At 50.6% G+C, this 138,296-nt stretch overlaps 9 protein-coding genes across 16 annotated transcripts; 4 read left to right on the top strand and 5 right to left on the bottom strand.

Annotated features, from left to right (window-relative positions):
- The first annotated feature begins 9,724 nt into the window (after nt 1-9,724).
- On the top strand, nt 9,725-25,023 carry WNT4 (Wnt family member 4). Of its 2 annotated transcripts, none has more exons than XM_066203066.1 (5): nt 9,725-9,847; nt 20,857-21,092; nt 23,553-23,684; nt 24,055-24,197; nt 24,414-25,023. In XM_066203066.1, exons 1-5 carry the CDS (start codon nt 9,771-9,773, stop codon nt 24,879-24,881), a joined length of 1,056 nt encoding a protein of 351 aa, XP_066059163.1. In that variant the 5' UTR covers nt 9,725-9,770; the 3' UTR covers nt 24,882-25,023. The 2 variants fall into 2 exon arrangements, with proteins under 2 accessions (XP_066059163.1, XP_066059164.1); XM_066203067.1 differs by lacking the exon at nt 9,725-9,847 and adding an exon at nt 11,337-11,915.
- A 27,798-nt stretch (nt 25,024-52,821) lies between these two features.
- On the bottom strand, nt 52,822-78,073 carry CDC42 (cell division cycle 42). Of its 2 annotated transcripts, none has more exons than XM_066202766.1 (6): nt 77,981-78,073; nt 66,088-66,228; nt 63,082-63,154; nt 60,189-60,298; nt 59,896-60,093; nt 52,822-54,210 (listed from the first exon to the last, which is right to left on the bottom strand). In XM_066202766.1, the coding sequence occupies exons 2-6, from the start codon at nt 66,190-66,192 to the stop codon at nt 54,121-54,123; spliced, it is 576 nt and encodes a 191-aa protein (XP_066058863.1). In that variant the 5' UTR covers nt 66,193-66,228; nt 77,981-78,073; the 3' UTR covers nt 52,822-54,120. The 2 variants fall into 2 exon arrangements, with proteins under 2 accessions (XP_066058863.1, XP_066058864.1); XM_066202767.1 differs by lacking the exon at nt 52,822-54,210 and adding an exon at nt 54,784-55,697.
- A 1,246-nt stretch (nt 78,074-79,319) lies between these two features.
- CUNH1orf50 (chromosome unknown C1orf50 homolog) lies at nt 79,320-84,481 on the bottom strand. Its single transcript, XM_066202939.1, has 4 exons — nt 84,317-84,481; nt 83,369-83,455; nt 81,932-82,063; nt 79,320-81,273 (listed from the first exon to the last, which is right to left on the bottom strand). The coding sequence occupies exons 1-4, from the start codon at nt 84,455-84,457 to the stop codon at nt 81,082-81,084; spliced, it is 552 nt and encodes a 183-aa protein (XP_066059036.1). The 5' UTR covers nt 84,458-84,481; the 3' UTR covers nt 79,320-81,081.
- Nucleotides 84,482-84,633: 152 nt separating this feature from the next.
- P3H1 (prolyl 3-hydroxylase 1) lies at nt 84,634-92,264 on the top strand. The gene is made up of 15 exons (XM_066203058.1): nt 84,634-85,125; nt 85,519-85,671; nt 85,839-86,028; nt 86,502-86,633; nt 88,491-88,630; nt 89,053-89,142; nt 89,248-89,300; nt 89,656-89,777; nt 89,954-90,081; nt 90,182-90,277; nt 90,414-90,564; nt 91,033-91,150; nt 91,338-91,413; nt 91,579-91,719; nt 91,796-92,264. Exons 1-15 carry the CDS (start codon nt 84,634-84,636, stop codon nt 91,916-91,918), a joined length of 2,205 nt encoding a protein of 734 aa, XP_066059155.1. The 3' UTR covers nt 91,919-92,264.
- Nucleotides 92,265-93,603: 1,339 nt separating this feature from the next.
- Nucleotides 93,604-98,257, top strand: CLDN19 (claudin 19). Of its 3 annotated transcripts, XM_066203124.1 has the most exons (5): nt 93,604-93,826; nt 94,734-94,898; nt 95,131-95,218; nt 95,626-95,772; nt 98,007-98,257. In XM_066203124.1, exons 1-5 carry the CDS (start codon nt 93,604-93,606, stop codon nt 98,248-98,250), a joined length of 867 nt encoding a protein of 288 aa, XP_066059221.1. In that variant the 3' UTR covers nt 98,251-98,257. The 3 variants fall into 3 exon arrangements, with proteins under 3 accessions (XP_066059221.1, XP_066059223.1, XP_066059222.1); XM_066203126.1 differs by lacking the exon at nt 98,007-98,257 and having other exon boundaries at nt 95,626-97,550; XM_066203125.1 differs by lacking the exon at nt 95,626-95,772 and having other exon boundaries at nt 93,611-93,826.
- Nucleotides 98,258-99,281: 1,024 nt separating this feature from the next.
- LOC136300536 (claudin-16-like) lies at nt 99,282-105,173 on the top strand. 2 transcript variants are annotated; one of them, XM_066203008.1, is made up of 8 exons: nt 99,282-99,314; nt 99,864-100,097; nt 100,228-100,288; nt 101,467-101,588; nt 101,963-102,065; nt 103,004-103,168; nt 103,334-103,525; nt 104,134-105,173. In XM_066203008.1, the coding sequence occupies exons 4-8, from the start codon at nt 101,475-101,477 to the stop codon at nt 104,223-104,225; spliced, it is 666 nt and encodes a 221-aa protein (XP_066059105.1). In that variant the 5' UTR covers nt 99,282-99,314; nt 99,864-100,097; nt 100,228-100,288; nt 101,467-101,474; the 3' UTR covers nt 104,226-105,173. The 2 variants fall into 2 exon arrangements, with proteins under 2 accessions (XP_066059105.1, XP_066059104.1); XM_066203007.1 differs by lacking the exon at nt 100,228-100,288 and having other exon boundaries at nt 103,334-105,173.
- Nucleotides 105,174-106,434: 1,261 nt separating this feature from the next.
- Nucleotides 106,435-115,573, bottom strand: YBX1 (Y-box binding protein 1). 3 transcript variants are annotated; one of them, XM_066202908.1, is made up of 8 exons: nt 115,253-115,573; nt 114,828-114,891; nt 111,531-111,564; nt 109,549-109,638; nt 109,029-109,331; nt 108,596-108,675; nt 108,228-108,505; nt 106,435-106,811 (listed from the first exon to the last, which is right to left on the bottom strand). In XM_066202908.1, the coding sequence occupies exons 1-7, from the start codon at nt 115,407-115,409 to the stop codon at nt 108,259-108,261; spliced, it is 975 nt and encodes a 324-aa protein (XP_066059005.1). In that variant the 5' UTR covers nt 115,410-115,573; the 3' UTR covers nt 106,435-106,811; nt 108,228-108,258. The 3 variants fall into 3 exon arrangements, with proteins under 3 accessions (XP_066059005.1, XP_066059006.1, XP_066059008.1); XM_066202909.1 differs by having other exon boundaries at nt 106,435-106,806; XM_066202911.1 differs by having other exon boundaries at nt 108,228-108,493; nt 115,253-115,572.
- A 1,683-nt stretch (nt 115,574-117,256) lies between these two features.
- Nucleotides 117,257-126,756, bottom strand: PPIH (peptidylprolyl isomerase H). Its single transcript, XM_066203097.1, has 10 exons — nt 126,669-126,756; nt 126,324-126,388; nt 125,698-125,721; nt 125,159-125,203; nt 124,707-124,749; nt 122,594-122,686; nt 121,041-121,128; nt 120,202-120,242; nt 118,909-118,997; nt 117,257-117,418 (listed from the first exon to the last, which is right to left on the bottom strand). Exons 1-9 carry the CDS (start codon nt 126,732-126,734, stop codon nt 118,929-118,931), a joined length of 534 nt encoding a protein of 177 aa, XP_066059194.1. The 5' UTR covers nt 126,735-126,756; the 3' UTR covers nt 117,257-117,418; nt 118,909-118,928.
- A 3,028-nt stretch (nt 126,757-129,784) lies between these two features.
- Nucleotides 129,785-131,951, bottom strand: HIPK4 (homeodomain interacting protein kinase 4). Its single transcript, XM_066203246.1, has 2 exons — nt 130,521-131,951; nt 129,785-129,817 (listed from the first exon to the last, which is right to left on the bottom strand). The coding sequence occupies exons 1-2, from the start codon at nt 131,949-131,951 to the stop codon at nt 129,785-129,787; spliced, it is 1,464 nt and encodes a 487-aa protein (XP_066059343.1).
- Between the last annotated feature and the right edge of the window lie 6,345 nt (nt 131,952-138,296).

Below are 138,296 nucleotides of genomic sequence, written 5' to 3'. Positions count from 1 at the left end.
GGGAAAATGCCTCTGATCAGCAAAATCTTGTTTTTGAGTCCTCCTCATACGGGCTGACAGGGGTGAGTTCATCTCATCCACCCATACACCAAAAAAAAAAAAAAAAATTAGATAAATAAATTTTAAAATCCAGTCTTTGGAACTTACACAGACTTCTCTACAGCTTTGCCAAGCCTTGCCACAGCCTCTGCAAGAATAATGCATGGGGGAGAGATGAAAGGACCAGCATTTGACCATGGGTTAAGGAGGGACCCTGGATGATTATCTTACAGTTCACATCCCTTTTTCAGGTAATTACACTTATTGAAGATGTGTCAAACCCTTTGTGGTGGGCTGCCCTGCATGAGCTTCCCACAGTGTGCTGGGAATCTGTCCTTTGCAGGATGATGCATCCTCACATCACAGCAAGGGACCCATCTGAGGATCTCTAAGGCATCCAACAGGCCAACAATGTCCTCCAGGTGTTTCAGAGACAACTGTGGCATGCTGCACATCTTAGCATGACATTCCCACCTGAGGACTCAGTATTCCCAAGGCCTTCCTTCCCCTACGTGTTCTGCTATTTCTCCCTCTCCAGGAGAAGGAACAGGGACCCATCTGGGGTAGGAACCCACTGGTTCCTAAAGGGCACTGAAGAAACCTTGGGAGAAGGAACATGGCCACCTCTCAGCTTCAGTTTCTAGGTTGTTTACTGCCTGGAGGGTCAGGACACAGCACATTTTCCTTGATGCAGAGCATCTGCCTCAGAAAATATCTGTGTGAGGGAGATCCTGTGCCCGTAACATCCCTCTGAGGCACTGTTTACCCAGACATCTAGGGCTGATGGGAAGCTCACACCCTCCATCTCCACTGCTGGGTTTCTGTGCTGTGCCTTTGTGCTCCTGGCATCTCTTCTTCATCAGCTGTGCCTCCAGAGCATCTCTGATGTACTGACTTGCCAACACAAACCTGGCAGGGCTCCTGCATTTCCGCATTCAGTGGTCCACCCTGTGCCTTGGACATTTTGCCATCTTGGTAACCCTTTGGATGGGAGAGGACATTGGGTCTAGCAGGCCTAAAGTGTCCAGTTCCTCCTCAACAGCCACCCTTCCACCCTTCCACAGGCATTCCCCAGAAACCCCAAGGAGTTACTCTGGATGTGCAGCTCCCCTCATCAAGGAGACAAGGTGCTGCTCCACCATCCATCATCTGGTCACTGAGTGCAAGAAACAGGTAGATGGACTATACAATCTGTCACTTTTAATCTCCTCTCCACTTCCACCTGCCCATGGCTTGTCCCCCAAACATGTGGAGCTTCCCTGCTCCAGCAGCTTCATTCTTTCTCACCAACCTGAGACTCTGAACATGCACCTTTGTGATCCCGTCTCCTCCCCAAATTTCCTGCGTCTGAGCCCCTCTGCATTTTGTTTCCCTGGCTCTCTGACATTTATAACCTATCTCTTTGTTCTGCTCTGGAGAAATCCCCATGCTGTGGAACTCAGCTGGACGAGTTCCCTGTGCTGCAGCAACCACAGGGTTGCTCACAGCTCCTGTTGTCTCCAGGAGCATTCCCATCAGCAGGGGACAGGTGATGGCTTCTGCACTGCCACTGCAGGACTGATTTCCCATGGGACATTTTCCTGAAGTTCAAATCATAGATGATGATAGATAGATAGATAGATAGATAGATAGATAGATAGATAGATAGACAGACAGACATACACTGAGATATAGACAGAGATTTATTGAGCTAGATATGCATCATCATAAGTCAAACACACGCAACTACCCACAACCATAATTTGCCTCCACAGTCCCATTCCTGGTGATTTCTGTTAAGAGTTTCTCTGGAGCACACCTGCCTCAGGAACTTAAGAACCCCTCTAAATTCAGCAGTGAAATGACACATCTGACTGATTACCTGTCTCCCATTTAACTCTTCCATCTGCACTTTTGAACTTCTGATCTGCAAATCCCTGCTTATGTGGGGTCCACAGAAAGTAACTCATCAACCTGGAGTCTGTTATCAGTACAGTTAAGTTGCTTTAGAAGGGTCTGCATTGCCACAGGAAAATTTTTCGGACTCAGCAAACCGAAGCAGGTTGAAAACCACTGACCAGAGGTTTTGGGATTCTAGGGAATGTCTAAGATTATTTGGAGGCTCTGCACTTCCAGAGCTGAAATATTAATAAGAAACTACTGACATTAGTTGGGATGAACACTGCTATATTGACATGAGAAGGAAGCACAGACCAAGGGGAGAAAAAAAAAAAAAAGTCACTGTTTGACAGGTGGGATAATAAATCGTGATTTTATGAACAATGCAAAATGCAGTGGTTGCATTGCTATATACAGTCCGCCAGGTAAACTGAGCCACTGTGTTTCCTTTATTTCAATTAGCTGCAAGTAATTTGCTGAGATATTCAGGGTAATGTGTAACTGAGAGGTTCTGAGGGCTGTTCCCAGCCTACGGCCACAGAACCTGACACCTCTAAGCAATGTGGAACATTTTTAGCCTCTGCTGGAGGCAAAAACTGAAAGTTAGACAGCACAACCCTAATTCCTCCCCAAATTGCTGGGATGGTTTCTGCCAGGTCCTTGCCCGACAGCCACACAGCCTGGGTGGGAGCTGGGGTAATGAGGCTGCCTGAACACCCTGGGGGAGGTTGGCTGCAAGGGGAGTCTGTGCTCCACCTCCTCCCAGCCTTCACAACCAACCCAGGCAAACAAGCAGATCGTGTTGATGTGGAAAATTCACCCTGTTGTCTCTGACCACAGAGTGACTTTGGTCAGATGGGAGAGCAGGGGCTGCCTTCCTACATGGGCGTTAGGCAGCTTTTGTGTCTGGTCTTCTGCACACCTCCACAGAGCCATAAAACTCTGCCTTTCTTCCCTGCCATGGACATTTCAAGCTTCACTGATTAGGTTTGCATTGTATATAGCTATTAAAGCCAAACATTTACAGTCCTTCCAGTTTTGCAGGATAATTTCAGAAGCAACAGCCCCAAATAAGTCCTTTTTCTGTAGTTGAATAACCTGATTTGTACAAATATTTTAGCAAAAAAATCTGGGCTATTCTGATTTCTATGTGGCTTCCCTCCCTTCCTAAGAATAATTGCACCAAATCCTCCAAGACACAAGATAAACACAGTGGTTTCACTTTATTATAAACGATAGATTTTTCAACGCTGTCTCACCAGGTCTCTCATTCGTCTTTGTCTCCAAAAGGTTTTGTTTTCATCATTTTACCACCATATTTACGTAGAAATCCACTGGACAGCTGAAGGGATTTTACTGTCTCTTACGTTTCCTGTTCTGTAGTTTAATTAGTCATTTCTGAAAAGAACATTACTTAAAATAAGAGATTTCCCGCTACAAGAGAAAATTAAATAGATGAGCCCCAGACAGCCCAATGCTTCTGTAGGAGCTTCATTCTTGATGTGTTTCAGGAGAAACAAGGACTTGGTTCAGGAATCAGGTTCATCTGATTATCAATTATCGATTGCGTTTCGGCAAAGCAGCAGGCTCAGACTTGGTATAAGTGCAGCAACCTGTCCCTTGGGTATTTCCCAAAGCCCAGCTCTGCTCCTTCCTCCCAGCCAGGAGAGGATTCCCTATCCACACACCTTCATCTGACACCAGCATGAAGAAGTTGCACAGCCAACACTTTGCTCCACATGCATCTTTCACAAAAGGCACAGACCTCCCAAAGATGCTGCTCATACCTCAGGCTCCCGTTTCCTCCACTTGGTGGATGCAGACTGAGCCAATGGAAGAGATGGTTCAACAGAAACACTGGGACCTCTTGAAGATGGGTGTGGAGGGAGAATGCTGTCCCCACTCAAAACATTTCACAGTCAGGGCAGGGAAAGGCAGCTTGACGTCCTCCAAACACAGCCATGCTCTGCTGGAAGGACAGTGTCCTGTCATTTATCTGATAGCCAAAGACAGGAAAAACTCTGTCCTTATTAATACTCCACATGGCTTTCAAAGGGCTTGGCCAATGCAACTCTGCATCCTCTTTGCCAAATTAAAGAGGAGGAATTTACACATGGAGAAGCAGAAACCTTGGAGGAGAAGCAGCAGAAGACTTTGGCCCTGGACTTCTCCACTGGCCCAGACAAGCTCATTTGTCTCTGTTGGCCCTTGTCATGGGACAAAGCTTGGAAGTTCTTTCCAGGCACAATTTTTCTTGTTTCCACATATTGAGAAGATTTTTCTCTATCTGTGTTTCATTCACTACCAGTAGACTAAATTATCCCCATCAGCACCTGTCTTTTCCTTGATTTTCTCCTGTTCCTTCGCACCTCTGGTTTGTACCCCCAGAAGGCCATGTCTGTGTGACAAAACAAAGCAGGCGAGGGAATGGTGGCACTGAGGATGAAATGGTATGCAGGGAACATACAACAAAGCCTTAAAAAAACCAGCCTAAAACAAAACAAAACAAAAGCCTAAAACAAACCAGCCTTACCTATCCTATGGCTTGGGACAAGACCTCCTGTTGAGGGTTAAGTTCCCAAACCAAAACACCTCTCTTGCTCTTTTCCCAGCCACTCTCTGCAAGGTACATGGTGTGGCCAAAACCACACCAGCAAGAGCACCAACAGGCTGAGTGGTGCAAGGAGAGAGGTGGAGAAGACACGGTGCCATGACCTCCTTGGTCCCACACAGGAAGAGAGGCATGGACATCACTTAGGCTGAGCACCTTGGCTGTGGTGCCACCTGGGGTGGTTGTAGGTCTCACCACCCTGGGGAAACGTCATTGCAGCCTTCCAGTACCTACAGGGGCTTATAAAAAGAGAGGAAGAATGACTTTTTAACACAAGCAGATAGTGACATGACAAGGGGGAACAGTTTAAAACTAAAAGAGAAGAGACTAGTTTAGATATTAGGAAGAAATTCTTTACTAAGAGGGTGGTGAAGGCTGGAACTGATTGTCCAGAGAAGCTGTGGCTGCCCCATCCCTGGAAGTGTCCAAGGCCAGGCTGGATGGGGCTTGGAACAACCTGGGATGGTGGAAGGTGTCTCTGCCCATGGCATGGGGCGGAATGAGATGATCTTTAAAGTCCTTTCCAACCCAAACCTGTCTGGGATTCCATCCTCTGCAACGTCTTCTGAGTGTGAAGATAAGCTGAAGACAACTCCACCACAAGTCATGAATAGCCTGAGGAGTTCACCCCTACCCTGTCCTCTCCTGACCATCCCCAGCCTGGAAGACCCTTTGCAGTCCTGGTGGCCTCCATCCCTCCTTCCATCCTGCTCAGCTCAGCATGGCTCTCCCAGCTCCCACGGTAGGGGATGAAGTCTCAGTGCTCCTAAATGCCTGGAGGTATAATGAGCACTGCAAAGGAGTGAATCAGGGTGTTATGTATCCAACCAGCCTGAAATCTCGTTTTCTCCCTGGGCAGAATGAGTAGGGCAAAGGTTGCAGTGGTGAGCTGTCACTCCAGTGCCGGCTGTCTGCATGTGCACTGCCAGGCATGGCCACCTGTCCAGCACCTGGATGAAGATTTGTTTCAGCAGTGCTGCACACTGCTTGGTGTGCATGGCACCCACCTGAGTGGGGAAATTGGTTGGAATATATTTTAAATGCCAGAATCTGTGAATTGTGGAACAGTGGATAACAATCTCCTCAGAAAATAGTACAAGCCAGGGGACAACTCACCCACAGACCTGTCAAAAGGGATCTATCTGAGCAGCAGAAAAGATGGCTGTCTCTGCATTGGTATGGTTTGAAGGCATTCACAATATCTGGGGATGCTCTTAACTTCCCTCATGGACAGCACCCACAAGTTCACCATAGCCATTCATTTTTCCCAGAGGAATTTTGATGGTGTGTTCAGAGGCAACATCCAATAGCAAAGTCCCTAAATCCCAAGCCATTCTGTGTTTTTTTCAGCGCCCCATTTGACAATAAAATTGGAGGAGTTAATCTCTACCAGCCTCAGTGCCAGATTTCAGATGCTGCCACTGAAGATTTGTTAGAACTGAATACCTGCTTCTGAAGACTCATACAAATAAATGCCCGTTCCCAAGCAGGCTCTGGAATGCGTATGGCGCTAAAGACATCCACCTGCAGCTAAAACAAGTCTGGTCTAGGTGCTCCAGTGGCCCCTGTGGTGTGTTGAGATGCCCAGGTGAGCATGGGTTACAGCAACTGCTCGCTCCCTGATTGTACTGAGCTGGACACAGTTCTTTTGTCAGAGCAATTTTCATGTTTCCAAAGCTGCTTTTGTTTGTGAACTGCAGTCCTACACAGCCCCTGCTCTGACCAGCCATCAGTGCCACTCAGAAATGTTTGGGTAGTTTGAAATAAATTTCAGCAGAAAAACCACAGGTTTCTGTAAAGGAGTACAACTGTCCTGTATTTTCTGGCATGGAGGCTCCCAGAACAGCTCCTCCTTTCTCCTGGACAGGATTAATACATGTACTATTGCTGAAGTGTCTGATAGTTATGTTCCATTAAACCCAAAACAGAATTTATTTCTATTCAGAGCCAACTCCCACAGCCTCAAATTCACCCATGAATTCTCCTTTCCTTTTTCTTGCAGCTCTTTCTCCCCAACACACGGTGGGGACTATCCTCTAGATTGTAGAGTACCCTACTTTCAATCCCATTTGGTAAACCCATGGGGCATCAGAAACCTGAAAAGAACCTGTAAAATATCTCTAACAACCTCCATGACTGATAGCACCGGTCAGATCCAGAATCTGAGGAGTGCTACCTGCCTGCACTTACTCTTCAGTGTAGTTTGTTCTTACATCACTCATATCCAGAGCCTGACTACAATTTTGCATGGACTTTTGCATGCTTTGTTGCTTTCACGTTGGTCTCTGAGCTGAAAACCCCTTCCTGTCACCACTGCTGGCCCTTTTCCTTGCCTGTAATACGGTGATGGTAATTTCTCTTTGAATAAAGACACACCTGGGCGAGCCCATGAAACACTCCTGGGGTGCATTTCATTCCTCTTTCCATCCACTGAAATATTTACACATCAAAGGGAGCCTCCTTATCTAATGGGAGTTTGATGTTCATTAAAGCAACACAGTCAGTAACAAAGAGCCATGCCTTGCAGCCTGGGGTGCTCAGCACTGAGCTCCAACCCACACTGGGGATGACAAGGGGCCTTCATCCCCAGCTGCTGTCCTCACAGGGGGACACAGGAGGGGACCCTGCTGGCCAAGAGGCTCTGCAGCAATGCACAGCCCCAGGAGACCTGCTGTGCCCCTTAAACATTCCTCTGGATCTGGGCTCTCCTCTCTTCCAGATCAGCTGGGCTTTAGGGTTTTTAAAGCACCCTGGCACCTTCTGAATCAGAGGCCAAAAGAACCCAGCTTCCAGAAAGCTGTAAGTAATGACTGAGCAGTGTTTCATGGGCACCTCTGAAAAGACCAAGAGACCCACACCCTTGCAGTGAGTGCCCATTTCCAGATTCTGTTCACACTCACCACCTCCTCCACCCCAGAGACTGTAAAATAAACACCCCTCCTGCCCTGCTGCACTGTTATCATCTCCACAGGCAGCTCACACTGCACTTCCCATCAGGGTGACTTACTCCAGATGTGTTTGCATCTGCCTCCCCTCTGGCATGGGGGTACCACTCATCACTCCACGGACACTCAGGTCCCAGTGCATCCTGTGGATGTGATCCCACACTGGGACTGCTGCAATGGCCTGGCATTCACGTCCTCCTGCTGGTTAAGTCAGGATGGTCCCCTCTGTTCCACCTGCTACAATGGAAACAGGGCTTGAAGCTGCTGCAGAAGTAGGTGGGTATGATCTACAACACCTTGCCCAGGCCAAGAGAATACTCAAGAGGTCTTCCAGCTCATGTCAAGCACCCACTGCACCATCCTGCCACCACAGCTACCCCAAAAAGGGCCACAGGGCACCCTGAGCCTGCCCACAGCACTGCCAGCCCTGGCACCAGCAGCATTTCAGGCAGGAGTGCTCTGTGATGTCCATGCCAGACAGGACCCCAGGGTCCATGCCCACCCGTTCTGGCTTCTCTTATCTCTCTGGTGTTTCTCCTTGAAGGGGAATAACACATGAGAGGCCCAAAAGTAAGACATTCCCATGGACCCACATGGCTCTGGCCAGCCAGCCACAGCCCTCTAACCTCTCATTCCCCTTAGTCTCTCAATTTAGTTCTTGCCCTCCTGACAAGTTCACTCAACACCCTGAGCAATTAGAAGCCAGAAGGCATCAGCTTTGTCTCAAATGATGAGCCAGATTAATCAGCTCCAGTTGCACTGAATTACCCAGACAGGGCTCACAGCAACAACCTCCAATTCACCAGCAAAGCAGCCAGCATCCCGCTTTCACCCAGGATAATCAGCAAGGATGTGAAGGCCAGATGAATGACTAGGTGAGGGTGGGCTGCTGCCTGTCAGGAGCTGGAATATAAGTCAAAGCACTTTGAAATTAAATCCTCGCTTTGACAGGGAACTAATGCGGAGATTTTAAAGGAGGTGTAATAAAGTTGGACAGGCATATGTGCAGCCTAGCGCAAGTTCCGTGCTTTGAATAAGTGTGCCCCAGCTACAGGAAAGCAGACTTGAAAAGACAAAGGGAATTTTGAATAGCTCCAAACCAGCTTGGCAAGATTTTAGAGATGGTAGCAAGAGGTTTTAGTAATGGACCTAAGTAACAACATTGTCAGGAGGAGATTTGGTGCGCAGTTGTGGCTGCCTGGGATCTTGGATTTCACACCAAGCAGCCAAGCTCACGTTGCTCCTGGCTTTAAATTAAGACATTTGTGCCCGTATGGGTAGACAGAGGCACGGTGGATGGAGTAGAGATAGGGATCCCCACCACATCTCTTGGCCTCAGGGTGGGTAAGCCGTGCTGTTAGGAGCTCCTGGGATTTCCCAAGAGTTGACTTCTCCAGAGGTGAATTTAAGCCTTGATACCTGGTCAAGTATCACCCTCCACCTGCACACTCTGGAGCCTGCCATCAGCCGCTGTGGCTGGCAGCTCTCCCCGGGGCAGCCCTTGCTGAGATGCCAAGGGGGGTTGGAAATTCGTCCCTGTTCTGGCTCCAAGTGCTGTTCTCCTGATAGAACCCAGAGAGATACCCCCAGACAGAACCCGCCCAGACCTCGCTCCTTAGCTGAGAATTTTCAAATGCACTTTGGCATTTGCAGCGAATCCTCAGAAACCGGACTCCGGGAAATCACTCCCGGTCAGAGGGGTGCTTGTTGAGGAAGGCAGCCTGGGCGACGCACTCCAGGCAGCGTCAGGACACCTCAGGGCTCTGCTTCTTCACGGGCACCAGGAAATTACCCCAAAAACATCCAATGCGGAAACCTCCGCCCCTCCCCTCTGCGAGTTCCCCCGCACCCACAGAACCCACCCGGAGGTGCCGCTCGGTGGGTGCAGCAGCAGGGCGGGGGGCGCTGCCGAATTCCGTCGCCGGAGAAACTCCCAACGCCCTCCCTTCCCTCGGAGTCCCCGACGCCCTCCCCGATGCCCTCTCCGGGGCCCTCCCCGCCGCCGGCCCGCCCCGGGGGTGTCCCCGGCAGCGGGTCCCGCCCAGGGAGCGGCGGAGCCGGGGCGGCCCCCGGGGCTGCCTCCGCCCCCGGCCCGCCTCCGGCCCCGCTGCTCCATCCCGGGACGGGCCGGGCGCGCTGACAGTCGGGCTCAGCGGCCGCCGCGGGAGCATCAAGCGGGCAGCGCCCGCCGCTCCTGCCCGCGCCCACCTGCGGCCGCGGCTGCCCGGGGCGCGGGGCGGCGGGGGCGCTGCTGCCGCCGCCGGCTCGGCGCAGTCTCACCCCGCCTGCCCTCCAGGATGAGCCCGGAGTATTCTCTGCGCTCCTTGCTGCTCATCATCCTCGCCACCTTCTCGGCCAACGCCAGCAACTGGCTGTGAGTAGCCGCGGGGCGAGATGGGGGGGACGCGGACGCGCCGCCACTTGTTGGTAGCCCCGGGGGCGCGGAGCAGGTGCGGCGGGGTCGGGCGGCATCGGGGCGCGACCCCCGGCAGCGATGCCGCTCGGCCCCGGCGGGGCACGGGGCGCCCGGTGCCGTGTCGCCGCTGACCCTGGCCGCCGTGGCCGGTGGGTCCCAGCCCTCACCCGCAGGCAGGTGGGCGGCGGGGGATGCCGGCTCTCCCCAGCCGCTCCGTGGCCGTGTGTTATCGCGGCTGATGGCAATGGGGGCTGGTTATCTAGCCCCTGTCCCATTTATTTTTGTCCTTAAGTTATTGAATCCGGATCACACCGGGATCACGGGTGGAGGTCGGGGCACGGGGTCGGAGCGGGGCCTGGGTGTTGGCGAGGTGCCCCGCGAGGGACAGCGGTCCAGGGGAGGGTTTGGCGGAGCTGGGGCGGCCGAACGTGCTGGGCCCCGGGATCTGCAGCGAGCCGGGCTGCCCACGCCTCGGCCCCCCGTTCCCGGTAGGAGGACGGGTGTCGGGGGGCTGTTGCACGCCGCAGAGGAACCCGATGACATCGGGAACCCGCTGAACAAACACTGAAATAATGTGTAAGGTAAACAGGGGCGGAAATCGTTCTGGAAAATTCCTACGTGTTTGCCAAGGCGGTGGGACTACTTTCTGAAGAGGACACCCCCCCTTTCCCCCTCCCCGGGTCAGAGGGGATGGAGCATGACAGCGCTTTCCCACCTAACTTTGAACGAAGGCATCGGTTCTTCCTCATAAATCTGCTTCGGTGGGAGATGGTGCTTCCCCTGCTCCCCGTGTCGCCGGCTGACGGGAACTAATTAGTTCCCGTGCACGCACCCAGCAGACCCGCGCTCCGGCCGGGAGCTTGGGCCGCCTCCATCTCACCTTCATGGATTTCTGGCGGCAGGGACAGGTACGGCACGCAGGATAAGGAGTTCCCGGGGTTGTCAGCGTGAAAGATCCTGAGTGTCGTGTACCTTTCCCAACACAGGTGCTCAGGTGGACACGCATCCCCCGCGCAAGGAGTCCTCCCTGCATCCGAATACAGCTCCTGCCTTTAGATTTTTGACTCGCTGGAGGCTGTGGGTGGTTTTTGGAGGATGCTCCCCAATGCCTGGGGAAAGTGCCAGGTCAGCAGCACTCCTCTCCGAGTGTCCTGCCTGTGGGAAAAGGTGGCTGCCTGGGATGCGTTAGTGCTTAGTCCTTCTCCCCTCCTCCTTTGCCAGATGGAGCGACTTGCGTGCCACACGTCTCCAGCAACTGGTGGGTGGATCATAGCAGCTATCAAGGTGGTCTTTTAAGCTGTCATGCTTCTGGTGAAGGTATATTGGGAACTGTGGGAGTGTTTTTTCCCGCAGGAAGAAAAGTCCTGCTGAGGAAGCTCTGTGAGATGATGGCAGGTCTGTGCAGAGGAGCAGCTTGGGCTGCCCTGGGACGGGCACGGCGGAAAGTGGGGATTTCATGAGTGAGGTCAGCAAAGCTGCCCCGCACGGATGCGCAGAGGTGGGACTCCCTCGGGTCCCCGGCGCCGCGAATAGGATTTGGGAGGCGAGGCGGAGGGGTGATTCGCCGCACTAGTCAGGGAGGGCTGTGTGCAGCCGTCCGTGCTGGCAGAGCAAGGGTGGGCGCGGGGGGCTCGGCAGCAGAGAGCGGAGGGCTCATTCCTGCCAACAGGGGAGGAAAAGCAGATCCATTTCAGTGCGTTTCAAAGGAAGGGGGTCAGCTTTTTTTGATGTTTCAAATGTATCATGATAAAAGGATCGTCCCCCGCTCAGTGCTTTTTATTCTTTGCCTTTAGGATTAAGACAATTCCCGTTGTTTATCTTCTCACATCAGAAACAAAGGCTGCCGGAGGCAATAAACAGAGTTAGAAGGATCCCAGGAATTATCAGATATTCGAGGAATGAGTGTGCCTCGTATGTCTTCACGTGTGTGGGCTCGGCATGCTCGGCGTTATCCCGGGGCGCTGCCAGTTTCTGCCCAGCACACGGGACGGCTCCAGCCTCGCCAGGCACATAGTTCTGCACAGAGGTGTGTGCACGGAATGGCAGCACGGGGTGAAGTTTGCTTTTCCAGAAACCTGCTGGATTAGTGATTAAGCTCAGTTGTGAGCTTTTTCTTCTTCTTTTTTTTTTTTTTCTCTCTCTCCCCCTAAAGCTCTAAAGCTTCTTTCGACCTGTACAGACTCGCATTCCCCCAGCGCTTTGGAGAGGTGCCGCTTGCAGTGCTTGAGCTGAGGGTTTCTGTAAGCCTGGCTTTGTGGGGAGAGCTCGTTTGGGCCATGCAGTGGTGTCTGATGAGCTGCCCCATCCAGTGTAAAAAGGAGATGATGGAAGGATCTCTCAAATGGATCATTGCCACAGTGGCTGGAAGGGATTTGCCAGATCTTTTCATTAAACAAACCAAGCTACCTTTCTCCCTGGTTAGGAAGCAAACCTCAGGTGTTTTTTCTTAGTGTTATGAGTTTGGGGAGTTGCTGCTTGGCTTGTTGCCTATCCAGGAAGCCTCTGTTCTCCAAATCTGAAGAGATGCTCAGTTCCCACTTCTTGTGAAAGCCTCAAGCTTGCTCTTCCTTCTGCCTGTGGAGGCTCAGATTTGCCTCCTCCCTCTTCAGGCAGAGGTTTGTAAATTAAATAAAGGGCTGTAGATAGAGCCTTTTACATCTTGTTGGCTGTCCACAGGAAGGTCTCTCTGGCTTCTGCTTTATCTCTGAAGGAGTCCAGAGCCATGCTTTATTACAGGGGAAGCAGATGAGTTACTTTTCAAAGCAACTTGCACTTCACAGACTCTTGAACCCACATGTGCAGTGATGTGGTTGAATTTGGAAGCAAGGCCTCTTCTGCTCCAAACCCATCCTGACGCTGAGGGTGTTTCATAGAGACTTCTAGCCAAACAAGCATCATTCCACAGCTGGCACAGGAGTGCCAGGCTCTGGTTTCAGTCCAGTTTAGTAAGTTATTAATTTATTTACCTGTTTTGGAGAGAAGGAAGTCCACATGAAGAAGTGAACTAGAAAATGTGCAAAGTGGGTTGTGGATGTAAGCATTCATTAAATGCATGAGGCACTCGGGCCCACTACCTTGCTCTCTAGCTGTTCAGAGGGTTTGAATGATGAGAGAACAGAAACCATCAGATACAACAGGGTAGGGTCTTTTAGGGGTGAGACCCCTGGTTATCAAACTGTCTGGGAATCCTTACAGCCTCTCTCCATTTTCTTGCAGCTAAAGCTGTCTCTGGAGGAGGCTGTCCATATGGACATGCTTGGTCTGAGATGTGGTTATGCCATTTTAGAGCAGGGTGTACCACCAGCAGCTCTGTCTACCCGTTCTTTACAGGGATTTAAAATTTCCGTCTGGGCTTGGGGTTGGGTTAAAGGGCCAGGAGCACAGATGGGCTTTTAAAACCTTAAAAAACAAAAATAATTTGAATGCTCTGGGAAAGCTTGAAGACATTGTGAGGGTCCAAACAAGCCTGCCTCAGCAGCTGCTCTCTTAACCACTTTTGAGGGCTGGTGAGGAAGGGATAAAAGGAGTTTGGATTTCCCCAGCCTCGTTTCATCTGAACATCACAAGGTGCTTTACAAACAGAGGGCCCAATTCTCTGTGCCCATCTCTGCCAGCTTAGGAGTGGGGATGTTGCAAGAGCAGCCGGAACACTCGTTTTGTTTGGGTCATTATGCAATGCAGAGGATTTGAGAGGAAGCATGCTTGGAGTCCTGCATTTGCATCCTTCTGGTTTTAAACCAGGCTTTATTTTTTCCAGGTCTCCACAGCTTTGATAGCGGGGAGAGATCACTTCACCTGCAGCCAGGCATAGTTTAATTTTGTACAAGATGCTTTGCATCATTGCAGTGCTCCCCTCTTCCACTTGGTGAGGAACCCATGCAGCATTTTCCCTTCAGATGCCATGCTGCCATGGCACAGCTTTGGCAGGTGCAGCTGGCTCTAACACAGGGCTGTTCCTGCCAAGCTCTGTTCCCCTCTCCATGCTCCTGGTTTTTGCTCTGAGGACAGTGCCAGGAAGTCACATCTGTTCCAGCAGCCAGGGTGGCAGATTGCACCATTTGGATTTGATGAGCAATTTCCTTACTTCGAGGGTTGCTGTGGGTTGGACGAGTGGCTCTCCGCTTCTGGGATGCTCAGGGCTCCTTTGCACTGTTCTGGGGATCCTGTCAGATCCGCAAGGTTGGTGCGTGAACCCATGGAAGCTGTTCCCAAGGCTGCCAGGTGGGAAATTGAAACTGCTGGAAATATATTTTGATTTTTACTTATTTGTAGGTCTTTCCACTTCTGACAATACCAGCTAATTTTAGCTCAGCAATGAAAACGGACTGGTTGCGAGTTGCACCCTGCAAGTTGCACCCAGTGGTCCTGGCACTGGACTTCCAATCCAGTTTGGCTTGTCTCAGAGCAATGGTCCTGTGTGGCAGACACCTCTCAGGGCTGTGTTTGCCAGGGTGCAGGAGGGCCCCATGCTCTCTAGCTCCTCAGTGGTGATGGGCATTTCTGTCCTTTCCTAAGAAAGCCTCAAGTAAAATCACACCCCTGTCTTTCACAGCAGAACCTAACTCTAGGGAGGATGGACAGGAGGGAGATAAAACCACTCTGCACACTAGGCTGTGAAGAACTAGATAAGCTCCAAATATGAGCAACAGCAAGAGGCGTGTTTCTTTTTTGCAACGGCTTGATGTGACTCCATGAATCAGAACTGGACTTTTGCATTGAAGCAAAAAAAGTGTTTATGTTACTCTGCTCAGAGCTACTCTCTGCTTGATTAATTCATCCTTGTAGATGTAGGGAAATGCATTACAGCCACTTTCTTCAAATGATGAAATTGCTGAGCAATCCTGGAGGTTGACAGTTTCTAGGAGATCCTTCTGTATTTCCTTACAAGTGCAATGACACTGGCTCTTACAATAGTTGGCCGTTTTATTCTTAAAGCTTGAAAGCCTTGTGAATCCACAAAACCTGCAGTCATCCAAGGCTGCTTGAATGGTAGACTCTGCCCTGGATACTCGGTGCAGGTAACCTGTGCCTTCACCCACCCAGGGGTGCCTGTCCCTGACACCTGTGGGTGACCCCTGGCAGCATCCTCCAGGCTCTCTCGGAGCTGCTGCCATGGGCTGTTGCACTTCACAGCCAGGAGGAAGCTGCCTTGCAGGATCTGCCTGGCTCAGCAGAACTGGAGCCAGTATTGTGCTTTCATGAAATTACTTGGGGAAAAGTAATTGAGTGTCTTGGCCAATGGAGAGCGGCCTGGGGTCTGTTGAAAGTTGGGTGAGATCAGACTAATCCTTTAGAAGGCTTTTTTTCTTTTTGCCACGTATTTGCAAATTCTGATCAAAACTTAAAACTCATCAGATTTTCTTCAACCAAGTCTAGCCTGAAGCACTGCAGGAGCTGGCCTGCACTTGCCTCCTCTTGCAACAAGGCCTAGGTGTTGTACCTGAATCCAGGAGTAGCTTCTATTGGCTTATAAAGGAAGTAAAGGAAATTTCCTACACATTCAAAGCAGATTTCCTAAACAGATGCTGTTCAGGCTCTTCCCAGCTTCCATGCTGCTCTTCCCTATTACAAAGTGGAGATTTTTGCCTCCACATGCTCAGAAAGCAAAAAAAGCAGCAGTGGCTCAGGACCAACAGCTGGCCATCTCAGTGTCCCCAAAGACTTGTGATGGAGGAGGCAAGCCACCACCAGCGTCTGGGGCATGGGTGTTTGCTGGGTGCAGCTGGTGTTAGCTGCAGGGGACGGGGTTGGAAGTGTAGGCTCACCCTTGAGCTGAGGGGTGGAGGTGTAGGCGCAGCACTGCCTCCTCCTGGGTGCCTCTTTTGGCAGCTGTTAATTGGAGATGAAGAGTACGTGTGAAAAGCAGGTATCAGCCAAGAGATGGTGCCCTGGCTGTGACAGGAAGGACTGAGGCAGACAGCTGGATTTCTTCCAGGAAAGAGACCAGACAGGTTCTCAGATGATGATTTGTAAATCATAGTTTACACTTAGAAAGGCAGGATGTCAAATCCCAGGAGGGAGATGCCTGGTCCCTGGGAGGGCCAAGTGTGCTGCAGAGCCAGCAGCTGGACAAGGGCAGCCTTGCAGGTCTCTCACAAACCCTGACAGGAGCATGCCCAAGCTGGCAGGCTTGAGGAACCATGGATGTGGTGTTCCCTACCTGCCTGGCGCTGTTGGCACAGGGAGACTCGCACTAAGCCCAGTGGGAGAAATCTCGGGAGCTCTCTGGCCTGCGTGGAGCATCACCTGGCCTGCCAGGCTGAGGCATCTTTCCCTGGCTTCGCTCACCCTGCTTGGTAGGAGAAAGCAACAAGGCAAAGATAAAAACACTTCTCCACATCGGCAGGATGGCTCATTGCAAGGAGCCAGAACACTGGTCAGTTCCTCTCCCTGCAAGGATCTATCTGTGGAGATAGGTGCATGCAGGGATGCATGGGGTTTTTCATGGATTTTTTCACATTATAAACAAGCCTTTAGTTCTTCCCCAGTAGAAACTTGCCTGCGTGAGCAGTCACAACCCTAAGGACAATCCTGAGTCACTGCTGACTGTCCCTGCAGCCTCAGGAGGCACAGGGATGTTCTTGCTGATCCCTCCACAAGCAGGGGGGTGTTTGCTGCCTCTTAGACAGGAGCAGAGCTGAATCATCTTCACAGTTTAAGGTTTTGACAAGCCTTTTGTGGCCTTGGCCACTCGACCTTGTGGGAAGGTTGAGTATTTGCTGAGCAGGGTGAAGCTTCTGAGCCTGATTTCAGAACATCTATTGAGTGGTTTATTGGAGATGCCAGTGGCCTGGGTCTGAAAGTTCTCATCTTCAGGAAAATATTCCCAAAAATGAGACAATGCAAATGATGACAATACAAATACAATGAGACACACTTGAAACTCATTTATTTGAAAAAAAAGAAACACCAGAGATCTCTGCTTTCCCCAAGGTATCTTCTCTTACCCACCTCAACTGAGTATTTGCCAACGACTGAAATTTCCACACCTTTCCAAGCCAGGGAATCTTCTTCCCTCTCCTCCTAACTCTATCTGCCAGATGCTGTGGGTCTTTCAATGTCTCCTTGTCGTTTCACCAATTATTCTTCCTCATGAAAGTATTATCATAATTTTTATTTAAGCAGGACTTTCTGACAACCCCCACCTTTTCTACAGCTCCCTGGATTTGAGATTTACTTATTTGCATCCTGCAGAGTTTATCAGCTACAGCTGCTTAAATTATGGAACTTAATCCTGATCTCAATACTTCAGATAGGAAAAAAGGAAGGGCTTTCTGTCAGCTTTCCCCTGAATCAATGACTCGTAAGAGGGAGTCTGTTCTGCAAGTGACTTGCCTGGATTTAAAGGCAGGAGAAAAGAAATAGACAAGGCCATGATGAAGCAAGAAGACAGAACTTGAAAAAATGGTGTGGGCAGCAGCTCTCCTCTTGAAACATTCTTTGCCCAGTCTTGGAAAAGGAAGAAAATACGCCATTGTTTGGGTTTGTTTTCCACAAGCAGGGCTGTTTTGAGGTTGCATGTGAGACTTAAATTATAATCTAGAGCTCTGCATAGCAATCGAGATGTGACGTCACGATGGAGATCTGCATTGAGACTTTGCAGAGGGCAGGAGCTGTTTGTTGCTTTCCTCTGCTGTGCCTCTCTGTGCAGGTAGACAAAGGCTTTGGCTGTGGATTCTACCACTTCAGCCCAGGGAAACAAAGTTTGGAGCGAAGTTCTTGTTAAGGACCAGGCAAAGCACTGGAGCCAGGTTTCCATGGGGACCGTGGGATGCTGCAGATGGGTTTGGTTCCTGACAGCCCTGGTGCTCCACAGCCTGAGAAACACGAGATGGAAGCATCTCTGAGTGCTGATGAGGGCAGAGTGTGTTTCCCAGCTCTTACATCACTGTTCATCTGCCCCAGGGAGGGGAAGGGGATAAGATGTTCCCACCTGAATGTGGTGTGATGAGATACTGTGTGAGAGCCTCAAAGCTGCGGTCCTTCAGCAAAGGTCCTTCCTGAAATGCTTGCCTCAACCTCTGGATCCTGAGCCAGGGATCAGGATGGGAGCTTCCTCCCCCATTGAAAACCATGTCTTTTGGAAAGCAGTGATGCTTCTCCTGGACCAGTAACAAACTGGTAGCACGATGGGGCCACAGCATTTTAGGCACAGTTGCCTCCATCTCCACAGAGGGGCTGGCAAATATAGACTGAGGAGGGGTGACAGGACACAGGACCTGTCAAGGGGGAGAGAGGCCAGAGCACTGTTCTGGAGAGCTTCATCTTATTTGTCTGCCTTGCAAAACAAATTACCAGACCTGTTCTTGGAGAGCTGTACCTATCTTTGAAGCATCCTTGGCCTTTGTTTTATCATCCCAAACAGCATTAAATGTGAGCTGGGAAGGCACCTTATCAGGTGCATCTCCTTGGAAAAGCTTAAAAGGCTCTTGTCACACTTTCCTTTATGCATGCTTTGAATTTATTACTCCACATTGCCCAGAGAATCTCAAGCTGGGAAACACATTAGAAAAGGAGAGGATGCCCCATCCTGAGCAGAGCTGATAATGATGTGGGTGCCACATCTGTGTCACAGAACTCTTCTGCCAGTGTGTTTGCACTCAAAGCAGGCACTTACTCATCTGTAGGTCCAGTGTCACAGCTTTGAGGGAGCTGCTGGCCTGGCTTGATAAATGCTGCTGGAGCTGCTGGCACAGAGGGAAGCCAAATCAAAGGGTTGGTACTGGAGGTAAATTCTGATTTTCTTGGCTAAGAGCTGATCAATAACCCACATTGTCTTCAGCTGAAGCTTACCACTCTGCTCTGTGTCTTCTTCCCCATGCCCAGACTGGAATGATGTCTGGACCTGGGAGGAGACAGCTGTTACAGGCACTCTGTGTGTGCTCAGCATTCAGTATCCTCAGAGCTCCCAGAGGTGGTTTGGTGCCTTCACCCCACATCAGCCAAGTGCAGCAAGATGTGAGAGCAGCAGTTGTTGCACTCCATGTCTGGGACTGCAGGGCAGGGTTGGGGACACCCATTGGTGGCATGGGGGGCAGCAGAAAGGTGACAGTCCTGAGTTTGGCCACAGTGGGTTTTTCAGGCCACCCGTGTGCATCAGGTCCTGCCTTCTGCTAACAGGGAGGAGCAGGAAGCCTTGGGCAAAGATGATTTGCTAGTATAAAGGCTCTAACAGCACTTGGCTCCGAAACCCCAGCAGCCTGCTGCTTCCCGCTGTCGGAGAAGCATTGCCTCCGTGATCACACACAGAGAAAACTGAATACTTTTGACATTTCGCCATGCAGACTCCCCACAGACACCATGAGCCAAAACAGCTTTCTCCCGGGCTCCCACGGCCCCCCCAGTTGTGAGCATGAAACCAAGCTGGTGAATAATTCTGCTGATGCACAGAAGAGAGAATCCTGTTCTCTCCTCCTGGGGCAGACTGGCAGGGTTAATGGGAGGAAGAGGCTGTGACAACTTGATTTTGTGGCTGAAGTCAGCAGATCTGGCTCCTGGGACACATGGGAACAGGCAGGGAGCAGGAGCCACTTTTGCACAGTCACTTCTCAGAGACAAGCAGGGCTTCAAAAGAAAAATCCTTAGCAGGATGTTGCAACTTGGGAGAGGGAGTTAAAAAAACACGCAAACAAAAAAACCCACAAGTTCTGTAGGGCTGGGAAATGCAGAGTCAAGGAATGCGGTTTCCAAAAAGCTCAGTACTTGTGTCTCTTGGTGCAGACAAGGTAGCAGCATGGGACAAGGCTGGCAGTTCCCAAGGATGTTAAAGCTCAATGTGGTTAGTGGATGGGTGCAAGTGTGAGTTACACCTGTCCCATGCAGGAGACCCTCCATGTCCACAGCAGCTCAGGGCTCCACCATGGCTATGTCATCTGAAGTGGCCACCAGCAGCCACAGGAAGGAGGGAGTCTCATTTACACACCAACACAGTCACTAATAGTTGTGGAGGATATTGGATTGTCACAAAGCCTTGTTGGAAAATCTGACTGGGTCTATCTTAAGCTCCTTCTGTGATCCAGAGGTTGGGGCAGGAGGATAGAGGTGGGAAATGGGCAAGCTTGGACACCATGCCCACATCACAACAAGGAGTGGGATGTGCAGCAGCGACCATCATGCCCACGCACTGGACAAGGAAATGCTGAGAGCTTTTAAGGTGCTTGCTCCCTCATTCCCCTAGTAGTGACTCTTCCTGCTGAGGATGGCACCATGGAAAGCAGAACACGCGGTCCCCTCCACACAGGGCCAGTCTTTTCCAGATCAGCAAAGACCTCATGGCCTTATTCACAAGCTGGGCTGGTGGAGGATGTGTCCAGCCTGTGCAGTTTTGCCCTGGCAGGATCCTGATGCTCGTTCCCTTCTTCAAACCCTGCTTTGAATCCCAAGTGACAGGAAACCTGGCAGCTCCCAGAGGCCATCCCTGCCTGCTGGGGTCTGGGGCAGCTAAAAGCAGCCTCCAGGAGGGAAGTGGTTTGGAGGGCAGTATTTGCCGGTGATGAGCACACAGCCACGCTGTGGGAGCACTGTGGCAGATGGAGCTGGCAGCCAAGTCCTGTCCTGCTTGTTTTGGCTGACTTCAGAGACCTCTGGCTTTTCCTAGTAGCACTTGGATATGCCGATGCTCAGGAGACCTGACCAGGCACATTCAGACAGCGCTGAAAATATCTTCCTTGCAGGCAACAGAGGCAAAGGGGAGCCAACAGCTGGACTCCCCAAGAGACGGGGACTAGGCTGCAGAGGGATGGTTGTTTTGCTTGGGCTTGTTCTCTGTCAGCCAGAACTGCATCCTGCAGAGCCACTGTTGTGGTACATTTAAAGGTGACCCCAGATGGGCAGCAGGTCTCAGCTGTGGAGGGGATAAGAGGTTCAGTCTTGTTGCTTCCTGCAAGGCTGAACATGGTTCCCAGCTGAATATGGGCTCCCCCAGCCCTTCCCTCCCCTCCTAACCCGTCGTGCTGCTGTCGTGGCAGGTACCTGGCCAAGCTGTCTTCAGTGGGGAGCATCTCCGAGGAGGAGACCTGCGAGAAGCTGAAGGGTTTGATCCAGCGCCAGGTGCAGATGTGCAAGAGGAACCTGGAGGTGATGGACTCGGTGCGACGCGGGGCCCAGCTGGCCATTGAGGAGTGCCAGTACCAGTTCCGCAACCGCCGCTGGAACTGCTCCACGCTGGACACCCTGCCTGTCTTCGGCAAGGTGGTGACACAAGGTGAGCTGCAAGGACGTGTGTCTGGGGTGGTGCTGCTGGGGGAATGGCTAGAAAAGCAGTCTGGTGGGCTGCAGGTGGGGTTTTGCCTGCTTGCCCCTGAACTAGTGGCTGGGGAGGGTCAGGAATGGCCCATCCAGTGTTGGATCTTGGGTCAGATGGGTCACTGTGCACTTGAGCACGGCTCTGTTCACTCTGCTGGGTACAGCATATCCAGACTCCTGCTGCTCCTCAGCTCTCCTGAACCTTTCTCACGCACGTTGATAAGGACATGCCAGGTTTGAACAAAGGTCCTAAAGTCACCCTGTGGTCTCATCTCTTCCCCACCAAACCCAGGAGCTCTACTCCATAAAGCCATGGGTGCATTTACTCAGTCTCCTTCTGGGCAGTGCTGAAGTGGTGGCTGCTGCCAGGCTGGGATGTGGCCACTGTTGAGCAGAGCATCAGTGGGGGCACCGTCAGGAGGATGGGTCGGTGCTGCCTGGCATGGGGAAACATGTGGCAGCATCATCACCCAGCGCCAGCCTTCAAGGCTGGGTATGGGCAGGGCAGCCCTGAGCCCCTCAGATCCCAGCTGCACCCTGACTTCTCAGAAGCACAGGACTGTAATCAAACCAGAGCACTGGAGTGAGGATACAGAGGGGAAAACCCCTCTGCAACCCCTTAAGATCACTGAGGCATCCCTTGCCTCCCCTCAGGTGCTATCCCCAAGGCACTGTCTCACCTCCCACCCCAGGACCCCTAGACCAAAGCATCCCCCTGGCTCCTTATTTGACTTTCCTTCCCTCAATGCAGGGGTGAAGATCTCTTCTTGTGAAGGTTCAGGGACTGGAAATACCAGAAATACCAGAAACTAAAAGTCGTCTCTTTTTAGGCAGCCACAGCACAAACCGACCAACATGATCCTACTATTAACCTCGATTAACTTGGAGGCAGTTCAGTCCCCACACTGGCTGGGTCCTCCCCAGCCTCTGCCAGCTGGGCCACCAAAGTCTTGGATGCGACCACCAAAGTAGCTGCCCTCTATCTGACCGGCTGATGCCTGCTCACAAGCCATGCCCCCTCTGTACCAAGCATGGGACCACCCCAAATACCAGCCCTCCTTGCTCCTTGTGTCCTCAACCAGCCTCGAAGGATACTGGGGATTTGTTTTTTGCTAAAGCTGATCCCTGCCCCTGCTACTCTGTGTGTTCACACCCAGGGATGCGCCCAACTTCCCAAACAAGCTTTTCTCAACCATGTGGCACTGCACAGGTAGACACAAGAGCTGAGACTGCATTGCACCCTGGACACCAGTGGGGTTGTGTGAGGTGCTTTGGCAGCAGAACAGGGTTTTGCAGGATAGTTTGGGAGGCATTGAAAGCTACAGGACCCTGCGAAAGAGGATGGCAAGGATCTGCAGCTGCAGGGAATGTTCCTGGATGTGGAAAGCAGACAGCTATTTTGGATACAGGACAGATTTCATGGCAGAGGTGCCCTGCAAGCACAAGGCAAGACAGTCTTCCATATAAGCTCTGGAGAGCTCTGCCCACGTTGGCAGTGCAGCCTCTGTCTCTTCTATTGCCAGGTTTTATCATTCACCTGTCATTCATGCTTTTAATGTTGTGGGGCAGTTCCCAGCTTCTTCACTATTGCAAGAATGGGCCCTCACTTCTGCAAAACATTTCCCAGCACCCAGGGGTCTCTGAGGAGTCAGGTTCAGGCTTGGCACTAAGCAAACAGCATCCCTGGGGATGGGGACAGTGAGGGTCCTGCATGTGCTGTCTCATCTTTGTAGGAAGTGACAGAGCAAAGTGTTTAGCCTGATAGCTCTGTATAGCATGTTTTGCCGAGTTGTCTTTCAGACCAGCTTTTCGGGGAGGTTTATGTGCCACACCAGTGTTAAGAGGGGAGAGGAGAAGAGACACATGGGGCAATCCACCAAGGGCCTTTGGCCACCAAGCTGCATTTCCTCCAGAATTCCCGCTTGTGCTGCCTCGGACTTTTTGCCACCTTTCCAGCTGGAGTCGTAGAAACTTAGAATCTGGGGATTTGGTGTATAGTAATACATATGAGTCAAGATGGAAGATTTTGGGTGTTGTCTTTGTCCTTCTTCTTCACCTTCTTCTTCCTTCTTCTGCATAGGTTTAGGTGGTTTTCCGTAATTGGGTGAAAAGGGTCCGCATTGCAGGCCTCGGGTAGTCAATATTTGGTCAAAAACATAAATAATATAGGTGTCACTTCATTATTGGGGGATTATCACTTAAATAACCTTGGAAAGGAGTTAGAAGCTCTCCATTTTACTTCATTTTCCTAGCATGCTAGTTGGAGCTCACGGTACATGAGTCTGCACATAAATAAGATAGAATAAACCAAGTCTGATCTCGATCCTACATCTCCTGTGTATTATTCATCCTGACTGTGGCAGAGAAGGAGAGATGCCAAACCCAGCACCCTTTCCCACCGTGGTTTGTGCCCTTGCAGGGACGAGGGAGGCAGCGTTCGTCTATGCCATCTCTTCGGCAGGGGTGGCCTTCGCCGTGACCCGCGCCTGCAGCAGCGGCGAGCTGGACAAGTGTGGGTGTGACCGCACAGTGCAGGGGGGCAGCCCTCAGGGTGAGTGTCTGAACAGGGGGCAGCTGCAGCTGCCAGGGGAGGCAAAGGAGACAAAATGCCTGCAATTCAAACGCACCCTCTGGGGCCGTCCAGAAAGGAGGGAAGAGTTTTTAAAAAAACAAAACTCTGGTTAGTCCACGTGACTGCCTCAAAAAGGCACCTGGGTGCGTCACCCACAGGACAGAAAGGACTTTGTCCATGTGTTCCCCCGGGCCACACACCCCAGCTTCCCCTGTTCCCATGCGGTGCAGACTAGCAGGCAACAAGACAGAGAGGGGGGCAGGCCGGCTGGATTTTAGGAAGAGCAGGGCTGGAGAGTGCAAGCACTTCAGGGTGGCAGTACCTGTCTCATGTGTGCTCTCTGCCTCAGGCTTCCAGTGGTCGGGCTGCTCCGATAACATCGCCTACGGCGTGGCCTTCTCGCAGTCCTTCATCGACATCCGTGAGAGGAGCAAAGGGGCCTCTTCCAACAGAGCGTTAATGAACCTCCACAACAACGAGGCAGGGAGGAAGGTAATGGCAAGGAGCAAACCTAGGCAGTTGGCACAGCTCTGTAACATCCCAGCTGGGCTCTGCAGCCACACCTTGAGCCATCTGGGCTTCTTTAACCCCATACCCACCCAGCAGTGTTTTCTGCACAGCCCTCCCAGGCCCCATCCATTGCCCCCTCCCTGCTATGTCCACACCACGCTGACCACCCCGTGCTGTCCCTCGTGTCTGTTCCTGCAGGCGATCCTGAACAACATGCGGGTGGAGTGTAAGTGCCACGGCGTGTCAGGCTCGTGCGAGTTCAAGACGTGCTGGAAAGCCATGCCCCCCTTCCGCAAAGTGGGCAACGTCCTGAAGGAGAAATTCGATGGCGCCACAGAGGTCGAACAGAGCGAGATTGGATCCACCAAAGTGCTGGTGCCCAAAAACTCCCAGTTCAAGCCACACACAGACGAGGACCTCGTCTACCTAGACTCCAGTCCCGACTTCTGTGACCACGACCTCAAGAACGGGGTGCTGGGCACCAGTGGGCGGCAGTGCAACAAGACCTCCAAGGCCATCGACGGCTGCGAGCTGATGTGCTGCGGCCGCGGCTTTCACACGGACGAGGTGGAGGTTGTGGAAAGGTGCAGCTGCAAATTCCACTGGTGCTGCTCCGTCAAGTGCAAACCCTGCCATCGGGTGGTGGAGATCCACACGTGCCGGTGATGCACGGGGGAGAGCACCGACCTGTACCCTCTTTAACTGACCCTGCTTCTCCCTTGCCCCACAGCCAGGACTGAGGAAGTGACCCAGATGCTGCAGGGAGAGCACAGCTCTTTACAGAGACAGAACCACAGAGAAAAACAGATTTTAAAGAAAAAAATATTTAAAGTTTTAAAAAACTGATCATTGTTGGCTTTTTTTTATTTTGTTTTGTCTGCTTTGCTGTATTTATTGCTGAAGCCAGAGCCCCTTGGTGTCCTGTGGCAGCAGACACGTTTGCTTTCTGGCTGTCTGGAGACCTGTGTGATGCCAGCTCCCATCAGATGGGCTCCTGCTGCTTTTGGTGCTGCAGACAAGAAGTGTTTAAGGCAAGGGTAGTGCAGCATTTGAAATCTTCTGTTGCAGTTATTTTTGTTTGCTTAAAGGCACGTGCTGAGCATCCTGGAGCACCGCTGTCCTGGCTAAGCCTCGGGAAGAGAAGGAGCACAGCCAGGTGCATGGCAAGGGACAGGCAGGTGGTGACAGGGTGGCACTGTCCTCCAAGAGTTAAGTTCTACGTGGAGCCCAGCCAAGGTGATCAGTTTATGAGGGCAGTGTGAGACACTCCTGCACCTCCTTGCTGTGGGATGCTCGAATGCCTCCTGGGCAATGGATGGATTTTGGAGCAGCTCCAGTGACTGCTCTGATTTACAGAAGCTCCTCAGTGGCTGCCTAGGGCTGTTGGAGGACACGATGGTCCCACCATGCTCCCTTCTCCAGCACCTGGTTCCACTGGAGACAGTGAAGGGCAGTGATACCTGCAATCCACTGACTCCTAATGGAGCTGGGAGCTGATGGGAGAAAAACCAAGTTGATTTCTTCTCCTCTGTCTCGCAATTGCCCCCCACCTCACATACATCCCACAACAGGTCTCCTCTTTCTCCTCCACATGCCTGTTCTCCTCACTCAGGAAGGCACTGGGGAACAGTCCCTATCCTGCTGAATGCTGAGAAAAGCATAAAGTGAAGCAGTTGTTGGGGGTGGAGGAATGCTGGTGCTCTGCCACTATCGCTGTCTCACCTTTAGGAAGGCACAAGAGAAGGATTCAGCCAGAGGGATGCTGCCATGTGTGCCCTGGTCACAGAGATTTAGTGCAGCTGTCCTGTCCTGCTTCCTGGGACCCTGCCACGAGGATAAGGTGCTGTCCTGCCTGCTCTGGCTTCCCTCTGCCTAGGACTGGGTTAGTGCAGAGCCCTTGCTGTTGGGCTGCAGTCTGAAATATTTGGAGAACTAATAAGCAGAGGGGCACTGCAAGGGAAGGTGGAAAGTGAACCAGCTCCTCTCTCCCACACCCACTGGTCTATGAGTCAAGAAGTAAAAAGGAAGCTGAAAAAAACCCTCAAAATGGTACCTCAAGACAACAGGTGAGGAGTCAGCATTGCCGAGCCCTCCTGCATGGTCCAGGAAAGCCCAGGGCTGCGGCCATCACCCTCCCAGCTGAAGGAGGGGGTCCCTGCAAAGCCTGCAGTCTTCTTGTTCTTCCCTGAGAGGGGGAAAAGTTGGGGGAGTGCACAGGCATATGTGAAATCCCATCTGTGCATGGCAGTGATGGGCTGGGGGAGAGCCTGTGGTCACTGGAAGGTCTCCAGACACCATCTGCTGACAACTGACTTGAAGCAGTGCAGGGCAAGGGAGGTTTGCATTAGGGCAAACCCCAGCACACCCCAGCTGCCTCTCTCCTGCCTGCTCAGCACCAGTTCTAATAAACCTCCAGCAAAATGTGCCAGATGGTGGGGAGGGACACCCTAGGTGGGTCCTGAGGTGGAGCACCGTGGGTTGATCCATTTCAGTGCAAACCAGAGATCTCCCCACCAGGGCAAGGTTTGCCTCTCTCAGTTGACTCAGTTGGCCAAGGGTGCAGCATTAATCCCCGGGGGGGGGGGGGGGGGGAAGGGAATCTAAGCTTTGCCTCCCCTGGTTCCATCTCTTCAGCCCCCCAAGGCTGCAAATCCTCAAATACCTTAGAGACAGTTCTTCCCTTCCCAGCTCATGCAGAGGAGGTCACAGACCTCAGGCCATTGGCCAAGTCTTCTGGTCCTTGTCCATCTAGGATGAGGGCCAAAGATGAACAAGACAATTCAAATCAGCATGAAGATAATCTCTGCACATGGGATTTTTTCAGGCTGCAATGAAAGCTAAACCCTGCAAATGCCACCCAGGGATAGTTTGTCTCTGCAGCACTCTGGCTCTTCTCGTAACTGCAAGTTTCAACACCAGAGGGGGGTTTAGAAATGCATTTTCATACTTACTATGTCTATTAAATAGTGAGTTTGTGCTGAACAAGCCACGGGGTTTTCCTGTCCTGAAATCAGCCGCACTGGGCTGTGTAAAACCATAACGTGCTGCAAACACCTCACAGTTGCTGGTCCCCTCCCAAGAGTCCTTAGCTGGAAAGAGAGGTGCCCACATGGTGCCCTCCTGACAATGCAAAGAGAGCACTAAAGCTCTTTGTCCCTCCTCCAGTCTCTCCCCAGGAGATCCTGATGTTTGGACCACAGGTGGCATCCCTGCTTTCCCATCAATGGAAGCACAGCTTGCTTCTGCCTTAACCATTTAACATACCACTGGCTTAAGAGGCAACTTATTTTAGATTTCAGCAAGTCTGTGACTTCCTCCTGTGGAGAGGGCATCAATATCCATCTGCATAGAACAGTGCTCCCCTGCCCTGCCCACAGCCAAGGAGCCACAGCTACCTTGTGTGCTGCTGGAAGTATCCTGCCAGTGGGCTTGAGGTGCATTTGAGCTGGGAAAGTGGCAAGAACTGCCCATAGATGCCAAGTCAGGGACCTGCTGCCTTTTGCCTCCATCCTTGTGCTGCAGTTTGCTGGATTTGGAGGGGGTGCAGTACCCAATACCCAGGTATGCTCCAAGTTGCCCACAGACAGTGCGTTTTTCTAGTCCCTTGTCCTTCCCTCAATCCAGGAGCACTGGCTGCATCCTTTGGCACTGTTCCCTTCAGTCTGGAGCTTCTTGCTTCAGCAGGGGTTGTTGCTGGGTCCAGCTGTACACTCTGCCTTGTCTCCTTTCTTTAGCTGTAGCTCTCCATTTGTGTGCTCTCAAAACCACCTTTTCACAGGCTCATGGTAAAACCAATGTCTTCTTTCCCTTCAGCCTCTCTGGTGGCAGGGATTGAGGGATGTTTTGTTAAGTTTAACTTGTTGCAGAAAGAGGATGGTAGGATGGGAGAAAATGATGCCTGAGCATCCCAAAAGCCCTTACTTCCAACAGCTCTTCTCTTCCACTGGTGGATCCAGCTCCCCCACCACTTCTTTTCCCCACTCTAGCTTCAGCCTCAGGTAAGGAATTGTCTCCAGTGAAAAAAAAGATGCCTCACTCTTCTCCTGAAACAAGGTGTGGGGAGACACTGACTTCTCTGTGACCATACTCAGAGCAAGATATTTATGTTCTCCTCTACCAATGCCCTCCATCTACTCTGCCTGTCCCCTGCCTCCCACGCCTCAGAGCACATCACACTATGCCTCTCTCCACCACTGCATCCTGCCACTTGCTCGGCCCCGTTCCAGCCCCACAGGCCCAGCACTAGGTCCCTTTCCTCAGTCCCCCAACACCTGCTCCTTAGTAAGCTTATCCCTCCTCTGAGAACTCCCAGGCTGACATCTCCACCCAGCCTCTCCCCCTCATAAACCTTCCTGGATGTCCCACTGCCAACTCGAGATCATCATAGCAAAACCAGGACATCACCTCCAAGTCCTCTCCACCCTGCTCCAAAGGGTAAATTCATGATTTTTTTTCTCCCGTTCCCCAAACTCCCAACTTTACCACCATGTTCTGCTTCTTCTGTTTTCTTCACCTTTTCTACTGGAGGTGTCAGGTACCTTCAGGCTCAGCTATTTCAAGCTCTGGGCTTCACATTTCCCAGCTCTCCATCCCAGATGCAGCCCAGCACAGCCAAGCACATGGGCAGAGCTGGTATTTTTCTCCAGCTGTTTTGACCACATCACCCTCATGCCCTTTATTGGCCGAGGACAGTTCCATCACTCCCAACTATCTCATTCTCCCTCCCTGGGCATGTTCAGCCTCACCCACTGCTCCATGCAAAGCAATTAAATCACTGTGGGTGACATTAATGATGCTGACAGAGCACAAGTTAGCACTCACATCCTTTCCCTCCCTCACACATCAGTGAACATTACAGCAAATCCCTTTGCATATATTCCTTCAGCGATGAGCACAGTAATTCTCCTGCATCTCCTTCTCTCCCTTTATCCATGTGATTTCACCAGCTGGCTGTAGGGAAGCAAGGCAATGAAGACAGCAGGAAAGAAGTGTCTAGGACCACCGAAGAGATACTTCAAGGACAGAATGGTGTCTCACTGCATGGACAGGTAAAGAAGAGGATCAGTCCTCCTTGGAGTTGCCACACCACACGTCATGCCACCCGTAATTGGGCGTGACGGGCCTCCCGTCAGTCTGGCACAGCAGAACCCACGCTGGGGTTACCATCACTTCCACCTGCACTTGCTGGAGATGTCAGTGCTGCCTTGGCCGTGCAGTGTGTCCTTCAGCAGCACTAGGCTGCAGCACAAGGCCATGCTGAAGGACAGACACCCAGCAGAAGCAGAGCCTTTGACAGCAGCGTGATACCGTGACGGCAGGAGGGCGCCCAGCCAGCGCTCCTCAGAGAGGCCTCCCGACCCTGACTGCCAAAACCCTGCTTAAAGCACAGAAAAATAAATTGTGCAACCTGCCTTGGACTGAATTGTAACACTCAGTGTGGGTGGAGGGGAGAAAGGGGCAGGAGCTGGGCTGAGGATCAGGCCCTGCATCACAGTACTTGGGCTGGACCACACTAACACCTGGAGCATGAGCAGCACCTGCACTGGGCTCTGCCCTTCTCATCCCTCACAGGTATGCCCAGGGTATTTCTGCAGCCACCAAGCCACCAGGCTCCTTACCAGGGATCCAGAGATGCAGACACAGGCAAGCCCCATCCTTGTGCCTGTGCATGGTCCTCAGGAGCTATGATCTCTCCTAGGCTGGCTTCCAGACCCGTCAACACATTCCTCCTCCCATCCCAGAACTGACCATCAGTATTTCCTCAAGTGCTTGTGCAAGGAGTGTTGCCTGGGTGAGCTCCGTACCACTGTGGATCCCCAAACTGCTCTGGCAGTGCCTCAACACTAGATGTTTCATCCAAAGGAACTAAATGATCCACCAGGATCCTCTCCTTCCAGCTCTTCATCACCACAAATGAAAGCACAAATTGTAAGTCTTAATTAGAGTCATTTGCTCAGCAGTGAAAAAAAAATAACCCACCCCAAACCCCTCAGTGGCTGTTGAGCCTACTTGTCCCTCTTGGCTCTGGCCTAGGACAGTTGTTGCATTATCACAGTTTTGCTCCCATAATTTCCATGGGCAGATAGTGATGGAACCAGGGGAAACGATTTTAAACTAAAAGAGGAGAGATTAGGTTGGATGTTAGGAAGAAATTCTTTACTCAGAGGGTTGTGAGGCTGTTACAGCAAGGCTTAATGAGAAGATGTGGGGAAATGCAGTGGCCTGTCTCTTCAAGTGTCTCAGCCTCCTGAGCTGAGGGCAGCCAAACTCAGTCCATGAGAAAGTCTCAGCACCACCTCCAGCCCTTTCCAAAGGCAGACTATCAAGCAGGGCGGCAAAGCAGGCAAGCAGCAGGTAGGTAATTTGTCTTCACCAGTGACTATACTGTAGTATAGGAACTGAAACTATGATGCCTGGTCACCTCTCACCTATCTTATCATCCCCAGGTGCCCATAGGTGATGTCATAGAGGTACATAAACTCCTGCCAGAACTGTGTACCTGCTGCTTGCTCACCAAGTCAGAGCTCAATGGACTGTGACTTCTTCCCTACAGCATAATCTGAGAAGCCATCAGCTTCTCCAGCTCACATCCTTTGGTCTGCAAGATGATTTCAACTACCTGCATGTACATCATGGTTTTGCTGGTTCAGAAACAAGAGATGCACAACCTCACCACATGTCAAGGGACTGTCAGAAGAATTGCTGTGGCCAGGAAAGGATGTGGGAACCAGAAGTGCTGCTGCATCATATCTACAGCTCATATCTACAGGCTTCCATCAAAGACACCCAGGAGAGCAGCACCTGACAGCATCAAATTTATAGCCTCAAAATCTCCAGTTTTCTGAAGGAGAGGGAGGTTCAAATAGCTTTTGAACCCAAGAATTAGAACTTTCAAAAGGGAGTTTTCAGGCTCCTTCTGAAAAAAGACAGTACAGGCATCCTGTTGTACTGCAGAATTACTTGTTGAGCTACTGTCTAGGAAGGAAGTTGTGCAGAAAATTTAATGTAGCAGGGTTATAGAGGCCTTCAAACTTGGTTGTAAAACAAGATGTCCAAGAATGACCACAGAAATATAGAATATATTCAGAGCAGTGCAGAGGGTCTAGGCACTGTGGTTACTATGTAGCTTAATTTGAAGAGTGAAAAAACACGGAATTCTGGGGGAAAAATAAAAAGTAACATCTGTATTCATGTGGCATCTCAGAATTACCAGGGGTAACAGACTTTGCACAGACAAGCTCCATGAGGCCAATACAAAGTGATGGTCTGCCTGCAGCCACTTTCAAGGACACCAAGAAGATCACAGAATCACAGCATGATTTGGGCTGGAAAAGACCTTAAATATCATCCCACTCCTACCCTCTGCCATGAGCAGGGACACCTTCCACTATCCCAGGTTGCTCCAAGCCCCATCCAGCCTGGCCCTGGACACTCCCAGGGATGGGGCAACCACAGCTTCCGCTGGACAACAGACCTACAGAATGATGACACTCTCAAGGAGTCTGGGACCACAAGGGTAGGGTGGGACAGACCAGAGCCCCAGGATGCCGTGAAGAAAAGTGAACTTTGAGATGACCGTGGGGAAAGGCAGAACAGCCAAAGTGAGAAGCAGCAGCAGAAGCCCTGCAGATAGCTCATCCAGGACCTGGCCTGGAGTGAATACTCTGCTACCTGGCCAGCTGAAAAATATGCAACCATTTCATTTCCATCAAGAAACCCAGCATATCTTGGAGGGCCTCAGAGCTGAGTTAGATGCAAATTAAATCAGTCCTTGGTGACTTTTTTTCTCAATAAAGTCACTTTGTCATCTCAATTTTCCATGTGACACAGCTAGGAACTGTCAGGCTGATAAGAATTGCCACTGGGATTACCTTGGAGCCCCTGCTCTGGGGAGCCTGCAGGTTCAGGAAGTCAAGGCATCAATCACACATTGGCCTTAGATTTTTTCCTTTACCTTTTCTTAGTTAGAAAAGGCTGGTGTATATCACTGTGTGCCTGTAAACCCCACAAAGGCTGGAACACAGTCCTGGTCTCCTTGGTGAGTGCCAAAGGCACAGAAACCCCGATAAGAGAAGGCACTCATGGAATGGGAAAGCATCTTCCAGCATCACGGCTGTGAGAGAGCTGCCATCAGATGAAGGTCCTGGAGGCAACAACTTACCATTTAGGGCAGCAGAGGTGAGGATGAAGATGTGGCTGAGGAGGTAAACAGAGAATTCAGGGCTGTCCAGGCAGAAGGCTCCAGGCAGAGGCAATGGTGGAGATGCTGCCACTTCCCCAAGCACTCTCTGAGTTTCTCAGCCAGCATGAGCTGGAAACATCCCAGAACCAAGCAAACAGCCCAGGAGAAGTTGATCTCTGGGCTACTGGGGATGGTGCCTGGAGAGCAGGTAAAGACAAGGTTGTAGAAGCCAATGAAGAGTGAGGGCAGTGGGATACATCTATTTTAAACCTTCCTGCATGGCTCTGCCACAGTCTAAGAGCAGCCCTTTGGAAGTGCTGAAGCTCTCCTGGCAGAGCAGTTTCTCAGCTGCATCCCATGCATCTTCCTGTGGTGCCAAGACCCTTCCACCCACGTGCTTCCCCATGAGGAAAACCTCCTAGTGCTATGGAGGCAGAAGCAGAAGCACCTGGTTGGGCAGATGGAGGGCAGTTGTTTCATCACTGCTGAAGAAGTGCTCAGCCCACCAGAGATTTGGGGGACCCCAATTCAGCCCTGGGGCTGAGCACTCACAGCACACTGAGGAGGATGCAGCACTCAGTCAGGAACAGCACTGGGTGTTCCACAGGTCATCTGAGCACAAGAGCTGTTCAGGGGCGTTCAGAGCACAGGAACACACTCTGTACATGTTTTTCCAGCCAAACACAGCTCAGGAGGGTCTGTTCTGCATCCTGATACAGCAGAGGCCCAGAGCTTAACTCTGAAAGTATAAAAAAAAAGTCTCTCTAATAGACAAATTCACAATGGTCCTAATGATACCAACCCCTTTTTTTTCCATTGCAGTAACCAATGGGAAAGCCACCTCAAGCTGGTTTTGCCCCATCCTATTTCTGTCTCCATCTCTCATTTCCTTCTATCCAATATTACCTTCCAAATTCCTACTCTGATCCTTGGATAATTCAAACATATTGCATTGCTTTACAAACTGTGTTATTTTATCCCTTTCACCTGCCACATTTCTTTTAGATAAACACTCATAACTCCCAACATATCACTTTAACTCTTTGACTGTCACTGGAAATTGAACCAGCTGAGACTTTCACAGGGGAAATTCTTTCTTCTCCTTTTCTTTTCTGTTTTGTGTGTTAGGCCAAGCAAAATCTTCCCTGCCTTAGCACTGTCTTCAGATCATTTTACTTAATCTCTGCCAAATAGTTTTACCAACTTCTGGCCCTATTGTATCTAGGCTTCACTTGTGGTAGAGCTGTCTTAATCACAGCTCCTTGTTGAGACCTACTTCTTTCTTGCCCCAACCACCACCTCTCAGGATGTGAAGACACTGAGCTGTGCACAGGATGCGAGATTCAGACACATGCACACCCTCAGCATATCTCACTCCAGTTTCCCATCCCAATGCAGTAAGCATGGACAGCACCATGAGCAGGAGCTGAGCAAAACATTCCCAAATGAGGAACATTTTCCTGATGTTCGTCCCACACCACTGCCACCACCCAAAGTCCAGGCCTGCCTCGTCCTCGCTGTTGGATCTGGGCTCAAAGGTTCTCCAGCATCACATCCTGCAAATCAAATCAACAGAGTCCGGGCAAGCCAGAAACAAGCCATGGTGGAGCTGGAGAACAACAAACACAGCAAGCAAAGGGAAAAATTTGCAAGCTACAGTTCCCCCACAAACAAAAAACGGAAGCACTTCACTCCTCATCCTCACATCCATCCCCCAGGGATCCCTGTTCAGTTCCTTGGGCTTAGTTGTGCCTGCACTCCTCAGAACCCAGATCCACCTCCTGTAACCATGGGATCAGCTAAATCATCTCAAATCCCTCAAAACATCTAATCCACTCAGTCTTCCCAACCTTAATCTGTTTTGCTTCTCCTAACTTCCTTCAAGACACGGGATCAAAGGGGCTTTTTGTTGGACTTTGCTAAAGCAGGGTTTTGCCTTTGCCTGCAAAACATCCTGCTGGATATCCTACTTTGGCCAAGTGCTCCTCACTGCTGGGCCACCACAGCCAGCAGCCTGGTCCTCTGCCTCCCATGCACTGCTACCATGTCCTCAGTTTGGATGCCATCCCAGTCCCAAGGGGCCACAGAAACATGTCATGTACAAGGCAGGTGAGGTGGTGTGGAGAGAAGAGACTTGAGCACAACTTTTCTGCTCCCATGAGAAGACATCTCCTGACATCTATCAGTGGATGCTGCCACCTTCTTCGAGGGCTACCTTCACCAATCTTTGGTCACCATTTTGAGGAAGAGGACCACAGCATGAAGGTCTTGGGAGGTCCCACACTAACCATGGACCTCCTGGCCTGAGCTCTCTGCCATGAAGCCCACATATTGCATCACCTTCTCACCAGCACTACTCCAAACCAGATCTCAGGAGCCAATAGTAGGACCAGGTGGACAACAGTTGTGTCATGAGGGATGGCTGTTTGGAAACAGCTCACAAATCAGGGGGGATCCCACAGCCCTGTGAAAATCGCTGCTGGCTGCTTTGCCATGAGCCTCAAAAGGCTGCCGGGAGGTGCCTGGGTTAACAGGGCTGCTCCACTGAGATCCTCTGGCTCAGCCAGGGTCACTGCTGAGCTGTGTTGCAATGCCTCTCTGAGTCATCTGTTTCCTTCCAGTCACTGAAAATGGCCTCACAGTTTGTACAGATGGTGCTTAATCCCCATTTGGACAATAGGTGTTTGGACTTTTAAAGGACAATTACTGAAGGAAAGCAGGGGCAGGGAGAGAAGGGTGGGAGAGGGCACAGGCAGGACGACAGGATGCAGGCCAGCAGGGCAGCAAGCCAGGCAGGGCTGAGCATCCAGCAGGGATGAAGCCACAGGACACGCATCCTGGTTTAGCCCACTGAGGCTCAAAGCAACAGTCAATGCTAAACCTCAGAGGCGTGAGGACCAAGGGACCATGTCCACCCCAGAGACCCGAGTCTGCCTGGGGTTTTCAGTCCTTGACCTGGCACAGAGCCCTCTCCCTGCACGTTGCCCTGGGGTTGACATGCCTTGGGTCAGCAGCATGGTCATGGCTGCATGAAAGATGGTGGTAGGGTTGGTGGCCTCTTCCCAAGGCCAGGATAGCAGCTGGTAGCACCTCCTCCTGCCCTAGATCCCATCCAGCTCTGGGAAAGGACATCCCCTCCCACCTGGATGGACAGCTGGTGCTACAGGAAACAGTGGTGAAGCTGCTCAAAGGGGAATGATGGTGTGTCCAGCCTGCAAAGGTAAATGCTCAGCAGCCCCCGACCTGCACACAGTGTTTGGGAGCTAGCATGTCTGGAGGTCCCAGAAACACTCTGTACAACACACAGGGTGCTGCTTTCCGGGCCTCTCCACTCCTGCTTGCCCTCAGCTGTGCTCATATCAAGGTGAGTGAACTCTACCACCACCCCAGCACTGAAGCTATGGCAGGGACCAGGTACAGTGGAAAGACAGGAATGGAGGGGGTCAGCTCATGCTTGAGCAAGGGAGAAGTCCTTCTGTGGGGCAAAATCCTCCATTCCCACCAGTCAGAGCACTGTGGGACTTACAAACAAGCATGAGAGCAAACCTGGGTGAGCCAATGCAGGAAGAACCAGCAGGGCTTAGCATGGGGATTGGGGGCTGGGAAAGCCTCTTGCCCACCAGTTCTCCCTCTCCATCCTACAACAGATGATGTACAGCAGGGAAGGGGTTGCTCTCCCTCCACCAGAAACAGAGCATTACTTCTCCACACTGGGGCTCCTGAGAAACAGGGTCACAGCCAAAACACCTCCACTCCCTGCAGATTCACTGGGGCTGATGCAGCCGGGAGTAGTGAGATACCAAAGTCCTGAGAGCACTGAGCAGAACAGCATGAGGCCAGCCTTCCTCCCTCAGCCATGCTTGCTGTCCCTATCGAGCATCCGTTTGACACAGCCCCACACTTCTGAAGCAATTAGCGGCTGAACTGAATGAATTCCCAGCACGGTGGGTCCAACACAAACAGCACAGGTTGGCCCGTGCCCCACACCTCCATGCCTTTTGGAGGGCCTGGGTGTCCCTGCCAAGAGCAACACAAATAACCCACTGCTTCTCCAGGTTAAGAAGCAGCCCTGGAGGACTGGAGTGCGATGGCTGAGGCTGAACTCTGCCGCCGGCTCTACAGCAGCAGAAAAGCAGCCTCTGTTAGCGAGTGGCTCAGCAGGGAGGCAAGCACAAGGGTCTGTGTATGCACTGCCTGTCCCGGGGGCCTGGGGAAGAGGCGTGAGGGCGGGGACAGGCAGCAAGGGAACCCCGAGCCAGGGCATGGGGCTGTTTCATGGAGAAGGTACTTGCAAATGGCACCTGCAGGGTGTTTATCAGCCCTGCCAAGGCTCCAGCAGCTGAAATAACAACTTGGGGAAAGGGGGGAAATGCTGCCGGGCCCCCTTGCCGCAGCCCTGCTTGGCTAGATGCTGCTGGGATGCAGGCCAGTGGGTCACCACAAAGATCAACGCATCCCCTCAGGAGCCAGGGATGTTCCTGGGTTTGGTGACAGTCCCTGGCAGGGTTTTGGGACTCAGCCGACGCCCCCTGCTCATGTTAGAATCACTCAATGCAGCAGCACAAGCAGGGTGGACAGGCTTTTCTGAGGCACATCACGGTTTTGGATGAAACAGGTTGAAACCAGGCCTGTCTTCTCCAGGGACACCATGTGACAATGAAGGGACCCAGACTGCTCTCCAGGAGACTGACAGCTGAGGACAGGAGGCGCAATGGCAGCAAACTCTGCCCCTTGGCATGCCAGCCTGCATCAGGCCAGCTCTGCTTGAAGCTGTGGAGCACTTGGAGCAGTGCTTTGGTAGCAGGCACTGTGCAGCTGCTGCCAGGCCAAGATAGCACTCATGCATCCCCAGCAGGTCAGAGCTGCCTGTCTGATCAAGTGTGCTGAGACAGCCACACGGTAGCAGCCAGCACACACCAGAGCTGGCACACCAGGAGACGTGTTGGGAGCAGTGTGGGAGAGAAGTCAGTGGGGTTATGGTGATGCTGAGAACTGTCTTGCCTGGGATCAGCAGCTACTGGGGATCCCAGATGGCATCAGGGAAGGTGTGATCCCAGTGTGCCAGCTCCTCCTCACCTTTCACTATATTGGAGTTGTACTTATCCCACCCAGCATCCATGCCAGGGCATGGCCAGGATCATGCTGCAGTCATCTGCTGGAGGAGAGCTGAGAGCTATGTCCAAAAGGAGTGTCCTCAAATTCACATTTCCCATGTATGGCCAGGGACAAACCTCTCCTTCTGCGGGGTCCCTTCAAGTACACTTGGACAGGCAGGGGCTTGCTGCCCATCCTCCCCACACTCCCCAGCCAGCTCTCTGACCAAGCAGTAGAGTAACCATGGCCCCCTGAAGAACTGGGGTCACACAGCCCGTCTGGACACTGTGCTGCTGTGTCTCAGGGTCACAGTGCACACACAAGCCCTTGGCCCACAGACACTTGGTTCTCTGCCAGGAGCTGGGGTCTGTCCAGCCCCTGTTGCAGCACACGGCCAGGGATTCACTCTAGTGTCCGCCTGGCTCAGGGGACATTCCTACCCACACTGTAAAACCACAGCCACTGCCACCAAGGGGGTAACAGAGAGGTCCCAGGGTCAAGCTGTTAAGCTCGTGTCAGTGTGGAGCCTTAAGCTGTCCTGTGATCCTGGCCAGCTATCCCCATGCTGGAGCACCTTGTGGCATTAAGCAAACTGTGCCTCAGTGCAGTTATCCCAAGGGACTGGGGGCTTCTAGCACCAGGAAGCTGCCAGCAGGCACAAAGCAGCCCCTTTACCCTTGGGCTCCCTCCTGGGTGCCCAGAAACGTCCAGCCCCATAATGCGTCTGCCAAGACACAGAAGAAAACGTGAGGCAGCCAGGGTATAAGCTGGCAGATGGATTGGGGTTGGAGGCAGGCTTGACGGCGGGAGAGCCAGACCACTGTACCTGACAGGACCAAGCTCTTCCTCAGCACTTACCCCAGGCAGCTGGGCTGGGAAGAAGAGCCAGAAAGAGGATCTGGAAAAGGACAGGTCTGCCAGCCTGACTATAGAGCAAATAATCTTGAGTGCTATCATACAGCATATACAGGACAACCAAGGGATCAGACACAGCCAGCAGGGTTAGGAAGGGCAGGGTTAGGAAGGGCAGGTCCTGCTTGACCAACCTTCTCTCCTTTTATGACCAGGTGGCCTACCTAGGGAACGAGGGGAAGGCTGTAAATGTCTACCTGGACTTCAACAAAGCCTTTGACATGGTCTCCCATGGCACACTCCTGGAAAACCTGGCAGCCCACAGGTACATCTTCACTGGGGGAAGATGAACTGGCTGACAGTCAGGCCCAGGGAGTGGTGGTGAACGGTGCTGCATCCAGCTGGTGGCCAGTCACTAATGGTGTCCCCAGGGATCAGTGTTGGGCCCAGCCCTGTTTAATATCTTTACTGTTGATCTGGATGAGGTCATTAAGCGTACCCTCCATAAATTCATGGACAACACCAAGTTGGGTCAGAGTGTTTATCTGCTGGAGGGTAGGGAGGCCCTGCAGAGGGACCTGGACGGGCCGGATAAATGGGTGGAGACCACTGTCACAAGGTTTAACAGGACGAAGTGCTGGGTCCTGCACCTTGGCCACAATAACCACATGCAGCACTCCAGGCTGAGGCAGAGTGGCTGAGAAGTGGCCCAGTGGAATAGGACATCAGGGTGCTGGGTGACAGCGGCTGAACATGAGCCAGAATGTGCCCAAGAAGGCCAAGAAAGCCAACGACATCCTGGCCTGTATCAGGATTAGTGTGGCCAAGAGGACCAAGGGAGTGATTCTCCCCCCAGTACTGGGCACTGGGAGGCCACACCTCAAGTGCTGTGTCCAGTTCTGGGTACCTCAGTTCAGAAAGGACATTGAGGGGCTGGAGCAAGCCCAGAGAAGAGCAACAAAGCTAGTGAAGGTTGTAGAGCACATGTCCTGTGAGGAGCAGCTGAGGGATCTGGCGGGGCGTGGCCTGGAGAAAAGGAGGCTCAGAGGGGACCTTACCTTGTTGCTCTCTGTAACTCCCTGACAGGAGGGTGTCGCCAGGTGGGGGGTCAGACTCTGCTCCCAGGCAACCAGCCCAGGGAGGTGGTGGTGTCACTGTCCCTGGGGGTGTTTAAGGCACTCAGTGCCATGGCCCAGTTGACAGGAGTGTTCACAGGCTGGACTCAATGATCTCAGAGGTCTTTCCAACCTGATTCTGTGATTCTGTGCTTCAGTGTCTCCTCAGTGTATTCCAGTGTGCCCAATGGCTGGGACTGGGCTGCCATATCCCCAGGGTCTTATCCTCAGCAGGGGGGGCAGGAGGATGAAGGAAGCTGTAAGTACAAAACATGGCTGGAGATGGTCTGTAGAAATGCCACAGCAGCGGCAGCGTATTTTGGGAATATTGTGCAGGCAGCTGAACTCCTAGGACATCTACCCATCAGATTCCCACCCTTCACAGACAAGGAAAGAGCCAAGGAGGCAGAGGAATAATCTTCCAAAAGTCACGACTGAACAGAGTCTGCCCCAAACCCCAGGCCAGCTGGGACTGACCCAGCACACCACAGCACCAGCCCTGCCACAGAGCACACTAACCCAGCATTGCCACAGTTGCAGACAGAATGATTCCCTTGGAATTAGGGACCTGCTGCAACCGCTGCTGAGGCTTGTAGGAGCTTGGGAAAAACAGTATTTCCATTCTGTCTTGGTTCCACAGATGCCAGCACCTCCCCAAAATAGAGGAGAACCTCCCAGCCAGAGATGCCAATATACAGCCAGCCAGCCAGCTGGGTGTCAGCCTCTGGTGTTGGCTGTGTTGGGGGTGTCTGGTCCTTCAAGCTTTGACAGCACCTGTAGTGACCAAAATGATGCTTGTTGTCACTGCAGTGACATCAGGACAGATTCATTCTGCCCATGCCTTCCAACCAGCCCTCAGGAGCGAAGCAGACAAGGAGCCAGGGCTGGCAAGCTCAGCGAGCAGATTCAGGGGCTTTTTGGATGGGACAGTGTCAAAAGACTGACAGACCCAGCTGCATACTAGAGCTCTGGTTCCCTGAGCTGTTCCCAGGAATGAAAACACAGCACAGACCTTCCCAAATCAACACCCCGGTCCCAAGGCATGCCCATGGGTCATTGGAGTCAGCAGTAGCTCCTCCAGTGTCACTTGTTTTCATGTTCCCCCCTTAGCCTCCTTTTCCAAGACTCCAGGACCCAGTGTTGGTTTTTGGATACACGCACCACTGATGCAAAGCTGCAGGATTGCTCAGGCACCAAGGAAGGAACCCAGGTCCCCCCAGCTCTCTTGGCGTGCCTTGGATGTTGGTGCTGAGAGACAAGGGGGTCTGGCAATGAACATACAGCACGTGGAGTCTCCCCTACAGCTCCAGCTGTGGCAGGACCTGCAGAGTGCACCATGTTTTCCAGCATGACAGTTCCTAACTCCATCCAAGACAGTAATAAAAGGCATCTGGCACACTGTCCTGCTTTAACCCCAGCCAGAAGCCAAACCCCTTGCAGGCGCTCACTCCCTCCCCTATCAGTGGGATCAGAGACAGGATTGGAAGGGTAAAAGCTGAAGAACTTGTGGGTTGAGACAAAGACAGTTCAATAGGGAAACCAAAAGCCACACACACAAGCAAAGAAAAACAAAGAATTAATTCCTGCTTCCCGTGGTCAGGCAGGTATTCAACACCTCCAGCAGAGCAGGGCCCCATCCCATGGAACAGCAGCTTGGGGACACAAGTGCCATCACTCCAAATGTCCCCCCTTCCTCCTTCTTCCCTCCAGCTTTATACACTAAGCATGATGCCATGTGGTCTGGAATATCCCTTTGGTCACTTTCGGTCACCTGTCCTGGCTGTGCCTCCTCCCAACCTCCCATGCACCCCCAACTCCTTCCCCAGCACGGCCTTAGGAAAAGCAGAAAAGGCCTTGGCCCCGCGTAAGCCCCACTCAGCAATAACAAAAACATCTCTGTATTATCAATCCTGTGTTCAGCACGATTCAAAACATAGCCCCACACCAGCCACTGTGAGGACAGTTAAATCTACCCCAGCCAAAACCAGCACACAAAGACAGGGAATAACGTGGCTGTAGCTCAGGGGCTCCATTATCAGTACACAAATAGATGTCCCTCCTCAGGAGCAGGGGACAGGCAAGAAATAGACTGGAAATCTGGATTCATTCATGACACTTATGCAGAGCACACCCGGAACAGAACCAGGGCACTGGGGCTGGGCTGTGATTCTGCCAGGCAAGGCAGAGGTGGGAGCCAGACTTACCTCCAACACAACCACCACCTTGGCATCCCTGCATCAGCAATGCACCTCAAAGTACACAAACAAGCCCTTCCACAGATTTAAAGCTGGGAAAGGGCACTGGACATCACCCTTGGCTCCAGTAATGGCATCGTAGTTGGCTCAAAATGTTTTTATCAGCTGCCATCACCCTGGAACTCCCCACAACAGAGATGATGAGTGCTCCACCCCCTTCCCACCATAAAACTCCGCCTCAGAGGCAGTGTCCTGAGTCTCTGTGCTTTGGGAAGGGAGGCCACAGCCTCAGCTAACCCTCAGTCACACAGCACGGGTGTCTGCCATTCCCCGCTCTCTTCATCAGGCTGGCCCCACATGGGACAGAAGCAGCAGGCTGAGCAAGCAGCACCCTCAGCTCACAGTGTGCTGTGGAAAGTTTTAAACACCACAACAGTAAATTGCACCTTCTGCAGATCTGGAGCCCCCTGTGCAAACTTGGTTATCTTTACAGCCGAAGCTGCAATCTTCCTGAGAATGAAATCAGGTCTGTTAGACCAGGACTATTGTTTTCTAACCTAAATTGCTGTAGGTCACAGAAGGGGAGAGGAGGCAGAGATCTATGATCATCCATTGTCTGGGTGGATTTGTTAGAAACATTTTGACAGATTAACCCACGTTGGAGCCAGGCTGAAGCCAAGGCAGGATCAAACTAGAAGGGAGCAGAATAAGGGGAAGACAGTTGAGGGGAGGTTGAGCCAGGAATCAAACTGCAGAGGCAGAGCCTGCACCATGCAGTGGGCAGAGACCCCAGGAAGGACCAGGGCAAAATGGCTTTAAACTGAAAGACAGCAGGTTTAGATTAGACACTAGGGAGAAATTCTTCCCCGTGAGGGTGGGGAAGCCCTGGCACAGGTTGCCCAGAGAAGCTGTGGCTGTCCCATCCCTGAAAATGCTCAAGGTCAGGTTGGACAGGGATTGGAGGACCTTGTCTAGTGGAAGGTGTCCCTGCCCATGGCAGGGGAGCGGAACAAGATGAGCTTTAAGGCCCCTTCCAGTCCAAATCAATCTGCATTACTGTGAAAAAGCAGATGCCAATGGCACCATGTGAAGGCTTTTCTGCATCCACTGTCAAGTTCATCACTGAAGGGTGGCACAAGTACTGTATGCACTCCACAGGTTCCACTAGCACTGCAGACACACCACAGGGCCCAGAGCCTCCCTCTTTCCTACCAGGGTTACAAATGTATCTCAACACACACCTCAGTCAGACGAGGTTGCCCCAGGCAAATCATGGTCTGTTCTGTCTCCATACAGGGCTGAGGAGCAGGACAGGGCACGAGGTCAAAGCTCACACTTCTAAAAGCCCGCCAAGCAACACAATCCCACCTTCAAAGCAATACTGTTCTCTAATCATGGCAGCTGAGCTCCAGCCAGACACCACAGCCAGGTTTTCAAAGGTATTTCAGTTCCTCATCATACAGATTGAAGTCTGAAGGGATTTTCAGAGGCACCTTAGTGTATGCATCCATCATGTTCCTGAATTACTCAGGCATCTCAAAAGTCTCCTGCTCTGCTGCAGCAACAGCCATGTCCCCATGTTCCCTGGCCAGTATCTGTAACTGGCAGCAGCTCTTCCATGTTCCATGAAACCTCGGCAGACTCCAGCTTCATCACTCTCAGCAGACAGAAGCTGCTCCCACTCTTCCATTGAGCCCAGAAATTCATGCAGCACCTTCTGTTCATGCAAGAAAGGCAAAAGGCCCAGGAGCCAAAGCCGGGGAGGGGCACTGGTCTGCTGGCAGTGTACTCCCTCAGATAGGTTTGTCCCATCCAGCCTATTGCAGTTTCTTTGACCAGAGGCCAAACCACCCCAGGTTCACCAGGATTAAAGACAACAGGGGACAGCACTGAAGGGATATCTATATCTGTCTAGCTACAGAGATAGACAGGGTGTCTGGGCAGCATTCTACTCACCCTGGACCATGGAACACCCTAAGCAGGAAGGCATCCACAAGGATTATCGAGTTCAGGCGCTGGGTCTGCAGAGGACATCCCCAACAATCCCACCCTGTGCCTGAAAGCATTGTTCAAACACTCCTGGAGCTCTGGCGGCCTTGGGGCCATGACCATTCCCTGAGGAGCCTGTTCAGTGCCCCACCACCCTATGGGGGAAGAATCTTTTCCTAACATCCAGCCTTAACTTCCCCTGACAGAGCTTCATGCCATTTCCTCAGGATCTGTCACTGGTCACCAGAGAGCAGAAATCAACACCTGCCTCTCCAATGCCCCTTGTGAGGAAGCTGTGGACTGCAGTAAGATCTTGGATCAGGGTACCTGTGGGGGACTGTGCCCATAAAGCACTCCATGAGGACACAGTCACTGAGGATATGCTTGCTTAGCAGCCAGGGAGACTCAGTGAAACCCAAACTGCTCAGCATAGTCAATGGAACAAACTACTCCACTAAATCCCCAAGCCTCTGTCCTCTTCCTTCTGGTCCTCTGTTAACCAGGGCTGGGTTCATCCGGAGGAAGCCAAAACCAACACCAGCAGCAGTGGGAGCACAGCTGGATGTGGCTTGCTGCAGCTCTAGCACAGCTGTAAACAGCTCAGCAGTTTGTGCACGCCCCAGTCTTGATGTTATACAAAGGAGCTGGAAATGTAACTGATTGCACTGGACCCACAGCCGGTGGCTGCAGCAAAAAGAAATCCAATTCCTCCAGCCCTCTTCTTGGCACTGGAGCCAAGGACCAGGCTGGCCAGGAACGAGCAAAGCTTTTACATGTTTGCCATCTAGTGGGCTGGAGACAACCTGACATGGGCTGTCCTGAGGCAGCCAGAACTCCCCTCTGCCTGGGGCACGGTGGTGTCCCCGTTCAGCCCCGTGACGCTCAGGCAGAACAGCGAGGTGGATCAGCACCTTGCAAAGCATCCTGCGGATGAGAGCCCAGCTCTGGGAGAACGTGGCTGGGGACAACATCCATCAGGGCAAGGGGGCCGTGCTTACGCGGCGAGAGCCCAAAAATCCAGCTCAGGCAGCTAGGGTGGTACCAGCACAGACAACACCACAAGCTGGGTGGGAGCGTGGATCTGCTGGAGGGCAGGAAGGCTCTGCAGAGGGGTCGGGACAGGCTGGATTGATGGGCCGAGGCCAATTGCACAAGGTTCAACAAGGCCAAGTGCCGGGTCCTGAACTTGGTCACACCAAACCCAGGCAGGGCTCCAGGCATGGGGAAAGTCTGGGAAGCTGCTGGGCAGAAAAGGACCTGGGGGTGCTGAACGTGAGCCAGTGTGTGCCCAGGTGGGCAAGAGGCCAAAGGCAAAGCAGGACCAGGCAGGGACTGTTCCTCTGTGCTGGGCACTGCTGAGACCCTGCTGCAAATCCTGGGGTCAGTTCTGGGCTCCTCATGACAGGAAAAGACACTGAGGGGCTGGAGCATGTCCAGGGAAGGGAACAGAACTGGGGAAGGGTGTGGAGCATCAGGAGCAGCTGAGAGAGCTGGGAAAAGGACTCAGCCTGAAGAAAAGGAGCTCAGGGGTGGTGCAGTCATCCTGCATGTGACAGGAAAATGGAAAACTACCGACCCAAATGCTGCATTTGATCCCAGGTAAAGCCCCGTGACCAGAGGAGGGGACCCCATGATGAGGTTGTCTGCACAGGTCCCAGTGACTCACATGCTGAGCAGCAGTGAGAAATTCAGATTATTTCCTGCAGCCAACTCCATCTCTGCCTGTTCCTCCACTGCACAGAAGTGACAAATTCCCATGTTAGCCAAGCACATCCCAAATCAGTGATCAGTATGGAAACAAGGAAAACAGAAGATGCTGTGCAAAACATGGTCAGGTTTATTTTAAACAGGTTTTAACTATCAGAACTATGAGCCTGGATCTTTTGGTTTGCCCTCGTTTGCCATAGGAGATTTGTTTTTCTTCCATTTTCACTTTTTCTTTTCATTATTTCCAAGGAAATAAGAAAAGGCTTGCAGCATCACAGCATCCCTGAAACTTGGTTACCACTGCCAGAAACTGTGCAGAAGCCCAGATTTATCTGCCCAAGGCAAAACATACAGCCAGCCAGCCTCACTAGGGCTTGGTGGGCTCATTTTTTCATCCTGAAATCCAAAAACCACCCCGGCCCTGCAAATACCATGCCTACAGCAATACCTACCTGACTTACAGCTGGAGCTCTGCTCCTGGTGTGGAAGATGAGCTTGGGAAACACAGCTTCAACCTGGTGCTTCAGAGGCAGATCCCTGGAAAGCTGCATTTACTGCTGCACACTCCCGTGAGCTGCGCTGGACAGAGGCAACACAGGACAAGACTGTCCCACCCACAGCAAACCCCGACAGCGAGTAAAGGGTCCCATGACACACCAGTTGTGCTCACAAATCTCTGATTCGCTCTGCAGGAGCCACTGAGCTCCAGTTCCTGTCACACAGCAATCCTGGAAAACTGAGCAGACCTTATCTTCCACCAGGATCCAACCCCAGACACAGTCAGGGCTGAATCAACACTTGTTACCTCACTTTGCTGGCACAGGAGACTCCAACTTTGAAGTAGGCCTAAATGCCTCAAGGGACCTGGAAAAGCTGTGGCTGCCCCATTCCTGGAAGTGTTCAAGGCCAGATTGGAGAGGAGAAACCTGGTCTAGTGGAAGGTATTCCTGTCCATGGCAGGAGATTGGAACTAGATTATCTTTAAGGTTTCTTCAAATCCAAACAATTTTAGGGTTCTGTGATCTGCCGTAACAACCCCCTTGGTTCCTGAGTATCCCCAGCCATGAACAGCAGCTTCAGCAACCACCTGGCATGCTCCAGCACTGTCACCACCAGGAATGAAGCCAGGGATGCTGTGCTCCAGAGTGAGCTGCCAATGTCTCTTAAAATCACATGTTGGATAAAAGCAGAGAACCACGAAGCCCCATCACAGCCCCCCTCAGCTTGTCACCCTGCTCTCCTGCCTCTGCCTGCTCTGCTTTCCAGAAAACAGAGTGGCTTCTCCTCTGCAGCAGGACCACTCAGACATGGCCAGAGCTCAGAGCTCACCAGGCTCACAGGAACCAAGCCTCTCGGCTGCCAAGATGATGCCTCAGCAGTTTCTAAAAGTGGTGCCCAGTTCAGACTCTCCACAAGGGAAGGGAAGAAGCTGGAACAGGTTTCCAGGACAAGCCTTTCTCATGCTGTAAGCTCCCACATATATCCAAGCATCTTCCCTGGACTCAGCACAGTCCTGCACCTCCAGAGCACAAACAGGCTGGAAGCAAGGAGTTGGTTGTGTTGTCAGGCCACAGCTGACGGGTCTGAAACATACCTTGAGGGCCAAAGCAGTCACTTACCTTGCCTGGAAGACATCAGGTCTCAACTCTTGTAAGATCCCAGTCATTTGATGTTTGTAGTTTTGCCCCCACTAGCCTCAGCTGCATTTAAAGGGAATTGCTTTTCACCCTATGCTGACCCTGGGATGTAAGGATGGTCCACAGCCCAGAATGGTGCAGGCAGGTGACAGTCAGCCAACAACTCAGAAACCATCCATGAGGAGCCCACCTGGCTACGAGCTCTGAGTGTGCAGAATCGTGCCAGCATCTCCAGTTCCCCTTGGACAGCCAACAGTGAACGGAGAGAGGAGATTTAGTCTGCATTTTCCTGCTTCAGAACTCCACCCCCTCGCACTGGAACATGAGGCCACCTCCCATGCAGGAACCAACCGGTATGACCCTTACGGTCGATCCGTTTAGCACCTCATCAGGCTTCATTAGCAGCACCATGACCCGGGCAGCACTGCAGGTCACCCGGGAGGCCCGGAGGGCTGGGGAGTCGAGCCCACCGTGTCCCACCCCGCGGGCTCCGCTCCGGAAGGTGCGGCGGAAGCTCGGAGGAGCATGTGCCGACAGGAGCACGGGCCAAACCCCAACCTCAGCCCTTCTGTCCCGAACCACCAGAGGGCAGCTGGGAACGCAGCGCGGACAGGCACACACACGGTCAACGATCCATTGTTGAGCGCTCCCCCTGCCCGGCTGCTGCACCGCAGGGAACTGACGAGACAGCCCAGCGCACACAGTGCCCTGCAGGGGACAGGAGCTGCCCCGTGCCGGGGACAGGAGCTGCCCCATGCCGCGGACAGGAGCTGCCCCGAGCCGGGGACAGGAGCTGCCCCATGCAGGGGACAGGAGCTGCCCCATGCAGGGGACAGGAGCTGCCCCGTGCCGGGGACAGGAGCTGCCCCGTGCCGGGGACAGGAGCTGCCCCGTGCCGGGGACAGGAGCTGCCCCGTGCCGGGGACAGGAGCTGCCCCGTGCCGGGGACAGGAGCTGCCCCGTGCCGGGGACAGGAGCTGCCCCGTGCCGCGGACAGGAGCTGCCCCGTGCCGCGGACAGGGAAGCCTCTGCCAGGACCTGACAGCACACACTGCACAGGGCCCGTGTCCAGCTGGGTCCGTGTTCAGCTGGCCCTTAGCTCACAGGGCTCACGTTGGCGATTCAAGCCAAAAACCTCCTTGGCGTAAGGAAAAGAGTTTACTAACTTCCAGGGACCATTGCATTAGTGGGTGATCAGATAAATATACCCCCTTGCTTACTCTGATCCTCTGCCAAAGCTGAGCAGTAGGCAGAGGGTAGCAGCAGCAGGATGGGTCTAAAAAATACACAATCTATTCCCAAGAAAATCAAAAAAACAGACAGAAGCCTGGATGCAGATCAGCATTTCCCCTGTCGCTCATCCAAGCTCCTTCTACAGTCAATTCACTTTGCATTCAGGCTTTTTTCCTAAGCCCATGATAAGCTGTATTTTCATCTCACCTCACTGTAGTGAGAAATTGGTCGGTCAGCACCAGCTTTCAAGGGAACAAGAGGGAGGAGCCCTGGACATGCCAGTGTGTTTGTGGTAGGGCAGCAGGGTATCTAGCTAAGTTAACCTTGTTGTTGAGCTCCAGCCTGCGCCAGTGCTGCCAGGTTCTTTCGCAATCCTGGACAAGTCATTTAGGGCAGAAGTTCACAGGGAGCTCCAGCCAACTCCCAGATCATGGTTGCTTTTTTCCCAGGCTCGATTTCAGGAATTAATTCAGCCCATGAAAGGGACAGATCACCAGTGGGACCAAGGTGACAAAACTAGTAGAAATTCACAAGTGCATTTCAGTAGCTAGAGCTTGTTTATTCATAGTTTCATCAGTTCAGGATTATTCTTTGCAGTTTTTGAAGCAGTAATTTCCTCTGTCATGCTTGATCTTTTTAAAGAGGAACAACAGCGAGGAATGTTTTTCAGAGGACACAGAGTGTGGGCAGCCAGAGGAAGCAAAGTAAGACACCCTCCAAGCACAGCACCCCAGAAGCACCCACGGAAAAGAGCCAGGCAGAGAGAGAGGCTGGTTCAGAAAAGATAGGCAGCAGAAAGGCTGGGTCAGGTCAGTGCTGACAATGCTCTTTCAAGTACCACTCATTCTGGTTTTAAAAGGAGGCAGCTGTTACCACCTCCAAATCAAGACCTACATGGTGGCCAAGTACCAGAGGGCACTGCTGTCTCTTGAGAACATGACAAAATCATTGGTGTGCTTTTAGCTGTGCGCAGCAGCAAGCAGCAGAGGCAGCAGGAGCGGATGCACCAAGCAAAACCAACCCAACAGCAACACTGAGATTTTGGGAGCCCTTCAAACTCCCTTCAGTCGGGCCCCAGTGACCCAAATTCCATTCTCTACTGAACAGCAATACCCGTTTACATTTCACCTAGTGCAAATCCCACCAGCACACTCCAAAACCGCTCTGGGATGTGAAATAGAGCACATAAAGGACAGAAAACTCAGGAGATTTGTACATCAATCCAATGGAACACTAAAGCAGCTGCATAGCTACGTTGTGTCAATTCTCCCTTTTGAGAACCCCTTAGGACAGGAAGAGCAGACACACATAATCCAGGCAGAGACAGTGAAGCACAAAGGGAACCATCCCAGGTCAGATGAACTAACACAATCCTCAGAAAACCCTTCAAGGCCACAGGCAACAGCTAACTGGGGGTGCATGACAGGTTTGTGTAATGCCATGAAACCACCTGCTCAGAAGTCTGGGTGACTCGATTGTGTTGGGGAAGATGCCATTGCTGTTGAAAGCTCTTCTCTCGGAGGTCCTATCAAATGTGCCCACCTCTCCTTACTTGATAACTCTCCCCTCCCCCCTGTCTTTAATTAGGGCCACACTATGTATAATGCCCAGCACATTACTGGGAAGGAGAGGGAGGAATGGAGAACATAGCTGACCAAAGCAGCCTTCTAGGAAAGATGCAGAGCTCAGCCTGTCTCACTGATCTCCCAAACATTTCAGTGAAGATGACCCTCACTGCATCTGATGTTCAACAGTGCCATTTCTTCAACGGCATAACAGTTTCCCATTGCTCCCCAGGGAAACCAGCAAGGGAAAGCAAGGAAAGGCTCATGACTCCAACATGACAGCAGAGCACAGGAAAGCTTGGAGAGAAAAAACAGCCACCAGTTTAATACACTCTTAGCACTAGTAGGCATTACAGCAGCCATGCAGAGTCTATGCCTGCACCAGAAAGTACAGAAACAGCAGGATTAGCTGAATCAGCTTATATACAGTGGAAAATTTCCACGTACCATCTAAATCAGCAAGGGAGGGACTGAGCTTAGGGTATGCTTAAAATTATCTTCTGCTCAGGAAAGCAACTGCTGCCCTGGAGCGCTCTTCGCACCAGTACCCAACCTTGGAGTCGAGTGTCTTGGTTTGGATTTCAGGTGCAAGTATGTCCCCTACAAGAGGCAGGGCTTTTTTCCACACTACTTCCCTATTTAGTCCTCAATTTCCTTATGTCAACTCCACTGACAACAGCACAGTGGGAAAACAAACTGACTCATGCTGTTTGTCAGCACAGCACACTGGAGTTGACCTGATACAGCTGGAGTGGTCACACAGTAGGCATGCTCCCACCTACTCCCTCTACAGCAGATTTGCTCTCCTGCCTCCTCCCTTGCACTCTTTTTGGTATCAGCTTGACCCTGAAAAACAGGGTCCGCTAGTTCATCAGGAAAATATCATACAAGATGTCACATTTCCATGCAATTTCTGAATGTAACTGTCTCCCTGTACAGCTTAATGGAGCTGATGTGAAGGACATGTGGGAACACAGAGCCCAGACAGGGAAAATAGATGATCCCTGCTTCAGAGACAACAACCAACTGATCAACTGCCACTTGCTTTGAGTAGCCAACAGAAGCGTGAACTCTGCTCTACTACCTGATTAATATGAGGAACTAGAGGTTCACAATGAGAGCCAACCAAAACCCTCAAATCACAAACCTAATCCTTGTGCAGGAAGAAGTGGCTGTTTAGTGAAACTTACATGAAAAACCTGAAGATTTTAATAAGAAAATGCAATGTCCCAGCCAATAAAACACAGAACTGCTCTTAAGCCTCCACGCAGCCCTCAGCCCAAGCTTGATACGATCCTCAGGCATCTTCTCATCAGAGATGTTTGGTCCTTTACACAGGATCCCATTAGCACATGTTGTACAGGGCTTGGAGCTACCTAGTCTAGTGGAGCTGTCTCTGCCCCTGGCAGGGGGTGGAACAAGATGGGCTTTCAGGTCCCTTGCAACCCAAACCAGTTTGGGATTCTGGGATTTTATGTAGCAGCTGGTTAAGCAGCCAGTCCAAACCTCATGTTCTATTTGTGCTCAGGAGCTGCTGCAGGTACCTCAGCGGCCCTCACAGGTGAGAGGATAAAAGCCCTGAGCCACAAGTACAGCTGCAGAGGGAAATCATCTGTCAGCAACGCGACAAAATCCTGGCTCACACCACAGACTAGTTTGCCATACCAGGACGAAAAAAAGTGCCACATATTCCCACCTGCCTCCAAGCCTTGTGCTCTCAAACCCACTAGCTTCAAGTGGCAGTAACAGAAGGGGAAGCAAGTGGTGGATTTCCCTGCTTTTGACAGTTTTTCATGCTTTCCTACGGGAAGGAAGACAGTCACCACAGAGCTCATACGAGAACCTGGCAAGAGAGAGCACATCTCACACACCTGGCCCCAAACTAACCCCTGTACCACACTCCAGCAAGAACCAGGCATAGTGTGCAACAGCATGAGAGCTGTTTGAGCTTGTTTAACCACTAACAAGCCTGGGACAGCTATGTCCTAGCAGATCCAGGGAGTTATCAGACTTCTGCAAAGCTAATGCAACACTAGGAAGAAGGAAATAGCACCACTCCTTGAAAAGTGTGTTTTTCCATCATCTGGCACGTCCTGGATTCCTCCAGAGCCAAGTTTAACCTTGTGGCCCTGATTTAACAGAACAGACTTTATTGCTTAGCTGAAAGGACTGGCACAGATCACTGCCATGAAGATGTATGCAGAGGGACCACTTAAGGATATATCCAAGACAGAAAAGGCTTGACAAGGTAACCCTGAAGAAGTCATAAAGGGTTCTCCCTCCACTCCAAAGGCAGTTGCCTGCAGGCAATCCCTTGGTCTTGCTGCTGGCTTTAGACACAGGAATTAGGATTAGCTGTTACAAGGGGAAGAAGCTGTAAGAACAGCCACCAACACAAAACCTTCTCCAGGAAGCCCAAAGTCCCAGCCAAACCTCCCAACAGAAGGCAGCAATTAAAACTGAACTGCAAAGTTGAACAACAGCACTAATCACTTTGAAAAGTGAAACACCACACATTTTACACTAAGATTTGGGATTAGAGTACCCAAAAAATCAGCTTCTTAAAAGAAGGGTGAGGATCTTTCTAATGCATTTTAATAATAAATACAAGTTATTATCGACAGTGTAAGACTTCACTATTCTTCTGGAGCATGAATAAAAAGGTGTGAAGTGTGTGCAGTTTTGAGATAGGTATGATGTCATTTGTCCCTTTAGGCTCTCTGCTGTCCACCCATGAGCAGGGACCAACAGGAAACTTCTTGACAAAACCCAGCTTTTACTGTTTGGGAGCATGCACACTGAGTATTTATTTCATTAAGAAGCCTGTCTTCATAGGGGTCTGACAGCAAAGATGCTGCATCAAAGATCAGAGCAATTTTGACAGGACTGGGGCCAGAAGCAGACTGACAAGAATGAAACATTAGGGAAAGACCCAAGCTAGCTCACAAGGAGGAGAGGGGGGCTCACAAGGGATAAAAGCCATATTTACAAGTCCTTCACACTCAGGAGAAAAGCAAAGGAAAAAACTACCCTCAGGCAGGCTTGTGAAGATACTTTAATACATCTGAAAAGAATGCATATACAAAGAACTTAGACATGAAAAAGCATTGGTTCAACACTAATGAGTCTACAAGAAATTGAAATTTTGGAAGATGGAGAAGATTCCCTAAGTCTTAAAATTTTTGAATTTGCAATCCAAAATATATTTTTGGTAAAATCCTTATGATACTGCAGATGGTCTTTGTAGAGACACTGCACATAATCCTCGGGGGTTGGAGGCCCTCTTACAGGTTCAAAATGCAGAAAAGGGGTTCCCTCAAGTGGTCCCAATATGGTGTCACAGCAAACACCAGAAGCCCCTCTCTGCACTTCCCTTCAACTGACACAGGTCTGTCTTTCCACCCCTCCTCCAAGGATGCCAAGCCATTCAGCAAGAGATGCACCATCAGAGCCAGCTCCAAACCCCACTGTAGCACATCCCAGGTCCCTTCAGGGTGTCCAAGCAGCAGTGTATGTGCAGGTCACTGTAAGCATTTCTTTAATAACTGAGGATTGGCAGAAGGTAGATTCATTAAAACCCAACTGACCCAGCCAGGCATGTTTCCAAAGGTGCAGTTATTTCTTCAACGTGAGCCAAGAGGTTATGATGGCAAAGATTAAGGAAGAGACTGGCAAGTTAGTTTCAAGTCTGATGGTGCATCCAGAGAAAATCATTCTCCTGTTCCTAAGGCTTCATAACTTAAGAGGATGGGGTAAAAAATTATGACCTGCACAGTTAAAAAGCCAGGGGAAAAAGATACAAGGCAACTTCAGAGAAGATGTATTTTCTGCAATCCTTCTTAGAGGAGCACCAGCTTGGGACATTTTGCTTTCCTGACTAAAGTCTGCTCATACCCAGGCTGCTGGCTGGCTGCAGGACAGCCCTACAAGGTCTAGAAACCAGAACCAAGTCTTGCCACACTAGCTTAAGGGGCAAGACTTCAGTTAAGCAGCCTAAAATTAGTCTGTTACAGAGAAAGTCATTGAGCATGCCTTGGTGTTAAACAAAAAAAATTAGAAACAATAAACAAAATAAAAAACTAGTAATGATCAGTGTCTTCTGGTAATACATAATTACTCAAAATTAACTAGTTTAACTGAATTGAGGGGGCACTGGGGAATAAACACTAACATTCTCATCTCACACAGGGATCGTGTGGGGGAGATGGGAGTGCAGGGCATTTGTCATTATTGCAAAAAAAACAAATTTTAAAATTTGTATCTTTAGTTTGATTTTAACATTGCTTTTAGTATGACATCAAACACCAGCTTTGCAGAAGGGGCTGTGGAGGGACGTTCATAGCAGCACACACCTGCGAGTCTTCTTCGGCTCCGGGGGCTCCAGGGCAGCCAATATCGCCTCGTCAAATACATTCTTTAGGCCTTTCTGAAAAGGGGCAAAGAGAGAAAGGGGCAGTCTCATTTTTGAGTTTTCACACAAGCAAAACCCCAGAAAGCCACTTGTGGCAGCCACACCCCTCTAAGGACACGTGGAGATTTGCCATCCCCAAAGCCTGCCTAGAGAGGCTCCACACCACTGCTCTCAGCAGCTTCTGAGCACAGCATCTCATTTTCAGAACAAGAAAACTGAGCCTCAAGAGAGCAGACCAGTGTACTTCACCAGAAGCAAAACACTTGAACCAAAGTAATTTCCTTAAGGCAACTTTTCTGAGTAACTGGCTACTCACGTATTTCACATGCTAATGACAAAGTAGAAAGTGCTGCATTCAGATGGAAGAGCTCAACCCTGAGCACGCCTGGGACAACACACACCCGTGTGTCAGGGGAGGAGAGACAAGGCAAGCATGCAATGATAACCTGGTCCAGTCCATGCTCTGGTCGGGCATCCAGCCCCAGACACCCCAGGGTTAGAAGCAGCCAGGCAGAGCCCAGAAGCTGCCATGGTAACAGAAAAGTCAAGCTGGGAGGAGTACAGAGGGGTACCATACACTTTGTTAAGGATTAAACTGGAGCCAGGAAATGCAACTTGAATAAAGCTTCATCAGTCATTTATACAAACAACTGCAATTTTTAATTTCAAAATTTAAAGACAAGCTACAATCGATTTTTTTTTTCCTTAAAACAATAAAAATCAGAAGCACGACAGTAAGCAGCAGCTTTACATCTTACAGTAACAGGCTTTATGGATCTATTATTGAAATGAAGAGCTCTACCATGTTAGTGAAAGCAAGAATTTTAACAGTTCATAAAGCAGTAGCAAGTACATCAATATTTCCTTCCCCCCAAGGACTGACAGATACTCCACTATAGCACAGACAGCCAAAGCAACAGCAACAGAAAACATCTCACTGCACACAGGAGAACCAGAAAACCCTTCACGTTACAGTTTCATTTGCAGATCACCAGTTCAGGTACTTTTGTCATGCAAATACAGTTAAGAGTCACAAGTAGAAATGGAAAACACACGCATTGTTTCTTCCAGTTGGATTCAGGAAGATCAAACATCATCTCTTATTTTTTTTTTGGTCGTTCTTTAAATAACGATGTAACCAAATCCTTTCCCCCAACAGCCTGAATTATAAAGCTAGCCACACCTGGCAACCCAAGCAGCAGGGAGTTAAGCGAGTCCAGTTCATGTTCCACAGTCACAATGTTTTACTAAAGATCTCAAGTACTGTTTTCAGTCCAAGAGCTAATACAGAGGTTGCTCTAAGATGGCAAGGAGGCACAACAGCTTTCAATCAAGGTGGTTTGATTCATTTTTAACCAGGTTTCTACAGTAGTGGGACAGAGGAAGCAGCAGCAAGAGGGGAAGAAGAAAGTTTAGAATATACAGCACTTCCTTTTGGGCTGAGTTTCCGGAGGCTCGAGGGCAGCTAGGATAGCCTCATCAAACACATTCTTCAGACCTCTCTACAAGACAGAGGGGAGGAGAAAAAACAGCAGCCAGGTTAGAGGATTAGAGAAAAACAAGCAGATACAAAGAGCATTCAGGAGCAGGCTGAATTCACAGAGGCAGTAAACAGATTTACTTTGCAAAAAAACAAAGTAGATCCCAGGAGAAAATCTCATTTAGATGACCCAGCAGTCAATGACAGAGACAGACAGAAGGTGTCACAAGCTGAGTGGGACAAAATCAACACTCAGAAGGGCAGAGGCAAAACACAGCAAGAACATGGGGGCGGGGGCCACACAAAGGGTGATGGTTTCCACTCCACTGCTGTACGTACATTGAGGGAGTTTACAGGGGAATAAATCAAGTATACAGCAGCCTGCCCCACCACAGGGACCCAAAAGGTCAGTTAAACCTTTTGTCATCACCCACTGTGGATAGTGAACACCTCGGATGCACAGACTACTGCTCCCAACTCCCCAGGTGACAAGGGCCCAGAACAAAGACTCCAGAAAACTCCTCTGCTTTGTGAATTCAGCCCCTGAATAACTGAAGGTCTCCAAATGGCTGGGAACACACAATCTGGGATGGAAGCAGGACCACCCTGGTAAGCCATCATCACTGGCAGTCACTAACTCTCAGTCTTTAGAAGTGATGCAATACCTTACCAGTGCTACTCTGACACCGGGAGCCAGCATGGAAATGGTGCATTTCAGTTATTCAGTTTAGTTGCCAAAGCAAGTGTAACCACAGAGAGACAGGAACAGCGTTAGGAGTTGCAACAAGTGGGATCCAACACCAGACAAGTAGCCAGAGAGCTGCAGGATTCTGCAGGGGTTGCACTGGAGCATGCACTGCACTTGCTGCCAGCACAACAGGAACAGTGCAGGGCGTCACCACTCCCACCCAGCTCGGCCAAGTTACACACCACACCAGAAGTGAAACCTGGCTCACTTTAGGCTAACTGGACTCGCCTAAATCTACTGTCATGAGTGCACCCTTCAAAAATTCAGGACAACTGCTTTCTGACAGCTGAAGGCAAACAGAAAAACTTCAATTACATCCTGTAAACAACTGCAGTCTGTGCAAAACTTAAGACTTCTTTTAAAATAATGCAAATGTAACTGGTTTCTCCCTTACAGGTTGTACTGGATATACCCCTTTTGGAAGGTCTTTAATCTTGTTTTACTGAAGCACATACATGGGAGACCTCTAAGGCAGTGCCACCTGGAAGCATTTAAGGCCATCACATCACATGCAAGATTATACTTGAAAGAACAGTAGTTTAAGGAAACTACAATGTACCCTTCTGTGCATTCTGTATATCCTCCCCAGCAATTTTTTTCTTTAAGTGAGTTGCATCTCAGGCTCACAAAAGAGCTGAAGACTTCAGATAAATAATGCCTCTGAAGTCTAAATAGTAATTAGATTTCCTTTCTCTGTGGGAATAAGGCTGCAGCATAAAATCAATTATGTACTGTTAGACAGATTAAGAACCCAGGCAGGGCAAGAGTCAAGAAAACAATTTTACTTAAATTCTCCTATTCAGGGACTCCTCTTATTTTCATATTGCCTGGGAGAAATTTGTTCGTGAGTGCAGAACTTGGGATTTGTTTTGAAGGACCTAGCAAAAAAAGGCAGAGGATGAAAAAAAAAAAAAAGGACTGGGACAAAACTGTTGTGAAAACAGACCAGGTTTAAAAGCCTGGATGACCAAGAGTAACAACATGAAGGGAAGAAACTGTGTTCAATACCACAGGCACACAGGCCTGTTAAAATCATGATTTTTTTGTTACACTGAGAACAGGCTCAGATCAGCCTTCCTTTACTCTGTTTATGGACAGCTTAAGGCACTTTATAAATCTGTGTCAAAACTGGCAACCCACCATCAGGAGGGAAAATACACCAAATCCAGCATTCTCTCTGGTGTTAGGTACCAGGATTGAGCTTCAGGAAGTCCAGTCCATTCACTCATTCTGTTACTTCCAGAGTAACAGAAGTAACAATTACTGTAGTTGCAAACTGTCAGTCACCCTCTCCTAGCAGCAAAGCCTTACCTACCTGTCACAGTGGCACTGGGCCCTATTTTGTAGAGAAAGGTTGAAGATGGACACTGAAAATACCTTCAGCACAAAAAGGGATTCCACAACCTGAGGAAAGAACTGGCTCTCCAATAGAGCAGTCATCCAAACTTGCAGAGAAGGTACTCTGCCTTTGCAGGAAAAACTCAGGAACTCAGCCTCTCACGACTCACATAGTACAAAAAATGTAATACCATTCCATGATTCTATGAGTATTTGCTACTGTGGCATCAAAGTAATTTTTAAATTAGTTGGGAAGAGAAAAACCACCCTGGACTGCTGAGGTGAACTGCACATACGGCATCCAAGGCAAAGAGAGATTGAATATACCCAGCTGAGTCTCACTTCAGCTGAAATCAGCTAATACAGCATTGCCTTGCAGGTAGGAAAACCACTCTCCTGGCCAGGGAAGCAGCTGGCTTCTGTGCTCAGCAAGCTGCCAGTGAGATCACTGCAGGAGCTCCACACAACCCTGCCCAGATCAGCTACACTGCTGTTCACCAGCTACTGATGACAGACCCAGGAAAAAAGTGTTTTGTGAGTCAACAACGAAGGGAGAAAATTGGAGCAGCTGCAAACTGACTAGTTGTCCAGGTGAGGCGGCTTCTGAATCCTCCTCCCAGGTCACTCCTGACTGCTAAAATCATCACTTGGTATACAAGCACTAATGCTCTGGAAGAAAATTCAGGCTGAGCTTCCAAGTGCATAAAGTCGTTCACTGCAACAGATACAGATTAATCTTTCTGGAAATAGAAAGAATGGATAAACACTGACATTTTTTGTCATATCAGCTCTTGCTCTGGTAATTCTAAGTGATTCCATGCAATTTGAGCAGACTAAAGCTCAAGTCCAAAGCAAATCCAAAGCTACAGAGGAAAGGGTCTCAGAGAGCAATACAGGACAACAGCCCCGGCAGGTTCACAGCATTCAGGCTGTGCCAGACACCATCTAAAATGGTGTTTGGGGCTAAACAGATCCAAGAAAATTACAGCTCAAGCATCAACAGCCCTCAGCTTGCCTGTGGGCAGTTAGGAAGCATGGCCAAGACCACTTTTTGATCAGGGATTCCCAGGATGAACAGCAGCATGCCTCAGCACACCACCTCCAGTGCCAGTGTCCTGCATAACTCCAGCAAAGCCATTTCCTTCACAGGAGACACCCAGGCCAATCTTTGTTACAAAAAAAAAAGCCTGAGGATTTTAAATGGAAGAGTCAACATGCAACCTGGGCAGAAGGGGCAAGGTAAGTAGAACTTAAGGCTTTGTGAAGTTCAGTAATAAAGTTTTGTGCTCAAAGAGATGAATGCACAACACAACTGGAAAGAGTGAGGGGCTTGATACCGTGCACCCCTGGTTCCATGCACATCAGAGAGGAACAAATGTTTACAGACCAGCCTTAAGGAAGTTGTTAAAAGAGTTATAGTCGATTCCACAAGAGTAAGAGCCTAGGATTAAGTTCCCAGAGCATTAAGGCAGCAGGTCAGCTAGCCAGAAAACAGCTCCCACTCTAGTATTCCTGACTGAAAGGGAAAAGATATTTGAGTTTCTTGGCTCTCAAATCAGCTACTTGAGTTGGCTTTTGACTCACATACCCAAGTTACAAACATGATGTAAGAACTGTCAAGAACTATTTAACTTATCTTCTGTTTCAACAGAACCTCTATCTGAAGGAAGAGCACAGGAAACAGCTCACCACCAGCTGCACAGGAAGAGAAGGCAGCTCTCAGCTATGAAGGTTTCCGGTCTTAAAAGTATCAGCATTAACTTTAATGAGAGGCTTTTTTTTCCTTTGTCTGCTCGTTTCAGCAGTGAGGTGCACTCTGTGTCCCAACCCAATTATTGTCCATAATGTACCTTCTAAGTTTCAACAGTTATTTTTCTCCAGCACAGAAGCAAACACAGTAAGCAGGTCCTCCTCCATCACCCCTCTACACTAGGCCTAATCCACACAGGCTGATTTTCTTTGTATCAGTGCCAACTCTCTGTGCCTTAGAACAACAGGACAAAGAGAAAGCTACAATGTAAATAGCAGAAACAAGAGCTTACACCCCTTCACATCCACATCGAGCTGTTTTTCCCTGGAACTGAAGAAAGTATGGAATAAAAGCAAGCAAAAATGGTCAAAGACCAACCCTTACCTGCGTAAGTGCAGAGCATTCCACGTATTTTACAGCCTTCAGGTCCCGGGCCAGCTTTTCAGCAGTCTCTGGAGTTATGGGCTTCTGCTTGTTCTTGGCAAGTTTCTCAATTGTTGAGGGATCATCTCTTAAATCAATCTGGGTCCCAACAAGCAGAAAAGGAGTCTTTGGACAGTGGTGAGTAATTTCAGGTACCCACTAAAGACAGAAGAGACACAGCATTTGTTACTAACCACTTGAGATAACTCCTGACCTACTTCAGCAGCTCCATTTTCAAGCAGAGTTCAACCAACCTTTTCTTTCACATTTTCAAATGAAGAAGGAGAGACCACTGAAAAACAGACCAGAAATACGTCTGTCTGTGGATAGCTGAGGGGTCGTAATCTATCATAGTCTTCCTGACCTAGAGAGGAGGAAATTAACACTGTGTTAGACCCAGACAACAAAATCCTGCCCTCTGCAGGGGGTCAGAATGCACATTTCATCACAGTAACATTGTTGTGATTAATCCTAACTCCTAAGCAAAGAGTCAAGCATATGGTGAACACAAACATTTGAAAAATCTAGGTTTCAAATGCAGAATTCATTCAGTTGCTACATAACAGTGAGCTGCTGAAAGCCACAGGAAAGCTGGGAAGTCTCCAACACATTTTGAGATCAAACACCCTCAGACTGCATACCACTCTCTTCAATCATAAAGGAAACTTGCAGAACATGGATCCAGTTATAGATGAGGTCCTCTGCACCTAGTCCATTCATTACAAATATTATGCCATCAAATTTCACTACCCTGCAAAAAAAACCCCAGACTTCTCTTTGGAGGCGAGAAAAAAAAATAGTTTTATTCACAAGAACGTTCTCACTTACACTGTGAGCACTCAATGAAGTGTCTCCAGGCATGAGGAGGAGAATGTTGCTGGTACACATGACTGACCAGGCCACTCAGCAGCATTCCCCTAAAGCCAAAGTGCCAGCATGGGCTGTGTTTTAGAAGCAGCCAGCCTCTTCCCTTGGAGTTCCTACAGGTGGGCAGTCCCTGCAAGGTACCATTAGCACTGATCCACCAGCCTGACTCTGTCCAATCTCATTCTTAAACCTCCTCCTGCCCAATTCAACAGCACTGCTTTCAGAAAGCCAACTTGGCACTGAAGCTGCTGCACTTACCGGCAATCAAATCCAAAACACTTGTTTAAAATGTCTGAGATTACAACTAATGCTGTCTCATCCACTATACAGGACAAAGACCTACCTGCAAGATCTTGAAGGAGCCAACACAACAGCTGGGACACCCCAGTGGAGAAGACCTACAGTCTGAAGATGGAAATCTAGACAGCTCGTTTCGTCTACTGTGCTTGGCTGGACACAGGGGAGTAAGCACTGACCAGAATCATAGTCCCAGAATGGTTTGGGGAGGAAAGAACCTTGGAGTTCATCTCATTCCAACCCCCTGCCATGGGCAGGGACACCTTCCACTACATCAGGTTGCTCCAAGCTCTGTCCAACCTGGCCTTGAACACTTTCAGGGCAGCCACAGCTTCTCTGGGCAACCTGTGCCAGGGCCTCACCACCCATACAGGGAAGAATTTCTTCTTATCATCTAACCTAAATCTAAAATATCTTGTTGCTATTAACAGACTACTCCCAAAGTCTGTTTTCTAAGTACAAGCTCAAAACAAAGACTTGGGTTTTAATCTGAGAACTAGCAACAGGGGTTTCATCCGTTGCTAAATTTTGTCACCTGTGCTGGCAGCTATTTAGAAAAAGCAGGCAACCTTTAAGAACAAATACTTTCCCCTCAGCAGTCCAGTTCTGGAAAGAAAGCTTTTACATTCACAAGTGCACAGGGTCACCTATGTGCATTGAATGTTACCTCATTTGGTAAGTTCTCAAAATTACTAGCTGGATCACTGCTCATGTTGACAATAGATGAATGTGCGTAAACTACACACACAACACTTCTCAGAGGTCTGAACCCTCAGCCAGAAAACAGGCAGAGGACCCAACACAACTCTCCACACAGGGGCTGTGCAATGCTACAACTGCTGTAGGACCACCAAGATCCCTACAGCAGACCACACAACATGTCAGGAAGGAGTCTCTCTTTTCCACCTAACTCCTTATCCATGAACTAGGGAGCTGACAATAATGGGAACACAAATCACGTTTGGGAGGAGAACACGGAGAGCTAAGTGAAGCCAGGCTGCCAGCTGCAGGTTGAGCTCTGCATGTCCACAAGCCCCAGGTGAGCTGGCACTGACCCTCTGCACAACAAAGGGCCAGCTAACGGACACCCAGAGATACAGCAGGAGCCAAGGACTCAGCTGGAAGCCCCCAGACTCTCAAACACACTGTGAGGGATATAAAAGCTCCTGGTTTGCTTTGTTCAGAGTCTCTTCCTGGAGGCATTAGCTCAAACTGTTATTTAGGTTTTGCATCACAATGAAATTTTAAGGATCTGGATGCCTGAGACACCTATGGGAAACCTGGGAAAACAGGCTTCAGTCCCAGCTCAGGTGGTGAAGTGTGGCTGCACAGCCAAACAGGAAAGTTTCCTTAACAGCTATAGGGTTTACCTGGAAACCTAAGATTGTTTCATCATCAAATTAGACACTAATTATGCATGTAAGAACACAGCTGGAAACAGATTAAATTTTATCAGACAATTTTAGATCAAAGCTTATGAACTAAGCTCTCTAGAAGGGCTCTTCTGGAGAGTTTACAATACCAGTTGCTGCCACATCACTTCAGTACTATTAGGCAGTAGGGACTGGGCATCCAGCAGCTAAAGCAGTTTCTACCCTTTCTTGGTAATTTTTCACACACACAAAGCAATGTTTAGCAATAGCAATGCACACTTCTCCAGCCTAAAATTCAGATACAGCCTTAAACAAGAGGCCAGCAGATTTTTAATTCTTAAAAGCATGCAGTCAGAGGACTTATGAAATCCACACCCAGACTTCATCCACATTAAGGATGCAGAGGTGTACGCACATTTAAGAGGTTCTAATATAAGTAATTCTGTCTTGACAGAATCAAGAGAGATTTCCCCCTTCTATTAAAAAAAAATCTCAAAAAAAATCCACAAAAAAATCCACAAAAAAAACCCACCACACCCAGTTGTATGTCTTCATGTTCAACATCACCTCAGGTAAATCTTGGTCAAGTACAATGACACAGGTCTCTCACCTGCAGTATCAAAGAGGCCAAGGGTGTAAGGCTCTCCTCCAATCATCACTGTCACAGCATAGTTATCAAAAACCTGGCAAGAAAAGAGACACACGTTTAAAGGAGACATGAATAAGCCATTTCTCAAACCATCATCCTACTCACCTTGCCAGAGGACCTCTGATTTGAACAAGACACCTCTACAGGAAAACAACCATCAGGCTTACAGTGCTATTACCACTAACAATTACCATTAACAGAACAATTCCATATGGAATAGGGGTACTCCAGCTGTTTCCATGACACACTAAAGCAAAGGCATACAAGGTACACCACTGAGTAACACATGATAGAAACCATTGAGCAAAACACGTACAGCAGTGTTTGTCTGTTACTACAAGGAGGTTTCTCATGCTGCCACAGAAATGCCAAACTTCAACCTCAGTGTGACACAGCAGACACATCCCCACAGGGGTAGAATGGATAATGTCAGCCCTGCCCCTCGAGGGCACACAGTGATGGGGCTGCATCTCACAGTACCCAAATCCTCTAAGTCCGTATTTCTGAATACCTAGGGAACTCTATAATAGAGTCCATCCTTTCAAGACTGGTTTATCCTCCCTCTTTGAAGGGAGCAGTATCTGGTAAAAATCAGTGTCAAATTCAATCTAAAAAGGAGAGTGTGGCTCCAGATATCAAGTTCTATTACCTCTGGAACAGCAGCTGGCACAACAGTACTGCCCTCCAGGACGTTGCACAGATTAAAACCAGCACTACCCAGTGTTTCACCCACTAAGTGGTTTACAGTACAACTGAGCACAAGGGCCTACCCAAAATCTCACCTCCAACACCCATCCACTCAGCAGAGCCCTGTCTGAGGTCAGCATCCCTCATTCCAATAACCATGTTGTCTTCAGAACCACAACAGAAACTACCTTTGGCAAAAGATCCTTCCCTCTGCAAAAAAAAAAAACCAAACCCACCACCTGTCCCTGCAAGCTGCTGCTTGGTCACTTGGGGCCAGTCAGGATCTCTGAATGATGATGGGGAAGTTCTGCTTCCTCACAGAACTGCAGCCTGAGCAGCTCTCACAGCTGAAGTAAACCCCAACAGGAAAGAGGTCAGCAGTCACCTCAAAGGCTTCTCATGGAAGTGAGCAGGGAGGACTGTTTATTTCCCACATTAACAACATGCATCTGCTGTTAATACACTAAGAGCTTAGGTCCTTGAAAAAAAAAAAACACAACAAACCAAAATTTGAGGTAAGGGCAGTGAGACTGCACTTCAAAGCTGCACTCCCCAGAGTTCAGATGTCTCCTTCCCTCCTGACTGCCCTGGTTAAAGACAGACCTGACACTACCCTTATTTTTTCAACTTTTCACAACATACAGTGACTGAGAAAGCAGCCATGGCCACTGCACACTGCCTATCCCCAGAACATCATCCAGAAGCAGAAATCCACTTCTCACACCACTTTGAATTAGCACATTTAAGATGACAAAACACTGCAAGAGATTTCACCACTCACCCCCACTACCTGCAGCCCAATCCATCACACACTGCCCTGGGTTTGCCTTACTGAACACACAATAAAGTGCCCAGCTCCAAATCACACCTTGAGGCTGAGGGAGGATGGAAAGAATTTCATAGGGCACATTCAGTGTGCCATGACTGTACTGCTCCAAGACCCCAAAAGACAGATCAGGAGGAGAACTCCTCTATTCCTAGGAACAGGACAAGGAACCAGAATGATGAAGGTCAGAGCATGTGCTCTTCCACATGTTTGAAGATGGTCAGCAGCTCAATCCCCCAGCAATATCCCCCAATTTTTTGTTCAGCTACCACCTGTAGCTGCCCTTTCAGGGCATTAGTATGCCTCCTTTCTCATCTTTTTTTGTTTTTAAAGCTCCCTGTTTGCAAAATGGGATTATTTTAATTTGTGTTTTAGTTAAGGTACAGCTTCTATTGGAATGTTTGGGGTAGAGCCCTAACAAGGGTTATGAGGCTGGCCTTCACAGAAACCAGGCAACTACAGTCTCATAGCACAATTCACAGAGGATTTCATCCTCAGCTGTGCCAAAATGGCTAAAAACCAGAGCCCAAAGAAGTTTCAGCTCCTGCCAATGCCAGACAGCCCACTGCAGCAGCTGCCATGAGCTCTCATGGGACAGGACTCACACTTGAGTTGTCACACCCCAACTGTTGCCAGGGCCTTTCCAAAGACATGCCCCTCACTGCCTTGATTTTTGAGAATGGCAACAACATCAAAAACACACAGGTAACAAACCATGTGCAGTACCACCATGAAACCTATCTTCCACTGGGAAATATCCTCCCTGAAGAGAAAGGACTGCAAAACACAGAGCCAACTGATAACTTTGGATAAGTCAAGGGATTCACCATGTCAGAAAACAGCCTGTTAAAAAGATTACTTCAACATAGTTAAGGACTATGCATACATTTGAAGTATAAAAGAATGTGACTGCATCCAACACACTCCTCATACTTAGCTGAGGTTGACCAGTCACCCTCCACAGGGCACTACACCTCTGGATCTTTCAGTGTTGCAAAAGAAAAATGAGCCTCAGAAAATGTTAACTGTAGTCACTGACTGTTCTAGCAATACTCTCTTCCCTAAAAACAAAGATGTAGAAGTAAGTGAGAGCACAACTGGGAGAGCACGTGCTCCTACTGCTTGCTCTCCACTGGTCTGCAGTTGTTTGCACTGCTTCTCTCACTCACAGAATACATCCACTAGGAAAAGGCATATTCTGCACAGCAGTCAAGTAGCAAGAACTGACCAGATCCAGGTGAGCTGACCAGCACCACCAAGTGATAAGGAAGGCAGAGCAGGACATCAAGACTGACTGTCACTGGTCCATGCTCTATCAGTGAGTCTCCAAGAGGAAAGGAGTCTGTAAGGACACAGACTAGGGCATGCATGCCATCAAGGTTGGCTCAAAAGGGAACTCATGCTTCCCCACCCCATGGTGCCCAAAGAACAACTGGAGCCACTCTCACACTTACCGTTGGTACATATTCAGAAGGGAATTTATTTGTTGTATAAGAAATTAACAGACAGGTTTTACCAACAGCACCATCTCCCACTACTACACACTTGATCGTCTGCATAGTTGAAATCTACTAGAATATCAGCTCCAGGAGAACCTAGAAGAGAAAAAAAGAGATACATATATTTAGGTATTTGCCCTATGCACATCACCTTTGACTGGAGCCCAAACCACTAACAGCACATGTGATATATGAAAGCATGGCATTCCTAAATGAGCTTTAATTAGAGGCGTTCCCGGCCTCTTGTCATGCCTCCACATAGATGTGTGAAATCCTGACCCCAGGAAATTAGTGGCTGAGCTCTCACTGACTGTCAGCATAACATCATCCAAAATACTTTCATTTACAGCAACAAAGACTTGCTGCAGCCTTTGTAAAGTCCTGATGGGGGGCAGGGGGTGTTGCAAGCAGCAGATTTGCCATCATAAGAACAGCAAAGCTTTAGCCAAGCAAGGATGCTGCCATGGCTCTCAGGTCAGGGTAACTGCATTAAAAACCCAAATCAATCCCTCCTGAACTATGCATTTGGTCACTTCCCAGGGATTTCATTTCTTACAGTAATAATGTAAAGGAAGTACAGTGAAAATCCAGATTTTTGAGGCTTTAGTCACAGCCAGCAACATGATTTGATAACTGTGTATCACCATCATCCCTGCAAGGAAAGGAAACTGCAAGGGACTCAAAAGAAACATACCACCCCCAGCTCCTCCTCAAATACTGCAGGGATGCTCCAAGATTTCAAGAAAGACAGCTACCTTCATAATAAACATCCTCAGAAGTTCCTAAGAACAGTACTTGAGGGGAATACTAGTCACCACCACTCCCACAAGACCCAGACAAAACCACAGTTTTAGGAAATGGCAGCAAAGATTCTCAGAGCAATCCATCAGCCAGCACCTGCTACACCAGGCACTCACACTACCATCCTCATCTTTAAATCCTCTTTCAGCAAGCACAGACACAATGAATGATGTGTGTAAGCATCAGGTGTTGGCACCAGCCCTCTACTTGGTGCCCCATTTTAATATCATCAGAATCTATTGATTTCTGCAGATCTCAGTCTCCCAGCAGACATCCAGCAGAATCCGCAGACACATCCACAGGCCCTTCATTAATACAACAAAAAGCTCTGCAATTTGGCCCTGAAGCAAACACACTTTACTCAGAAGGACAAAGCGACTATTTACATTTCAAAAGACATCTTCTGTGTTCAGGCCAGTTCAACTGTTCATATGCAAGTACTATTATTCAATATTGCCTCAGTTGAGAAGTGCTGCCACAGTTCTGCCCTGCCATGCTACGGGCACTGATTGATCACAGAGAAAGTCTCAGCTCAGAACAAAAAAAAAACGCAAACAGACAGAAAGTAGACAGTGGAACAGCTCAGACCCATGTTGAGAAAGTCTTCATGCTCAGAGCAAAGGTGCAAAGGGATGAGCCACTCATTAAGGTGATCTCAAAAGGAAAACACGCCAAAACTCAGGCAGAGGAAAGGAACCCAAGGGCATTCCAGCTAACCCCAGTCACCAGTAACGCCCCACCCACATGGGCAAGGCAATTCTACCATCTCCCTCTCAGACAGTCAATAAAGCACAAAATAGATCTCCACACTGGGTTTCCCAGCCACTTCTGGTATGTTTTTACAATTTCCACTCGAATTTGCTACAGTGCCCAGCCAGCCCCTGGAACTCCTGCTCTGGCTGTCCCCGGGCTGGCTCAAGTGGAGAAACATCCCTCTCACATAACAGCATTTACAGCCAACCCTTGAGACCAGCACTTTTTCCACTCTGGGCACACCAGAACTCCTCCATGCTGTAATCCTCCCTTCCTGTTCTACCTCCCTCTTCTACCTGCTTCCCCAATTATTTGCATTTCCTTGTTTACCTGTAATTTGCAGGTTACACATCTGCTTCAGACTACCAGTCCAGAGCCCAGAAAGCACACTAGAGATAAAATCCTGGCTCTGGAGCACTCCCTGTGCTCACTGCAACAGACCAATCCATGACTCCCTACAAACCCAAATTTTGTATATTGAGAAAAACTCACATACACCTTTGTAAAAAGAAAAAAACATGGGTTCAGTATTACTCTTTAAAGCTCATTACTCCAGGGAGCACCAAGCCACGGTAACTAGAAAGTGACTTTGGTTACAGAGTGTGCTGCAAGCTTTTGCTTCCTCCCTGTCCTTGGGCACAGCCAAGACCCCAGGCTGGCACTGGGAGAGAAGCTGCTGATCTCTGGCAAGGGCTCAGAGCCGACACTGAGGCCGACACAGCAGCAGCTGCACACAGACAGTGTGCACACAGCTCACCACAGCCCCCACTGAGCTCTCAGCCCTGTCCACACAGTTTCTCTCACAGAGCACCAGCACTGCAAATCAAGAGCCCTGCTCATTCCCTCTGCAGCTCCAATTCCCTCCTGAAGTGAATTATTGTTGTGGTGCAGACCAAAGACACACACACACACACACACCACTGCACTGGGTGAAGCAGCACACACTCCCTTTTTCTACCAGGTGACCTGATCCTTCTGCTTTTCTGGCAGTGGGAACAAAACAGAGAGCAAATAACCCAAAGCCTTGCTCAGGAGTCTAAAGCAGAACCTGAATGGCAGCACAACAGGGGGCTGGAAAAGCCCAGGCAAGGTTGTTTATTTTCTTTTTTGTTTTTTTTTTTTTTTTTTCCTCCTCCTTTCTAAACCACGAACATCAAAACAACTGAACCAGACCACGGAAGTTCTCTGTGAAACAATCAGGTACCGCTGATCTCACACAGGTTGTTCAATGTGGTTCCCCTTGCCACTATTAGACACTTCAAGGTTACACATTAAAAGGAACAAAATAAATTTGAGCACATTTCTTGGGTAAAGAAATCCCCCCACTTTTTTTTTAATGGATGTAAAAGTTATGCTTAAATACTGAAACAAGATGGTGTAAGTTTTAAACAGATTTAGTGCTCAGCATAGGTCTCCAAAGTCTTAGCAGTGGCAAAGTGGAGTTGTTGAATACATTATTTCCTTGGATTAGCAGGCTTTCTAGATTAGCTGGTTGAGCTACTTCATATTTTGCACTTCTAAGAGAAGTCCACAGATCACAGCTGAAAACAAGCTCACTTCTAAGGAGCTCAGATTCACTGTGCTGGGACCTCCTCTTCCATTGGAATAACTTTAAGGATACATACATCATTGACCTGTGGTTTCAAAGTAATTTAATCCAATTTGAGATTAACCACAGAATAATTCATCCCCAGAGTGCAACAACAAGGGAAACAGAAACAAAGAAGTTACAGAGGCTTTGGGCTTGTTTCCCCCCAGAAGTCACCACCTAATAAAAGGAAGTCTGTATGTACAACACCCAGCAGAGACAGCACTCCAAGCAGTTTTAAATATCTGAGGGAATTGAAACAGACTGGAAAGCACTGAAGTCATCCCAGCCTGGGTGCAGTGAGTGGATTTTGAGCCATGTAATTGTGAGCCATCTGGCCAAGCCCAGACAGGAGAGCTGATAAAGACTGGGAACGTAATGCAGGTCAGTAAGACTTGGTTCTCTTCAAGGAGTTCTGAAGAATTCTTGAAAACATAAATAAAAATTACAAAAAAAAGAGAAACAGCATTGCACTGGTTTCATCTTTCAAGCCTCTTTGCAGTGTAACCAAAACCTTCAGCAATTCAGTAAAATACATGTTAAATAATGATACTGCAGTATTTGCTGAATTTTAACCTGTTTAACATGTGATCACAACAGCAGGATTTCAGAGAACTCAACAGGATTACACAGCCATGTAAATTCTGTCAGATTCTGATGCCCATTTTAGAGAATTCTGCTTTAAAGCTCAATTACACTTTTGTGGAAGACAGCTGATGAGCATTTAAGATTAATTCCAGAACTATTAACAGAGATGTGAGATACAACAAACAAGGAAGGAACTGAAGTCTCCAGTGGGACATTCTGGAGCTCAGTAATCCTTCCTGGTGCAGAGGAAATTCTGGAATGATGCCCTTTGGTCACACAGGCCTGTTCCAGCACCAAGACACTGACTGACCCCAGGAGGCTGAGGAAATCCACAGTACCTATGGCAGGTTCCCAGTGACCAAGCACAAGCCACGTCACCCCAAACACAAGTGGCATTTTCCCATCCTAAAGGCAAGGCAGGCACATGAAACATGGCAGTACTCTGTTTTCAGAAACTTTCTGTAATACTAGCTGCAATCTGTTCAGTACCTATGTGCACTACCAGCAGGAGGATTAAGTGAAATTTTGTAGGGTTTTGTACACAATCAGTGTTCCCTACTATACTCAGTTAAAAATCTGCATGATCTCACCTTCACTCTCGCTCTATGTGCAATCTGAAGGAGAAACCACAAGCCTTTCAAGCTTGTTAAAATTCCTCTAACTGTTATGCTACTGAAGCTTGATTTCAGGTTAAAATGGGCACATTCTCCCAGCCAGAGGAAACTGTGCTGTCAGACCTGTCTGCATGTCCTGCACTCACTTCCTGCCTCTGCAGCACCAGCACTTCCTCTATCAGGCAGGACTGAAACTGCTGCCATTTCACTGCCAGAACTCACTGCCTGGCTCATTGCAAGAACCCCCTGCTCACTGCCCACCAAGAACCAACCTGTGCTGCTCTCTGGGATACACCATTAGCTTATCAGTTGAACCTTAACTAATCCATCACAGATTCCAAATCCTGTTTGGGTACCCACTCTACATTCCAAGGAAACAAACAGCCATTTCTGAAAACTAAGATTTTTCTTTTCCCATCCAATGTCATTTTACAGTTAACAGTTTATTCATCCAACTCAAAGCACTTAGGGGTGACACTGAAAGGAACAATATTCTCAGGATTTTATTCATGATCTCTTGTAACTACTTTTGCCCTTCCATGGTACTTCCATTTCATATCCTATAAAACCACACAGTTCTAAATAAAGTCTTCCTTTGTACTTGACAATTTCTTCCCAAATTATTCCAATCCATTCCAAGGTCCTTGCCCTCAGCCACCTCTTCCAGCCCTACTACAAACTAACACTTTTGCTTTTCAAAGTGACAAATCTCTCCAGTCACAGGGGCACCAAGGACAGGTACCTACAATCCCAGGACCCTGATTTGCCTCACCAGAGACACCCACCAGCATCACAGCGAGGAGGTGCTCTATGTCTGCATTACGAACACTACACGACAAAGGTCAGTGCACAACACAGGTTCTCTGCAGAGATCCCAAGCCACTAACAAAGGGACCCCATGAGTTCAGTTGCCAACTGCAAAGGGAGAAGACCTTGGACCTCTGGGTACAGTCACTAGCCTGTGATGCAAAACACAAACAGAAGCCACTCTCTGAATCAGAGCTAAACTCCAGAAAAATTAACTGGCACAGAAGGCAAAACTGTTTTTAAGAGTAGAACCACCACAGCCAGAATTCTCTTCTGCACATGTGCAGCAACCATTTATAGACACTATGAAAATCCTCCAGCCCAAGGCCCACCTCCCAGCTTGCCAGGAATCATCATCTTCATGAAGATCTCACCCCAGAACTAAACACATCTGCCACTTCTATGCCAGTAAGGTGGCAAATGACACATAAAAGAATATATTAGGTTCTAAACCACCTGATGCCCAAGCTCAACTGCCCATCCTGCCCACAGCATAGACTGCTGCAGACACTTCAGCTCTATACACAAATACACTTGTTCCCAGAGGCTCTAAGTCAAGCTTATGGTCTGGGTCTTCAGTTTCTTGGGTGAGGCCTAAACTGGCTCTTGCACTACAAACCAGCACAGCACTGGAGTTCCACTCCTCTAGAGAAGGCAAATCATGAAGTCCAAGCTAAAATCTGCAGAAGAACAAGGGGTGGACTTGAGACAATCTTGCACTCCATCAGTTCCAGATCTTGAAAAGGATATCCTGCTTTAAGCATTGTTTTGGGGTTAACTGTCACTAACAGATCAGACGCAATCCTTTAAATACCACCAGTTCTCCCTGCAGAGTACAAATTCTCCAAAAATCAGTGCTGCTGTTCACTTTATAAGTGTGTCTAATTATGAGACAGAGCCACAAAAGTTCAGTTGCAGCAGAAGCTGTGTCAAAATAAAGACAAGAATTCAGGTAAAGACCTGGATGTGCAGTGAGTGGGTTTTTATCTGAGGCTGAAGGGACCAACAGCAGCAGAGCAAACTGCTGGGCTCCACCCCACATACCTGCTCACACCAACAGTCTCAGCCTGGTGCTGGATGTCAGCATGAGGAATTTGTGGGTAGGCACACAAAAACAGGCAGTGGGAAGAACCACAGGATCACCATCACCAACAGAGCTGGACCAATACCTGACAGCCCTGATTTAGCTCACAGGCTCCTGTTGTTCTTGAAACCCACAAAGTTTGCCATCATTATGGGAATCCCTGTTGGGAGATAAAGCAGGTGTCTGAGGTCCTTGAGCATCCCTTGATCTGCCAACCAGAGCCTGTATATCCCAACACCTCTGCAGGCTTGAGGCTCCCATAGCTGGACAAGTTACTGTGAATTGCCAAAGAAGCAGTAAAAGATCTCAAAATGAAACTATCATAGAGTTAACACAGAATAAAATATGCTGAGTTGGAAAGGACCCCACTGTTTGAGGTCAGCTGATATTTTCTGCAGTTAAAGCTTTTCTTTTCCTAATTCTGTAAGATTTGAGAGCTACTCTGCACATCTTTCTAAAGACTCCTCACAATCACCTGGTACATACATGCACAAGACAAGAAGTGAAGACAGTTTGGCCGAGGAATTTCAATAGCCTGAGCCCAAACTACCAACAGCACCATAACACAGATTTCAAGTTCTGCAACTTCAAAAAAAGAAGGAGAAAAACCATGTCATCCCATTTTAGCCCTAAATTCAAAACTAGAAAGTTGACCAGGGAGATAATGAGACTGAGCAGGCTCTGCTGCCACACAGTTACACTGTGGTGCAGCTGTGCCTACACCTGCTTTACCACAGGCACTGCCCACTATCCCACTGCAAGGCTCCAACCAACCACCTCCACCTGAACACCAGCTCCACAGAAAACAGCGACAACTTCCCCATTATCACTCTGGTTAAGGTGACACTGTCAAAAGTAGCATCAGCACTGGAAAAAACTGCCCCAGATGAAGCACTGGGAAGTGTGTGGGGTTACATTAAGTCCTTTTCTGTCAAAGGCATTTTAATCTTATCTTATAACTCCTTACTTTCATACTCTACAGGAGGCTGTTCTCAACTATGCAACAAAATCCTGTTCAATATTTTACTACCACTTAAAACTCCTATTTTCACTAGCTTAGTTGCATACTGATAATACTTAAAAATACAAGCCGCACCTACACTCTTATTTGGACACAGCCTCCAACCAAGGCCCACCTGGCCCTGATGGGTCTCCCCACTTTCCCACTGCCAGCTACACTCAACAGTGGTAGAAACGACCCTGGCAAAAATTCCTTTCTTTGAGGCATGCTTTTCCTCCATGAGAAGCACCCTGCAGCAGATCCTGCTCACTCCTGTTTGTTCAGAGTACAGGGCAGCTGCAGGTGCTCCATCCACACAACCACAAAGTTCCTGGAAAGACGTGCTGTGTTCAGGGGTAATGCTCAGGCTGAGTATCAGGGACTCTGAAGACTCCAAAGATAAAGCTTGGTTAAAAAAAAACACTGCAAAAGCAACTGAGCTATCCTGGATTGCTGTTAAAATTAAGTAGCTGGAAGGCTCAGCAACACCATGACAGCAGCAGAGAGCTGCCCTTCATTCACCTAAGCAGCAGAAGGACCCAGAGCAGCTGGAACCATCCCACTCTGCCCAGCCTAAGATGAGCTGGGACCAAGGACTCAGGACCAAGAGCTGGCTGTTATTCAGCCATTGGCAGATGCACAAGAGGCTCATAAAGCAGTAACAGCACTCCAGGACATGGGAGACCCAGCAAAACATGCACCAAACCCTGAAGTGTCACTGAACTCGAGGTAACTGCCCAAACACACTGATGCTGTCAGATCCAGCCCCCACACAAGCCCCTCTGCACTCAGCTGCTCCCCAGCTGCTCTCTGGTGCACAGTCACCCAGCTCATGGAGCAGTACAGGCCTTCCTGACATGCACCCAAAGCTACAGGAGCATTTTTGTCATTATTTCCCCCAACAGAACACTCAACACTGGCCAGAAACACAGCACAGCATCCTTCAACTGGAGAGAGCTGAGCAATCCAAAGCAGCTCCTTCCAAAACAAGACAATTCTGGCAGCCTCAGCTACTGCTGTAACAGCAACCCCATGCAGCTCTCCAGGGTCTGTACCGGCCTCGGTCCACAGCAGCCTGAAGCTTCCCCTAACACCAGCTTGGGGAAAACCTTCACCTGCCAGAGTTTGTAAGCTCTGTGCTGGAAAACACCTGCTGATCCCACACAGTCTCATCACAGGCACACACAACCTGGCAAAAATGACCCAGTACCTGCACACCTCCCCAGACAAAGCCCCCATGTTACATTATTAAAAAAGGTTCTGTATTGGTTTTTCATGAGACAAGAAAACAGCGCATGGACCAACTCTCCTGCTAGGAATCATGCCACAACACTCTAAAGTAATGGGGTGAACTGGCAGCACAAGAGTTTTAAACAGATAAACAGCTTTTAAAAGCTTTTCAAAACAAATTCTTCGTTTCCTCTTTATAAAATATCACTTGTTTGGAAGAAAAATTAACACACCTCAAGGAAAGAACAGCTGCTCTACTGAAAATAGGCCAATTAGTATTCTGAAGTTTTACATCTCTTTACGTCAGAGTCATTCTCTGAAACTCCAAGGGAAGATTACAAAGATAATTACACAAACTTCGCTTCCTGCTCTGTTTGCAGTTTTCTGCAGGGCCAGAGAAACAAACCCAGTTCACCCACTCAAAAACAACCTAAAGGATCCCCTAGCAGAAGCTGGGAATTCCCTGCCTTAGTGCCACTCCTGTCACTCACCTCAGGGGCTGTCACACACACCACGGGCTGTAAGAGGCAGCTGTGTCAGGATGACCCTCAGGGAGGGAGAATTCAGTGCCAGGCTTCAGCCCTTGCAGGAACTCTGGAGAAAGGGCTTTCTTCACCTACCATTCCATTTCTTTACCCACCATGCCTAAAGGCAGTCCTTCCTGATGGATGCACCCTCAGCTTGTACAGTGTAAGACCACAATAAAGTGTACAGTGCAGGGTTTGGAGGAAGCCAGCTAATTAAATGGTGGCAAGCTGCAGAAATGTAAAGATACTTTAAATTTCTTTTTAAACTTTGCATAAAGGCTTATCTGGTCAGTAAGTTGTTTTATTTGTCTTCTATTAACTACTGAAAAGAGGGTGCTTACACCTACATTTAATGTATGAGAGTGAAAGGAGCCAAGGAAGAAGACTAAGTAGTTAAAGAGAGCTTCCTGCTACCTGAAGCACCAGGAAACAAATTCACTTCCATTTGATTCGACAGCACCTTCATCTTCTAAAAGGAAAAACACGTCATTCTTTCCTCAGGAAATAATCTTTTCCTAAAGGGAAAGGATAATTACACCCCCTACAATTCCTCCTAACTGTCTCCTGCTCTAGAAACTCCTATCACAAATTCATGGTGGAGCCAAAGGGCAGCAGGCAAGCTCAGCTGACCACAAAGGGCAGGCAGAGGAAGGAGCAGGATAAAACACATGAGCCCACAGACAACTTGGAAAAGCTGTGAGCACTCCCATGGGCATCCAGCAGATCACACACACCTCCCCTGCAGCATGTTACACACACCTCAGCTGCGGAGCTGCATGTTTGTTTATTGTCCAAACCTTCCAGAGCTGGAACCCAGCCACACCAACCCACCACTGCAACAAGGGCTGCTGAAAAGGCTTTAACTGAAAGGTCCAGCTCTCTGTCTGTGCTCAAAAGACTTGGAAATTTATTCTAGTACTAAAGCTACATTTTAACCAAAAGAAAACTTTACATCAAGATTAGTGGCCAGCTACATGCTGCACTTTCCATCGGCCTCAAACACTGTTTGCAGCAAGGAAAGCTCACTGCACACTTGTCACAGAAACCCCTGTGAAACTCCCAGGGGCTCCATTTCTGTTTTCTGTTGGTTTTTAGCACAACTACAGCTTCCCTTTTAGGTACTCCACACTAGAGCTTCCAGAGCTTTTCTATTTAAACACCAAAAACATCATGAACTCCCCAGCCCAGCCATCAGTTTCAGGTAAACAAACAACCCTAAAGCAGAGCACTTAATGAATCCAGAGCATCAGTTGCAGGTCATGAATAACAAAGTTCAAAGTATGCAAATCCAGTGATTAAAACTTCTGCCCAGGATATGTTACCAAAGTGAAAACATGTTTTATCTTGCACCACAGTAATTTTCTATTCCTCGCCAAGACTCAAAAATCTTTTTTTTTGTTGTTACTGAAGCATGAACGAGAACAGTTTAAACACCAAACCATTTCTACAGTCAGCAATATTCTGATTCAAACCTTACATACATGTCTAAGACCTGACTCAAATACACACTTGCCTATACCATCTACCTCAGAACCTTACACTGACAACAAGAGTTTACAGAGCAGAAGTTTACAACAGAAGGGAAGTTCACCACAGCTTCCCCACACACAGCCAGCTAAATATAATTTGCTTACCAAAAAAAGAGAAGCTGCAATGCTTTACTGAGTTATGTCAATCACCAATACAAAGAGCTTGGTGCAGGGTTTAAACGCCCTTTCCAAAAAGCTTTAGGGGCACTGCAACTCAAGACTCTGAACAGCCCAAACCTCCTTCCCTGGGAGAGAAGCACAGATAAATATTAGACAAAGACAATCACAGATGGCCAGACCGAGCCACTTCTGACCACCCATCTAACATGGCCTCCTCGCAGAGCCTGTCTTCCTCACGCTGCTGTCAGGAGGGGAGCTCTGGTGCCCTGCTCACAGCATCCACACGGAAAGGACACCAGGAATCCTGACCAGCCTTTGCTACGCACAGGTTTCCAATGCTGGCTGTTACGTCCACAGCTACCTGCCTCTGCGACTGTCTCCTACAGCTGTCACCAGCTGCAACTTCTTTCTACTTACAGAGACACAACTGAAGTCCAGATCGCTAAAACAGACCTTTAAGACACAGACAGGTGTCATGCTGCTGCAGTATATACATTTTTACGAGATTTCTAAGGAGAATGTCAACACCAACCCTGGATGCTACAGGGGCATCACACTGCCAGGAGAGCTGTGGGACAGCTCCGGGTAACCCACAGCCTGGCAGAAGAGTCTGCGGCTCCTGGGCTGAGCGCTCAGTGTGCAGGGAGCACAGCTGGAGCTCAGCCCTCCGCCATGCCCGCACCCCGCTGCGGTTCAGGGCTCCCGTGGCACAGCCAGCCCAGCCCGCAGCCCCTCGGGGCTCGCCCACAGCCCCGGGCGCAGGCGGCTCTTCCCGAGCGCGGAGGGCCCGGGCCGGGCAGGGCGGGGCCGGGCCGGACAGGGCCCGGGGAGCGCGGCCGAGCCCCGCCATGGCCGCGGGAACGCTTCCTGCGCCGCTCCGAGGGTCCGGCCCGCCGCCCGCAAGGCGGAGAAGGACGCGGAGGAGAAGCGGCGGCCATGCCCGCCGTCCGAACGCAACAGCCCCACAAAGGGAGCCCCGCCAGCGCCCGCCGGGCCCCGCCGGGAGGAGGCCGCCCTTCCCCCCGGCACACACAGCAGGCCGGGCAGGGCGGCTCCCGCACGGCGGGTGCTCCGGCAGAGGCGGGGGCCGGGGCTGTGCCGGCGGGGCCGGGGCTGTGCCGGCGGGGCCGGGGCTGTGCCGGCGGGGCCCGGGGTGCCGGGGCCCGGCCGGGGGTCCCGGGGCCGTCCCCGCCCCCCCCGCGCTCACCTCGGACGCTCCGCCGGGCGTTGGCAGCTCGCTGCGGGGTCTCCTCCGCGCAGGCACAGGGGCGGCCGACTGACGTCACCGCGCAGCGCGCCGGCGAGGGGCGTGCCGGCTGCAGCGCCCCCTGGCGGCCGCGCGTCCCCGCTCGCAGGGCGCACCGGCAGGGGGCGCGCTCGGGCACGGCCCGCCCGGCGTGAGGCCGGCCCGGGGCAGCGCCCAAACTCCCTCTAGGTTGGTTGGTTGGTTTGTTTGTTGTTGGTTTGTTTGTTGGGGTTTTTCCTCCCTGCACCTGAAATAAGAAGGGCCAAAGACCCACAGTTCCTCCTGCTGGGACACTCCTCCTGGCTGGGACACGACACCCCAGAGCAGTGGGCGCTTATGGCGGGTTAAATTCCCCTAAGCCCCTCCACCCTTCATTTCCACGCACGGCCGCTTTGAGAAGCAAAGCAAAAATCTGGCCTGAAACAGAAAACTCCAGAATAATTCAAATTTTAGAAGCTGGAAAGAGCTGCAAGTAGCAGTGCCAGCAGCCTCAAGTCACCAAACGCTGGCTCTGGGGAGCACCTGGAATGGGTCAAACCCTCTGAGCACGTTTGTGTTTGGCCTCTTAAATGAGCCCTGGTTCATCTGCATGGCCAAAGACAGAACCAAACCCCCTCTGCCCAATGTAATGATGCCAGAAGCACATCTGTGCCGCCTTCTGCAAATATTGGCCATCCCCGGGGATTTTGGAAAGAGCCCTTGCCTTCCGAATATGCTCACTGCTGCCCTGAGCAAAGGAAGAAAAGTATTTTTAAAAGACTTCAAGATGAGATCATTAATGGATGCCAGTGCCTCACTGTCTCTTCCAGCTGATTGTGGATGAAATCCCTGCCCTGTCAAGCACAAAGGCACCAGCTGGGTAGAGGCTGAGCTGAGTGGATGAGATCACGAACCTGGAGAGATCCTGGAGTCTCCCACAGGGCACCATCTCCTTGTTTCTCCAGAAACTCATCCTCACTGCAAGCAGCACAGGAGGCTCCACCTCAACCTCCTGCCACCAGCTTCAACCTTAATCTGTGTTCCAGACTATGAGTTGCTTTGGCTCTAAAGCACCTTCCAGTATTTCTGATGATACCTCAGTTCTTTGGCTTAAATTAGATCCCAACAGTGCACAAGCAATTTGGGGGGAATGGTTCCCCCTTTCCATCAACCCCCGAGTCCTCTTGTGCGTGCCATGGTACAGATATTAATGATGGAAACAGATAAAACCAGGGCAGGAATCCCCACTTCCCAGAGGAGCATAAATCAACACACGTGAAGATCTGGTGTTGCTGTAATTAGCATCACACAAAGCCTATGCAGTAATTAACTTTCTCCCTTCCAAGTTAAGATTTAATAGCACACAGTAAAATCAGACCCAAGGCGATGAAACAAGTAGAGAAAAACCCTGTCAAATTAGGCACCTGTGACTTGATAAAGAATTAATTATAGCCTGGTCTAATACTACTACTAATAAATTGCTGTTAATATGCCCTTGTGCTCCAAGTGAGGAAAGAAGATGTCCCATATTGAATCCAAGGAGCAGGTTTCTGCCAAACAGAGGCTCAGCCATGCTGGGATGTAGGTGAGCTACTGCACTGAACAGAGCTGGGAGAAGAAAATCTGGGACAAAAAAAAATCCTGGGCTGCTAGGGAGCTGTCCCAAACCACCCAATCCTCTGTAACACCAGCAGGAAACAGCTCTTCCCATGAGGAACTGTCACTGCCAGCAGCCTTGAGCATCTCCCAAGGGAACTCCCAGTGCATGGGGATGAGGACAGAGGGACACCAGAGGCCAGAGGTGAGGCTGTGTCCTGCAAAGGGGGAATAAACTCCAGCAATGGCAAAACACACTGACAGTGCTGGTCCCCAAGGGCCTTGCTTTTGCAGGTGCCCTCACAGTCAGGCTCCACCAAGAAGCACCAACTCCATCCACAGCAGGCCCAGACCCCAGGGTCAGAATTCAGCTCCTACAAGTGGTCCCCAACCCTCCCATGATGCCCGTGGAGGTGGCAGGGCCACTGTGTACATGCAAAGCCTGGAACAGCATGTAAGATCACCTTGTCACGTCAGGAAAGGGAGGAAGTCATGGGAGGATCCGACCAGATCCAATGTTACATGCCAGGATCTAACCTGGACATCCTTTCTGTCAATAAATTCCAACTTCGGCTCCTCACAGAAGAGCAGGCAAGTTCCTGAAGAAGCCCTGTGTGGCTGGGCAGAGGGAGGCTATCTTCTCAGCAGCTCTGATCTTTACTTTCCCCTAGTTTTCCTAGGTGGAAGAAAATGCTGGAGGTGTCCTACCAGCTCCGCGTGCCACTAAGTCTCCCTGGCAAAGCTAGAGGTATTTTTGCCACGCAGGAAGAAAACAGGGCCCGTCTTGGCGGTACATGTGAGATGAAGGTTGATTTATTTTACTCTCCCTGCTGCTCTGGCATAAAGTCACCCAGTATCCTGTCTCCACCTGGCAGCTCATGCACTCAGATCCAAGGGGGAATGCATGAGGATGGGAAACACACATCATCTGAAGAGCACCTGAAGCCTGCATCGAACTTCTGAAGATGCTCTTTCCAGAGAAGAGAGCTTTAGGTCACCCCATATTTCCCAGCACAGGGATTCAGACCAGCAGACTCATCACAGCAGACCCTTTGCACAGGCTTTTGACAACTCTTCCCAGGCCACAGAGCTCTCTAGACATGTGGATTTTAAAAAGGGGCAATATCCAGCCCTGAGATCCTTACCTGACAGAGGCACTCACAGTGAGGTACACCAGAGCCAAGCAGATAGGAGATATTATATTACAGCATTATCACATCTGCCCCAAGCATTTCAGTTTTTGCTCCAAGCACTCTTGGAACTCACACCTCCTGGTATCACTTGCCTCTTGCCACAGCTTGGCACAGGTCAATGAAGTAAATTATTAAGTTACTAGAAAATCCAGTAAGACTGAATGCAGAATTAGTCTCCTTAAATCACAAGGCAATCAGCATTTTTGTTCCTTGGTCTCTTTCCTTGCCCTGCCTTTGGCAGTGTACAGGCACTGTGTCCCCTCACTCAGGGACATTGCTCAGGGTCCTGTGTGGTCACTTGTGTGGCGTGGTCAGGCCCTGGAAGTTGGGCTCTGTGCACAGGGGCAGCGCTGCCTGCCGGCTCAGCAGCTTCTCCAGGGCACTGATCTCAGCATCTCGCCTCTCTATGTCCTCAAACGGAGTCCAGGACATGTCATGCTGGAGCTTGTAGGCACCAAGAAATTCATGGGGAGTGGTACCCCATTCCTGGTGGAGAAAAGAGAGATTCCATCAGTGCTCAGTTTCCCTTGGAGCTGGGCTGTGCTGTCCCTCAGCCCTACTACCTTTGAAGCAGTCCCAGCTACATGACCATCCCATTTCCTAACCCAAAAACAGGCTTAGCCACCCCGAGTCCAGGATCAGGCTGAGCTCCAAGAAGGCTTGTGAACACAAGACCTCCCTGACCTGTCCAGAGCATTGCCCTGAAGCCTTCACCCTGCATGTAAAAAAATGGGTTGTCTGGAAGGAGGAGACCTCCAAAACCATCATCCCCTCAGCTGCAGGCAAACTCAGTCCCTGGGCTGAAGTACTCAAAGAGACCATCCTGCCAGGCAGCCACACCAGCCAGGGAAGGCTCAGGGCACACTGGCAGTTATTCACTTCCAGATAAAGAACTGCAGGAACCAAAAGACAAAATTCAGGTCCATGCCCCAAGGGGTTTCTTGCCATTCTCCACCAAGAGAACTCCATAAGAGGCTCCGGCCCCAGCAGGCTACCCCAGAGCAAGGGCAAACACCAACGCTGAGTAGGGACCAGTGAATGCCCCATCAAGCTGGTGCTTTTGCCTGAGCTCCCTATGTTCCCAAGCACCAGGAACACGTCTTTTTCTCCCCTCTCTGCTTCTTTGTGGGCTGTAACCACTCACCTTAGGAGACAGGATGGAGAAGTATCGCTGCCCACTCTCCCGTCTGTACATGTAGTAAACATTTCCTGGCTTCTTCACAAGGTTGCAGGCCACGTGGTTCAGATCAGCATCCCTGTTAGCATCATCCAAGACCTGGAATACACAAAAATTCACATCTTTACACTTCAAATAAAATGACAACATGCTACTGCCTCTCAGCCATAGCCCAGAACACATCACTTGACCTACGGGTCATGAGGCCTTGATCTCTCTGGCACACAGGAAGGAGATGCTTTCCAAAAAGTTTTTCCCAATTCTTCCCTGTCAGTAGGACTTCAGAGAACCTCTCCACAGAGGTGGAGATACCTTTGCATCTCACCCCAGATTCACCTCTACGCTTGATGCCACATGTTGAGCTTATTCCTCATCTCTGCAAATAGCTGTTGCACTCTGGGGCCTTCCTGCTGTGCCCTGCAAGGGAAGGGGCAGGAAACAAAGGAGAATTCATCTCCCCAGCTCCACCACCTGACTGCTCCACCGCTCCAGCTCCACCAGTTAATGACCACATGACGTAATGGCCTCAATGGCAGTGGGCCAGTTGCAGTGACTGGCAGATCCATCCCCACTCTGGCTCCAGATTTCACCCCTGAGGGTGAAGGCTGGATTGATGAGCACAGCCAAGCCCTGCTGTGTGCTGCTGGGACCACCCGCTCCAGCAAATGAGCCAGGATGTTGCTATAGGACACAAAACTAACGACAGGCACACCGTCAGGTCAGGTCGTCAGGGAAAAAAAGAGAGAGGTTTATTTTTCAACTTCGACTTATATAGATTTTGGACTATGACCAGGGATTGGACAATGAGGTTGCCACCTCTCCAATCCCACTGGACAAACTAGAAGTCCATCAACTGTCCCTCCTCCATAGAGGAATGTAAATATCACTTTGTTTACATGACAATCTGTGAGAAATTCCACTACAAAAATGCAAACATCAGAAGGCTGAAAAAGATCAGGGTGACACCAGGATAAATGAGAAAGCCAAGCTTATCTTCAGGTAAGAGCTCATCTCTCCCAGGGCCTCAGATCCAGCCAGGGCCACACTGTCACTTCACCAGCTCCTTCCAAGAGCACAGTGCACTCACAGGTCACCTGTCCCAAAACCAGAGTCATTCTCTGTCATGACACCTGAGCTGTTTTGGAGCACCTGCCCTTGCTCCCCTACTTTAGTCAAAGCCCTTTCTGGTGTGCTCAGGATGCAGGGAAAGCACCAAAATCAACCCTCCCCCATCCCCCTGGACACTGGACAATAAGCCTCCTTATTTTTCCATCGAAATATTCCCTGCTCGGCTCCTGGCCCCAACTCACATCTAGGCCACAGCTCTCCCCAAATGCTTGGCAGTGGCAGCAGATGCCCATCTCCCCAGGCCAGGCAATGAGCCTCCTGCCCACCCTCACTCACCTTCCGTGCCTGCTCCTGCAGGTGCCGGATCTGCTCAGCAATGACTGTCAGTTTGCTGCAGGCGTTTGCTCGGACAAAGTCATCGGCCTGGGAGAGAAAATCAGGGCTGGTCAGGACAAGAGGGAGCCCTCTAGACTGTGCTGAGCCAGCTATGGTCGAGCTCAAGGCATCAACAGAGCTCTGGGGGGTGCAGGAGCTGTCCTGGCACCCCCAGGCAGAAGCAAGGACCAGCAGCTGTCTGGACAGGCTAAGGGGCAGTGAGAGGGAGCAGCAGGACATACTGAGGAGCAATGGGTTGGACTGGGAGGCAGTGGGATGCAGGAGGACATACACTAAAGCATTTAGGTGAACTGAGAAGCTCTGGGGGACATCAGTGTAGTACAGGAGGCACTATGAGGCACTGGAGGAACAGTATAACATACTGGAGAGCACTGGGAGGACCAGTAGGACATATCAGGAAAAAGTGGGGTTGACTGAGAGGCAGGATGGACTGGGAATCACTGAAGCAGCCACAGGACACACCAGGGGAGCTAGGATGGACTGGAAGTGTGGTAGTGGGAGGCACCTGTACGCGCTGCTGTGAACTAAAGATAGTGGGACACACTGGGAGGCAGCAGGGCATACGGGGATGGGACTTCAGTGGGATGCTCTAGGAGTCACTGCAGGGCAGCAAGGCACAGTGGGAAGCACTAAAGTGCAATAGGAGGTTCCGGAGACACCAACAGCGTGGCAGCTCGGGAAGACACTGGCGGGGCACTGCGAAATACTGGGAGGGGACAGTGGGAGATGGTGGGAAACATCACGGGACACACCAGGGGGCCACCGGAGAGCAGCGGGACGCGCTGGGAGGTACCAAGGCCGCCGCCGGCTGAGAGGGCCCCGGAGACGGCCGGGAGGCAGCGGGACAGCGAGCTGCCCGCAGCCCCGCCGCTGGGACCCGGCCCTCACCTGCTGCACCTGCCGGGCCAGGGCCACTAGGTCCCCGGGGTCCCCGACGCGGCCGGCGCGGCCGGTGCTGCCCTCGACCAGGGCCAGCCTGGAATCCGCACCGGGGCCCTCATGCCCCGGCTCCGCGCCGCCCTCCGCCATGGCCGGCCCCGCTTCCGCCTGGCGGGGAGGTTTCCGCTGGGGCGTCAGCACGCACGGGAGGGGCGTGGCCATGTCTCTGCTGCCGCTGATTGGTCGGTGGGCGGGTCCGGGGGCGGGGCTAGGGTCGCTCCGGTGTCCCGGGGCGGGCGGGGCCGCGGTTGGGCCGGCGCTCGGACATGGCGCTGCTGCCGCCGCCGCCGCTTCTGCTGCTGCGGCTGCCGCTGTTGCTGATGGCGCTGCTGGCGCGGGCGGCCACGCCACCGGAACCGGTCCCGGTGCCGACCCTGGCGCCGGGAGACCCGCCGCTGCCCGCCCAGTCCCCGGACGCGCTGTTCGCCGCCGGTGCCGAGGCGTACTCGCGGGGGGATTGGCCCGCCGTGGTGCTGCAGATGGAGCGGGCGCTGCGGGCGCGGGCCGCCGTGCGCTCCCGCCTGGTGCGGTGCCGCCTGCGCTGCGCCAACGCCACCGCGGGGCCGGCGGAGGGCACCGAGTCGCAGCCCGACCCGGTGCTCCGGGACTTGCGGTTCTTTCGGGCGCTGCTTCGCCGCGCCGCCTGCCTGCGGGACTGCGGGCCCGCCGCGCCCTCCCGATACCGCCTGGGCGAGGAGCTGGACCGGGAGTTCGGCCGGCGCAGCCCCTACAACTATCTCCAGGTCGCCTATTTCAAGGTGCGGCACCGGCGGCGGGATCGGCAGCGACGAATGGGGAGGGAAGGAAGGGGAAAGGGAAGGGGGTGTCCCGCTACGGTAGGATTTGGGACGGGCGGGATGCACGGAGAATCCCGGAGTCAGGCGGGAGGATGGACGGGTGGGACCGGGTGAACCGGCCGGTGGCCATCCCGGTCCCGGACGCCGGGAGGGTTCGGTGTGTGCCCCGGCGGAGTGGGGTTGCCGGCCGGCAGCCCCGGCCTCCCCCTTCGCGCCCCCCCACCAGTGCCACGTCGGAGCTCGCCGGAGCCGCCCCTGTCACCGCCCTCCGCCCCGGCCGCCGGCATGCCCTGGGGACGAGTGTCCCCTCCGCTCCGCATGGGATCCCCGCTGTCTCACCCTCGTCCCACCCAGATGAACCGGCCAGCGCAGGCGGCGGCGGCCGCTCACACCTTCTTCGTGGCCAACCCCGCGCACCAGGAGATGAAGCAGAACCTGGAGTACTACCAGGCCATGGTGGGAGTCCACGAGGACGACTTCACTGACCTGGAGGCCAAACCCCATCTGGTGAGACCCTCCCCTCCCAAAGCCCCTGTCCGCTGTGGAACCCAGGGCAATCACACCACAGCTGCTGGCTCAGAGAGCTCATGAGATGCCACTGTGGTGGGGATGAGGTGATCGGTCATAGGGAGTGGAGCATTAAGGTCCCTTCATCGTTTCTCGTCCCTCCACAGCGGGAATTTCAGCTGGGTGTCCGGTTTTACACAGAGGAGCAGCCAGCTGCTGCCATCCTGCACCTGGAGAAGGCGCTGGAGGAGTATTTTGTGGCAGACACTGAGTGCCGTGCTCTCTGTGAGGGGCCATATGACTATGAGGGTTACAACTACCTGGAATACAACGCAGACCTTTTCCAGGCCATTACAGGTGGGAGCCATGCCTTCTGTATCCTGTCACTAGAGTTGAGTACAGTTCTTGGGGGGCTTGGTCCACAAAGACCTGGGGTGAGGGGGTCTCTGAAGAATGGAAGCTCCATCCTAGCTTTGACTAGGGAAGGTGTGGCCAGTGAGTGGCAGGAGATGTTTACCTGCACTTAGCAGTAGGGCTGATGCCCAGGAATCCTCTAAACTCCAGAGGAATATGGAAAAACAGAAGAGGGACCGGTAGAGGGTCACCAGGATGTGATGGGAGGCTGAGGGTGGCTACTGTGTCCTGAGAGAGCACCATAACCCCACCACTGATCAACTCAGAGGTGGACAACCCCCATCCCTGAGGGTTTTCCAGTACCACAAAGCTTGCAACAACCCCAGTATGAGCAGGAGGCTGGACAGCCCTCAGGGTCCTGCCCATCAGCCTGTGGGGTAACTCTGAGCAGTGACATGGGGTTTTTTCTCTGCCAGATCACTCCATGCAGGTGCTAAGCTGCAAGCAGGGATGTGTCACAGAGCTGGCCTCACAGCCCGGCCAGGAGAAACCTCTGGAGGATTTCCTGCCCTCACACTTCAACTACCTGCAGTTTGCCTACTACAACAGTAAGCAGCTCCTCACCCCATCCTCTGTGGTTGTCAGCACTGGGCACTCAGCTCTGCATGGGCTGAAATTGTGGATCCTCAGAGGGGTTTGAAAAGGACCTTCAAAAATAATCTCATCAGTCCAACTGAAGATGAAGGGACATCTGGCACTGGTCACTCAGATTCCCAAATCCTCATCCAACTTGGTCTTTAACACTCTGGGCAGTCTGTGCCAGGGCCTCACCACTCTCATCACAGAAAATTCCCTCCTTATGGCCAACCTAATGCTGCCCTTCTTCAGTTTAAGACAATTCCCCTTGTCCTGTCACTATAAACCTTGACAAAAAGTTGCCTTCGTCTCTCTTAGTAGGGGAAGGCCATAAGATCTCTCAGGAGCGTTCTCATGTCCAGGTTCAACAAGCCAAATTCTCTCAGCCTTTCTTCACAGAGGGGCTCCAGTCCTCTGACCACTTTTGTGGCTTCCTCTGGACTCACTCTAATGAGTCCACATCCTTGTGCTGGGGAGCCCAGAGCTGGAGGCAGCACTGCAAGTGGCATCTCACCAGAGCAGAGCAGAGGGGTGAAATCCTTCCCTCACCTGTTGCCAGTACAGCCAGGGATCAGCCTGGGAGTGTTTCTGAGCTGCTAGTGCACACAGATGGGTCCTGTGCAATTTTTCATCAACCTTTATCTCCATGTCCTTCTCCACTGGGTGCTCTAATCCCATCCATCTCCCTGTCTTCACTTCCCATCCATCTCCCCATCTTCACTGATACTGGTGGAGAGCTTTCCACTAGGCCTTGCGCTTTGGGAGGTTCATACAGACATGTTCCTCCTGCCTGAAATGTTCTCCAGGAGATTTGGATCTCTCTGTGCCTGGCTGCAGTCACTCTCCATGTTGCTTTACTCCTGGGCAGCTTCACTTTTCAAGTGAAACAACAGCCTAGAGAAGCTTTTTTTTTTTTTTTTTTCTTTTTCCCTTCTTGCCAGCTGTCTACCTCTTGCCTCAAATCACAGCAGCACACTCCCACTGCAGGGGAGTTACAACCCAGGAAAAGACACCTGATTTTATCTCATTTTTTAATTCACTTCTTCAGAAAAGTATAAAATGTTTCTGTGTGAACATCTTCAAAAGGAAGGGAAAAAATATGAAATGCAAGAGGATGGAAATCCTCAAAAAGAGACAGCTGTGGGGGGACCTCATCCATGTTTGTCAGTATCTGCAGGGAAGTGTTGGAGGATGGAGTCAGGCTCTGCTCTGTGGTGCTGAGCAATAGGACAAGAGGCAGAAACTGATGCCTAGAAATCCCACCTGGATATGAGGAAGTGTGCAGTGACTGAGCACTGAAGAGATTGTCCAAGAGGGTGTCAGATCTCTCTCACTGGGGATATTCCAGACACTCTGGACACAATCCTGTGCCATATGCTTTCAGAGGACCCTGCTTGAGCAGAGAGATTGGACCAGGTGACCCACTGTGGTCCCTTCCAACCTGACTCGTTCTGTGATTGTGTGATTCTGTGGCAGGCCACATGAAGGTGGGGTAGGATGCTTCAGTGGCTGGAAACTGCAGGTTTGCCAGTAAATGGTTGGGTCTGGCTACCTGTAAATAGGCTTTGTAGCGTTTTCCAAGTGAGAAAAGTACCCAAGCTATGCAGGTACCCCTGATTTCTGTAGTGATGGTTTCTAGAGACAGGAGAGCACCACAGAGTTAGAATTTTGCCTTGTGGTAGCAGTTATCCTTGCTCAAGGGGATCTGCCCTACTCATGACACTGTTTGGAACATGAGGACTATGTCTCTCATCTCTCCTCCATACCTGTCTTTGTTCTGCCTCCTGTGTCCTTGGATGTACCATTAACAGCCCCACTTCTCATTGCAGATGGGAATTATGAAAAAGCCATTGAATGTGCCAAAACCTATTTGCTCTTCTTCCCACGTGACGAGGTGATGAACCAAAATTTGGCCTATTACACTGCTGTCCTGGGGGAAAACCTGGCCACACCCATCGAGCCCCGAGAGGTGAGCAGTCAGATGGGATGAACAATTGCAGGGACATCTTCTCTCCTCACTGGGGACCTTTGCAGAAGTTGTAGGGTCTCCTCCGTGCCAGGTCCTGCCTGGGATGTGATAGGCATGGATGGGAATCTGCCCCACACCAGTTGGAGTAGGGAAGGGAAGCTGCTCCTAAAGAGCCTCCTGCAGAAGGAACACACATGTGCCTCTGCTCAACTGTCATCTCCCCAGGCCTTGTCCACAGGGAAGTTCAGACAGGATGGGGAAAGCTACTTCCTTCCCAGCTCCCAGATGGAGCAGGAAACTAGGCTGCAGGTCTGGAGCAAGGACTACAGGAATGGTGTAAACCTGCACCTTCCTGCCCATACTCAGGGTGTTTGAGAACCCTTCTGCTGTACCTTACCCCATCCCTCTGCCCCTTGCCACAGGAGATCCAGGTATATCACCAGCGGAGTCTGATGGAGAAGGAGCTGCTCTTCTTCAGCTACGACGTCTTTGGCATCCCTTTTGTGGACCCGGTGGGTGGAGTGAGACCAGGGGGGATGTGGTGGCCAGATGGAAGGAGGGGTCTGTGTCCTGGCCAAATCCTTGTCCAGCTCCTGATGTTGTTCTTCTGGCTGCAGGACACATGGACACCTGAAGAGGTGATACCAAAAAGACTGCGAGAGAAACAGAAGTGAGTGCTGTCATGTCACCCAATGGGGGTCTGACACGACAAACCCTTCTTACTCTGGGGGCTTTGGGCCAGAGGCCATGGCAGAGAACTTCTGCCAGGGGAAGTTTTGATGTTGGGACTGGAAGAGGCTGCTGGAGGGCAGAGCTTTACTTCCCATCAGCCCATGGGATGATGGGCACATACAGGTCACCCCAAGCACCTCCGAGTGAGGGATGCATTGAGGTGACTCTCTCCAGTCTAGGTGCCCGCTTTGTTACTGACACCTGAGACAACTTGTCCTGCCCTTGTCTTAGTGGCCCTCGTTTCTGATGTGGGGACAGTGGGGTGGTGGTGCTGATGGCTGCTGCATGCCCAGGGTGGAGCGGGAGACAGCAGCACGCATCTCTGAGGAAATCGGCAACCTCATGAAGGAGATCGAGACCCTGGTGGAGGAGAAGGCCAAAGAGTCTGCTGAAATGAGCAAGTTCATCCGAGAAGGTGGAGAAGGCCAGGAGGGGAGGTGGGATGGGGACCTTTGTGACCCCTGCTGCCAGCTCACGGTCCCCCCACACATGGGTGGCAGCAGGAGCAGGTGGCGGGACCACAGCTTCCCCCAGCCACCCCAGAGCCGGTGGCACCTATCCCCACATCCACCAGTCCTGTTTGTGCCACAGGTGGCCCTCTGGTATATGAAGGAGCCAGTGTCACCATGAACTCCAAGGCCCTGAATGGCTCCCAGCGTGTTGTGGTGGATGGAGTCCTTTCTGCCGAGGAGTGCCGAGCACTGCAGAGACTCACTAACGTGAGTGCAAGGGTGGAGCAGGCAGGGATGGTAGAGGATGCCGAGGGGTCCCATCCTGCAGCTCAGATATCAGACCAGTAACACCAATGGGATTTTGCAGGCGGCTGCCTCGGCTGGAGATGGCTACCGGGGGAAGACCTCTCCTCACACTCCCAGCGAGACCTTCTATGGCGTGACTGTCCTCAAGGCCCTCAAGGTTGGGATGGCTGTGTGGAGAAACACGGTGTGGGGACAAGGGAGGGTAGTTTTGGGGCAGGTGAAACTACCATGCCCATGGTGAGACTGCCCATGCCCAGCTGGGACTGAGGCCCTGTCCTGTCTGTCCTCCACAGCTGGGCCAGGAGGGCAAGGTGCCCCTGCACAGTGCCTACTTGTACTACAACGTGACAGAGAAGGTGCGGCGCATGATGGAGTCCTACTTCCGCCTGGAGGTGCCACTCCACTTCTCCTACTCCCACCTGGTGTGCCGCACGGCCATCGATGGTGAGCGTGGCCCAGAGGAGCAAGTCTTGTCCTGTCTGGATCTTCTCTAACAGCTGGAGGGGTCTGGTCTAGGACCTTTCTTTGGAGACCTCTGTGCTGCTCCCTAACCCACTCCTCTTCCTGGGTGGCTGTAGGAAGCTTGTCCCTAAGCCCAGTTTGGGAAGATGAGCAGCAGCTCTGCTGGTTGCCTCTAACAGGACAGCTGGCTTCATGCCATACAGGATTTCATCACTCTGAGGCATTTTGGGATGGGTCCTGAGAGAGGCTGTGCGTGGAGGGCCATGGAAAAGACGTGGGACGAATCAACAGTGTTTTATGCCACCCAAATGGCCTTGCACGATCCACACTCCAGCAAGTGGAAGTGCTTTAGGCTACACGTGACTTTCTTGTCATCTCCAAGCACAGGATACTTGGGGATGGACCCTGTTCTTGCACAGAGGGGTCCTGACATGCCCTGTTCTACCCTAGAGAAGCAAGAAGGTCGGACTGACAACAGCCATGAGGTGCATGTGGACAACTGCATCCTCAATGCAGAGGCACTGGTGTGCGTGAAGGAACCCCCAGCCTACACTTTCCGGGATTACAGGTACTGGTGGTGGCTGTCAGCTGTAGCTTCCCCACCATGACTTGGTGGCACCTGGGTTGGGAGGACACCAAACCTGGGCTCTCCTGCCTCTGGCTCTTGCCAGTGTTGGGGAGCTCTGCACTCACCTTTTTGCTGGTGCTCTGGTGATGGTTGCTTGTCATCTCCACTTGTCCCCTGCTCCCTTTAGTGCAATCCTCTACCTCAATGGGGACTTTGAAGGAGGAGCTTTCTACTTCACCGAGCTGGATGCCAAAACTGAGACCGTGAGTAGCTCAGCTCTGAGGATCCACCTCAGCAGGTGCAGCACCAAATCCAGCTCCTGCCTGTTGGCCCTGTCCCCTGGGAACATCCCCTGAGCCACTGCAAAAGGTGAACTTGGGTTGAAGGGAACCAACTCACCGCTAACTGGGGTCTCCCACCCTTGGCAGGCAGAAGTCCAGCCGCAGTGTGGCCGTGCCGTGGGCTTCTCCTCTGGCTCAGAGAACCCCCATGGGGTGAAGGCTGTGACCAAGGGTCAGCGCTGCGCCATCGCTCTCTGGTTCACCCTGGACCCTCGGCACAGTGAGCGGGTAAGCTCCTCCCGGCAGCACACGGCGTTTTTGGGTGGGGCAGGGGCTGTGCTCACCACCATGGGTGTGCCCACAGGAACGTGTGCAGGCAGATGACCTGGTGAAGATGCTTTTCGGCATGGAAGAAGAGGGGGATTTGGAGCCAGAGCCGGAGAAGGAATCACCAGCTCCCATTGTGGTTGGGAAGGATGAGCTGTGACATCCTACGGGGACCAGGACATCTCTGCTGGGACTATGTCAGCATTGTGGCTTCGGGCTGCACAGTCATAAGGGTGATGTATGGGACCCCCTCTGCCCCCAGCCCAGTTGGAATGGGGCTTTGGGGAATTCCGTGTACTACCCCTGCAGCATCCAGCATCCCCTGCAGAGCTGACCCGGGGTGTGTGTTGGAGGCTCAGGGGTGGGTGACATGGGGACAAGGGAGGGATGCTGTGTTAGGTGGGGCCCTGGTGCCAATGGGTGCAGATGTGTGCCTTTCCTGAACTTGCAGCTATTTAAGTGCCTTCTGTAGAAAATGGGTGAATAAAGGATTGTTTTTTTTCTAAGCTGTTGCTTTCTGAGTGGGGACTGAAGGCTGGTGCCACCCTTTGGCTATCGTCAGTGCTGGGGTGCAACCTTCCCTTCTGGGAAACATTTACCCAAGAGTATTGTAGCCCTGTAGCCTCATAAAGGTGTTTTGGGGGACAAGGTGCCCCAGGGGCAGTAGGGGCAATGCAATCTGCAGCTGAGCATCTTCTAGACCCTGCTCCCATAGCGTGGGAAGGAGCCCACCATTCCAGGGAGGAGGGAACTGTCCTTGTACAAGAAGGACATTGAGCACCCTGACACCCCCGGACAGGGCATTGAATTGTTCCCGCAGATGTCTGACCATTACCATAACCATCCCGGGAATGTGGGCAAATAAATCCTACCGCATGTGCAGCCACCCAGCACCCCCATCCCACTTGGAGGGCCATTCAGCGTGGGGGTGGGCAAGGGGGCTCTGGAGGATGACTTCTCCACGATGAACATACGGTCCCAGTGGAGGCTGCCCACCATGCCAGCGTCCACCCCCAGCTGCCTGGGCGCGTGAGCAGACTGCTGATGAGGCCACGGCGGTTAACGATTGCCAGGTCCTGGGGCTGCAATGGGCTTGGTGTCACCGGGGTGGTGACACGTGTTCCCCGCACCCCCGTCCCTCTCCTGCGGGCGTACACCACTGACAATGGCTTCTCTTGTTGGTGGCGTGGCGGCATGGTGTGCCTGAATTCCCTCACTGAATGAACCGCTTCCCTGCTCCCAGTTGAATTCCTGGGGTGACCCCTGGAGCCTCTGGGGGGCTCCCAGCCCACGCCAGGGGGTCAAGGATGGCAACTGCCCACACGGCCCCGGCCCCTCCACCTGCTGGGGAACCCCATTTTCCCACATCCCTCCGCTGTCCTTTGAGGGGTTCCCATCTCCTGCAAGACCCAAATCTCTCCTGTAGGACCCAAATCCCCTCCATGCCCCAAATCTTTCCCCTAAGAACACATTCTTCCCTCCAGGACTCAAACCTCTAGGCTCCAACCCCAAATCAGTCTCCTCAGACTCCAACCTCTCCCCCTCAGACCCACCGCTCTTCCCTGGGCCCCAGTGGCCCAGTCCAGGCCCCTAATTCCCGCTTCCCAGTACCCAATTCCCCCTATGCTCCAGCCCACCCACCCCCTTGGCCCCAACTCTCCCACTCGAGACTCAAATCTCCCCGGGCAAGCCCCATCTCTCTGCCTTCCCCTCAAATCCTCCCCCGGCACTGCCCGCTCCCCCCGCGTTCCCGCTCAGAGCCGCCCCTCCGGCCTTTTCCCTCCTCCCGCGGCCGCTCTCCCTCAGGCGGGGCGGGCCCGGGCGCGGCGCGGAGCGGCGGCGGCGATGGGCGGCGGGGCTCGGGAGCTGGCCGGGTACCTGGCAGCCCTGGCCGGCTGGATGGCGGCGCTGGCGGCGGCCGTGCTGCCTCACTGGAGGCAGAGCTCGTACGCCGGGGACGCCATCATCACGGCCGTGGGGCTCCACGAGGGGCTGTGGATGAGCTGCGCCGCCCAGAGCACCGGGCAGGTCCAGTGCCGCCTGCACGACTCGCTGCTCTCCCTCGAAGGTGGGTACGGGGCCACGGGTCGGATGAGCCCCGCTTCCTTTCCTGGGTGCAGTCCCCGCTCCCCGTCTCTACCTTGGCTTGAGCTCCCCTGGGATCCTGAGCTGCCCTTGACCCCCTGTAAGTCTGAGCCCTGCTGTGTGTTTGACCCTCCCTCACATGGCTCTGAGCCCCTGGCTGTGTTTGAACCCGCTTCTGTGGGTTTGAACACACATCCCCAACAGGTCTGTACCCTCTTCACGTCTGGATGCCCCGTTCCCCTGAGGATCTGAGCTCCCCTGGCCCCTCCTGGAGCCTGAGTCACCTTCAGGTCCAAGTCCTTCTTGCCACCATCCCTATTATAGGTCTGACCCACCTCAGAACGGTCTGAGGCTACTCATCCACTGAGCTGAGCCTCGATGTGCGTCCAAACTTCCTTCTCCACCTGTGAATCTTGGCCCCAACCTCCTCATCCCAGGACTGAGCCTCCCTTGGCCCTGCGGGTTTGAGCCCCTTTGTGTCACTGGGACGCTCCTGGCCCCAGCAGGTTTGAGCTCCAGTGTGGGCATCACATTTAGATACCAGCAGTGCCCCATGGGGACATCATAAACATGCGTGACTGTGCATCACCCTTTTGGCATTTGGTGACTGTGGTGCTGCTCCAGGCAAGGTGTTGCCTAGCCCAATGCAGTCATGACCAAGATGAGGGTGGCAGGGAGGAAGGTCAGGTTTAGGCACTGGGAGCAGTGCCGTGAGCTGAGCTGAGGTCTCCGTATCTGCCAGGTGGGGAGGAGATGATATGGGAGCTACACAGCAAGGACAGGGTTAAGGACCAGGTCCATCACCAGCATGGAACTCAGTGACCTTGCTTCCAGTGCCTGGCTGTGGCCAAAGGCACCTGCTGGGAGCAGTTTTTCTTCCCTCCTTGCAGTTCACATCCAGACATCCCGGGCTCTCATGGTCATTTCTCTCCTCCTGGGCTTCTTTGGCATCATCGTGAGCGTGGTGGGCATGAAATGCACTAAAGTTGGGGAGGAGGATCCTGTCACCAAGAGCCGCATAGCTGTTGCTGGAGGTGTCCTCTTCGTTCTCTCTGGTAAGGCAGCTCTAGCCTTCGTACATCCCTGGTGCAGGAATCCTCAAACACCTCTCAACACTGACCGAGGAAGGGGAGCGGTTTGGTGTGGGCTGGATGTCACTGACAGTCCATGTTTGATGTCTAGTGGAACAGCTAGACAACCCTCTCACTGCAGGGGCTTTGGGCTAGGTGACCTTTAAAGGTCCCTTCCAACCCAAAACATTCTGTGATTCCCTGATTCTGTGCCCAGGGCTGTGCACACTGGCTGCCGTGTCCTTGTATGCAACACAGGTGACCTATGAGTTCTTCAGAGAGAGCACCATCCCTGTCAATGCCAGGTAAGAGCCTGGCTCAGGGGGTGCCCTTCCAAATCCTGTCTTGTCCCTGCACTTCCCATTGCACCTTCCCTTGCTGGTTTTGGTGGGGCACAGCATTGTGGGCTGATGTGCCCCATGGGTGGGACCTCTGCCAGCCCTCTGCCACCTCACAGAAGATGTCCCAAAGCTTTAGTTGTTACCAGCTGGGACAGGGTAGCGGTGGGCATGTGGAATTTCAGCCCAGGGAAGGATTAAAAGATGGGGACGTGTGAGAGCTGGATACAGCCAACAGAAAAGATGGGGATGGAGAGGGAAGAACCAAAATCTGCCTTGGCATCATCAGGGCTTCCAGCATCCTATTGCCTGTCTCAGTTTGCACCTCTGCCTCTCTGCCCCTCCCTGATGATCCCTCGCCCCTTTCACCACAGGTACGAATTTGGCTCTGCTCTCTTCGTGGGCTGGGGGGCCGCCAGCCTCTCCCTGTTGGGGGGATCCCTCCTGTGCTGCTCCTGGCCGGCCAAGGAGCGCCGAGGACAGCACTACCAGCGGCAGGCACAGCCCTCCACAGCCCGGGAGTATGTCTGAGCCCTGACCCTGCCCTCCTGCTGCCCAGCGCCTCCCTTCCGTCCCAAAAACAGGACCCTGAATGAGAGCTTTCTCCTCCTTATCTTCCAGGTTTCAGCACTATTTTCAGTGCTGAAACGGATGATTTATGTGTCCCACCTCCCGTATCCATCACTGGCACGTTCTCCTCAGCTGGGCGGGGTGGCGCCCCCAGCCCTGCACTGCAGCCAGGCGACGTCTGTCTGTCTGTCTGTCTGTCTGTCACAGGGATGCTGTGGGGGCGATGCAGGGAGCCTGGTGCTGCTGCCACAGGGGCACAGAGCCAGTCCCACGGGGGTGTGCTGCACAGAAGTGCTTTGTACCATGGCCACCCCTCTCCCACATCCTGTTTTCAGGAGCAAGCAGGGAGGAAAGCCAGTGCTTGCTTTTCTTGGGATGAGGTTTTCATTTCTAACAGCACCAGCTCGGCTCGGGGTTCCAGCATCCCCACACCCTGCTCTTGGCAGAGGGATGCTTTCAGGGTGCAGCATTCCCCTGCCTCATTGCTACTGAAAATCAGTACTTTAAAAATTATTATTAATTATTATTGATTCCTGCCTGGAGGCCAGTTGCTCCAGCTGAGCTCTGCCAGCCCAAACCTGCCTTGGGCTCATTCCTGTCCAGGCCCAGGCTGTGCCTTGTTAAACAAGAATAAATGAGTTTGGGCAAATTAAAGCAGCAAAAAGAGGCTCTGAACACAAAGGATTTGTTTTTAGTTTTGGTGCCCAGCACAACTATTTTGAGTGGCAGATGGACAGAGCCCTGAATTTTGGTGCCTCCCTGCTGGGTCCAAATCCCTCTTCCCGCCAGGATCCCCGAGAGCAGACAGGGAAGGTTCCAAACACGACCTGCTAATTGCCTCCACCTCTTTGTACCTCTATTCTACTGCTACTAATTGTTTTGCAACTGCCAAAGCTCCAATTTCATCTGTAAATCCTCCAAACTCCCTGTACTCCATCCCTCCAGCCCTGCTGCAGGTGCTGCACCAGCCAACCCACAGGGAAGGACACTGGAAATTATCCAAACAGATTCATTATCTTTTTTATTATTTTGTTTTCAAACCCAAATATGAAGTGAGAGCTGACTTTTTATTTTTTTTTGCTCTATTTTATTTTATTTTATTTTATTTTGCCTTTTTTTTTGTTTTATTTTATTTTGTTTTCTATTCCTCTGTTTTGTTCTGCCCTATTTTATTTTACTCTGATTTTCTCCATTTTATTTTCTTTCCCTCTATTTTATTTCCTTTCCCTCTATTTGATGTTATGCCCATGCCCAGGTCTGGGTCTGTGGCTGTGCTGGAGGAGAAGCAATGCTATTTTTTCCCCAGGGTGGGTGATTTCTCTCTTTCACTCTGGCATTAATGGCCTTTTTCTCTTTTAAATTGCAGTCCCCCTGTAAAACTGTGTCCTGCACCCCTCAGGGGAAAGCAGTGGCATCACCCATCAGGTGCTGAACCCAGATTTTGGGGTTCCCCTCGAGAAACACCAACTAAAAGCCACTGCAGTGAGGATTGAAAAGGAACCTTGTGCTTTAAAACAAACAAACTAAACTAAAAAGACCTTTTTATATTTCAGTGTAAAGAATGGGTTTTTTCTATTAATATAAATTCCATTAACTTTTCCATGGGATGCATGGCCTTGGGAAATGGGATGGGTGGGGATTTTTAAATGCTTTTTTTTTTTTTTCCTTTTTTTTCTTTTTGTACTAAAAATTGTTACTCGGTGGTATTAAAATATTTTCAATCATGGGCCTCTTTCTGGAACTGTCTCATTGATCTCCCCTCACTCCCCATCCAGACCAGTCCCATCCAGTGACTCCAGTGCTGGTTCAGAGCCACTTCTGCAGGAGCCTCTCCCCCATCCTCAACAATTCTTGCCCTTCTGGCTAAATATGTTGGTTCTTTTGCCACGTGTTGCTCTCAAAGGTGGGGATGTGGCCTTACAATTTTCTTAATTTAAGGTTAAATCCCTGGGAATCCAGCTTGGCCCCTCCACAAGTCTCTTCCCAAGGCTGAAATGCCACCAACATCTTCCACCTGTGGACCCTCATAGCTGAAGTCTCCCTGTTTTCTCCCATTTCCCATGAATTCAGAGCTGACTTGTGCCTAATTGGGTATTTGTTAATTTAAGCTGATTTTTACTCCCCTGTGCAGGGACCTGACCCCTGCTGTGCATGTTTTTCTTCAGAGGTCATGTTTTCCATCCAGGTTTTTGCATGGCTGCTGTATCATCTTAGCATCCTTGTCCTGCCCCCTGCACCTGGCCCAGAAATCCATCCCATCCCACCTCAAAGCCAGGGATTTGGTGTCCTTGATCTCTGAGAGTCACCTGAAGGCTCCCTGGGGATGGACACCCAGGCTGGAAGCACATCAAAGAGGGGGATCTGCCTTTGTTCACAGCACAGGCAGGCTGAAACAGTTTCCCCCCTCCAACACACCTTTTGGTCATTAAACCAGTGTCATGAGCAGTATTGAAGTTTTGAGTCGTACCTCTTGCTTTCAGCCAAAGCTCTGGGAAATAATAGTCATTTTCAAATAGGCAGAAACAAGGGAAAAAGGGAAATGACCCCCATACAAAGACATGCAGAAGGGCTTTTGTCACACCTCTGAGACAGCAGAAGGGCTTTTGTCACACCTCTGAGACATGGCTGATTGAATTTGGTGGTGTTTTTAGTAATTCTTTTTCACTGTCCTGCCCCTGCAGCATCTACCAAGTCCTCTCTAGTCCTCTGAGATGATCCCATCTAAGAAAACATCTTTTGCTTTTCCCCTTTCAGCCACAGCAGTTTAGTACAATATTTGCTAAAGTTCAAGGTTTGGGTCTTGTCAGCACTTTTTTTGGACATGGTTTTGACAAACCTCATGGTACCCAAGATCTGATTTTCACTGCCATTAACCTGGGAAAGGAGCTTAATCATTTGACTGCTGCTAGTTCTGCTCCTCTATCTGCCTCTTTTTACCCCCAAAAAGGCTTCAGTTGGGGATTGACAAGGCAGAATAGTTTGATACATCATAAACTGAGTGTTTAGACGAGCCGAAAATATAAATACACCTATTTTATGGGTGTTGCTAAAACCATGGAGGTACAGTTTTGTATCACTTGGGGTCACACAGTATTTCATGTATCACAGATGTCCAAGAACCATAAAATCCAGAGCTGTAAAGGTTGGAAAATGAAGGTTCACGAGCACTTCTGAACATTTTTGGCCCTAATTCACTGCTACATGCCAATGCATTGGACCTGCCATGTGCCAGAATTCTGGGAAAATAGGATAACTCCAAGCCCCAGGAATCTCACACATCAGGCACCTGGGCGTCTCTGCAGGGCTGAAGGATTTGCCAAGATTGGTGTTTTGCCAAAATGCCCACAGCAAAATGCTGCAGAGGATTATCTAGAGGAAAAAAAAAAACAAAAACCACAACATAAACCAAACCTACCCTAAAAACCCAAGTGCACCTTAACGATGACCCATGAAATGGAAATATGAGTGTTTTCTATGGGTGTGAGAGATGAGGGTGAGCAGAGCCACGAGGCACAGCTGAGCTCAGGGGTGCTCAGAGGATGCTGTAACACAGATCCTGTGTAATCCCCGAATAGTGGGGGATTAGGGGACAAACCTGGAGTTTTTAGGGCAGCTCCAAGTGCCAGACAGCTGGGGTACTGCTCCCCAGGGTCACAGGCTCCTCCTTGGGGGCTGACCAGACGTGGTACCTGAGCCATCACCACTGCAGTGATTTTCACTTGTTTTCTGCTTAATGGGGAAAAAAGAAAGGTCCTAATTACCAGCCAAAGATGTTTATTGTCACCCTGGCATTCCAGCTCCTTTCTTTGGCCCCTTCCAACCCTCTGAACTCTGGTACCACTCCTGGATCTTGGGCCACTCCAGTGTCTGAGGCCACTCATTCTTAGGCGGTAATTGAAAGGTCTGATTAAAAAACAGGGGTTATTTGTCCAGGACACAGAGTCCCCCACCTGGGGAGAGCTCCCAGCAGGTTTCCACTTGTTTCCCCACGTGACATTTTTGGGGAGGCTCCACTCCCAGCCTATGACTGCTCTAACTGCAGGGATGCCCATCATGTCTCAGAGAACAAAGCCCAGCTGATGTACCTTGGACAAACCTTAAATAGCCCAGCACAAGCTCCAGCTGGTGCTGTGTATCCCTGATTCCATCAGATGAGTCAGGATCCAATCCCATCGGCACTTCAAATCCTTCCAGACCTACATCCCTATCCCAGATCAACAGCAACAAAGAGATTCTGTCATCATCCCACTGCAACAAGAAGGAGCCTGCGGTGAAGGTAATGCTCCCCATGAACCCCTTTTAATATCAACAAGGTTTAGAGCTGATTTTTCCCAGCATTAAGAATTTCTTTCTCTTCTTTTTTTTTTTTCTTTTTTTTTTTTTTTTCCTTGCTCATATAACTGAAGTGGCTGAACAGATTTTCTTCAAAGGCTCCAAAACAGCTGGGGTCTAGCAGAAACAAATAAGGTTCTGGGGAATTAGCTCAGAAGGGAGCCTGGGGAATTTAAAAAATTTGTTGTAAATTGGGTTCTAAGAGACTGCCCACTTGGAGTGAGGCTGATGGAAGTGCTCAGAGATGATGGGAGAGTGATGCCTCTGCTCCCAGTGACATCCCAAGAGGGGATGTGTGGGGAGATGGGCACATTGGGTGTAGGGACCACAACCCTCCTTCCCGCCTCTGCCCCACAGGGAGCCTGTGCCATGCCAGGGTGGGCAGCCTCTGGCTGGAGGTACTAAACCTGGTGATGATGAGTTATCTTCTCATGCTAATTAACCCATGGAGATCAGAAACTCATCTGGTCTTGCTAATTAATGCATTTGTATGAACCCCTGTCCAAAGGGCTGTTGCAGTAGCTGCAACTTCAGGCAGTAAAATATTTGGCATTTTGGGTTGCAAAACATGGCAAAGTAGGATTCCTTCCCAGGGTTTGCAGACACAATGTCCCCTTGGACACAGCTCCCCTCTCTGCAGAGTCCTTTCATCTAGGAATGGAAAACATCCATCTAGGATGGAAAACAAATGATGCCATCCCTTCTGCTCTGTGGAAAGCCTTGGCAGCTCCTCAGGGCACCCACTTCATGCCCCAGCAGCCTTTGTCCCCCTTGAGATGGGAGATATGTCTTTGGGCTTGTTAATCTTGCTTAAGATTAGGACACCTCCATGGGACACTTGCCTGTGCTCCAACCTGGATGTTCAACACCTCATGGCTTTTCTTGGAGTAAAAAACAAAAGCAAGGCAGAGGATGTACCCACCAGGTCATATGGCAGGGATGGAGGTCTCTAGAGGTTGCCTGGAGATGTGCTTAGGTCACAGGTTTTTCTAGCAGCAGTTATTTGACAGCGGTTTCCAGCAGCTCTTGATTCCCAAAGGGCAAGTGCTGATGGTCGGCAGGTTCTGTTTGGAAGAGAGGGAACCAGTGTGGGAATGTCTCCACTACAAAACTACTGTGGGTCTAAAAGCTTTCTCTACATGAAAACCTGGTGGCCCAACCTTAGCTGAGGATATTAGAGCATTTTGACAGCAAGTGAGCACTGTGAGACGGGACCCAGAGGATGCCTGGCCTTGGTGGCACTTGGTCCTTGGAAGACTGGAGGTCTCAAAGTAGCCAGAGCAGAGTGGGTGAACATCTCTGTGCCCTTGCAGGTCACCCCATGGGTGCAGCCCTGCAGGTGACAGCATTCGGGCTCGCTCTTCTCTCAACACTCTTCCTGCTCCTGGCCACATGCACAGACTGCTGGATGGTCAATGCTGATGACAGCTTGGAGGTGAGCAGAGAAATCACCTGGAAGGTGAGCAGAGTAGGCACCTTTAAGGTGAGCAGAGCAATCTCCATCATCCTCAAGGTGAGCAGCTGAGAGCAAGGTGAGTGCCTTGCTGTCCACGAGGTTGCACCATATCTCCACAGGCTTGGAAAAGGGACATGGTGGGACAACCCCACTTCTTTTTGAGTTGAAGGATTAGAAAATGATAGAGGGATGGAGCAGGAGAAAACAGAGAGCAGGTATGGGCAGGGAAGTCACTGGGACATGTCCAGGTGTAGTGGTGGGAGCCTGAAATCTGCCCTGCTGGGCTGGGAGATCCTTGGGAAGCTGGGGAGACTCTGGTGCTTTCTGCATGAGTGCCTTTCTCCTGCTTCCAGATAAGTCACAAGTGCCGGGGCCTTTGGAGGGAGTGTGTCACCAACATGCAGGACGGGGTCAGGACCTGTGACCAGTATGACTCCATTCTGGCTGACCACCCAGGTGAGATGACCTGGCTTGGAGGCATTTAATAAGTTCACAGCTCAGAGTCTTCTTGAAAGGGAAGAGGGAAAGTGATTTTCATTGCACCAAGCTGCCCTTTGTCAGTCACCACACCAGCCTCCGGCGGCTCTTGGTCTCCTGCCCCAATAGCCTGGCCTTGGCAGCAGCTCAGGGTTCAGTCAGACCTGCCATGGGGTTATCAGGCAGGAAAGACCCTGTGAAGCTCTGCCACCTCACAACAAACGTGTTCTGGCAAGTAGAGCCCAGGATTTGCCACCCACCATGCTGCAGGCAGAGCAAGGACCATTCCCACTGGCCAAGGACTCATGCCCACAGCTCAGGGACAGTCACATCAGGGTAGGGACATTTCTTCTGGCCTGCACAGGGCACATCAAGCTCTGTAATGTGTTGGGTCATCACATGGAACAGCACAGATCCAGGCAGTGGAGAACGTAGCTGGTATGGACAAAGGGGGCTGCCACCTTGCTCTGGGGAGAAAGGAGCTTTCCAAGGAACAGTCCCATCACAGCTGGTGATGTGATCCATGCCAGGTCTTGTTTTTCACTGGTATGTTGACATTTGCTGTTCAAAACACCTGCTACACAACTTGGAGAAAAAAAACAATGGGGGCAGCAGTGTCTTCTGCTCAAGAATGGCTTGAGCAGGCAACCACATACCAGGTGCTTATGGGTATACCTTGAGTTGTTTGGTTTCTTGCGCTGGTCTAATCATGAGTTTAAGTCCTTATTAAGTTTCTGATGAGCTTGTTGAGCACCTTCCCTTGGCCCATGGCAGGGATGGGGTTGGTAGGTTGCAGTGTGATGGCCGCTGGTGAGCTGGGTGACTCTAAGGACATGGGCAGAAATCTGGAGTGGAGAGACCTGTTCCTCTGATTACTCCTGATGCCCATTTCTGGTTGTTTTAACTTCCCTGCCCAGTGAAGATCGTGGTGACACGGACCCTGATGATCACGGCAGATCTCCTGGCTGGGTTGGCTTTGGCTACACTGATCCTTGGGCTCGACTGCATCACGTTCCTCAAGGAAGATCCTTGTGTCAAACTGAAGATGTGCTATGGAGCTGGAGTCATACTCGGCGCTGGGAGTGCGTGGCTGGGGAAGGCTTGGGAGCAGACACACCTCAAGTCCCACAGGGAGCTGGGAGCAGACACACCTCATGTCCCACAGGGAGCTGGGAGCACGCCCTCAGCAGGGCTTGGGGAGCACGGGGGGTTGTATGGTTATTGTTAACAAGCCCCATTCTTCCTAGGCATCCTGGGACTGATAGGCTCCATGTGGTATGCAGTGGACGTCTACGTGGAGAGGGCCATGCTGGTGTCACACAATATCTTCCTGGGAGTCCACTATGACTTTGGGTGGTCGTGCTGGCTGGGGATGGCTGGCTCCACGGGCTGCTTTGTGGCATCTGTCCTGCTGACCTGCTGCCTCTATGCCTGCACAGGTCAGTCTGTCTCATTCCACCCCATCCTATCTCAAGTAACTTTTTTGCCCTGCAGGGATAAGGGCTGAAGGAACAGCTCAGGGGGCGCAGAAGCTTCTTACAGGGGCTTCTTACAGGGTCCAGCCTAAGCAAGGGGGAGCCCTTTGTGCCCAGCCTGCGCCTCTTGGCTGGGGAGGCTACACAAGGCAGAACAGGGCTGAGTGAGGGCCCCCATAAACCCTATCTATAAATACATGAAGAGGGTGCAGGGGCCCATCCACATCTGTGGGCCTCCAGGCCCTACTGAAGGTGTGCTGATGTTTACTCAAAGCAGCAGCTGTGCTGGGGCTGAATCCCTGCCATCAGCCAAAGCCTGGGCCAGTGGCTGCAGGGATGTGCTGGCTGAAATACAGCCCCAGCAGTCCACCAGGGACACTGATGCCTCCCCAGGGCATCAGGACAGGTGATGCCTCCCCAGATGTCATCTCCAGTCCTTATGCCCGGCCCCATGGGGTGGAAGTTAACCCTGCTGGCTGCCCGAGTTCATTTCTCCTGCCGTGTCCCCGTGCTGTGGCAGCCCCAAGTCACCCTGCGACTGCCATGACACAACCCCAACTCCTTCCTGGTAGCCCCCAGCAGCCACAGTGAAGCCCAGAGGCGTCCCCAGCCCCGGGGCCGAACAGCCACCAGCAAGATGTATGCCGTGGACTCCCGTGTGTGATGGCAGCAGCACCTCCTGCACCCAGCCCCGACAGGGGACACTCCCCCGGCCAGTCCCACCCCATTAAAGCACTGGCACCTGTACTGAGACATTTCTGCAGCTGCTTCCAGGCTCTGACACAGCCAGCTGACTGCTAAAAGTGAGGGTACTGCAGCAGTCAGCCAGGGAAGGGCTTTTTCCCCACCTCCAGCCAGGTTTCATGAAAATAAATCCCAAAAAAGTGTTGCTTTAAGAAAAGATGCCCCTGAAAAAGAGGAAAAACTGAAAAAGAAGGGGAAAAAAGGCTGATCAGACAGGTGACAAAGGGTTACAGGAGTGCTTTGTGTACCAAGACTCACCTGCAACTCCAAAATTTTCCCTGGGAAAGCTGTCAGGATACTGAGGGCAGAGCAGCTCCTCTGACATCGCTCAGCCCGTTTTGGGGGTGTTCAGTGGGAAGTCTTTTCTGCACAGAGCAGCACTGACTCCACGTGGCTGGTAGCCCTGGTTCCTCCCACACCAGCCCCACTGGAAACCTTCCCTGGGTTCAGACAAAGGGAGGCACAAGGTTTGTGCTCAAAACCTGTGTAACACCAGGAGTCTGGAACACTTAGTTATCCATGTTTTCACGGGGGATCATCAAGGAACACCAAGGCCATACACACCAGATGCAAGGAGGTGGGTCGGTCTGAAGCCTGATGCAGATGCACTACCAGCAGAGTGGGGCTTTTAAGTTCACACAAAATGGGAATTGTGTTTTCCAAATGAATTATTATCTTTCAGCACTTGTAAACCATTATAAAAACAAACCAGAACCACCACCAACTCAATCCCCACCACCCCAAATTACTGAATGCTGATTTTGGTCTCGTTCCCTTAGCTCTCACCCCAAGCTAAGCACAGACACCAACACAGCACAGGGAAACCAAGCAGAAGCTCCTCAGCACTGCCCCCGAGGTGCCAGGTTGAGCTCCAGGCCCCAGCAGATGGTGCTGCAGGGACACAGTCAGTCCCCAAACCAGGGGTGGAGACTCGCAGTCCCACTCCCGCAGCCCAGCCAGGCTGCAAGGCACCTGCACCCTGAACCCAGAGGAGCTGTGAGGGTCCTCTTGAGCCACCTGCCCCCTCACATGAAGCCAAAAGGCACCAAAGTTGTTTATTGCAGCTTCTCACACTTTTGCCAGATGGCATGTCCAGGACAAGTCTGTCCCCATCATCAGCAACACCCCAGGGACCTGGGAAAGGAGAAAATCCCAACACTGAGTGACAGGAAGAAGGAGCAGAGATGAGATTTTGCTGTCCAACAGCAGAGTCTGGAGGGCGGGATGCTCCCAGAGGCAGAGCCAGGGCATGGGCAGGTGGGAGCATTAACAGGTGCTTGGAGAGAGCAAAGCCTGGAGCACTGGGACCCTTGGGACACTGGAGCCCACATGAAAATGATGAAGAGCACAGAGCTCACCAGAAAGGTCCCAAAAGCTGCCACCCCTCCTGCAGGGGCTCTGCAGGGGTTCTAAGGGTGCTGTCAGAACATGGCACAGCTGGGCACGGACAAGGGTGAGCCCCACGCGGAGGGAGCAGCCCCCACTCACCAGGTTCTCACCACAGCACTGGGGTGCAGCCAAAGCCAGTTTTGGCACAAGGCACAGCTCTGTCCCCACGCTTCTGCACCCCTGGGGGAACTGCTGGCTCTGCAGTGCACTGTAGCACAGCCCCAATGACAAGTTTGGGATTTTTTGGAATCTAAAACCTGGCACAGGGTGCCCAGAGAAGCTGTGGCTGCCCCATCTCTGGAAGTGTTCAAGGCCAGCTTAGAAAGGGCTTGGAGCAACCAGGTCAAGTGGCAGGGTATGGGATGAGGTGAGCTTTAAGGGTCCTTGTTCCTCCAGCCCAAACCAATGTGGGATTCTACCATTTTAGGGGAAGGATTTTTAAGCACCCTCCTTTTTAAGCACCCTCACACCACCTCAGTTCTGCAAGTGCTGTATTCCAGCAAGGACAGGCAAGCTGTTCCAGCAAACAGCTCCTGGGTAAGCACTGGGCTAACACCAAGCACTCCCATCCCTCTGTGCCCTTCTCCAGTGTGACTCAATTGCATCTTCATTAGTTTTTTTACTTCAATTTTTCTGTTTTACCCCACCAGCCTGTATGGTCACGTTTTTCCCCAAACCTTCTATGGATACTTAAAACCCTTTCACACACAAGTGGGTTTAAAACACCTAAGCACACATGGTAACTCTTTTAAGACCTTTATTAACAGATGCTTGCAGTTTGACTTGAAAAAATCAGGCGTATATTTCATACAAATTAAAAATGAGGTTCTTAAAAATCTCAACGTGACCAGATATGAAACAATTTACAAACTTTTAAAGGTATATTGAGAAAAAACAGGCTTTTAAAAAACGTGTTTATCATTTCCAAAAAGAGAATTCTTTAGGTAAAAATAATAAAAACCCCATGCTGCATAGATAATGCAGATAGTTCTAGTAATCTGGTCAACAGCAAAAAGCAAGCACTTAAGGTCTTCCGTTCCAATTCTTTTGTTCATTTCTTATTGCTGGAATTTCATTTTCGTCTTCATTTCTTAAAGTCTTTTCTTTGATGACTAAACTGAAAAAGAGGAAAGAAAAAGGCTGATCAGACAGGGGTGCTTTGTGTACCAAGACTCACCTGCAACTCAAGAATTCACCCTAATCTGCCTGTCAGAAGCTCACAGGCCAACCCTCACCAGCTGCTGTCCCTTGTCAGCCCCATCCCCTGCAACCACAGCAGCTCCTTCCCACAGGACCAATGCCAAGGGCTCCAAAGAGAGCACCCAGTCAATTTAAATCCAAAGGGATCCCTCCAGAACCCTCTGGGTTCTGGGGAGGGCTGCTTCCACCAGGCTCTGCCGACATTCAGCCACTGCTCAGAGCACACAGACTAAACCCAATGTCCTCCAATGCCACCAGACAGCAAGGTGCCATTGTGGTATCCTTTTGAAGCCCACCTTCCAAGATTCATCCAGGAGGTGTTGACCACAAAGATGAATACCAGGATACAACACATGTTCACCGAAAGTGCAGAGGTCACTGCAGCACAGCCTGGACAGTGACTCAATGATCCATCTGCACGTGGAACATGAAGCACTCGAGCCCATGCAGAGCAAGACCCCAAACCCCCAGTTGGGAGAGGCTGCAGCTGCTGCCAACACTGAGCCATTCTCCCAGCCCAGCTCCTCCAGCCCCTGTCCATCCCATCAGTGTGACCACTCAGTCTGCTCCCACCACAGCCTAAATGCCTCTTCCACTTTCCTGCCCTCCAGATAATGAGCAAGGCACAAAAGGAATGGGATACACACGTGGGTGACAAGGAATGCAGAAGCAGAGTCCTGACAATGAAAATATTCCCAAATCAGTAGAATTGTCCCTCAGGAGTCAGCACCAAGCAAGCTCCAATTGCAGCCAGGTTCCCTTTCAACTAACCCAGCCTTTGGCCCCTGCACTGCACACAAGCTTCCCGAGTCCACACCTCAGCACTGCAACACAGCCCCACATGCTCTGACTAAAGCACCACTTCTACCAGTTTTTCCAGCACTTTGATTAGATAAAAAGTTGCTCCTGAGACACTCCTGCTAATTCCACATCACCTCTGTAGAAATGGATGCTGAGGCCTCAATGCTATCCATTTCCCTGTAGGGACTCAGTTCAGGCATTGATGGAGCTAGGTAAATCCCACCACGTGCTTCTCCTGACTACTTTCAAGTCTTTACACTTTGCTCTGCTTGGATTTCTGGGTGAGCAGAGACTGCTCTACACCTCAGCCACTGCACACAGCCAAGATTTCAAGTGTAACACCATTCCATCAATGACAATTAAAGCTTGTAAACAAGCCCTCCCAATTAATCAGCACTGACACAACAAAACCTCACAGTTGGGTTCTGCAGACACAGAAGAAGACACGAAGAGCCCAAAGCTCATAAGGCACAAATGAAAAGCACCAAAAGAGAAAGCGAGCAAAGGGCATCCCCAGGCCCTGGGCACGCACCCGGATGATGGTAGAGATGTTAAGCCGGTATTTACTCAGCCCCGCCCTGCTCAGCCTCGGGAGCGGACGTGTTCTCAGCTGGTGGTTCGGCTGTCTTCGTCTCTTTGCCATCTTGTGGTTTAGGGTTCTCTGGGCGTCTGCGTCGGTAGTTGAAATTACGGCGGTACCGACGTTGAGGTGGCTGCTGACTTTGGGTTTCATCCCCTTGGTTCTCTTTGTCTTCTTCGTTTCCATCCTCTCTAGGCTGTCTTTGACGAGGAGGACCCCTGAAAGTCAAGCTAGGCTTTAACCATGCAGCACCTGAGCATCGCCATGTCCTGGCTCTGCTGCTGAACAAGGCTAAAGCCAGCAGCTCATCTGCAGCATACCTGCGAAATCGTGGTCTGTAACCCCGGTACATGTTTTGCCTGACTGGTCTGCCGTCTCCTGCACCCTGGTTGTCAGCACCCTGCAAGACATCAGGCCACAGACCCCCTCAGCCCCAACCAGAAATTGCTAACTCCACAAGCTTGCCACGCTGTGAGAAAGGAGCTGGAAGACTGACAGTTCAGTCAAGGTGAACAGCAGTTCTAGAGAACAGGCGTGCACACGACGGAGAATCCTCCAGTAAACCACACAAACTGAAACACTCTGGTTTGAAGAAGCTGTAACACGAAGACCTTCAGCTACTTCATTTCACATTACTCCCAAACCTTACCGAAATCACCTGGAGTACCTACAAGAAGCGTCAAAAGCTGCATCCCATCACCCTGCTCCAAAGCAACCAAGGCCATTTAGCATCCCATGCCAAGCAAATGTTACCTCCACTATCTCTCCCTGCACGGGAGGGTTGGTGTACTGTGGACGACGCCCGTAGGGCCTACGCATATAGTAAGGTGGGTACCGCCGCCTGCGATAGGGACGGCGCTGCTGGGCTTGGCCTTCTGGGATGTTCTCTGCTCCTTCATTCTTTTCCCCACTCTCACTGTTCTGGTAGTTCTGCTGGTAGTTGCGTGGAGGACCCCTACGACGTGGATATCGTCTGTAATGGTTACGATCTGCTGCGTATTTACTGCCCTGCACTGGAACTCCACCAGGTCCTGTGACATTGGCTGCCTCCGCGCCCTGGAGAGTGGAAACAGCGTCAGGGGAAACAGTCACCATCCCACCAGCTACAGCACAGTCTAGCACTGAGCGATGATTTACATCCACATTGTGAAGAAATGAAAAACCATTCACCTCCTTGGATGTCATCAGGCATCAACTCAAACCACAGGCACCACAGCAAAGGCTGCAGTCTGAGTTTTCCATGTGTGCTCTGACAGCCCAGAGATGTGTTTACCTTTTCTCCCTCAACCACATCAAACTCCACGGTCTCTCCATCTCCTACGCTGCGGAGGTACTTCCTGGGGTTATTCTTCTTTATGGCAGTCTAACAACACAACAGGGCAGGCACAGCGTAAGAATACAATGGAAGACTTTTTTTTTTTTTTTTAAATTACTAAATACTCAATTTGTTTATCTTAGGAGAAAGACCCGTACTCCTGAAAAAGCAATTGAAACATTGGGAAAATCCAGGAAGTCATCAAATGTACCTGTATTACGCTCTGGACTATTTGAAATGTGCAGCAGCTTTATTATTAACTGGAAGCACCTGTCAACATCCTGTCTGCTGGCTAAAAAGGCCATTTGAAAACCAAGAGGAAAACTCCCACACCACACACTGGCTAAAGAATTCCTAATCAGAGTTTAAGATCCAACATCACTATGATAGTTTTACATTCCTTTGAAGCCTCTACACCAACATATCAGCCTTTCCAATCACCCTCTTGCATTTCCAGCCCTCCATTATTTCCCACACACCACAGGACACAGCAGCTTCTGTGTTCCATTCTCTGTAAACATAAAAATGGCCAGGTATCAAGAGATCTCCTCCTCCTTGGCTTCCAACACCACAGTGACCACAGGACTAACCAATTAATCCTAAATCTACTCCAGCTGTGTATTGCACAACAAGGATTGGCCTTTTCCAGGTGTCAGCACCTGACAATCCTCTGGATCAGCGGCCACCTGTCAAACAACATTACTAGAACAGACTCAGTTTTTGGTGCTCTGCAATACTGGATGACACCTTTGACAGACAAGTTAATGCTCAATACACACCGTGCCCAGCCATGCTCTGCTTATCAAACACTTTAACTGAAGGGCAATAAAAGTGTAGTAACTTTAACATAAATACCTGCCACACAATTTGATTAGATTTTTCCCCCCTAAATAGAACAAAATCAATGGAAAAACAAACCCACAAGCCTCAGTAATTAAAAGGAAAGCCTTATTACAACAGCAGCCAGCCCAACAGCTTTTTGTGATACCTGAGCTATCTAACAGGGATGGAGAAAAGCATACACAGCTACAGCTTCTCAAACAACCTGATTCTCTCAGATTAGAGCCCTGTAACTGTTTTACTGTAAAAAATATTACACTAAAATCATTACCAAACTGTTATTTCAGAAACATAGACAGCAGCTACATGACAAGTCCTGTAACACAACCAGTAAGTCAAGGTCACTTACAGGTGACCCTCCTTGCCAATTGGGTCTGAAAGCTTCTCCTCAGGGCATGTATAACCTCTCACAAACCAGTGCCTCTAAAGGCTGGTAATCCCAACACAGAAAAAGCAAGAAGCTGAGAAATGATAAACACAAAACATTTCCCAGACATTGCTCTTCCCTTCCTTTGTGTTAACATCAGCAGCGTATCCCTAACTTGAGACAAAAGAACGACCCACAGACTCCTAAATGCCAGAAGTGAACCAGGCTCCACTAACAATTCTTTGTGGGCTGCTTACTAAGAAGATCCTGAGCCAGAAAGGGCAAAAAGCAAATTGCTCATCACAGCCTTGCAATTCAGACAAAGAACTAAACTAAGGCAATCCTGCTCCATGAAGTAAGACACAAGTGTGGTGTGCAGTCTTGGGCTATCTTCCAGAGGCTTACCTGTCTGCCATACATTATATCTAAGGATATGTATCAGTTAAATTGAAAAGCCCCTACTAAAATGTGTCTATACTTTCACTGAAAGCCTAGAGCAATAAAATCTATAATTTTGCCTAGGAAAAAAAGAGCTTCATTGGCACTTCATCCCTCAGTTAAATTAATTTCTCTCCCTGCTGCAAGCTTTAATTTATTTCCAGATGTTTACTTAACCCCTGTACGAATCCACAAGATGACTGGACTCCAGGCAGTTATCCCCAAGCCCATGCTGGCAGCCAGTGCAATTCTCAGCACTGTGAGAGGAAATGTTTCACTTTCAAGGAAATCTTACCTGATGGACGAACACATCTTCCTTGGTGTCATTCCTGCAAGACAACAGGAAATTCACATTTGTGAATAAAATGCACAGTAAATTAAAAATTCAGTTGTTTGGTACAGAGTCAAAATGCAGATCTCTCAGAACAGGTTTGGAGCATTACTCCTCAACCTGCTCTCAACTTAGTTCCTATCAGCTTACTGCGTGTAGGAAAGACATCAGCAGGCAGCTCACACCAAGTGCAAAGCACATGCTGAAGGTTCAGTGAGGCACATTCCTCTCACTGCTGCACACCCCTGTATCCATGTGTGAACAGCAGACAGTGACCACTCATCCTGTCCAGCAGCACTGGGTGGGACACTGGTTACTGCAGCTTCTGGAAGCAGCTCTGCCCTTGCCACTGGAGCCTCACTTACATCCCCTCAGCCCAGGACAGCAACAGCGGCTGCCCCTGAAGGCAGCACAGTCGGTCAAGCCTTGGTCTCCGCTCTCAAGAAACAGAAAACAGCTCAGGTCTGTATCTAAAAGGACCCAAGAGCAACCATCCCTCAGCATGACCCTGGCAGAGCTCCCACAACTGCCCTGAGCCCAGACAACCACAGCTCAGAGCCAGCTCCAGTGACAAGTTTCTGTTCTGCTCTGAATGTGTACAACTGAGATTCCCCTGTGCTGGTGAGAGCTGCACAATCCATCTCCCCCACTCCTGAAGCATGGACATCCCACCACACCAACCCACCCTCACCTGCAGTGTTCAGTCTCATTTCTGCATGGAACCCTTTGAATCAACAGCTAAGTGGCTTTTGTTTCCTAGAATGACTGGGTAAAGACATCGGCTTGTGTGAAAACATGCTCTGAACTGGAGTGCTCATAGCTAGTGGTAACACAATACTCGAGTTGGTTTTTACCAAGATAAAGCCACACACTTCTCACCCCTGGCTTTAAAAAGTGAGAATTGACAATTAAACTTCTTCCAAAAACTCCATCCAACCTAGAGCTATTCTGCAGATATCACCAGTAAAAAAAGGTCCCCTTGTTTCCTACCGAAATTGATGCCTACAGACCTCAAAGGTTACTGGGAAAAGGCAGCCAAAAGGAAGTGGAGCAGAGCCATTCTGATCTCATCTCCAAACCCCACAATGCAGCATCCAGAAGCCCTTGCAAAGCCAAAGGTGAGGCTCTTTTTCGAAACACAATGTCCAAAACGCTGAAACCTTCACAACATCGTTCTAGTAAAAATGCCAAGCACCTTCCTTCATCCTCAGCTGAACAACAGTGGTAGGAAGTGCTCCACAAGCGTGGAAGCCTTGTACTTTTGCGCAAGCTGAATTTTGGACAACCAGACCAGATACTTGTTTTTAAAATCCTTTTGCAAAGTGATTTCCATTCAAGAGGACATCAGAGTTTTAGCCTGACAACTGACTGGGTCACACAGAATCAAGTGAAAACCACACCAGGCCACTTTACAGCCTCACACCACTGGCCACACCACTCCCAACGCTGTATTCCAGCAAGCACATCTGGAAGAAGCAATCATGCTGTCATGTGGATGATGGAACAGCAGGACCATCACTTTTTCAAAGAAAATTTTGAAGGGTGCAAGAGAAATACCCATGCTAAAGGCTGAACAAATCATTTAGCTGATCTTTGCGCTAAGCCACTCTTCCATTCACATCTTTTATCCACAAAAATATATTAGAAAAAGAGAAACAGACAAGCAGAGAGACAAGAAGATGCCAAGTCCAGCAGGACACCAGGCCAGTCAGTGCAGCTCCAGTTAAGGTACAGCCCAAGCCAGTGGCCTTTGCACATCTACTTGTGATTTTGGCAAACATGAGAAACAACCATCAAAGACCCAGAATTCCAACTCCTTCCTATTTTGGAACAGAATCACACTTCTAACACTAAAAACACACAGAAAATACCTTAAGCGAGCATGCACCTACATCAAAGCTCATTTCAGTTCCAAAGCCTCGTTTTATCTGCAAGCAGACCAGGCTAAAGCAGAGCCATGCAAGGGCAGGAGCTCCTGGCACAGCTTCCCTGCAGCCAGGCAAAGATTCCAGAGCTGAGGAAATGTCCTCCCCTTCAGTTACCAAGCTCTAATCTCTTGATAATACGAGATCATGCTGGGTTTCTCATTACAAATGGCAACCTCAGGGATTTAACAGCTGCCAAAGAGTAATGACTGGGGAAGCTGCTCGGATGTCTCAACTAGCTGCTGCTGCTTCCTTGCTTGACTGACATCACAGAACATTTTCACTACTGAGGGAACAGGAAAAGCCTTCCCTCGAGGTGGGGTTTGTGGCTGGGACTTGGGAGGCGTTTCCAAGGCCAGAGACACGACAGCTCCCAGCGCTGGTGACTGCACAACGCCGGGAGCTGAGGCACGGTGTGAACAACGCAAACTGGGCAGACTGGGAGGCAAGTTTGTAAAGCTGCAGAGACAAAACCAATTCAGGAGCTCGACACACAATTCAGGCCAGTTCACAGAGTAACAGGCAGTTCAAAAGGCAGTGTTTAAACCAAACGTAGACACAAGGTCCAATAATAACTCTGCACTCGCTGCCCTAGAGGGGGATTCCCCAGTTTTCAGCCACATTCTGAGACGGGGGAGTTTAAGTATCACGAATTAAGGGAAACAGCTCTGGCAACACTCCAGGGAGGCCCCTCCAAACAATGGGGCCAAGAATTGCCCATTTTTTAAAAACTTGTTTGCAGAACACTTCCTCTGCCTGACAGGCCTACTTTAGGTATTTACACAACTCCCAAAGAGTTCAAATTACTCTTTCACATCAGCTACTATCATAAAAAGAATCTTCTAGGCACTTGTTTCACGAGACCCGTCCATACACTTCAGCGCAGCACCAGCCCATGTGAATTGTGTCCCTTTTGCTCGTTTTCCCACACGTTAAAAATGTCCTCATTAGAGAGTGTTTGAGCTACCAACTGCTCAAAGCAATTCCTGCTTGCATTGACTGAACTTCACGCAGGAGTTTAAACAAATACTGTGTGTGCTGACAGCCAGTATACTTTTATATCTTTAAGGGGAGGGGACCCCAAAACACCATAAAAGAAAGGACAATAACGTAATACACATCACCGTGAAAATAAATTCGCTTCGAGAGCAGCGCTCTTGAAGGCTCAAAAGACAAGTAGGCAGGTCAAAAACCGCGGGGTGGAGAAAGGGCGCATCCCACCAGCTCCTTCCACCGAGCCGGGCGAGCGGCGAAGGCCCGGCCGCCCCCGGCCCCGCCTGTCACCACCGCCGCTCCCTCCCCGTTACACGGCCCCGCGGCGGCCGGGCGCGCTCACCTGTTGATGAAGCCGTAACCGTTCCTCACGTTGAACCATTTCACTGTTCCCAAAACCTTCGTTGCTGCGGGAAGGGGGCAGAGGGGGGAGAGGAGAGGAGGGGAGGGGAGCGGCGCGTCAGGGGCACGTGGCGGGGCGCGCGCACAAAGGCCCCGCGTGGCGGACATCTTGCGCCGCCCCGCCCCCACCCGGCACGCGGGGCCGGCGGCGCGCGGGGAGGGGATGGGGGGGGAGAGGGGGGCGAGTAACGGCCGCGGCGCGCGCCCGCGGGGACACGCGCCGGGGGCGGGCAGGGGGCGCGCGCCGCCCCTCGCGGGGAGAAGGGAGCGCGCGCGCCGCCCTCAGCCACGGCGGGGGAGGGGCAAAGGATCGGGGCTTCCCACCCACCCCCGGGGACCCCCGGGGACCCCCAGGCTCGCCCTCACCGATGACCTTCTTGTCCCCGCCAGCGGGAGGCGCCGCCGAGGCCAGGCCGCTGCCGCCGTTCCCGGTCCCGCCGTTTGGCTTGGTGTCGGCGGGGGCGGCGGGAGCCGCCGCGGGGACGGGGGCGGCGGGCGGCTGGGTCTCGGCCTCGCTGCTCATGGCGGCGGCTGTTCGGTGCGGACGGTGGTGGTGACTGCTGTTTGCGCCGCCTCCCGCGGTGTGATGGTGACTGAGGCCGGCCGTGGGGGGGCTGCTCCCTGCTCCGGGCTCGCTGAGCTCCGCTCTCCGCTCCCGATACCGATCGAACTGGCCACAATGGCGGCGCGCACCGGCTAGCCACCCCGCGCGCCCCGCCCGCGCGCGCCGCAATTCGCCACCCGGCCCGCCGGTTAAACGGAGAGCGACCCCATTGGCCCTTCCCCGACCCGCCACCGCCCCCCGCCCAGAGCCTATTGGCGGTCACACCTGCCTCTCCTCAATAGCGCGCGCCCATTGGCCGCTCCGCCCGTGGCTGCCAGGCTCGCTTTTCTCACCGGTCCACCCAGAGCCCCCGCCCCCGGCCCTGATTGGCCGTTCCGGCCGCTGCTCCCGCCCCCAACGGGCACGATCGGGGAAGTGCGCGCGAGCATGTGGCGGCGGCCGCTGTCCCTCAGCGCCCACGGCGCCGCTTCCGCCGGCGGGAACGGGCAGCGCAGAGCGGGCGCCGCCGCTCCCCTCAGTGACTGCCACAAAGGGCCGGGAGCGTTAAATACCAGCGGGAAATAACGGGCTGGGAGCCGTGTCAGAGCTCCCCAATCCACGTACGCACATGCAGCTACAGCACTGAGCTGACCCGCGAGGAATGAGCTTTTCCCAAAGTATCCCATCCTTCCCGGAGGGGCGGGGGTAGCTCCTCACCCTGAGCCCTTCCACCCAGCCAGGCTGTCGGGAAAGCATCACTGCGGGGTCCTTTACCCCGCTGGAGACGTTCTTCAACCACCACCTCTCAGCTCCACTTTGCCTCCTTTATCCCTGTGTCTTCACCGTACAGCAGCCTGGAGATACCAGACATCTCCTGCTGGATTCCCCAGAGGGAAGGTCCAGAGGAAAACCCTGAGTTTGTACAACAAGTTAAATTTCCCTTAGGCACTTGAAAAATGTGGTTGGTGGCCAAGGATTCCTAGCCCTGCCTTGGCTGTGTCATTTGTCTGACACAAGAGGAGGGAAAGGTCATCAGTAACCACCCAGAAGGTCTCTGAGAGATGACCCACCACTCCACCCATTTTTACAACCAACATGTATCCCCTCGGGATCAGCCCTTTCAGCATTGCACACAAATCAGTGTCCAGCTCTCTGTCCTCACTTTAAACGGATCCTTTACCTCTAAACAGCTGGATGAGAAGGTCCTGCTGGAAACCCAGCCCTGTGCAGGGTGCTGGCTTTTCCCCTGCCAGGTGGATGAGCTCCCAGCCCTGTTCTGGGAGAAAGGCAGCCTCAGCTGCTCTCTCCTCACTACACAGGACAAGCGGCCCCAATTCCATTCCTACAGGATCACCATTCTGTGTTTCCCAGATGACGGGCCTGCGCCAACCCCCTTGTAAGTACCCAGGTGAATCTCTCCTCCAATACGTGGCACACAACAGCTCCATGGCCCGGTGCTACCAGGTGCTGGGGGAAGGCTGAAAGACTCATTTACATCAGAACTCTCAGAGCCCAGCACTCAGGGTGATGGAATCTGTGCTACACCAATTCCTCATGCCCCAGTAAGGCTGTAAACACAAAGGTTCTGGAGATGCCCAAGATGCCAAGAGCCTTTCTGCCAGCCAGGCAGTTGTAGCTACCTGCCAAGTGAAAGAGCTGGTGCAGCACAGCTCTGCCAAATTCCCTTCTTTCTCTCAATACCATGCAGTAAATGTTCCTGAACCAGCCAGGGATAATGCACATTGTTGAAGACGTTACAGCCCTATTCATCCGGAGAAGGATCCATTCCCACAAATGTTAATTAAAGTGCACTGCACATGTTTAAAAAAAAAAAATCTTTATTTACATTTCAAAATGCTAAAAAAAAAAAATTCAGGAGAATCTCAAAAGCACGGATCTGGCCTGTGGAGAAGCCTGGGGCAGTGGGTGAGCTGGCTGGAATTGGAATTGCATGGAGCCAGCACAGGTCTAATCACGATAAAGGAACACTGAAAGGAAGAAGAAACAGGTCTGAACTGCTGGCCAGCCACTCCCAACAGATCCTACAACAGCCAGGCTGTGCAGTGACACTGGGGGCCACACAGAGATTTTAAGTGTGCTACACACACCAGCTCTCATCATGCAGACACCTCAGGAGTCCTCCTGGCTCTGCCTGCCAGGCCACCTCATCTACTTCAGAAGTTAAAAGCAACAGTGCCTCAGCCCAGCTGATTTTCAAGGATCTTGACAAGTATATGATGTGGCTGTCTGACATCAGGCAGTGCAAAAGCTGTTCTTGTCCCCAGGCAGATGAGAGACAAGAGGGTGCAGCAAGGCTGTTCCTAAGACCTGCCCAGGAAATAAGGAAGGTGGCACGAGCTTCCAGGCTCAAGCTGGGCATTGGCCAGAGATCCTGTACTCCAGACTAAAAGGATAAGCAAGTCTGAGCTTGAGGACAACCCTAAAAGGGACCCAACCCTTCAGCACAGCTCTGCAAGAAAAGGAACAGCCTTGCTAGCAGGCTTTTTTCGAATGTCTGTAAATGCCACAAGAAGTGCCAGGGGAATGGAAGAATGATTACAATGATTACTCCCAAGACTGAAGTGCTGCAGGTCTCTAAGACTTTATTACAAAAGAGGGAACATTGTAGGCAATTCCAGATGCCTTTGGATATCATTTAAGGGAAGGTCAAAATTTGTGGGTATGTGCTTTTGTGAGAGCTGCCTCCTGAAATTTGGAAAAAAAAATCAGCAACCAAAAGAAAAATACGGCTGATTTTTGACAAGCTGCAGCCCAACACACTGAAATCTAGACAGATTTGTTTAAATACCTGTGGTTTCTACAGTAAGGTGAGCAGACAAATGGAAACAAAATACTGTTTGTTAGCCTGAGACCATTGGTTTAACCAAAATGAAGCCTGAAGAACAGTAAATATTGGACACATCCCATCAGATAAAGAGAGTGGTACTTTTTCAAGTTAAGGTAAGTAATTCCTTGGTCCTTCAGTGGTGTCAGTCCTACAGCTGTGGAGGCTCAAGTCCTCCCTTTCTCTTCTCCTTTTCTTGATCCCCACCTGTCCCACCTATGGATACTTTGCTTTTTGTAGCTGTTGGCAAGTTCTCCAACCTGCAGGTCAAGGTGAGGCCTCCCACCAACTGGACTGCCTGTGTAATGCCAGACAGATTACTGCTGCGACTCCCTTTCATCCACTTTCTAGAACTGAGGCTTCAAGGCAGCCTAACCCAATCCAAGAAAGAGCTCCCACAAACCCATCTTGCAGCTGCAAAATCTTATCCCTGCTATGCTGCCTCTGGTGTTTGTGCAGCTTGGAGGGGAGCTGGCAAAAAATGAATGCTGTTAGAGAAGCACTTTCTGGTGTTTCACTGAGCTGAGACAGCTCTCTGCAGGTTCAAAGGAATGTGAAAATAAGTCAAGAGAAAAGTAAGAAGCAGAGCAGCCCAGAGTTCATGGCACTGTGCCTGTGAAGACTGAAACTTACCACATTGCTCTATCATTGTTTCACATTTCCCCACACTGAGAGATCACAACTGGCAACTTGGGTTTGTTATTGGGACCCGTAGGCACATTCTGGGGACAAACAAATACAGAACATTAAAACTTATAAAAGCACAGAAAACCCAGGCAGTGACAGGTACTGGAAGACTGGCTAAGAGATATCTCTGTAACATGAGGAAGAGGGAATTCCAGACACAGCTCAGAGGAACAGAAAAGCACCATTACACATTTGGCAATAGGCCCAGCAATAAGCTGGTGAATTCTCTCTGTGAGCAGAGGTTTGGGACACAGATCAGAGGCTGGTCCTTTGAACTGGAGGGAAGGAACAGAGCAAAAACTGGAGAGTTCCTCATGGAGATACTTGAGGCTGCTCTGACTTTGATACTAAAAGCAGCTGCCACAAGCAAAACAAACTTGTGTTCATACAGAAAGGAAAGAGACAGTGGCAAAGCAACCCTCATTCTGAGCCTCCTGATGTGCTGGACTCAGCTGCTCTCTGAATCTCTAATTTTCTTTACTTTGGTCTCACTGCACTGATACCCAAAGCAGGCTCACCACAACCCTCCAGCAGATTATACCTCCAGCTGTACATCTTCCATATGACCTTTTCTCAAAGCCCCACAGCTCTGTGTTTGCCCTGCTTTCTAGATTAGAGGCCCTTATGCACATTATCCCATGTGTGTCATGGAATCAGTGCTGGCTGTCTCAGAGAACTTGCTGCTATTTGTTAAATCTACTCATTATGCTGCCATGACACCCAGGTGTGATGTTGGCAGCAATCACCACCTGGACTGCATTTATCTTCAGCTCCTGGAAGCCCATCAGGAGATTAGCTCAATTTTTCTTATTAAACATGATGATCACGGATCAGCAGAACTGATGATTTTGCATCCACTGAATAATCCCAGGCAGTGGCAAAGAAGTGAGATGCTTTATGCTCTTGTCTGAGCTGCTGATGGAACAAGTTTTTAATTCAGCCTCCTGAACAAATGCAAAGCAAATAAAGCCAAGAACGCAATCCCCGCTCAAAGACTATCAGTCACAAGATCCTAACATTTCCAAAGCCAACTCATATGACAGCCTGTGCTTCAACAGATTTCCTGCTACATTATAATGATGGCAACCAATAATGCCAGTTATCAACACTGGTATTCCCTGGTATCCTGTAAACAGGCAGCAGGAGAGAACAGGACAACTCTACTTAATCCTCTACGTGACTTTCCAAGCCAGACACTCACAGGGATGTCATATTCAAACTTCACATATTCAAACTTACTTCAATTTTTCTCATGACCAGCAGCCCATCGACAATTTTACCTAGAATGAGAAAATTTATCCACTTCAATATGGCTGGGTTTTACCTTAGTTCCCCCCCTCACTCATCACAGGTACATGCATTTTTGTCCTTCCTGAAATTCCCTGTGCACTGTGCAGTTATTGGGCACTTCAGGGTTTGTTACTGATCTCTAGACTCATGAAGGAAACAATCCCTCTTCAAACATTCTCCACATTCAGTACAGATTAGGTGCCTTTTCCCATCACAGGGGTGGTGTGTGTAGAAATTTGGGGGTTGAGACCACCAGCTTAAGACTGGCCTGGAACTTCTACAGTTCAACCAGCATTATATGCAAGTTAGCAGATGTGATTTCACAGATTTACTGTCCAAAACTCTGATGAAAGCTCAGCCCTCTCTGATAGTGGAGAAGACAGGGATCCTTCCACTCATCTGTGCCTTCTGTACTGGCACAAGGATTTGTGTACAAATACAGGACACTGAACACTGATCAGGATTAAAGCTAACCTGTGAAAAAATATTTCATTTCAACAGTGATCCATCACAGTATCAGCTTGCACAGATCCCTCAGATAGCACAAGCAAAGAGGAAAGAACGAGCAGTCCATACCCAGAGGTGGTGGGGGACTGAACAGGCACCCCAGGAAATGATCACAGCCCCAAGGCTGCCAGAGCTCCAGGAGAATTTCAACAATGTTCCCAGGCACAGGGTGGGATTGTTGGGGTGTCCTGTGCAGGGTCAGAAGTCGGTCTTGATGATCCCTCTGGGTTTCTCCCAGTTCAGAAGATTCTGATTCCAGAACTGTTACTGCACGTACTCACCAAAAACAACATGTTTCCCATCCAGCCAGTCACACTTGGAGCAGGTGATGAAGAACTGGCAGCCGTTGGTGCTCGGACCACTGTTTGCCTGGGGGTTGAGAATGGCAAGACACAACAAGTGCACAATTTCACACTGGCCAGAACTGAAGGCAGACACATGAAGAAGAGGTGTTGCTCAAGACTATCTTATTTTTAGCTTACTGCTAGACAAACCAAAGGAAACAAGATACACATCTGCAGGAGAGTACTCTGTGCTGGGATGTAGTATGTCACCACCTCTCACCACAAGAGCCACATCACCAACTAGTTATTATATTTCTACAAAGGTGTGTTTAATACAAGACTGTGCCAAAGTCCAGGCTCTAGAGCACACTCCTGAGAAAAGGCTGAACTTTTTGGTGACAAGTGTTTATTGGCTGCAGCATTACCCTGAGGAAAACTGAATGCCCAGAAACCAGGGCAAGAAAAAACCCAGCTGAATTCTGGTTTTTGGGAGGTTTCCTCAGAATAAAAATAAAAACTTTTCAATGATCATGATGAGAAAAGTAACAACTGTATTGGCACAGGGCTCACAGATGTGAAATTTTATTCATAACCAAGTACAAAACCCAGAGCATTTGCACTCTGTTAAGAAAACATCTCCACAACACTGAAGACCACTTGTGATATTAACAACCAGGAGCTACTAAAGCAAGTTTCCGTCCTGATGAGTGAAGTGTTCAAGTTTTGCAGCTGCAGGACTGCAAAGGACAGGGTCATTTTGGCTTTCTGGTTAATGCTAGCCAGCTCCAAAAGGATCCAGCTGGTATCCATGGTTTGACCCAGTGTAATGACTTCAGAGCCAAGCCACTTTAACACAAAGTTGGCAATACTGGAGTGAATCCCTTCTCCCATACCGCACTACACAAGCTGCTTAGCTGTGCCATCTTTCTGGGCCATGTTTTCAAAATGAATGAACAACTAACCCAAATGATGAAATGTTCTAAGCAAGTGGTTTTAAGGGCAGAGCAGGGGAAAGAGCTGGGGAAGAAGCAGTTGTGTTCAGGAACACTGAAGCACTGGCTCCATTTGCTTTCTATTCCAAAAGTCAGGGTATTGTTCCTACCAGACAATGTGCAATGGCTGCAGTTTCTCCTACTATGTTGAACAGGAAGGTCTGTTTTAAAAGATACCACGGTGACACTGCTGTGGTTTTGGAACTCCCAAATCTCTCTGTTTCATCCTTGCCAAGGTCAGTGTTTGATAACAGTATCAGGAAAGAAGAAAACACCACCAACTCACCACTGCATGAAAACTGTAAGGATTAAGCTCTTCTGAAAGCAATCAAGCCAAGCCTGTCCCAGCAAAGAAAGGATGCTGCAGGATCAGGACTACTATGTTACACAATATATTAACCCATAGGTAGCTGCTTGACTAGTAGTTACAAAGCAGACCTTGTACCCAATGGCAGAGATTCTGTTGTCCAGCAAATACTGTACACACTTAGGAAAAGGGCACAGAGGAAGTACCAAAAGGTTTTTAGTCTTGAAATAATGTCATTATTTCATACTCACCATAGAAAGCAGGCCAGGAGCAGAGTGTTTCAGCTTGAAGTTTTCATCTGCAAAAGGACCCCTATATATACTGGCTACTCCAGTGCCATCTCCCTGCATGAGAGAGGTACCCAGTCAGCCACAGCACAACGATTCAATTTAAAAATTAATTTAAAATCTCCAAGCAAGAGGAAAAGGGCAAAATGGATGTTGTATTGCCATTTACATACACCAGCAGTGAACACATTCAGTGTTTCACTTCTGTACAAGAACAGCAACTGGTTTCCAACTACACACTTCATTGTTCACCATTCATATGTTGGCAGAAGCCCATGCAGATGGTGAGTTTTTACGTCCAAGCCTCCCAGAGCGAAGTGGAGGCTACAGATTGCTTGGTACAGACCAACCAGGACTTGGAAGGGAAAAAGGAGGAGACACAGAAGTATGGGCTGGTGTGACAAAGAAAGCAGAAGTGGTTGCATAGCAAAAGTTGGCTTACAGTGGGTTTATGTATTTTACCCTATTTTCTGTGACTTTAGCAGAAACAGTAAAGCAATCTCTCTGTTCTGCAACAACAGTTTCTAAAATAAAGATTTTCTGGTTTGTGCTGTACTTTCTGCTAAGTCCAGACATCCTGTGCTTAACTACAAGTCCAAGCACTCAGATCTCAGGACAGTTACAGTGAAAGCAGCAGAGGCTGTGACAGCTACAGGCTCTGACAGCCCACAAGTTCAGAACTCTGCAGAAACCTGGCAGATGGCTCATCATCTCACATCATCAGACACATCGACCTGAGGGGCTGCTGAAAGGCCACCCTGCCCTTGGGTCCAGCCTTGCAGAGATGTTCTTGTATGATGACCAAAGCACTGCACAGGGACCCTGCAACAGGGTCGTTAAACAACTTGCAGTGAGGAACCCTCCAGGGAAAGCTGCAGAAACAATGGAAATGGGTATCCCTGGTACAGTCACTTAAATTTACTATCCTGGCAGTTAATTCCATTTCTGTGTTGAGCTCCCCTTTCTGTGTCACTTCAGACCCATTTCTCCTGCCTTGCTGCAACCTGTCTCACTCCACTGCCTTTCTGATTAACATACATGATCTTTATTAGGCCAAACTTAATAGAACAATGAGATATAAGTAATGTACCACATGCAGCTCCACATCTTCTGCTCTACTAGCCCAGCCCTTGTTTGTTTTCCTCCTGCTCTCTGTAGTTTACTTAAACTGTTGGCTCTGAGACAGAAATTTGCACCTTGTCTCAAGGGTCACTGTGATTGTGCTTACACCCCAAGTGGCTTTGTAATAAACATAACATATAAATTCCAAATACTGCAGCAATCTGTAAAGCTTGTTGAGATGCAGTGGAAGTAAAACAGTGCCCTGGGACATCTGAGCAGTGTCACAATTAGCAACTGCTCCAGAGTCTGGTGTTGCTGAACAGCCTGCTCTGTGGCCACTTATCTCAGAGACTTTCATACAGCCAAGTTTTATATTAAAAAAGCTTTATAGCTTCCCTCATATTCTGACACACTTCCAAAAATAAAATAATTTTACTGGGTCCTAGAATGGTGAAAAGATCCTGTGGCCCTTCAGCCTTACTCACATATTCTGCTTATCTCCATGTCAGAGCACGACCACCATTGTGGGAGCAAAGTCTTTTCCATTTTGAGACAATTTAGTAACAAAAGGCTAGTTTTGATTTCAATGACCTCTTACATTACACACTGGGTTCTGTGCTTAGGGTCTATCTACAATATGAATTGAAATTCACAGAGGTTTTTGTCTGGAGGAGAACAACAGAAGGTGGAAGGAAAACAGGGCAAATATTTTTTTTCATGTTTTGAAAGCTTCCAGAGTATTGCCAGACTATTGTAGAGAGAAAATATTTCGGAAAGAACGTGTGCTCACCCAAGGCTCCAGATTTGTTTTCAAGTGGTTTATTGTCTGTTGCAATTAAGACAGCAGCAATGCTGTGAGGACACTTCCAGTTACTACTGAATATCTCAAAAAAGAAAGAGGTCCCGCAAATCAGCACGGAGCCTTGGGAACAGCAGCATGTTATAGAGGAAAAGAGGAAAAAGGCCACAGAGGAAAAGCATCAGAAAAGGACAAAAAGAGTACAGGAGTACATACATTTACGAAGTCACCTCCTTGGATCATGAAATCCTTTATTACCCTAAAGAAATAAAACAACACTTAGTTCTCAGTGGCCAAAAGGCCTCAAGAAGCTCAGTGTGTAAGGTGAAAAGGGGTTGTGCCTCGCTGTGCATCAGAAGTTAACAGCCTGTGAATGCTGCAGCCTAAAACCTACAACAAATATTAATTAGTGGTTGATATGGGGTCATTTAGGACTCGTTGCTTTTGACCAGGGATAGTGATTAGGAGATGGATACTGTATCTGGCACAGCAGAAACAGGGGTTCCTCCCAGTGGGGAGGACAGCATCCCCAGGCCCCCCAAAGCCACAGAATTACTCCAGCCACGATCCACAAATGTCCCCAACACCACTAATAGCTCAAGGCAGGTCACAAAACCCCACATGGCTCAGGCTGCTATTTAGTGTCTAAACAACAGCAGATGATTTACCTGTGGAAAGTGCTTCCTTTATAACCTATAGGGACACCATCTTTCCTGTAAGGAAGTGAAAAGGAGAATTATTGCACCCTACTGGATATCCCAACACAAAATTCTCCCAGCAGTTCAGAGTCCCAAAGGGTTGCCTTATATATTAGCAGCTGCCTTGAAATACAACCAAGTGCTGCAGCCTCTCAGCTGCTGCTGTTGGAGGCAAAAAAAAAAAGCCTCAAATGGGCTCTGCACATGAAATGACTCTGTTCCCTGCAACACCCACACCATCATCTTCACAGGATCCCACTGCAATGTGCAGCATGAGCAGGTGGACTTTGCTGACAGGGCTTTTTAGAGCCACCTGGGCACAACAAGTCACGTCAAAAAGGGAAACCTGCCATCTCTGTGAGTCTCCAGGCCCCTCACAATTTCCTCAGAGCAGATTTCTCTTCCATTTTATACTGGCATAACATGAAAAAGTTCAAGATAAACCCTTTCTACCAAAACCAGCCCTGTTTCTCCAGCGGGACACTTAAAGGACATTATAATCCACTCACCTGAATTCACCTGTACAAAACTGCCTGGCAAACAAAAAGAGAGCAGAGTGTTAGGTGCATGCGAACTCTGAGGGCTCCACCAACAGCATTTTCCTTATTGTGTCACAGATATTCCCAGAGAACCAGGAACAGGAAAGGGCAACTCCTTCCCCCTGCCACTTCAAAACATTTTCTGTGCTCTTTGTGGTGAAGAGGCCAGAGAGTTAACACCAAGGTCGTAAGAGACAGTGAATGTGGGGCAGGCAGAGTGTTTGACAGAGACCAGGGTATGTCCATCCCTCTGATGGAAGTGGGATTTCACATGCTGCATCCCCCAGCTGATGGCAGGAGAACTGGGTGGCCAGGAGACCACTATGGCACAAGGCACAAGGCACTGCCTGCTCTAAATGCACAGAGCAAAAAAGGAGGCTTCACAGAGGAAGCACAGGAGGACCCCTGCCAGCCACACAGGGCCCCCTGAGAGACCAGGACGCCACACAGAATCTCTGAGAACAGAGACACAAAGCAGGTGAAGCAATTTGGGGCAGGTGTCAGCTCATCCCTCTGCCACCAAAAGCCATTCCTGCCCCAGAAAGCTTTGCAGTCCCAGTCCGGGCTGAGCTGCAGGAACGGTAGCTGCTCGTTACCTGAAGTTCTCTGCTGTTTTGGGCACAACATCTGCGAACAGCTCGATCTTCATGCGGCCGACCTCCTGAGGAGACGGGGGCCAGATCAGTCTTGCACGTCCCCTCACACACACACAGACACGCACCTGCCGCCCGGCCCCAGGCACTGGCACAGATGCAGTCTCCTCATTCACCCGCAGCGATCCCCATCCCCACAGGCCCTGCTCCTCTCCCCTGCGAGCCCTCCCCGAGGGGCGCAGTGACCCCCAGCCCCGCCAGCGCTCCCCTGGCCCCGCCCGTGCTCTCTCACCCCACAACGCTCCGACACCCCCAGCTCTCCCCGCAGTCCCTCCCCGGGGCACCCACCTGCCCGCCGATGGTGACATCGAAGAAAACCACGGGGTTGTTGGGGTTGGCCGCCAGCGCCGACATCGCGGCCGCCGCTGCAGGAAGAGGAAATGGCGGCGGAAGCGGAAACGGCGGCGGAGGGTGAGAGGGGCCGGGCGGGGGTGAGGGGGAGGCGGCCCGGGCTGGGCGTGAGGGTGGCCGGGATCCCTGTGCGGTGTGCGGTGTGGCCGGGATCCCTGTGAGGTGTGGCCGGGATCCCTGTGAGGTGTGCGGTGTGGCCGGGATCCCTGTGCGGTGTGGCCGGGATCCCTGTGCGGTGTGGCCGGGATCCCTGTGAGGTGTGGCCGGGATCCCTGTGCGGTGTGGCCGGGATCCCTGTGCGGTGTGGCCGGGATCCCTGTGCGGTGTGGCCGGGATCCCTGTGAGGTGTGGCCGGGATCCCTGTGAGGTGTGGCCGGGATCCCTGTGCGGTGTGGCCGGGATCCCTGTGCGGTGTGGCCGGGATCCCTGTGCGGTGTGGCCGGGATCCCTGTGAGGTGTGGCCGGGATCCCTGTGCGGTGTGGCCGGGATCCCTGTGCGGTGTGACCGGGATCCCTGTGAGGTGTGGCCGGGATCCCTGTGCGGTGTGGCCGGGATCCCTGTGAGGTGTGGCCGGGATCCCTGTGCGGTGTGGCCGGGATCCCTGTGCGGTGTGGCCGGGATCCCTGTGAGGTGTGGCCGGGATCCCTGTGAGGTGTGGCCGGGATCCCTGTGCGGTGTGGCCGGGATCCCTGTGAGGTGTGGCCGGGATCCCTGTGCGGTGTGGCCGGGATCCCTGTGCGGTGTGACCGGGATCCCTGTGCGGTGTGGCCGGGATCCCTGTGAGGTGTGGCCGGGATCCCTGTGCGGTGTGGCCGGGATCCCTGTGAGGTGTGGCCGGGATCCCTGTGCGGTGTGGCCGGGATCCCTGTGAGGTGTGACCGGGATCCCTGTGAGGTGTGGCCGGGATCCCTGTGCGGTGTGACCGGGATCCCTGTGAGGTGTGGCCGGGATCCCTGTGAGGTGTGACCGGGATCCCTGTGAGGTGTGCGGTGTGTCCCAGATGTCTGGGAGGTGTGTGCTGTGTTCAGACTCTGCCTGGGGGTATCCATGTGGCGTCCGGACACTCAGGGGAGGAGGCTGCAAGGATGAAGAAAGGGAACTCCGTAGAGGAGGACTGAAAAGTAGCAAGATTTGCAACATTGCTACAGTTACCTCGCTCTTTGCCAACCATTTCTAGTGCATGGCTTCTGTAGGAACCTGTTCAGTATTTGTCCCCAGGCCTCCCAGCATAACCTGCCAGTGGCCATCAAAGGCTGCAGACATCTCAGAAGAATGTTGACCATTAAGCCTGACATTTATGATTGAAATAGGAAGACCATCAAACCAAACCAAACCCAAGTGGTGCTTCTGATTGTTCTATAGAGTTTTACCATGGAATAAACAACAGCGTTTTTAAAAATGTGTTTAACTCAAGACTTCCTTTGTGAACACTCCCCTATGATACAGAAAGGTGGTAGCTTTGTAAACCTGAATTAAAAGAGCATGCAGAGATCCCAGGGGAAAAAAATTCTCAGGAACAGTATCCCCAGGGCTGCTGGATCAGAGGCTCAGCTCCCCTGTGTGTGGCTCATGTTCTCCCAAGTGGAACATCCAGGGAGAGATGTCTCTGCAAGAGACAAACAGCTGCAAACATGGGCACTGACAGTCCCCATCAACAGGGCTGTTTGGTTAAGCAGGTGTGTTTCCACTCTTTTTACTCCTTCTTTTGGTGAAGAAGTTAGTTTCCTGGCAGACTTGGGCAGTGGAGTTTGATTAAAAAACACAACACAAACACATGCAGTGTTTGCTTGGGGGTCAGTGCCTGTCAACACAGAAAGTCTAAAATTCTTAATGACCAGGACCAGACCACGGGTGGTTGATTATTGGGTTAAAAATAAAAATAATTTAGGTGTCATTTCTTAATTGGGCAGTTTATCCTTACAAGGCCTTGTAGAGAAAGAGCTAGGGGCCATTTTTAGTTTGGTAGTTTGAAGTGCTGTAGAAGTCATGGTTTGTGAGACTGTAATATAGATAAGAATTAATAAACATCTGAGTCTGAAGAAGGAATACTGTCACACACACGTAATCCTGACCCTGGCAAAAAGAAGATAAACCCAACAGGGTCAGTGCTTCTGGCTGAGTCACCACCAGCAGCTGCTGGCAGTGGCTCTGGGGCTGTTCTTGGGTTATTTTGGCCTTCACCAAAAATCTCCTTGCAGGGATATCCAGCTGGTCTTGGGACTACTTTGTGCAGCCAGCAAGCTCAGTGCAGGTGGTGAAGCTGAGGGTGAGTGGAGCCACACCAAACCACCAGCACCACCCAAGAGCAGCCACAGTTTGCAGTTTGTGAGCAGGTAACAAGTTCTAGGAGAGCCTCTGCAGCTCCCTTTGAGGCCAAGGAATACAGACCATTGAGAAACCACTGAGTCTGGCTGTGCTGGATCTGGCTGCCCCCACTCCAGTTTGGGGGATGTCACAGGGTGAGTGGAAACTTTAGACAAGCCCTGCCAGCTTTAATTTAAGAAATTGAATTTCTGCCCCACAAGTTCTAAGGATAGCACATTAGGTCTACTTATAAAATTAGTTATTTATTAAACGGACAGGAGATAACATGAAAGATTTTAATGCAAGTTACTTACTATTCAAGTATAAAATTAAAGGAACTACTAGTAGATTATATAGAACAATGCATGATATCAAGGTACCTATATTAAAGCTAGCAAAAGAAATAGTACTGATAACTTACTACCAAGATGATGATAATGTACACAGAGTTCTTTACTCAGCCTCCAGAGGAGGAATTGCAAAGCAGACATCCCTGTTGTGGGGAGAAACTACACACATTTCCAGAAAAATGGGCAGAGGATTTTTACTTTGTGACAGTTTGGTGTAGCTTTTATAGTTCGTGAAGTGAGTTGTCTGTCAGTCAGAAATCCAGCTTATTTTGCCAAGTTTCACTTCAACAGTGAGGTGTTCATTGGCAGTTGGGAGATGCCAGACCTATTGTTAATCTCACGGCACCAAAATAATTCATACAAGACAGCTTGTCCAGTTTATCTGACTAATTAACAAGCTACAGGTAAGTTTTTGTGGGGTATGAGATGCCCTGCAACAGGGAAAAAAATCAGAAAACACAAGTTTTCTGGAGTTTATGTTGTCGAGGAGCCTGAGGGTTGGGGGTCCTCTATGCTGCAGTGGTGGAAGGTGCCGTGCCTTTGCCAAGTGCTGTGCTGGCCCTGGGAAGCTGGGACACCCCTCAAGTCTTGGCAGTACTAAAGTCCTCAGGCAAATAACCAGTTGAAATGCTCAGTTTTTTGGCAGAACTATTTATTGGGGGTCAATGTGAGAAGCAGAGCTGGTAGCATCTGGCACAGTATGTTCTGTTGCAGCCCTGGTCTCCCCCAGCAAGGCGCTGGGTTTTGGCCGTTGGGGTGCTGGAGGATGAGGAAGAAGAAGGTCTCTTGCAAGCTCTGGGCTACTGGAGTGCGTGCAAGGGTTGCTGTGGGATCTCAGTGGTGCTGCTGGGAGTGCCACTGGCTCTGTGGCAGGAGGAGCATGCTGAGCACTGCAGGGGCATCCCAGCCCAACCTCGGGAGCCCATTCTCCAAATCCCTGGAGGCCTGGGGTTGCACCACATCACCAGAGCCCTCTGTGGTGGGAAACGGGGGAAAGCATGCGGAGGGGGTGAGTGTTGCCTCCTTTTTCTGTGCACCTCGGGCACCTGCGGACATGTGGCACCAGGAAACTCAAGTATGTAAGGGACCCCAAGCACCCTTTGCCCCAGAGTGCCCAGGATCTCCTCCCTGTACCTTGGCACAGCTGTAGCATCTTCCAGGCAGCTGCTGTTCTTTGATGCCACCAGCAGCTGGGCTGCTGCTGCAGTGGCTGTGCCCTTTCATTTTGCTGGGAGACCCCAGCACAGACAAGTGGCCATCGGTGGGCTCCATCTGGGGACACCAATCATGCTGACAGTACTGACTTCCACACTGGGTGAGGCTGGGGGCTTGGCAGATATCCTGCTGATGCTTGTTGTCACCATTGTCCCCAGCTGGCTCAGCCAGGCTGAGCCCATCCATCTGGGCAGTGGCCTTCTGGATGCCTCCCTGCCTCCTCTTTGAGCCAAGGAAGACCTTGGCTATGCTGGAATCCTTACAGAATGCCTTCAGGTCTTTCTGGCTGAGCTGGTAGTAGTGGGTGGCCTCAAAGCTGGCCTTCACCTCCTGCATGGTGATGAAGGGATGATGAAGGGCAGCACTGGGTGTGATTCTCTCATGTGAGCCCCAAGTGAGCATCCTCTTGACCAGCTCCACCATCCCGTACAGATCACAGCGCTTGGCCAGCTCCTCCTGGTCAGGATTAGGCATTGGGCACAAATTCACCACTGCCAACTGATCCAGGGAGGAAAAGATATGCTTCCTCCTCTCCATGGGCTTTGCCATCACCTTTCCTGGTGGTTTGAGCTGCCAGGTACCAGTGGAACATGGCACACATTGGAAGAAGGACTGTGTCTTCTGGGCAGCGCAGAGCAGCTTGCCCCGGGGCAGCCCCAAGGTGGAGCAGATGTAACGCACTTGGTCGTACTCATCATTGCCAGGGTAGAGTGGCCAGCCCAAATGCAGCTCTGCCATCACACAGCCCAAAGACCAGATGTCCACCTTCTCACAGAAGGGCAGCCCCAGCAAGATCTCGGGTGCCCGGTAGAAGCGGCTTTGGATGTAGGGCACCTGGACGTGGCAGACCTTAGGGAGAAGGATGGCTGAGCCAAAGTCGACGAGCTTGACACGGAATGGATAGTGTGCATGGTCCACCAGCATGATGTTCTCTGGCTTAAGGTCAGCGTGGATGATGGAGAGCTCCTTCAGCTTGACCAGTGCCACCAGCACCTGTGCTGTGATGGTGCGGATGTGCCGGACTGGCAGAGGTGAGAAGTTGTTCTGCTTTTGGAAGTCAAAGAGGTTTTGCTGCAGCAGCTCGAAGACCAGGTAGGTCCAGACTGTGTCACTGAAGGACTCGAGGAAATGGACGATGTGAGAGTCCTTTGTGTTCCCCTCCCGCAAGGCTTGCAGCAGCCTCAGTTCATTCTTCACTATCTGGCCACTGTGATCACAGTTCTTCAGGATCTTGATAGCCACCATGTCCCCAGTGCTCCTGCACTGCCCCTGGATCACCTGTCCAAAGGTCCCGTTCCCCACTATGGCCATTATGTCATAGCACTCGGCACCTACCACTAATGTCACCATGGTGGGCTGTCTCCTCGCCAGGGGCTCAGGATCCTCCAGCTCAGCACCCAGGGGGAACTGGAGACACCCGGGTGTCCCAACCCAACCGTCCCAACCCAACTGTCCCAACCCAACTGTCCCAACCCAACTGTCCCAACCCAACTGTCCCAACCCAACCTCACAACACTGTGGGTTCCAACATCCCCACGACAACACACAGTGTCACAATAGAAGCAACCTGGGTGGAGGAACCCTCTGAAACCCAGCACTGGCCCTCCCAAATCCATCCACAAACCCAAGAACACATCCCTGGTCCCCCCAAAATGGATCACAGCCCTCTGAAAACTCATTTTCAACCTCCTGACTACTTTCCCTGGTCCACCAAAACCCATCCAAGTCCTCCATGATCCATACACAGACACAGTTAAATAATACTAGGCCCAGCATTAAACCCTGGGGACACAATTGATTCTAGGCCTCCAGGTAGACTGTGTGATCATGACCCTCTGGGCTCTGCTCTGCAGCCAGTTCTCAATCCCCATCACTGCCCTCTCATCCAGCTCACACCATCTGAGTTTTCCAGAAGGATGTTGTGAGCGACAGTGATGAAAACCTTGGGATGTACCGTATAGAAAAGTACTTCTTGTCTTCATGGCACAGGCTCAGGACTGACTTGATTTGAAACACTAAACCAGCTGAGACTCTCTCCACCGTGGACCAGAGTCTGGATCAATTCTGTAGAAACCCTGACAGGCCTTCACAGGCTGTGTCCACTGATGTCATCTGTAGGAAAAGTTTCCTGTTTTCTCCTACTTGTCTTGCTCAGTTTCAAGGTCAATCTAGATTTTCCAAAGAACCTGCAGAAGAGAAGTCACTCCTTATGTTCACAATATCTTCAAAGAACTCAAGAGCTCACACTGAGATGATACCATTTAGGTTTTCTCCATGGGATACAGGAGAAATCATGTTCCGGGATTTTCTATAATAACAATACCCTTGTACACATTAGTGAAGAAAAACCAAACTGGGAAAAAGGATTATTGCATCTGATCCAAGGTCTTGAACAAGTAGAAAAATTCAACAGCATCAAATCCAAGGACCTTTCAATCTGTTAGCCAGTATTGGCAGTGCTCTGCCAGAGGGAATTGTACAAAGACCAACAGTGCACAAATGGTGTGCACCTATCTCAGGGGTCACAGATCAAATGGATGTCATTTAAGGGCCAACAAACCCTATAAAATTATAGATAGCTGTGACTCCAGACATGATAGCTTTACAACAGCCATATAAACCTGGTCCCATACTGGATACTCCTGCATTCACTTGAGATTCTGGAGTTAAAGATGTCTAATTTGCTTGCACCTCAGTCAAACACCCTGATGGTGTGTGAAAGTACTGAGCAGTTGCTCTTGAAACAAAGAAATTCACTCAGCAGCAGTGAATATCACTGTTAAGCAGGTATTCTTTATTTACAGGGCTGGGGCTGAGTGCTCCCAGGCACTGGATGAATTAATGCAGTTTATATTTACAAGGCTGTTACATATTCATTACACAGAGAAAGAAATCAATAACATAAAACAAACCTATTTTAAAGAATGGTTAGACATACATGAATTAACTATTTCACGGGCTTTGCTGCCATCTACTGTCCTTTAGTAAGAACACGGTCCCTCTTGTGGTCTTTGGCGCTCATTCCATTGCCTTCATCATTTGTCCTTTAATTGAACTTTCTGAATTGGTGCATGCCCAGTCTCTATTATTTTGTTTTCAAACCACAAAACTGGCTCCTAAGGTGTTATTTCCTTATCATCCTTGATGGCTTACTTCTCAGCCTTTAAGGCTGGTTGTTGATTGGCTGCTTATTTATTTTAAGCAATATTTATCCTCTCTACTTACAAAGACATAACCTATTTGGTTAAAATTTTCCTGAATATTTTTTAGATCCTAGTTAAACATAATCTACAGATCCTGTTTTTCAACCGTGCTCACTTTATCTTTGTTAAGGGGCAGGGCAAAAGGTCTTAAACATATTTTGTTAGTTAATTACAGATTCAGTCACGTATAATGAGAACCCAGCAGCTATCTTTCACTCTTAACATTGAAACAAGAGTGGAAGTAGTAAAGAAGGAATAGGTGGAAGAACTGGAAGCTGGATTCTGGCAGTAAAGCAGAAAGCAAGGATGTTGTATGTTGATTTTTATGCAGTTTGGTGCCACACAGTGGTGTCAGTGGGAAGCATTGGTTTAGCAATGAATGGAGAAGAGGTTTGGCTCGTTGGTTTCCCTGGAAATATCTGGAGTTTCTTCTGTGAGCAGGGACACCAGCTTGGTAGCTACTCCCCCAGAAGTTTAAAACTATGTATTTCACTGTCATTTTGGTGGTAAGTTACATTTGAATCCTAATCAATACCATTTATTTTGCTAGTTTTAATATAAGTACCTTGCTATTGCACACTGTCTTCTGTTAAACTGTAATCTATTCTTATTTTTGGTAAATTTTTGTAAATTTGGGTAGTAAGTAGCTGTTGGAACCCTGCAAGCTGAGAACTTTGGGCTTCCAGAGTTGAGTGGTGGCACTGGGATGATGGGTGTGTAGTTTGAGCAGAAGTGTGTGGTATCACAGGGTGGAAAACTTAGAATTTAAGGTTTTAGTTTTATAGTAATATATATAAAGCAAGATGGAGGCTTTGGGGCATAGGCTAAGTTCTTCTTTTTCACCTTCTTCTTCATGGGTTTTTGGTTGATGTTTTGTGGTTGGGTGGAGAAGTTTGCATTGTGGACCACGGGTATTTTGTTGTTGGGTTGGAAGTAAAAATGGTATGGGTGTGATCTCGTTATTGGACAGTTTGTGCTTGGGGGACCTTGGAAAGTGTTAGAGACAGAGCCACTTTCTACCTTGTTAGCTAGAGCTCACAACTTGTGAGACTGTAACATAGATAAGAATTAATAAACATCTGAGTCCGAACATGAAACTGCATCTCCCGAGTATTAATCCTGGCTCTAACAGAAGAAAAGAAGATAAGAAACCCACAAGTAGCTCCGGTTAGGATCTCTCACCTGTTATCTCCTGTTTGTTTACTGAGCACTGTTTATTGTCTGCATCATCATGGGTGCAGCCTCAAATGTAGGCCAGGGACAAGAGCCAAAAATGGGCCAAGGATGCAGGGTTATATACCAGATAAAAGGGGTGTTTCTGAGGGTCAAGGTCCAATATGTGGACCTTGGGAAATGGGAAATGTGGTGCAGAAGGGGTGGCCAGGAACCAGGGGACTAATGGGGTTACAGGGGTGTGGTGCTGGGGCAAAAATAACCCAATGGGGGCAAAGGAAGGAAGAACATTCTAGGAGGTGTACAAAATGCTAACAGTGTGACACAAACTTAACAAACCAATGAAACAACAAAACCCAAGAAATATTAACATGTGTCTCAAAGGCCCATGGGAGGAAAGTTCTTCTCATCCTAATCTCAAAGGGTATTTCCAGAGTGTCAGGCTTTCTTCTCTGCACAAAAAGAAAAGTCTTTCATGGCCAGGCGCCCAGGGCCCAAAGTGGGATGCTGCCTCCTAAAATTGCAAATAGACAAGGATTGCTCCCAAAACAAAGCTGCCAGGACCAGGAAGTCTGGCTGGCCTTATCTTCCCAGGGACCACCTCTTATCTACATTAAAGACACTGGAGCACCAGGCTTTCCTTCCTGTGGACGAGCACTGTCCACTGTTCTGTCCTTCACAGCACACACCTGTGGAAGGAAGTGAGATTCTACCTCCTGAAACTGCAAATATCCAAGGATTGCTCCCAGTGAAAAACTGCAAAAATTGACAAGTCTGGCAGGCACTGGCCTCACAGGAGCTGTCTTGCAGCTGAGACACTGGTGCACACAGCTTTTCTTCCTTTGGAAAAGTGTGGTCATTCTTGGCCAGGTGCCCGTTGCACAGAGGGATTCCACCTCCTAAATTTGCAAACGTCCAAGGACTCCTCCCAGAAAAAAACCTGTCAAGACTGGCAGTTCTGGCTGGCCTTGTCCTTCCTCTCAGCTGCCCCTGAGACACTGGAGCATCAGGTTTTCCTTCCTGCAGAAAAGAGCCCTCCTTCATGGCATGCATCTATGGAGGCAAGTGGGATTCTGCCTCCTTAAACTGTGACTGCCTGAGGACTGCTCCCAGACAAAAGCTGCCAGGGCCCACATGTCTGGCTGGTCTTTACCTCTTGGGGATTGTCTCTCAGCTGCCCCTGACATACTGAAGTGAAAAGCATTCTTTCCTTATGGAAAAGAGCCAGGCACCCAGGATCAAACGTGGGTTTGCACCTCCTAAAGTTCTGAACGTCCAAGGATTGCTCCCAGATGAAAACTGCCAGGACCAACAGGTTTGGCTGGCCTTGGTCTCCTGTGGGCTGCCTCTCAGCTGACCCCAGGGCACAGGGGAGTTGAGTTTTATTCCTGTGGAAAAGAACCATCCATCATGCCCTGGAGACTGTGGACAAAAGTGGGATTCTGCCTCCTAAAATCCTCAACGTCCTAGGATGGATCCTAGAAGAAACCAACGGGTCTGGCTAGTGTTGGCCTCTTGTGGTCCACCTCTCAGCTGCCTCTGAGGCACTGGGCACAGGGCTTTTCATCCTGGGGAAAAGAGCCTTCCATCACCCATGGCCTAAGGTGGGATCTGCTTCCGAAATTCTGTACATGCCAGGATTGTTCCCAGAAGAAAGCTGCCAGGACCAAACCAGGCTGGCCTTGGTTTCCCAGATGCCACCTCTCAGCTGCCCCTGAGGCAACAGGAGGCCAGGCTTTCTTTCCTGTGGAAAAGCCATGTCCTTTGCAGCTAGGTGCCCATGATTGGACTTTGGATTCCTCATCCTAAAGCTGTGGTGGTCTGAGGGTTGCTCTCAGATGAACACTGACAGACCCAGAGAAACCTGAGGTGGGCATGCTCCAGAAGGAATTTCTGCATTCAATAACTAGAAAATGCTTGCCTCTCCAAGGATTTTGTCTCAGCATGGTTCCAGCAGAGATGCAGAGTGGGTTCAGAAGTACAGCAGAAAATGCTTCCACAGTCACTTGAGAGAACTTTTTGTGATGAAGGCTGCACATACAACATGCAGTGGGAGAGGTTTTGTCATTCAAGAAAGAGGCCTCTGACCTCTTCTCAGTGTGTCTGTGCAGCAGCAAAGACTGGGCACTGCAGGAGCACAGGTGCTATCAGTGTCTGGCACCAAATGCCACATTCAGGAATGAGGTAACTTCTCAATTCTCTCCTCTATGGCCTGGACATTTGCTGTCTTTTGCCTGGTCTGGGTTCAGGTCACCATGTTTTGAAGCACGTAGCAGAATCACACCAGGCTTCCAGAAGTTTCTGCTTCTCAAGGGTAAGGCACTCAGCTGCAGCAGGAGGAGGAGTTAAAACACCTTCCTGTCATTGGAACCCTTGCTCTCTGCCCTCAGGTTACAAAGGCAAATGCAATAAAATAATAGTTAGCTGACAGTTGTGAGCCTTCCTGGAAGTGGAAACCAATTCGTTCACCGGCTTGAAATTACAGCTCATTAAACAGGCCAGGTTTGCAGTTTTGCCTGGCACTGTTCTCCCCAGGGCCCTGGGGGAGGATGCAGATGGCTGTTTCAGTCATGGCTTTTCATTGGCACTGATCTAACAAACCCAGGGAAGAGATGGCAGGAGCCTCATCCCTGCTCAGAGCATGTGCAAGGACGACGAGGAGGATGTCTGGGTTTGAGGAGGGGAGGAAGGACCATGGGGATGCTGCTATCACAGCATGCACAGCTACAAGCCCAGCACAGCTCTCTGGGGAGGGGGTTATGCTGCCTTCTCTGTCTGCCAGTCCCAAAGGGACTGCAGGAGGATGAGGGAAGGGCAAGCAAATTGCTTCACCTGTATGCTCAGAGCCTTCTGTTATTTGGCTGCAGGCAGTTAAACATTTCAATTATTCCACCAAAAATCTTCCTCAGAAATAACTGCTCACTATGAAACACTTCTATTTAAGAACATGTGTTTTCCACTGAGACGTTTTGCCTGGCTCCATGCAGGAGACATTTCAAGCTGTGCAGTCTGGGATTATTGTCAACTGCCATGCACTCATAACCCCTGTTACACCAGGCTTGCCCCATTGGTGGCAAGATGGGCTGAACAGGAGCTGGATAGAAACATTCCTTTCCCATCTGGATTACCTGAGGGATTGCTTATGCACTACACCTTGTGGGAATTCCAAGGCCTCACCAGGGGTGTTAACACATGGGTCTGTGAGACTGTGAGCACTAGAGAGGGCATTGCTTGGCTGGGAGAGCCTTAATCAGGAATTACAGATAGTGTGTGGGGTTCTGGTTACTCCTCTCCTACAGCTTAAGGAGGCAAAACACAT

Source organism: Chamaea fasciata, unplaced genomic scaffold, assembly GCF_029207755.1.
Source record: "Chamaea fasciata isolate MVZ Bird 193981 ecotype frontalis unplaced genomic scaffold, bChaFas1.0.hap1 SCAF_23, whole genome shotgun sequence".
NCBI lineage: Eukaryota > Metazoa > Chordata > Aves > Passeriformes > Sylviidae > Chamaea > Chamaea fasciata.
This window is presented reverse-complemented; position numbering and strand designations above follow the sequence as displayed.

Coding starts and splice junctions, on each gene's coding strand:
- P3H1 (XM_066203058.1), top strand. CDS start 84,634: ATGGCGCTGCTGCCGCCGCCGCCGCTTCTGCTGCTGCGGCTGCCGCTG. Junction 85,672..85,838: donor TGGAGGCCAAACCCCATCTG/GTGAGACCCTCC, acceptor GTCCCTCCACAG/CGGGAATTTCAGCTGGGTGT. Junction 90,082..90,181: donor CACTGCAGAGACTCACTAAC/GTGAGTGCAAGG, acceptor GGGATTTTGCAG/GCGGCTGCCTCGGCTGGAGA.
- CDC42 (XM_066202766.1), bottom strand. CDS start 66,192: ATGCAGACGATCAAGTGTGTAGTAGTGGGAGATGGTGCTGTTGGTAAA. Junction 60,299..63,081: donor TGGCCTCTTTGATACTGCAG/GTGAGAGACCTG, acceptor CCTCCTCTCTAG/GTCAGGAAGACTATGATAGA. Junction 54,211..59,895: donor AATGCTCTGCACTTACGCAG/GTAAGGGTTGGT, acceptor GCCCCTTTTCAG/AAAGGCCTAAAGAATGTATT.
- CUNH1orf50 (XM_066202939.1), bottom strand. CDS start 84,457: ATGGCGGAGGGCGGCGCGGAGCCGGGGCATGAGGGCCCCGGTGCGGAT. Junction 83,456..84,316: donor TGGCCCGGCAGGTGCAGCAG/GTGAGGGCCGGG, acceptor TTTCTCTCCCAG/GCCGATGACTTTGTCCGAGC. Junction 81,274..81,931: donor TCTCCATCCTGTCTCCTAAG/GTGAGTGGTTAC, acceptor TTTCTCCACCAG/GAATGGGGTACCACTCCCCA.
- LOC136300536 (XM_066203008.1), top strand. CDS start 101,475: ATGGGTGCAGCCCTGCAGGTGACAGCATTCGGGCTCGCTCTTCTCTCA. Junction 103,169..103,333: donor AGTCATACTCGGCGCTGGGA/GTGCGTGGCTGG, acceptor CATTCTTCCTAG/GCATCCTGGGACTGATAGGC. Junction 103,526..104,133: donor CTGCCTCTATGCCTGCACAG/GTCAGTCTGTCT, acceptor CCTTCCTGGTAG/CCCCCAGCAGCCACAGTGAA.
- WNT4 (XM_066203067.1), top strand. CDS start 11,788: ATGAGTGTGCCTCGTATGTCTTCACGTGTGTGGGCTCGGCATGCTCGG. Junction 11,916..20,856: donor GCACATAGTTCTGCACAGAG/GTGTGTGCACGG, acceptor CTGTCGTGGCAG/GTACCTGGCCAAGCTGTCTT. Junction 21,093..23,552: donor CGGCAAGGTGGTGACACAAG/GTGAGCTGCAAG, acceptor GTGCCCTTGCAG/GGACGAGGGAGGCAGCGTTC.
- CLDN19 (XM_066203124.1), top strand. CDS start 93,604: ATGGGCGGCGGGGCTCGGGAGCTGGCCGGGTACCTGGCAGCCCTGGCC. Junction 95,219..95,625: donor ACCATCCCTGTCAATGCCAG/GTAAGAGCCTGG, acceptor CTTTCACCACAG/GTACGAATTTGGCTCTGCTC. Junction 95,773..98,006: donor CAGCCCTCCACAGCCCGGGA/GTATGTCTGAGC, acceptor TTTTCCATCCAG/GTTTTTGCATGGCTGCTGTA.
- PPIH (XM_066203097.1), bottom strand. CDS start 126,734: ATGTCGGCGCTGGCGGCCAACCCCAACAACCCCGTGGTTTTCTTCGAT. Junction 124,750..125,158: donor AAAGGAAGCACTTTCCACAG/GTAAATCATCTG, acceptor TTATTTCTTTAG/GGTAATAAAGGATTTCATGA. Junction 121,129..122,593: donor CTCCTGGCCTGCTTTCTATG/GTGAGTATGAAA, acceptor CTCAACCCCCAG/GCAAACAGTGGTCCGAGCAC.
- YBX1 (XM_066202908.1), bottom strand. CDS start 115,409: ATGAGCAGCGAGGCCGAGACCCAGCCGCCCGCCGCCCCCGTCCCCGCG. Junction 109,332..109,548: donor ATGTGGTTGAGGGAGAAAAG/GTAAACACATCT, acceptor TCCACTCTCCAG/GGCGCGGAGGCAGCCAATGT. Junction 108,506..108,595: donor TACAGACCACGATTTCGCAG/GTATGCTGCAGA, acceptor GTTAAAGCCTAG/CTTGACTTTCAGGGGTCCTC.
- HIPK4 (XM_066203246.1), bottom strand. CDS start 131,951: ATGGTGACATTAGTGGTAGGTGCCGAGTGCTATGACATAATGGCCATA. Junction 129,818..130,520: donor GATGCTACAGCTGTGCCAAG/GTACAGGGAGGA, acceptor TCCCTGTTGCAG/GGCATCTCATACCCCACAAA.